At 51.7% G+C, this 139,233-nt stretch overlaps 6 protein-coding genes and 1 non-coding gene across 18 annotated transcripts in view; 3 read left to right on the top strand and 4 right to left on the bottom strand.

Annotated features, from left to right (window-relative positions):
* Tbl2 (transducin beta like 2) overlaps positions 1–594 on the bottom strand; it is an 11,933-nt gene extending 11,339 nt beyond the window's left edge. Inside the window, exon 1 of the mRNA XM_042268478.2 lies at positions 1–594. This exon is cut by the window's left edge and continues 103 nt beyond it. Within this exon, the coding sequence (XP_042124412.1) occupies positions 1–27 (27 nt within the window). The 5' untranslated portion in view covers positions 28–594.
* Positions 595–11,753: 11,159 nt separating this feature from the next.
* Positions 11,754–60,548, bottom strand: Mlxipl (MLX interacting protein like). 9 transcript variants are annotated; one of them, XM_042267817.2, is made up of 17 exons: positions 44,401–44,765; positions 37,363–37,469; positions 28,984–29,066; positions 28,739–28,828; positions 28,449–28,493; positions 27,066–27,267; positions 26,858–26,980; positions 21,274–21,458; positions 17,187–17,721; positions 16,887–16,954; positions 16,651–16,807; positions 16,393–16,508; positions 15,993–16,112; positions 15,745–15,872; positions 13,932–14,055; positions 13,096–13,225; positions 11,754–12,442 (listed from the first exon to the last, which is right to left on the bottom strand). In XM_042267817.2, exons 1-17 carry the CDS (start codon positions 44,691–44,693, stop codon positions 12,324–12,326), a joined length of 2,625 nt encoding a protein of 874 aa, XP_042123751.1. In that variant the 5' UTR covers positions 44,694–44,765; the 3' UTR covers positions 11,754–12,323. The 9 variants fall into 9 exon arrangements, with proteins under 9 accessions (XP_042123751.1, XP_006971364.1, XP_006971363.1 ...); XM_006971302.4 differs by having other exon boundaries at positions 16,651–16,804; positions 26,900–26,980; positions 44,401–44,764; XM_006971301.4 differs by having other exon boundaries at positions 26,900–26,980; positions 44,401–44,763.
* A 16,089-nt stretch (positions 60,549–76,637) lies between these two features.
* Vps37d (VPS37D subunit of ESCRT-I) lies at positions 76,638–82,166 on the top strand. Its single transcript, XM_006971304.4, has 4 exons — positions 76,638–76,871; positions 78,340–78,511; positions 80,557–80,639; positions 81,066–82,166. The coding sequence occupies exons 1-4, from the start codon at positions 76,734–76,736 to the stop codon at positions 81,447–81,449; spliced, it is 777 nt and encodes a 258-aa protein (XP_006971366.1). The 5' UTR covers positions 76,638–76,733; the 3' UTR covers positions 81,450–82,166.
* An 8,772-nt stretch (positions 82,167–90,938) lies between these two features.
* Positions 90,939–93,475, bottom strand: Dnajc30 (DnaJ heat shock protein family (Hsp40) member C30). Its single transcript, XM_006971306.4, has one exon. The coding sequence runs from the start codon at positions 93,438–93,440 to the stop codon at positions 92,781–92,783; it is 660 nt and encodes a 219-aa protein (XP_006971368.1). The 5' UTR covers positions 93,441–93,475; the 3' UTR covers positions 90,939–92,780.
* Positions 93,476–93,541: 66 nt separating this feature from the next.
* Bud23 (BUD23 rRNA methyltransferase and ribosome maturation factor) lies at positions 93,542–104,736 on the top strand. Of its 2 annotated transcripts, XR_013047786.1 has the most exons (13): positions 93,542–93,689; positions 93,782–93,819; positions 96,304–96,399; positions 96,494–96,576; positions 96,791–96,887; positions 98,547–98,643; positions 99,596–99,646; positions 100,373–100,458; positions 100,887–100,932; positions 101,162–101,220; positions 103,793–103,882; positions 103,999–104,113; positions 104,192–104,736. XR_013047786.1 is itself a non-coding variant. In XM_006971307.4 (12 exons), exons 1-12 carry the CDS (start codon positions 93,642–93,644, stop codon positions 104,051–104,053), a joined length of 846 nt encoding a protein of 281 aa, XP_006971369.1. In that variant the 5' UTR covers positions 93,542–93,641; the 3' UTR covers positions 104,054–104,736. The 2 variants fall into 2 exon arrangements, 1 of the variants encoding a protein (XP_006971369.1); XM_006971307.4 differs by having other exon boundaries at positions 103,999–104,736.
* Positions 103,281–103,413, top strand: LOC121825575 (small Cajal body-specific RNA 20). The gene has a single exon (XR_006067899.1).
* Positions 104,737–106,889: 2,153 nt separating the features above from the next.
* On the bottom strand, positions 106,890–133,705 carry Stx1a (syntaxin 1A). Of its 3 annotated transcripts, none has more exons than XR_001579037.3 (10): positions 133,583–133,705; positions 121,076–121,153; positions 120,693–120,792; positions 116,454–116,528; positions 115,711–115,784; positions 115,500–115,608; positions 114,960–115,033; positions 111,895–112,151; positions 108,820–109,013; positions 106,890–108,194 (listed from the first exon to the last, which is right to left on the bottom strand). XR_001579037.3 is itself a non-coding variant. In XM_006971308.4 (10 exons), exons 1-10 carry the CDS (start codon positions 133,610–133,612, stop codon positions 108,117–108,119), a joined length of 867 nt encoding a protein of 288 aa, XP_006971370.2. In that variant the 5' UTR covers positions 133,613–133,705; the 3' UTR covers positions 106,890–108,116. The 3 variants fall into 3 exon arrangements, 1 of the variants encoding a protein (XP_006971370.2); XR_013047861.1 differs by having other exon boundaries at positions 112,014–112,151; XM_006971308.4 differs by having other exon boundaries at positions 108,820–108,930; positions 112,014–112,151.
* Positions 133,706–139,233: the final 5,528 nt, after the last annotated feature.

Here is a 139,233-nt window from a genome sequence, read left to right as displayed (position 1 = left end):
CAGCTCCGGCATCTGCGGCAGCTCCATGTCTGCAGGACCGCTGCCACCTCAGCCTACGACGCCGGCGTCCTCACGTCTCGGCGCACGAGGGGCGGGGGAGGACAGTTGGCTCGCCTCGAGGGGCGGGACTGGCCGGTGTGGGGCGTGGCCTGCTCCTAAGCGTGCCTCGGGAGGCGGGGCCTAACCGTTGCCCTGTCCTATGAGGCGGTTGGAGGGCTCGGCGGGGCGGAGCTTTGGCCGCTTGGGCGCCTCGAGGGCGGGGCCAGGTCGTTAGCCGGTCCTGGGAGGCGGGGCCGGGCGGTTGGAGCGTTCGGTAGGGCGGAGCCTGGCCTCGTGTGCGGCTCGAGGGGCTGGGCCCGGCCGTTGGAGGGCCCTGTGGGGCGGAGCCTGGTGGTTTGAGTTTCTCAAGGGGCGGGGCCTGTCCGTTGGCGCGCTTCCGACGGACCCGGCCTAATTACACATAATGTAGGGCGGAGCTCGGCCTTTGAAGCGTCTTGAGGAGCCGGTGTCGACCGTTTGGGTGTTTTGGGGGAATAAGGACTGGTTTGAGTATTATGAGGAGGACGAGCTGGCCGTTGGTACGCACTGAGGGGCGGGGCTGAGAGGCTCGTGCGCCCTGGGGGCGGGGCCTCGCCGGTTTGACTGAACAGCTTCACGTGCTCTGAGGGGTGGGGCCTGGACTTTGCGGCGCCTGGAGGGGCAGGGCCTTCCGGCTCTGGGAGGCGGGGCCTAGCGATTGACAACGAAGAGGCAAGGCCTGGCTATTGGACTGTTTTTGAGGGGCGGGGCCTGAGGGTTAAAAAACGGCTTTGATTGAAGCAGCGTCTGCCCGGTGTGTTCAGGCTGCAGACTCTGCTGGTGCTGTTCTCACTTCTCTTGATCGTTTATTAAAAGCTTCATTGCAGCATCGCCACACTGTATCCTTCCAAGGGACAGGGCAGAGGTTCTTATTCCCTCTTTACCTGTGCTGCTGCTGGGGAAGAGAGATGCTCCACCCTCGGTGTGATGCAGCCCCGCAAAGACCTGAACAACGAGGGTCTTGTGGAGAGGCAAAGGCGTGAGCATTAGAAAAAGAAACGGCTAGTAAGGTTGGAAAGATCTGGAGACCCCTGAGTGCTGGCTTCATTCCAGCACGCTGGTTATCATAGGAGGGCACTGGTTAGAAAGTGAGCCAGGGAGATAAACTTAATGGTAGAGCACTTGCCTAGCTTGTACAGGCCCTGGATTCGATCCCCACCGCTGAAAAGAGAACAATAAAACCAAAACATAAAGTAGGATGGAGTTGGGGATGTAGCTCCGTTGGTAGGGTGTTTCCCGAGCTTGGAGGAAGCTGAGTTCCTCAGCACCCCATGAGCCTGTAATCCCACACTGGGGAGCTGGAGGCAGGAAGATAAGAAATTCAAGGTCTTCTTAGACTACATAGAGAGTTCCAGGGCATCTTGGGTTTAAAAAAAAAAAAAGCCAACCGGAAGTCCTTGCAAAAATCCTCCAGGAAGGTAATAAATGCCTGGATTTCGGGGTAGCCAGCAGAGTGGAAAGGATGAAAAGGAGATACCAAATTATTATTATTATTATTATTTATTGTTTTTTTGACACAGGGTTTCTCTGTGTAACAGCTCTGGCTGTCCTGAAACTGGCGTTGCAAATGAGGCTAGCCTTGAACTCACAAAGCTTTGCCAGATTAAAGGCATGTGCCACCAGTGCCTGGCTAATTAATTAATATTATTTGGCCATGCTAGAGATCAGATCTAGGGCATTCAGTATGTTAAGCAGCTCTACAACTGAAGTTGCTGTCTAGTCCCTGGAAGAAGTTTCTTCCCTCTCCCTCTCTCTCTTTCTCTCTGCTGATTGTGGTGGCATATTCCTTTAATCCTAGCACTTGGAAGCAGAGACAGGTGGATTTCTCCTGAGTTCAAAGGCAGCCTGATCTACTCAGAGAGTTCCAGGCCAGAGAAGGCTACATAGTGAGACTTTTGTATCAAAAAAATTTTTTTTGCATATGTATTTGTGTGCATCATACATGGGTGTCATACCAAATGTGTTTGGGTACATGTGTGTGCATTTGTGTGAAGGCCAGATGTTGACGTCTGTCGGTTTCCACGATCGCTCTCCATCTTATGTACTAAGCACTGGAGCAGGTATCTTGCCGAATCTGTAGTTTACAGCATCAGCTATTTTGACTAAAGCAATTTACTGCAGGTGTTCTCTGTCTCTGCCTCCCTTGTGCTGGGATTTACAGGCAGGCTCATATGACACACCCAGGTTTTAGGTTGCTTTCTGATAACCAAGCTCCAATCCCCATCCAAAGCAAATGGTTTTACCCCCGAAAACATCTCCCCAGCCCAAAAAGAAGATTTTTAGTGTTTCCTAAAACAGGGTTTCAATATTGTAGTCCAGACTGGCCTGAAACTTGTGGCAACCCTCCTGCCTCAACTTTCTGAGGACTGGGATTACAGGAGGGTTTTGGTTGGTTTTAATTTGGGGTGGTGAGACAGGGTCACCGTGTAACCCTAGCTGGCCTGGAACTCACTTTGGAGGTCAGGTTGGCCTTGAAAAAGCAATCCTTTTGCTCCTGCCTCCTAAGAACTGTGAAGGTGGGCACACGCTACTAAGCACATTGTTTTAAAATGAACTGTTTTGGAAAATCATTACAGATTTACAAGGCATAGTGGCACTCGGCTGTCACCCCAGCACCCAGGAGGTAGAGGCAGGAGGATCCAGAGTTCAGGGCCATCCGAAATGGCTCAGGAGATAAAAGCACTTGCTGCCAAGCCTGACAACCTGAGTTTGAGTCCTAGGGCCGGATGACAGAAGGAGAGAACTCCAAGCTGTCCTCTGACCTCATGGAAGCACTGTGGTGTGCATGCACCACCCCTTAACACACAAGTAAATGAGTAAATGTACTTTTTTAAATTGGTTTATTTATTTATTTATTTATTTATTTATTTATTTATTTATTTATTTATTTATTTATTTTTTGCCTACGTGTATGTCTGTGTGAAGGTGTCAGGTTCCCTGGAACTGGAGTTACAGTCAGTTGTGAGCTGCCATGTGGGTGCTGGATATTGAACCCAGGTCCTTTGGAAGAACAGCCAGTGCTCTTAACCTCAGAACCACCTCTGCAGCCTCAAGTAAATGTAATTTTTAAAAGGTAGCCTCTGAGGCTGATGTGGCTCAGTTAAGAGCACTGGCCTCTCTCCCAGAGGTCCTGAGTTCAATTCCAAGCATCTATAATGAGATCTGGTGCCCTCTTCTGGCCTACAGGCAGAACATGCAGACAGAACACTATACATAATAAATTATATATATTTACATATATATAATATATATATATTTACATATATATAATATATATGTATCCTCTAGAGAATGAACAGTGCAGGCCTGTGGGCATTTCCACTCGTTTCCTTCAGTATCTTGGAAAAGCATAGCCAGATGTAATCTATAGGCCTCAGGAAGATACCATAAGAACTCAGCTGGTTATGGCAAAGTCACTACCTGAAGGGATCAAGGAATTCTTTCAGAGGAAGCCAAATTCCAAGGAGCTTTTGGTGTTACTTGGTTTGTTATATGTCAGCTGTCTTCTGTTATGAAAATCATGTGTGCCTTCATAGTTTTCCCAGTTGACTTTTCCCTAAGAAGGGCTAACAGTGTGGACTGATCCCTCTTTGGATACACAAATTTCAGGTATTTGGAGTACTGCCTCAGGAAAGGCTTCCTTCCCCCCAGCCCATCTGTTTCTCCCCTTTCAGCACTGGAATCAGATATCTCCCTTAGCCACATTCAAGGACTAACAGAAATAACAGTCCAGACCACCACATGCTAGTCTCCTGATTTAAAGTAAATTCCACAAGAAGATACTGACTAGGTCAGGTGGTCCTTAAGTAATAGCTTTACACAATTTAGCTCAGACCCTCCTTTCTTACAGCCTTACTAACTTTATAGACCCGTAACTCCTTACCTAACCACTCCTAGGAACGTAGACTGAGCACACAGATCCCTTTGTGATACACTACCCGGTCATTAGCACTCGGTGACCTCCTCTTTCACCACTCCCGTTTCGGATTGTAAAAGAAAGCCTGGTGGTCACTGCCTGAGGAAATTCTTACCTGCCTTTATGACCCCGTAGAATCCAAGCCTGGTGACCTGGCTGGACCAGGGGATTGCTATTGCTTGGGTTTATAACTGGATTCCTGGGAGACTTAGGGAGAGCTGAGAGAATAAGAATACAGAGAAGAGAAAAGAGAATGGAAGAACTAGATGGGTAAGAACTTGAGAGGAACAAACTGAGATGGGGAAGAAGTAGATTGAAGGGCTAAAGAGAGGACTAGAGGAACAAGATGGGAGATAAGGAAGAGCCAGATGGGGAAGAACAAGATGAGGAAGAACGAGATGAGAGAGAAGGAGATGGGAGAGGAGCTGAGATGGGAAAGAACTAGATGGATGAGAACCTAGATGGGGCGGAACTAAGATGAAGGAATTAGATAGGACTTAGAGGGGACCGCAGATTAATGTAGAGACAAATCAGACAAGACAGGAACTAGGCATGGGAGCAGAATAGAAGCTGTGTAGAGAGAGAACTGACTCAGAATAATAAAGTGTATGGACTAAGGAGTTTCATGTACATAGATTCATTTCTTTTCCTCAAAGATTAATTATCAGCTGGTTGTAGATTCCTCCTGGGCCCTGGGAGGGGACTATCGAGGGGCTGGACCCCCATAGTTCCCAATAAATCAGAAATCTGACATTGATATAATCCACAGATTTCACCACAAAACAGACAAGTCCTGAGAGATAACATTTGGATTAGACCTGCTTCATTGGGGTAAAAGAAAAAAAATGCTCCTAGAAGTGGCATGCCGTGTCAGCTGCCTGGCCCCATGTCCACGGAAAGCCTGTAATAAGCTCCAGCCTCCACTAACAGGTGTTGATTCACAGTTCCAGCCGGGCCAGAGTTACAAGGATCTTCTAAGGGCACAGGCAAAGACAGAAGTGGAGAGACACAGACAGACAGACAGACAGACAGACAGACACATTGGCTATCTTGGGTGAGGAACTACGTCCAGTCAGAGAGCTAAGGGCTCATTTCCTTCCCTTTTGCCCTTTTCTGGGAACTGGCATCCGTTCAGTTGAGGGCAGTGGGGTGGGAGCGCCAGCCTCTCTGCCATCTACACGGAAAGCTGTCTGGGTTTCTGTCTGTTTGTCGTGCTGGTTGCTTTTGGTCAACGTGGCACAAACTAGAGTCACCTGGGAAGGCGGTGACTCTCATTTGAGGAACACACACACACACACACACACACACACACACACACACTCCATCAGACTACCCTGTAGGCATGCCAGTGGGGCCTTTTCTCGATGAATGGCTGGGGGCTGGGGACACCGCAGGTGGCTCCAGGCCTGAGCATGTGGGTCTGGGCTGTCTGAGAAAGGTAGCTGAACAAGGCCTAAGCAGCATCCCTCTGTGGCTTCCGATTCCGGTCCACACCCCCAGGAGTTCCTGCCTTGGCTCACCTCAGTGATGGACTGGGACATGGAAGTATAAGCCAAATAAACCCTTTCCCCTCAAAGTTGCGAATGGTTTTATCAAGCCATAGAGTGGCAAACTAGGATATTTGGTTGAGTTTGATTTTCTGAGACAGGATCTCAGCATGAAAAACTTGCTTTGAATTCCCTAGGTAGTTTAGGTTGGCCTCAAACTCGCGACCATCCTGCTTCAGCCTTTCCAGTACTGGGATCACAAGCATTCATTACCACGCCTAGCTTGAAAGTTTTGTTTTGTTTTTTGTCTGTTTGTTTTTCCAAGACAGGGTTTCTCTGTGTAGCTCTGGCTGTCCTGGAACTCACTCTATAGACCAGGCTGGCCTCAAACTCAAAGAGATCCCCCTACCTTTGCCTCCCGAGTGCTGGGATTATACCCACCTGGCTGAAAATTTCACTTTAAAGAAGCATTTCAGGGCTGGGGCAATGGTTCGATCAGTGAGGTGTTTGCTGAATGAAATGAATGTTGTGTGTGTGTGTGTGTGTCTGTCTGTCTGTGTGTGTGTCTGTCTGTGTCTGTTGTATGCACATGTTCATGTGGGTCTGTGCACATTTGTATAGGTGCATGTATAGGCAAGAAGTTGACATCAGATCTCTTTCTCGGTCAGTCTCCAACTTTCCCCAGGCCACTTTTCCAGTGAGTTTTTATTAGTTGTATTATGATTCTGGGTCCACACGCATGAGGTTTGAGTTCAGTTCCTCAGCACCAACGTAAAGCCAGGCGTGGTACTGTGCATACACAACCCCAGTGTTGAAGACACGGAGACAGGCAGATCCCTGAAGCTTTCTAATTAACCCGTCTCACCGAATTAGCCAGCTCCAGGTTCTGTGAAAGACCAGATCTCAACACATTAGCTGGGTTTTTGCTAAGGGTCCCATTGGACTCAACTCCAACAAGGTCTCACCTCCCAATCCTTCCCAAACAGTTCCACCAACTGAGGAACTGTGGAGGTGGGCGTTCTCATGCAACCCACCAGAGAGCAAGCATTAGAATTTGAATGGATCCTATAGACTGTGTATGTATACCATGTTTATCCAGGTGCCTACAGAGATCAGAAGAGGGCATCAGATCCTCTGGCACTGGAGTTACCAGCAATTGTGAGCCTCCCAATGTAGGTGCTAGAGTCAAAACTGGGTGTTCTCAGGAGCATTGCATGCTTTCAACTTAATTGCTGAGCCATCTTTCTAACCCCACCTTTTTTTTTTTTTCCCCCATGTAGCTGCGTTTGGTCTGGAAGTTACTGTATAGACCAGGCTGAACTTGAACTCACAGAGATCTGCCTTCCAAGAACTGGGATTACACATGTATGCCAACGCACTAAGCGTGTGCTGTTGTAATGCACAGGACAGTTTAATTTGTGATTGCTTTAGTTTGTGTAACACCGGGAATTAAGCCTAGGGCCCTGCACATGCGAGGCAGGCTACCACTGATCTACCAGCACGGTCTTCCCCAGCCCCTCCCTGGGGAGTCTGGGTAAGTGCTCTAGCACTCAGCTTCATCCCCAGCTCCATCCCACAGTTGAGATCCTCTGCTAGCTAGAGTCCCAAGCACATGTTATTTATACCTCAAAGGCTCTTGCCCAAGGGTTCCTGAATGCATGTCGGAATCACCCTTTAAACTGTTGTGTCTAATACCTCCTCCGGGACCTGGCTTACGCGGTCCAGACTGCTCTGGATGGGGAGACTGTTCCACAGCCTCTGTGGCTGTGCCACCCCTCCCCGAAGCTCGAGGTGCAGCTCGAAGGGGTAGCACAGGCCAACAGCAAGCATAGGGAAAGGTGAGCTTCTGTGGGCCAGGGGCTGGCTTGAGCATGCGCAGGCCTAGTGGACCAGCATCAGGAAAAGTGGACTGGGGAAAGTTGGAGACTGACCGAGAAAGATATCCAATGTCAACTTCTTGCCTATACATGCACCTATACAAATGTGCACAGACCCACATGAACATGTGCATACAACATAGACACAGACATATATATATATATACAGATACAGCCTGGTCGAGCAGCTGGGGATAAGAGAGGGGACTTGAAGACATCTAGCTGGCACAAGTGTCTGGCCTCTGTCCTGGAGATGGGAGGGAAGGAGATCTTTCGTCTCAGGATGAAAGAGCAAGAACACGGAAATGATGCGCCCTGTATTGTTCATATCAAGAGCTGTGCAGCGCCCTGCAGGAGCAGACAGGCTGGTGGCAGTGGGATACATTGTGTGGGATACATTGTGTCATCCAGAGGGGGACCCTCAGCAAGTCGGAAGCAGGTAGTTTGTTCCACCGCACGCACGAGGATACATTGGCTGGTGAAGGACAAGCCAAGGAAGAGGCAGCAGGAACTGGGGAGGGACTGTCAGGGAGGAAGAAGGGGCGGGCCAGCCAAGAATTCTGGAACCCCAGGGAAAGAGTGCTTTAAGGACCCGGGGAAAGCAAGAAGTGTACCCGAGAATACCTGGATTTTGCAAGGGGACGGGGGGCACGCGAATTCACTAGGCACAGAATGAGTGGAGGGGTACGGTTAGTGAAGGAGCCAGGAAGGAGCTGCTCATGTAGGAGGCTGAGGGTGCAGGGGGAGAAGAGGGAGAGAAAGCTATGTACACATGGAGGGGAGTCATCAATAAGAGGACCCAGGACCAAGGGGGGTATTTTTGTTGGCTTGCTTTTTTGTTGTGTTTATCATCATCATCATCGTTGTTATTATTATTTTATTTTATGCATCTGTCACGTGTGCAGTTCCCAAGGAGACCAGCAGAGGGTGGTAGAACTTCTCGTGCTGGAGTTAGAAGCTCTAGTGAGCTCCCTGATGTAGGTGCTGGGAACGGAACTGGGGTCCTTTGGAAGAGCAGGGAGCATACTTGACCACTGAGCCATCTCTCCAGCAGCTTCCTGTCTTTTTTGACAGGGTATCCCAGGGTAGCCTTGCACTCGCTATTTATCCCAAGCTGCCTCTAACTCATGATCTTCTGCTTCAGCCTCCTGGGTGTTAGACTTCACGTGTGTTCCACCGAGCCCAGCAAGGGAGTTTTTTATGGGGGAGCCTTCTGGAAGGAGATGGGTCAGTGAAAAGAGCATTGCTTTTAAATTGGATGCAAGCCAGGCACGGCGGCACAGGCCCTTACTCTCAGCCCTCGGGAGGCAGAGGCAGGCGGATCTCTGTGAGGTCGAGGCCAGCCTGGTCTACAGAGAGAGTTCCAGGACAGCCAGAGCTACATAGTTAGATCCCGTCTCTAAACTAAACGAATAATAAATTGCTAGAATGCAACTTTCAGAAAGCCCCTTCAAGCCGATCTTCAGTGGCGGAGAGCACTCAGAGTTGGGCACTCTACCGTATACAAAGCAGAGAGAAGGTGTGTGCATTTTTGTCCTGTGATAAAATGCCATGGCCAAAGCAACTCATTTAAAAAAAAAAAAAAATGGCTTATAGTTCCACTGTGGCAGGGAGGCGTGACATCAGGTAGCAGGCCTAACAGCAAGTGTCAGGTATGGAGACAACAGGAAGTTGAGAGCTCACATCCTCCGACACAAGCATGAAGCAGAGAGAGAGCTAGCTAGTGTGGGAATCTTTTAAAAGTCTTAGGGTTGCCGGATGGAGGCGCATGCCTTTAATCCCAGCACTTGACAGGCAGAGGCAGGTGGATCTCTGAATTAGACTGGTCTACAGAGTGAGTTCCAGGACAGAGAAACCAAAAACCAAATAAACAAACAAAAACTAACTCCTTTTAGTCCTGGCTGTCCTGGATCTCGCTCTGTAGCCCAGGCTGGACTCAAACTCAGAAATCCGCCTGCCTCTGCCTCCCAAGTGCTGGGATTAAAGGCGTGTGCCACCACTGCCACCACCACCTGGCTGGCGCTGGGGTTCTTAACCTGGCTGTGTGTCAACAACACCTCAGGACTTTACTCACTCCCTAGAGGGGAGGAGGAGGAGGAAGAAGGGAGGGGCTCCATCTTTGCAGCTATGGTGGAAGCCCTCACCCCTGCTGGATACAGACCTTCCAGTGTGGATGCCTTCAGGACATCCGTGTTCTGTAAGTAACCCTAGTAAATTCATTAGTACCCAGGGTCAATCTTGGTGGAACTGAGTTTTGGTTTGGCATTGGAACCTTAGGAGGAGGAGGGGGATATGTTTCCTAGTTCCCACCCTCACTACAGGGTCACCACCAACAACTGGCGAAGTAACATTTTTTTAATGAATGAATGAATGAATTAGTAGTTGTGAATTGAACCTAGGGCATCATGCACATGAGGCAAACACTCTCTACACTGAGTTATAGTCCCAGTTTGTGTGTGTGTGTGTGTGTGTGTGTGTGTGTGTAGTTGTTTTTTTTGTTTGTTTTCTTTGAGACAGGATCTCACTGTAGCTCAATTGGAACTCTCTATATAGATCAGGCTGGCCTTGAACTTACAAAGAGCCACCCACTTCTGCTTGGACTTCCCTAGACTCTTAAATCCTCAGAAGAAGCGAAGGAGAAACCCATCTGAAATCTCAGCACTCAGAAAGTAGAAGCGAGATCAGGACTTGAAGGACAACCTCAGTTATTTACCGCATTTAGACCATGCTGGGGTCTGGTCATGGTGGCGCACGCCTTTAACCCCAGCACTGGGGAGGCACAGGCAGGTGGATCTCTGAATTAGACACCAGCCTGGTCTACAGAGCGAGTTCCAGGATGGCTAGGGCTACAGAGAGACCCTCTCTCAAAAAAAGAAAGACCATACTGGGCTACATGAGATCCTGACTCAAAATAAAAATTAATTAAAAAAAGTTTCCCTGGACCCGGGCCCATTGGCACAGCCTCGCCATTCCAAAGACAGGAGGATTTCCTATGTGAGGTGCTAGGTTCCCATCCTCATTACATCTGTCTGAGTATGATGGCGTACACATGTGATCCCAGCAGGAGGCTTGAGAGCAGCCTACAATACACAGCAGGACTCTGTTTCAAGGAGGAGAAAACTCACGGGAGAGAGAACTCAGCTGTCAGGAGTGGGAACTGCTCCTGTAGAGGTCCTGAGTTGATTCCCAGGCCTCACATGTGGCAACCCCCAATGTCCTGGAATTCCACCTCCAGGGGTCATCACGCCCTCTTCTGGCCTCCATGGGCACCTGCACTCACGTGCATACACACAGACAGACACACATAACTAAAAACAAAACAAAAAACAAAACAACCCTTTTTTTTAAAAAAGGAAAAAACACAAACTTTCACTTGAGTTTTGTCTTTATCCAAAACCTGCCAGTAGCTTCCATCTGTCAATGAAAACAAAGGGGGTGGGCTGGGGAGCGGGCTCTGTAGGTAAAGTGCCTTACTATGTAAACATGAGGACCCGCGGTCAGAACCCAGCACCCATGTAAAAGCCAGGAGTGGGGCGGCAGGGGTGGCTCAGCCATTAAAGGCTAGACTTACAACCACAGATCTAAAAGCCAGGAGTGGTAACCCATTGCTGGGACAGCAGAGACAGGTAGATCTCAGGGGCTTGGTGGCCAGCCAGCCTAGCCAAAATGGTGAGCTCAGTGAAGGATTCTGTCTCAGAGAATACGGCCCAGGGCTGGTGAAATGGCTGAGCTAGTGAGGGCACTTGCTGCCAGGGTTGATGACCTGAGTTTAGTCCCATAACTTACACGATGGAAGGAGTGATGTGTGCGTGCGTGAGTGCGTGCGTGCATGCGTGCGCACATATACATGAATAAATGTAACTTAAAATATTTTTAGGCATAGGCAGGAGGATCTTTATAAGTTAGAAACCAGCCTGGTCTACATAGCAAATCCCAGGAGAGCCAAGACTGCAGACAGAGACCCTGTCTCAAAAAAATTCCCCCCAAATACAATACACATATGTAATTGTATGTATGTATGCATGTATGTGTTGAGACTGGGTCTCACTATGTAGCTCTGGCTGGCCTGCAACTCACTATATAAACTAGGCTGACCTCACTCATAAAAATCCACCTGCTTCTGCCTCCCAAGTGCTAGGATTAGAGGTGTGCATCACCATAGCCAGTCCTAAAATATATCTTGAAACATTTTAAAAAGAAGGTGGAGAGCAATGAGGAAGACACCCAAATAAGCTTCTGGCCTCCATGCACAGGCACAGGCGAGTGCATCTGCACACACGCTAATTTAAAGGCTTTCAAAGGCTTTTTTATGACCCACAGGGTCCCTCTATGGCCACCTCTCACTGCTACCCGTTCTCTGTGTTCCACAGTGAGACACGCTGCCATCACACCAGCGCCCTTGCAGTTTTTCTTTTATTGTTCAAGAATGTGTTTATAAAATCCACATACGCACACACACATCTACATACGTGCAAGATGCCTGCCCTGCTCCGGCCGCCCCTTGCCCTGATCTCTCCCGACACCAGACCTCAGCGGCCCCCCAGGAAGCCGCTCTGCAGTGCCCGCTCCATGTCACCAGTGCCGGGGCAAAGAGAGCAGATCTCCTGTTCTGCCTCCCTACTGAGGAACCAAGGGCGATGCCCTCTGCCCAGCGCAGGGAGTCATGAGGACGTAGCTTGACCTCATCTCTCCTCAGAGCTCCCCGAGTGGCCTAGGTCCCCAGTGTCACAGTTGCTAATGCCTTTGGGGTCCTCTGTTATTAAATGGAGGTCCAAAGATGGAGTATGAGTCACCGGGGGTCGGGCATTGGTATAGTGCAGGGGTGGGAACCAGGTTCTTCTCCATCCCCAGGAGATGGCTAAGTGAAAAACCAGGAGCCGGCTAGACTCTCAGGGAAAGGGCCGGCCAGGATCAAGAGGGGAGTGCCCACGAGTTGTCCCTGGAGCTTGGAAGCCTTCACTGGGATTAGAACGGTCTGCCCAGGGTGCCCTCTGTGACTGCCCGGGTGGCTTGCTCAGGTACACGGCTCGGGTCGGTCAAGATGCTGGTAGATGTGCTGAGCTGGCGAAGGGAATTCAGAACAGCTGGAAAAAGAGATGCCTTTAAAGTTAGGGATGAAGTCAAGAACACAGGGGAAATACTAGTTAGCTAAACAGGTGGCCCTTCCCAGGACCTCTTTCTTTAGGTGTTTTAGAGACTAAAGGACCATCCAGGGTGCGATATGGTGGAATGGTCTCAAACCCTAGGCTGTATTCAAGACAGACTAGACTTGGGGACCTAAGCAGGCAACTCTCTGCTCCGTGTGTGTGTGTGTGTGTGTGTGTGTGTGTGTTACTGGAGATTGAACTCAGGGTCTTGTGCATGATGATGTGTAAGTGCTCTTCTGCTGAGCCACACCCCAGCCCCTCACTGGGGGATTCTAGGCAGGGGCTCTACCACTGAGCCACATCCCAGCCCCTCACTGGGGGATTCTAGGCAGGTGCTCTACCACTGAGCCACACCCCAGCCCCTCACTGGGGGATGCTAGGCAGGAGCTCTACCACTGAGCCACATCCCAGCCCCTCACTGGGGGATTCTAGGCAGGTGCTCTACCCCTGAGCCACACCCCAGCCCCTCACTGGGGAATTCTAGGCAGGGGCTCTACCACTGAGTCACACCCCAGCCCCTCACTGGGGGATTCCAGGCAGGTGCTCTGCAAGGCCGCACACGTTAGTGGGCAGGAAGGTGGCTCACGTACTTGGTCGGAGAGCAGGCAGGGAACAGTACTGGTCCAGCCAAGCCAACGAGGTCTGGCGGAGGCTGTGCAAGCTTGCGGTAGACACCATGCCATTGAAGGATTCAAACAAAGGCCGGATGAGGATACTGAACTGGGCTTAGAGTCAAGGAACACACCAGTGGTCCAGACAGCACCCCACCACCTCACACAGAACTATGACACCTGACCTAAGCCAGTGCCAAGGAAAGCCTGTCACTGTCAACTGTGACCCCTACGGAGAGCCACCCTGTCGCCTCCCTCCCTGCCAAGGGCTGTCCACTCATCTCTGTATCGCTGAGTCCCTCCCCTTAGTCGCTCGGGAGCTCTCGTTCTGTATTAGTCCGTCCCACGTCTCTAGGCTCAGTCAAGAATCAGATACTGGCCTGACTGCACAGGCCGATAATCCCAGCCATTCAGGAGGCTGAGGGGGAGGGTCACAAGTTCAAGGCTCCCCTGGCCAACTTAGTGAGAATTTGTCTCAACATAAAAAGTTGAAAGAGGGCTGGGATGGAGCTCCTGTTAGACAAACACAGACAAACAGGGAAGAGTGGATGCCCTGCTTCTCTCCGCCTCATATGACTCGGACTTGAGATACTTCCAGACTGCCTTCGGGGACATCTCCCAACCGCCTTCTCCTACTCCCTCCCTCTCAGCAAGGAGTCCCAGCTGACATTCAGTCTTGCAATCCCAGGGCCTGATATGAGAGGGCAGAACCAAAGCCCGTTCCCTAGGGTCCTCCCGCTCAGCCCGTGGTCTAATCCCAACCTGGTCTGACTGCAGCATCACTACCCTCAGGTCATCAGCCCCAGGAAGGATACGACCCAGAACTTCCAGTTGTGCAGTGTCCGGGTCCGGACATAGTCATCGAACATGTCCCGCATCTGGTCAAAGCGCTGATGCGTGATGGGCACCCCAGTGGCTGGTAGCTGCTGCTGGCACAAGCTATGGATGCAAAGAATCAGGGAATGTGAGGACATGTCTCCCATACTCCAGCTCTTGCGTACTTTTTAAAAAAAAAAAAATTTATGTATTTTTAATTTGATGTGCATTGGTGTTTTGCCTGCATGTATGTCTGTGTGAGGGTGTCAGATCTTAGAGTTACAGACAGTTGTGAGCTGCCATGTGGGTGCTGGGAATTGAGCCAGGGTCCACTGGAAGATCAGCCAGTGCTCTCAACTGCTGAGCCATCTCTCCAGCCCATTCTTTTTTTTTTTTTTTTTCTTTTTTTTTAGGATTTCTCTGTATAGTCTGGCTGTTCTGGAACTCTGTAGACCACGTTGGCCTTGAACTCACAGAGATCCGCCTGCCTATGCCTCCTGAGTGCTGGAATAGAAGGCATGCACCACTACAGCCTTGTTTTGTTTTTTAAGGTGCTGGAGATGGAACCCAGTTCTTGCATATGCTATGCAAGCACCCTACCACAAACCACATCTCCTGTCCTTCACTGGGGGATTCTAGGCAGATGCTCCACCACTGAGCCACACCCCAGCCCCTCACTGGGGGATCCCAGGCAGGTGTTCTACCCCTGAGTCACACCCCAGCCCCTCACTGGGGATTCTAGGCAGGTGCTCTACCACTGAGCCACACCCCAGCCCCTCACTGGGGGATTCTAGGCAGGTGCTCTACCACTGAGCCACACCCCAGCCCCTCACTGGGGGATTCTAGGCAGATGCTCCACCACTGAGCCACACCCCAGCCCCTCACTGGGGGATTCTAGGCAGGTGCTCTATCACTGAGCCACACCCCAGCCCCTCACTGGGGGATTCTAGACAGGGGCTCTACCACTGAGCCACACCCCAGCCCCTCACTGGGGGATTCTAGGCAGGGGTTCTACCACTGAGCCACACCCCAGCCCCTCACTGGGGGATTCTAGGCAGGTGCTCTACCACTGAGCCACACCCCAGCCCCTCAGTGGGGGATTCTAGGCAGGTGCTCTACCACTGAGCCACACCCCAGCCCCTCACTGGGGGATTCTAGGCAGATGCTCCACCACTGAGCCATACCCCCAACCCCTCACTGGGGGATCCCAGGCAGGTGTTCTACCCCTGAGTCACACCCCAGCCCCTCACTGGGGATTCTAGGCAGGTGCTCTACCACTGAGCCACACCCCAGCCCCTCACTGGGGGATTCTAGGCAGATGCTCCACCACTGAGCCACACCCCAGCCCCTCACTGGGGGATTCTAGACAGGGGCTCTACCACTGAGCCACACCCCAGCCCCTCACTGGGGGATTCTAGGCAGGGGTTCTACCACTGAGCCACACCCCAGCCCCTCACTGGGGGATTCTAGGCAGGTGCTCTACCACTGAGCCACACCCCAGCCCCTCACTGGGGGATTCTAGGCAGGTACTCTACCACTGAGCCACACCCCAGCCCCTCAGTGGGGGATTCTAGGCAGGTGCTCTACCACTGAGCCACACCCCAGCCCCTCACTGGGGGATTCTAGGCAGGAGCTCTACCACTGAGCCACACCCCAGCCCCTCACTGGATTCTAGGCAGGGGCTCTACCACTGAGCCACACCCCAGCCCCTCACTGGGGGATCCCAGGCAGGGGCTCTACCACTGAGCCACACCCCAGCCCCTCACTGGGGGATCCCAGGCAGGTGTTCTGCTGAGCTCTACCCCTGCTTACTTGATGGCAGCATTGAGCTCCTCTATCTCATCCCGCAGCTGCTGCGCCTCCTCCTGCATGGCCGCCCGCTCCTGCTGCAGCATCAGGATGTACTCGGCCGTCTTCTGCAGCGTGGTCGCTTTGCTCACCTGCGAGCGCCACCAGTGTGGGCCTCCGTGCTGGCAGGCCCTGGGATCTGGTGTTGGGTGTTGGTCCAAGGAGGGGCTCCACGACTCTAAGGGAGTGTGCACCTCTGGCTGGGGGCTCACCTTGAGGCTGGGCTGGGCACTGAGCGTGCTCACAAGTCCATGAAGGGTGTCGAATCCTAGCTTGATATTGAAACGCCTCTTCTGTTCCGCGGAGATGTGTGTGATGCGTCGGTTCTCCATCTTGGAAAGCAGAAAGCGGGATGAATCCAGGGGAAGCCGGGGTGTGTGTGTGCGCGTGCGTGTGTGCGTGTGCGTGTGTGCGGTGTGTGTGTGTGTGCGCGTGTGTGCGATGTGTGTGTGCGTGTGTGCGTGTATGTGTGTGTGTGTGTGGTGTGTGCGTGTGTGCATGTGTGTGTGCGTGTATGTGTGTGTGTGTGTGTGTGTGTGTGTGTGTGTGTGGTGTGTTGAGGGGATAAGACTGGTAGCAAGTGCATCTTGGGGGCCAGGAGAGGGCACATACCTTGTTGTTGTCTACACGACCCCGGCTTAGGATAGGTTGAGGGGAAGACAGGTGGACACTCAGTGCCCCCGTGGGTGGTATGGAGCTGTGATCCCCTGATAATCGCCGCTCACTGCCTGTGGCAGGGACAGACCCACAGACAGACCGACACACGAGGGAGAAGGTCCCCTTGCCCCGTCCCTGTCATCCTGACCCCAGTCACACACCCCCCCGCCCCCCCCCCCTCTAAGACCCACAATCCCTCTAGCCCCTATTTACCGCTGGGCGCTGGGGGTGAGAGCCGCTCCGCTTTGGGGACAATCAGGGACCTGGGAGGGGCCAATGTGGCTGGGCATGGAGGTGGCTGAGGTGGTGTAGGGGCCGGGATTGGGGGGAAGAAGGCACGGACACGGGGGAGCTCAGAGACTGTGTCCTGCTGGGATGGAGAAGGGCAGAGAGTTGGGGTAAAGGCCCCAGATTGACCCTGACACCCCAGTGCCCATCCATCATCTTACCGGGGACTCTGAGGGCCGCAGGAGGGTGCTGGGCACAGTTGGAGGGTCCAGTGCTTGCTCAGGCTTGGCTGGGTACAGGCAGGACTATGAGGACCACTAGACTGGCCCAATCAAGTCCATCACCAATTAAGACCCCTTCTTGTTGCCCCGTAGCCCACACACCCCTACCAGAGAGAGCTCATGTCCCTAACGTCATCCCGCCCTGTCTCTGTGCCCCAAGCCTGCCACCCTAGTAGCCTGCCCACTCCTTTCAGAGCTGGTCCCTCCCAGCACCTTGTCCACCTGCCTCCCCCATCTCACCTGCCCTGAGAAGCTGGGTAAGGCAAGGGTTGTTGTCTCGGGCAGTGGCGGTGGGGCTGGCAGTGGTAGGGGCCAAGGTAGGGGGACTGGCTTTCGGTCCACCAGGGGATGGGACGGAGGGCTTGCATCGGGGCTGCATGTCCTGGGGCACGGCGAAGTGAGGCCTGAAGACAGGTTCTGGGTACCCGTGGGGCAGATGGTCTACAGGGAAAGGGGCAGGGCCAGGCTGTGGGGTGGGAACGAAGGTGGTGGGGGCAGGAAGTGGAGGCACTCCTGGAGCAGGAGGGACTGTGGTGAAGGGGAACCTGGCGGAGAAGAGGGGCTCTTCCGGCAACAGAGCGGGGGGCGGAGCCATTGTAGGGAAGGGAGGTGGCGTGCAGGGCTCTAAGCCCTGTGCCTTGGCAGGGGTGGGGTATGGAAGGAGGGGAGTCGGTACAGGAGCAGGTGGGATCTTGGTCTTTGGGTCTTCAGGAAGAAGGAAGTCAGAGCTCAAAAAGGTACTGGGGTCCAAGGGTCCAGGGCAGCTGTTCCGAGCCTGGGTGAGGGGCAGGGGGAGACAGGATGATGTTCAGAGAGCAGGGGAGGAACCTGCTTGCACCCACCAGAAAGCCTCTGTCCTGGCTATGTATTGGACTGGATATTGAGGACAGAGGAGAACTGATCCATATACATGCACACACATGCATACACACAGGCATACATGCACACACTGGAAATTATTATAATTATAACTGTAGCCTAGTATGAATTTTATGTACAAATTAAACATCAGTCTTACTAATGATTTGTGTTCCATTCACCCACCAAATAACTTATCCAATACAACTACTATCTAGTGTTCATTTATCTAGCCATCTAGCCATCCATCCATCCATCCACTAATTATCCTCCAGTCTATCCTTCCATTTATCTACTCTTCATCCATCAAAACACTAACTCATTCACTAATCTCATTTGTTCGTTCTTTATCTATCCATGTATCCCACTACCCATCCATCCATCTATCCATCCTTCATCCATCCACCCAATCCATCCATCCATCCATCCATCCATCCATCCATCCATCCATCCATCCATCCAATGATCTATCTACCTGTCCACCCCCACTAACTTGCCCATTAATCTGTGTTATCCATCCACCCACCTGTCCATCCATCCATCTTTTACATTCATTTACCTATTTATTCTTTCATCTATGAACTCACCCATCTCTCTATTTCAACCCCAGACGTGATGGTTAATCTGGATTGACAGAACTGAGGAAAGCCTAGGAGATTGGTGAGCCTAGGAAATACACTGGTGTTTTGTTGAAGGCATTTCCAGAATGGATAAACTAAGGGGGTTGGGTGTGCTGGTTGAAGTCCATGGTCAACTTGATTCAATTAAGAAATGGGTAGTGCACTAGTGAATCACACCTCTTTGGTGTGTCTCTGAGGATGTTTCCAGAGAGGGTTAATTGAGAGAGAAGACTCACCCTGGGTGTGGGCAGAACCATTCCACGGGGGTGGGATCCCAGACTGAATAAAAAGTGGGCCAGCATGATGGCTCAGAAACTTAAAGCACTTGCCGCCAAGCTTGATGAGTTGAGTTTGATCCCAGGAACTCACATGGGGGAAGGAGAGAACCAACTCCTGAAAGTTAGTCTCTGACCTCCACATGGGCACCCACATCCACACACATGTGAACACACATAAAATACATAAAAAAGTAGTAAGTAAGGGGGCGTGGTAAGACGGCTCCGTGAGTAAACACTTACCACCAAGCCTTGACTTGAGTCCCTGGGACCCATATGGTGCAGCGGTGCAGAGAGAAACCTGCTACCTTCTTGTTCTCGGACCTCCACATGCACACTATGGCATGCATGCCCCTCTACATCACACCTGTGTGCGCACACACACACACACACACACACACACACACACACACACACCGTCATCATCATCATCATCAAATTAAAATGAGCATGCAAGCTGAGTACCAGCATTCTCTTCCTCCTCCTCCTCCTCATCATCATCAAATTAAAATGAGCATGCAAGCTGAGTACCAGTATTCTCCTCTCTGCCCCCTGACACAGTGGGACCAGCTGTCTTGATGTGCTGCTATCCTGCCTCCTCTACTGTATCCTCCAAATCAGGATCCAAAAGAAACCTTTTGTGCTGGGCGGTGGTGGCGCACGCCTCTAATCCCAGCACTCGGGAGGCAGAGGCAGGCGGATCTCTGTTGTTCGAGGCCAGCCTGGGCTACAGAGTGAGTTCCAGGACAGCCAGGACTGTTCCACAGAGAGACCCTGTCTTGAAAACCTTTCCTTAAGTTGCTTTTGGCGTTTTGTCATAGCGAGGGACAAAGTAACTAAAATGGGGATGGGGACATGAATGTAAGCTCATAGTCTGGGAGTCCAGATGGAATAAGTCGGGGGGTGGGGGTGAAGCCATCTCGGGAAGGCATTCTTCTCCCCAGCACCCACCTCTGTCTTTGCTTCCTAGCTTCTCTGCTCTGTTTCACCTCCTCCCCCGTGACAGACTAAAACCTCGGACACCACGAGCAGCGTATCTCTTTCCCTGAGGTTGTCTTCCTAGGTGCAGCACAGTGATGAGAGACTGGCCACTGCTCCAGCCTCGGGGAGCCTCGGGGAGCCTCGGGGAGCCTCGGGGAGCCATTCGCCAACAGATCCAACCATCCAAACTCTCTTTATCCTCCCATCAACCCGTCCATCTGTCTATTCATCTACCGTCTGTACATCCACCAACCACTAATGTAACACATCATCCATCCATTCACAAAGCCATGTATCACCAGCCCGTGCACCCGCTAGTTCATTCATCAATCTACCCAACCATATGTGTGGGGATCCACTCACCAGCCCAACTGCTCACCAGCCCATTTTACTTTACATTCCCTTACCCACATACGCAGGCGCCATTGTCTACCATGATCTTTCCATTTTCTGCTGCGCATGTCTCTCTCTGCTCTCATTCACTCACTCCCTGGGCAACCATTTATTGAATGATACTCTGTGTGTGGACACCACTAGGTACAGAGAATGCAGTGGTGACCAAAACAACCCTTCCAGCAAGAAGCTGTCTGTCCAGTGGAGGAGAGAGACATCTCACAATCAACTACAAAAGCACGTGAAAAGTCCAATGACAGGAGAAAGGACACTGTGGTAGTTAGGCTTAACTGTCAACATGACACAACCCAGGACCACCTGGGAAGAGTCTCAGGGAGGAACGGCCAACATGGGGTTGGCCTATGGGCATGTCTGTTGGGGATGATCTTAATTAAGTCAGGTGATATGGGAAGACCACTGTGGGTGTCACCATTCCCTAGGCAGGGGATCCTGAACTGGGTCAGAGTAAAGAAATGGAGCTGAACTAAGTAAGCGAATGAGCATGCATGCAGTCACTGTTCTCTACTCTTGACTGTAGATGTGGTGAGACTGAAGTTCCTGCCTTGATTTCCCCACACTGATGGACTGTAACCTGAGGTTGCTAGCTGAAAGAAACTCCTCTTCTCCCCCTAACTTGCTTTTTCTCGGGGTATTTTAACAGTAACAGAAATGAAACCAGAACAGATACCTAATGGTGACAGGGAAATGACTTCTGAACTGGGCACAGGAGTTCTTGACACGAGATACCAACTCACAGTTGCCTAAACACACACACACACACTCCCATCCTGCTTCCATGCACACATTCCTATCCATCTGGCTTGCCCTTCACCAGCCCATTCACTAAGACCCAGGATGTTGGGCAGGCATGGTGGTGTACGCCTTTTGTCTCTGCACTCAAGAGGCAGAGGCAGGCCCTTCAGGGCCCTGAGACCAACCTTGTCTCAAAACCAAAACCAAAACCCAAACACAAGAAAACCCTCCTCTGGACTGTGCCCTGCTCTGCGGTTCATATATCCTCTGTCTTCCTCCACTCTCTTTCTAGAATTCACTCCATTTAGTTCTGCTTTGTAGGGGCTTCTCTCCCAAGATCTCTTCCTGGCTGGCTCAGAAAGAGTCTAGCTACGTCCTGGCCCCAGGCAGAGCCAGAGCCAGCTCTCAGATGCCCTGGGCAGGCTGTGCAGAACAGGATACACTCACCTGTAGGCGGGTAGTCCCTGAGAGAGGGGTCATCCCCGAGGAGGAGGACAAGGAGGCTGGAGATGGCATCTCTGGGCCCAGGATCCCACTGCTGAAGAGGGAGTCGGCCATGGGGCCAACGCTGGGGGGCTCCAGGAAGTTTGAAGATGTGGGCGTCTGCGGGGGGCGGTAATTGGTGAAGAAATCTGTAATTGGGACACACAGAGGAGCAAATGATATTAAGGACTCAGGATAGGCCTTTGATGCAGTCCCCACGCTGGGCAGAGGTGGGACAGGAGCCAGGAGAGGTGGAAGGCTTCCAGAGACGCTGAAACGGTTTCTGTCACACTCAAGCGAAGCTGCACTAGAGACGGGTCGGACATCCCGGGACAGATGGTGGGGTCTGGGAGTGAGCGAGCAGGGACCCCAGGAAGCTGCCCACCCACGGAGCCCCACTCTTGGCTCACTTCCCCTCCCCATGTCTGCTCCTCTTTTTAGCACTGTTGGCATTCTAGAAAGAAGGGGTCACAGAGAGGTTCTGGGAAGGAAAAAGGTGGGGTACAAGGGAGTTGCCTCTGCGTCGGGGATGAATCAAGGGTGGGCAGGTTCACGAGGTCAGTGGGTCGGGAGTAGGTTAGGCTTGCTGAAAGATCAGTAAGTTGAGGCTGATAGAACAAAGCCTAGGCTGACATTTGGGGGACACAGAGTGGGCTGAGTCGGGGTGCGAGTGATCGGGAGCCAGGAAGCCTGAAAAGCTCATGGGAGAGGCGGGCAAGGCAGCCAGATTGTTTAGGGGTGTGGGTTGTGTAAGTTCTGGGCTATTCTGGTTTTGGGAAGCAGGCTGCTCATGGCCTAACCACATCCCGGGCTGGGGCGACACCCGCCTACCCTCTCCCTTCCGGGCACCTTTCTCTGACCCTGACCAGCATGTGCTCTGTGCCCAAGGCCTCCTGGGCCATTCAGAACAGACACCACCATGGTAGCTCCTCACAGGGCTTGGTGGGCTGTGCCCCCCCACACACACACACTTCCCCTCCAGAATCCTAAGCCAGGAAGGCTGGTCAGACCTTCTGACATAAGCCACCTCTCGAGACCAAGTGAGTTAGAGAAGGTCATAAGGTCAGGGAGTGCATGTCTCTATGGTGTATGTATGTCTATATGGTATGCATATTTGTGTGTATATGTCTACGTGGTATGTGTATTTGGGTATATAAGCATGTTGGGAGTGTATATGGGAGCATAACATGTATATGTATGTGCATATGTGTATATGCATGTCTGAGAGCTTAAGTATATATATGTGAATGTGTGCATGTATGTGTATATGTATACACACCTGTATATGCTGTGTACATGTGTATATGCATATGTGTATACATGTAGACCTCTATATTTGTATGGTGTGTGTATATGTATGTATGTTGCCATGTGTGTACATGTGTGTATACTTATGTGTTTGTCCATGTGTATAAGCATGCATGTGTGGTAGTTTTATATATATGTATGTGTGTGCATAAGTGCCTACATATGTGTATGAATATGTGTTGTGCATGGCATGTGTGTATACCTGTGTGTGTTTGTCTCAGCTGATTCTGCCTGGCCAGAAAAACCAAACAGGTTCTGAGTATCAGTATGCAGTGACATGAAGCACCTGTCTATCTCTCTGGATGTCTGTCCCTAGTGTGTGATGGATGACATGCCTGCCATGCCCACATCTCTCCCAGTATCAGAAGTAGTCTCATGCAGTCCTGTGCCCCGACTCTGCACAAAAGGATCTGGGGAGGGACTAGAAACTAATCACCAGAGGCCCACCCCTCTCTCCCAAGGACCATGGCCCTTGTTAGTAGGCTACCTGAAGCCCAAGATTAGAGACTAGTCCTGAGGTAAACCCATCATGCCAAAGCGGCCGCTACCCCCTTACTTTGAGTTTTTCACACCTGTTCCGGGAGGCCTCCAGAGAACCTCTTCTCCCTTCCAACCTCCCATCAAGCCCCAGTCCTTCCCTGGCCTGGTCCCCACACTGACCAGCCACTCTCTGTCCCGGCGCCTGCCCTTCCCCAGCCCCCGGCCTCTGTAGAATTCTGCGCCTTCAACGGGGTTTCCAGAAGGACAGAATGGACCCCGGGGTGGCTCCAGGCTCTCCCCGAGCATGGCCAGTTTCAGAGGGTCACTGTAGCCACCTGCTCCGGGAGAGCCATGCTTGCCCCCAGTCAGCTCCCACCTGGCATTGACTGACAAGTTACTGCAAACTCCAACCCATCTGCACTTTGCCCAGAGCCTGGGTGGGCACAGCCGAGCTCCTACCTGTGGTAGGGGTCTGTGGGACAAGATGGGGCTGCTCTCCTTGGGGGCAGATCTGCTTCCAGGGCACAGCCATCAACACTTCTGCCCCTGGCAGAACCCACCCTCCCAGGGCTAAGGCGGAGGTGGGGGTGGGGGGAGGGGAGGTTCCTCATTCCCTAGTACCCGCCCCATTGGCCTCACCCCTTGAATGACAGGCCCAGGACCCTATAGGGAAGGAGCTGGGAAGGGGGCCATGTCACTGAATGAAGCTTCTCTCTCAGAGACTGTCTCTTCAAGTTTGGGTGAGACAGGTTCAGCCCTGATATCCTCCTGACCCCCAGCATGGCTTTTAAAGGCTCCTAAATGCATGCCTGTGAGGAGCAGTGAGCTGGAAATACACTCAGGGCCAGGCTGTGTTGGCACACGCCTTTAATAACAGTGCTCGGGAGGCAGAGGCAGGCGGATCTCTGAGTTCTACAGAGCAAGTTCCAGAACAAGCACCATAACTACACAGAGAAACCCTGTCTCAAAAAACAAACAAACAAAAATGAAAGGAAGAAAGACAGTCAGGGAAGACAGCCCTTTGGGGAAGGAAGACCCCACGGGAAAACAGGAAGCAAGTTGTATCAGGCATTGTGACTCATACCTGGAATCCAGGCACTCAGGAGACTGAGACAGAAGGATCATGAGTTCAAGGCCATCCTGGGCTACATAGTGAAACTATCTCAAGTAAGTGTGTGTGTATGTGGGGGGTATGTGTGGAGAGAGAGAGGGAGAGAACACATTGTGGGCATGGTAATCCACTTCTAGGCCTCTAATGCCAGTGTGGGAGGTAGAGGCAGCAAGATCAGAGTTCAGGGTAGCCTTGGCTATACAGCAAGTTTGAGGCCAGCCGAGACTGTATAAGACCCATATCCTAGTTAACTTTAACCATCAACTTGATGGTTTCCTAGAGTAACCGGAGAAGGGGATGTCATTGGGTGGGGGGCTGCTTAGATCGGGCTGCCGGTCATCCTGATTGTTAATTGACAGAGGAGGAAGCTAAGTGTGCTGGTTCATATTAGATCTACTGGACATAGAGTAGAGGAAGGGCACGGGGGAGTTAGCTCAGTGGTAGAGCACTTGCCTAGCAAGCGTAAGGCCCTGGGTTCGGTCCTCAGCCCCAACTGAGAAAATGCCTCCCCAAGGTCAGGCTGTAGGCAAGCCTGCAGGGCATTTTATTATTTAGTGATCCACAGGGGAGGGCCCGGCCCATGTGGGTGGAGCCACCCCTGGGCAGGTGACCCAAGTTTCTATGAGAAAACAGGTTGAGCAAGCCACGAAGAACAACCACTAAGCCGCTCTACCCCCTCGGCCTCTGCATCAGCTCCTGCCTCCAGGTTCCTGCCCTGACTTCCTTCCGATGGACTGAGTCGCTGTGGTCATGGTGTTTCAGCACAGTAACAGCACTCCCAACGAAGACACTCAGCAAGCGGCACTCCTCGTTCCGCCATGGTTCCCGCTTGAGTTACTGCCCTGACCTCCCTCAGTGATGGACTGTGACCTGGAAGCGGAGACAGCCCCTTCCTTCCCTAAGCTGCTTTTTGTCAGAGCACCTGTCAGAGCAACAGAAAGAAAACTAGGACTTGTGTGGGGGTCTGAAGGAAAACGGCTCCCATAGGCTCATAGGGAGGGGCATTATTGGAGGTGTGGCCTCGTCAGAGGAGGTGTGGCCTTGGGGAAGTGGGTGTGGCCTTGGAGTGGGTGTGGCCTCGTTGGGGTGGGTGTGGTCTTATTGGAGGAGGTGTGGCCTCGTTGAAGTGGGTGTGGCCTTGTTGGAGTAGGTGTGGTCTGGTTGAAGGAAGTGTGTGTGTGTGTGGGGGGGCAGGCTTTGAGGTTTCAGTCGTTTAAGCCAGGCCCAGTGTCACTCTCTTTTCCTGCTGCCTGGGGATCCAGATGTAGAACGCTCAGCTACCTCTCCAGCACCACGTCTGCCTGCACGCCACCATGTCCCACCATGATGACAATGGACTAAACCTCTGAACTGTAAGTGAGCCACCCCAATGAAATGTTCTCCTTTATAAGAGCTGCCATGGTGTCTCTTCACAGCAATGAAACCCTGACTGAGACACCCTGTCTCATAAGAAAAACCAGAGACAGAAGAGAGAGAAAGAAAGAGGTTTGTCCTCATGGGCTCATACTGACATGGACAGGGTATCTGGAAACGGTTGGACACACCAGCAACTCAGTAGCCTGGGAGAAGAGAGGAATCTGAGAAACTTGCCACTTTGCAAAATGCTTCAGGAGATTTGGTGCTTCAAAGATGGATGTAGTGGCGCACGCCTTTGATCTCAGCACTCAGAAGGAAAAGGTGGGCAAATCTCTCTGAGTCTACAGAGTGAGTTCCAGGACAGCCAGGGCTACACTGAGAAACCCTGTCTCAAGAAAACAAAAACCAAAAAACCCAAAGAGATTTGATGCTTGGAATTCCCGTGTCAGTCACAGTGGTTCATGAAGAGCTGAGGATCAAACCCAAAGACTCTCCCATACTAGACCGTAAAGGATCTGTGGTAGAGCCCCTGCCTAGAATCCCCCAGTGAGGGGCTGGGGTGTGGCTCAGTGGTAGAGCCCCTGCCTAGAATCCCCCAGTGAGGGGCTGGGGTGTGGCTAAGTGGTAGAGCCCCTGCCTAGAATCCCCCAGTGAGGGGCTGGGGTGTGGCTCAGTGGTAGAGCCCCTGCCTAGAATCCCCCAGTGAGGGGCTGGGGTGTGGCTCAGTGGTAGAGCCCCTGCCTAGAATCCCCCAGTGAGGGGCTGGGGTGTGGCTAAGTGGTAGAGCCCCTGCCTAGAATCCCCCAGTGAGGGGCTGGGGTGTGGCTCAGTGGTAGAGCCCCTGCCTAGAATCCCCCAGTGAGGGGCTGGGGTGTGGCTCAGTGGTAGAGCCCCTGCCTAGAATCCCCCAGTGAGGGGCTGGGGTGTGGCTCAGTGGTAGAGCCCCTGCCTAGAATCCCCCAGTGAGGGGCTGGGGTGTGGCTAAGTGGTAGAGCCCCTGCCTAGAATCCCCCAGTGAGGGGCTGGGGTGTGGCTCAGTGGTAGAGCCCCTGCCTAGAGTCCCCCAGTGAGGGGCTGGGGTGTGGCTCAGTGGTAGAGTCCTGCCTAGAATCCCCCAGTGAGGGGCTGGGGTGTGGCTCAGTGGTAGAGCACCTGCCTAGTAGGTACAAGGTCTTGGGTTCTAATCCTAACACCACACACACACACACACACACACACACACACATTTTAATACCGTTTATTCTCCCACTGCAAAAGCCTTATAGTCTCCCAGAATTTCTTTCTTAAACTGACCCTTTTGGTCCATCCTGCCTCCTGGGGAAGGACCTGTCCCACCTGATATCTCCATGAAGTCATCCAGGCTGGGCTGCAGCGGCGTCAGGTCTGGCTGGATCATGTCAGCATTGCCAACATAAGCTGAAGGGACAAGGGTGAGGTTGGAAGCTGCCGGCATGGGAGATGGCTCAGCCCCTCCCCCCCCACACCCCCTTCCTCTCCTCACCGTCTTCTGGGGGCAGCTGAAGGGATGAGGGGCTGGGCTGTGTCATGGTGAAGAGTGTATCGGATATATCCGACAGGAAGCAGTCGAGGTCCAGGAGCTGTCGACCCCCAGGCTCCTCCTCGGAGCCCCCAAGCAGCACGGGCACCACACTGGAGAAGAGCTGTTCGCACCATCGCTCTGGTGGCGGCCACCCACCTTCCACCTGGCAGGATACAGAGCTCACTGTCCTGGTCCTCCACGTTACCCTGCCTGAGGATGACGCGGTCCTCTACCCTGGAGAGAAAGCCTCTCTTAAAGATAACACCTCACTTCTCTTGGGTGGCTTGATTTATCGTCTAAGAAGCCAAGGTCATCCGATTGGCCTCTAACAGCTCCCTCGAGGAAGCAGACCAGGATGGCCAGTTGCCTTTTATCCCAGCACTCAGAGGCAGAGGCAGGAGGATCTCTGTGAGTTCGAGGCCAGCCTGGTCTACAGAGCGAGATCCAGGACAGGCACCAAACTCTGTCTCGAAAAACAAAACAAACAAACAAAAAACATACACCATCCCATCTTGCTGGCTTTAAGTTTTTGAGGCAGAGTTTCATGTAGCCCAGGCTAGCCCAGACTCTCTGTGTAGCAGAGGATAGCCTTGAACTCCTGATCTTACTGTCTCTACCTCCTCAGTGGTGGCATGGCTGATGTGCACCAGCAAGCCAAGTTTTAGTTGTTGTTATTTTTGTTCTTGAAGACATAGTCTCCAAGGTAGCCTCCAACTTCCTGAACTGGCCTTCAGTTTGTAATCCTCCTGCCTCAGTCTGGCTTTCTTCTGTCTGAGACTTCCATCCTGTGGATGCCTTTCCCGTAGGCCTCCCACCATCTGCTTACTTTTCTCTTTCTTTCTTTTTTGTTTTGTTTTGTTTTGTTTGCTTTTTTTTTTTTTTTTTTTGGTTTTTCGAGACAGGGTTTCTCTGTGTAGCTTTGCGCCTTTCCTGGAGCTCACTTGGTAGCCCAGGCTGGCCTCGAACTCACAGAGATCCACCTGGCTCTGCCTCCCGAGTGCTGGGATTAAAGGCGTGCGCCACCACCGCCCGGCTTGTTTGCTTTTTTTAAGACACAGGTTGTTCACTCTGCAGCCCACACTGGCATTGGACTCGTAACTTAACTCAGGCTGGCCTGGAACTCGCTACAATCCTCCTGCCTCACAACTGATCTTCCCAGGAAGAGAAAGTTTCAGTAATCACCCACACCGTCATCGAGGCCACGCCCATTCCTCTCACACCCAGTTACCACACCCATATCCCGTCCTGGTCAGCCAGGCAGACATTTTCGATTCTCCAGTTTCCATCAGCCCAGATGCCCTTCCTTGCTCAAGCCTTCCGTTGCTAGATTTACTGAACACTCACCTGCTTGGGAGCCAGGAGATCCCCTTCCCTGCTGGACTTACGGAGCTACGGGAACACAAAGTTTGGACACTGAATCCCCGGACACAGTGACCACCGGGCCACTCCCCCTCCACCCACAACCACTGGAGTTCATAGTTCTCGGGGCCCTGCCCCTTCCCACCACCCAAGGAGAGAAGCTGGCCCTGGGGAGACCCTGTGGCTACCATGCTGGGACTTTATGGGGTGGTTCGAGGGTATGGGTGAGGGTGGGGCCGCGGGGTCCCCTCCAGGGCTCTGCCGGTCCCACTGACCCGCTTCTTGTAGTAGATCCGCCACTTGTGGTATTCGCGCATCACCACCTCGATGCGCCGCTTCCAGTAATTCCCCTCCAGGACGACAGCCTGGGGGAGGGCAGGGACCAGGGCTGAGCGCGATGGGTGACACCCTACATCTCTACGGTCTCCCCACATCCCGCCTCACACCCACTCCCCCACCGCGGGAGGGAACCGCTGGGTGGACAAGCAGATGGGTGGGCAGCCCATCTGTCTCCGGCTACCTCGGGTTTCCGGTGCTCATCTGCTTCCGACCCCTGCAGAGGGGTCACGAAGCCACACACTGGGCTCTTCCTCCGCTGCACATCTGAGGGGAGAGGGCCAGGTCAGAGGCACCCAGACCTCGCATCCTCCACCCTGGGAGACTGGAAGTTGAGTGACAAAATCTATAATCCTGCCTGACCCTTTTTTTTTTCTGGAGCTGAGGACCGAACCCAGGGCCTTACGCTTGCGCTTGCGCTCTACCACTGAGCTAAATCCCCAACCCCCTGACGTTGGTCCTTTGCTGGTCTCAAACTCATCAGGCCGCTGAGGATGACCTTGATTTCTTGATCCTTCTGCCTCCACCTCCCAGGTTCACCACCCTGCCAATTCGATGTAGGGCTGGCGAGGGAACACACGGCTTCGGCTTCCAGTGTTCTAGACAAGCACACTACCCACTGAGCCACCTCTCCCCACCCCACCCTCCACCTCCACTTCTCTTCTCTCTGCACAAGCTCTGCTAGGGAATCACACCCCAACCTCTCACTGGGAGATTCTAGGCACCCTATTGCTGAGCCACAACCCATCCTCAATGGATGGTTCTGAGCAAGTGTAGTGAGGAGATACATTATCAGGGTGTAAATTATTTTTATTTTGACACAGATTCTTGCAATTTATTATAGTTTGGGCTAGCCTGGAACCACTATGTCACCTAAGCTGTCAACAAACTCTTTTTTTTTTGTTGTTGTTGTTGTTGTTTTGTTTTGTTTTTTCGAGACAGGGTTTCTCTGTGTAACTCTAGCTGTCCTGGAACTCGCTCTGTAGACCAGGCTGGCCTTGAACTCACAGAAATCCATCTGCCTCTGCCTCCCAAGTGCTGGGATTAAAGGAATGTGACACCACCGCCCAGCCTCTCAAACTCTTTTTAAAAAAGAGATTTATTGGGTTTGGGGAGATGGCTCAGTGGTTAAGAGCATTGATTGTTCTTCTAGAGGAACCAGGGTTCAATCCCCAGCAACCACAACTGTCTGTAACTCCAGTCCCAGGAGATATGGTGTCCTCACATAGACATACATGCAGGCAAAACACCATTATACACAAAAATAAATCCTGAAAAGAAAAACAAAAAGATCTATTTGGTTATGTATGTGTTGTCTTCGTGTACATCTGCACACCAGATCCCATCATAAATGGCTGTGAACTGCCATGTGGGTGCTGGGAATTGAACTCAGGACCTCTGGAAGAGTAGCCAGTGCTCTTAACCTCTGAGCCATCTCTCCAGACTGTCTTTAACCTCTTGATCCTCCTGCCTTGCTTCAGCCCCTGGCTCTGTTCTGCTCCCCCCAGTTTCCTCTTCTCTTTGTCACTCTAAGAAATGAACATTCTCCTCCTGCTCCAGATTCTGCAGGTGCCACACAAGCCCACACCTCCCACCCCATCTTCAGTCTGGAAACTCAGCATCTTCCCTGAAGGCCCAGCTCCATCCTTCTAGCCCGCTCCCCTGCACATCACCCACCTCCTCCGCCAGCCCCAGGAGCTTTCTCCCTGATCGCCTGCCCCCTGACTGCCCCCTGATGATTCCCGAATTCTCTCCCTGATAATATTCCAGAACTTGCAAAATTTCCTTACCAGCCCTCAGCGGCCCAAGTCCGACAGGCTGAGGACCAACCATGCCAATTCAACAGTATCCAAGACAGTTCATCCACCGTCCCCTCCTCTCTATCCTTTCCCACGCACCCACTAGTCCGAGTCATTCCTTGCATGGATCTCCCTGACTCCATCCAGCCTCATACTCAGCAGATTATCATTTCTGCTGCTATGGGTCTAAAACACTCCCTAGCTCCCTACAGCCTCCAGGACACCGAACACACCCCTCAGACTCTGTTTGGTTTCCAAATTCCCTCTAACCTGGCTACCCCAGCTTCTCTCTGTCATGTATCCCACCCATAACCTACTCTCTCTTTTATTTGTTCGGCGTATGTGGGGGTTGGGAAGAAAATGGCCCCCATAGAGAGTGGCACTATTAGGAGGCGTGGCTTTGTTGGAGCAGGTGTGGCCTTATAGGAAGAAGTGTGTCACCTGGAGATGAGCTTTGAGGTCTCCTATGCTCAAGCTAGGCCCAGTGTAGCACAGAGCTGCTTCTGCTGCCTGTGGATCAAGATGTAGAACTCTCAGCTCCTTCTCCAGCGCCATGTCTGCCTGTGCGTCACCATGCCTCCTGCCATGACAATCATGGACTAAACCTCTGAAGCTGTAAGCCAGCCCCAGTGAAATGTCTTCCTTTATAAGAGTTGTCGTGGTCATGGTGTCTCTGCAGCAGCAGAAACCCTGACTAAGACAGTTTATAAAACAGGTCCTTATATATTCCAGGATTGCCTCAAGCTTGTGATCCTCCTGCCATAGCTTCCTGAGTGCTATTTCATACCTGAGCCATGCCACCGCTCTTCTCTAGTCTTATTCTACAGGGAACACCTTCCTCCAGCCCTTCCTGAGATTTCCTCCCATGCTACACACTGCCAGCTATTTCTCTTCAGGGTCCATTGATTCAACAGGCTTCCATCACAGACAGTGATGGGATGGCATGGCTCAGTGGTAGAGCCCCTGCCTAGAATCCCCCAGTGAGGGGCTGGGGTGTGGCTCAGTGGTAGAGCCCCTGCCTAGAATCCTCCAGTGAGGGGCTGGGATGTGACTCAGTGGTAGAGCACCTGCCTAGAGTTCCCCAGTGAGGGGCTGGGGTGTGGCTCAGTGGTAGAGCCCCTGCCTAGAATCCCCCAGTGAGGGGCTGGGGTGTGACTCAGTGGTAGAGCCCCTGCCTAGAATCCCCCAGTGAGGGGCTGGGGTGTCGTTCGGTGGTAGAGCGCTTGGCTAGTGTATGTAAGGCCCTGGGTTCCAGCCCCGGTATCACAAAGAGGAATAAGGAAGGAAGGAGAGAGAGCGCGAAACTACAAACTCCAAGCCCACGGGATGGCACATGCCTACTTCAGCACTTGGGAAATGGAGGCAGGAAGGTCAAAACGTCAAGGTTATCCTTTGTGAGGCTGAGTTCAAGTCAGCCTGGGCTATGTGAGATCCAACAGAGGAGGAGGAGAGAAAGACGAGAAGACAAACGGATGGACCCTTGGGTGTGTAGACTATCAGGCTCCGAGAGCAAGGAAGACTCTAGAGGATCTCCCTCCAGGCTTCCCAGATGAGGACATGAGCACCAGGAAAGATGAAAGGTATCTACGAACCACTGGATCCTGTCTGTCTCCTCCCCTGTGCTCTGGACAGGGGGCTGGGCCAGGTTTTCTCTGACACCAATCATATCCTCCGGGCATCTGCTCCACCACCGCGCCTGGCCCCAAGCCCCTCCCTCGGGGGAATCTAGGTTGACGCGGTTTCCTTCCCTGCCATTCACGACCTAACCCTTGGCACCTTTGCCGGGGCCCCATGCTGGGATGAGAGACTCGGGGATAAATCAGCGCTGCTGCTCGGAGCAGCAGAGATAAGGAAAACAAATAAACACGGGATAGATAAGGTAAAGTGGAAAGTCCCTCCTGCCCGCCGAGAGGTGCAAAGTGCCTGGGCAGCTCTCGCTCAGGAGATACCTGGAGGCTTTCGGAGTGCGGAAGAGGAGTGGTGGACGTGGAAGAAAGGTTGCCGCCGGGATGCAGGGAGGGACCTGCGGAGGGGCTGTAGCGCCCCCTGATGGGTGAGATGAAGATGGCACTTTTGCAGGGGTGGAAGCCAGGCTCCCTCCACAGGTCTTTGCCCCCCATTAGGGATTGAACCTAGAGCTTCTACCGCTGCGCTACAGCCACAGCTTCACTGCTATTATGATGTTTTAGATTTTTATGACATTTATTTATTTCGTGTGGCTAGGAGGAGGAGCCCATGTGTGCCATGGCACACGTGTGGCGTTCAGAAAAGAACTTTCTGGAGTTGGTTCTCCCCTTCCATCTTCATATGGGTCCAGGGAACCCAGTTCAGGTCATCGGTCTCAGTGAAAAACACCTTATCCACCAAGGCATCTTGCCTGCCCTGCCTTTATATATATATAATACCATTTCCCTGTGTAGTCCAGACTGGACTCAACCTGTCATCCTCCTGCCTCAGGCCCCACAGTAGCTGAAATTACAGGCCTACATCATCACAATCACCTTTTAAAAAACTTAAAATCTTTTAAAGGTTTATTTATTTTATTTTACATGTATAGAGGATTCTAGGCAGGGGCTCTACCACTGAGCCACACCCCAGCCCCTCACTGGGGGATTCTAGGCAGGGGCTCTACCACTGAGCTACATCTCTAGCTCATATTTACTCTTTCTTTTGAGATATGGCTTCAATAAGTCACACAGGCTGGTTTTGAACTTGAGATCTTCGTTCTTCAGCCTGCAGGGTAGCTGGGGTCTGTACCATCACACCATGTTTTGTTATAAGATGTTGCCACTATGTTGTCATTACAATCATAATGATGATGAGCAGTCCTAGCCTCCCACATCCATGGAGTTCTCCCGAGCTATACACATATGCATAGACATGCCCAATAAATAAATATTACAAAAAGCATGTCTTTAATGCCAGCCCTTAGGAGGCAGAGGTAGGTACATCTCTGTGAGTTTGAGACCAGCCAGATCTACAGAGCAAGTTTCAGACCAGTCAAGGATGCATAGTGAAATGCATAGTATCAGAAGGAGAAGGGGGTGTGCTGGAGAGAAGGCTCAGAGCTTAAGAGCACTGGCTGTTCTTCCAGAGGTCCTGAGTTCAATTCCCAGCAACTACATGATGGTTCACAACCATCTGTAATGAAATCTGGTGCCCTCTTCTGGCCTGCAGGGAGACATGCAGGCAGAACACTGTATGTGTAATAAATAAATTAAAAAAAAAAAAAAAAAAAGAGGAGGAGGAGGGAGAAAGGAAAGAAAACCAAAGCTCACAGTGGCCAAGTATGGTGGTGCTCCTCTGTACTCCTAGCACTGAGGAGGTGGAGAAAGGAGGAAGATCAGGAGTTCAAGGCCACCCTTAGTTGCTTACATACTAAATTCAAATCTAACTTGGACTATATGAGACCCTGTTTTTAAAAGAAGGAAGGTAGGCAGGGTGGGTTGAGGAGATGGTGCAGTCAGTAAAGTCTCTGGACCGACATTCAATGCCCAGAAATTATGTTAAAAAAAAAAAAAAAAAAAAAGAGTCAGGCGGTGGTGGCGGTGGTGGCGCACACCTTTAATCCCAGCACTCGGGAGGCAGAGCCAGGCGGATCTCTGTGAGTTCGAGGCCAGCCTGGTCTACAGAGCGAGATCCAGGAAAGGCGCAAAGCTACACAGAGAAACCCTGTCTCAAAAAACCAAAAAAAGAAAGAAAGAAAGAAAGAAAGAAAGAAAGAAAGAAAGAAAGAAAGAAAGAAAGAAAGAAAGAAAGCCAAGTGCATGTTTGGCCCCCCAGTGGATCCCTGAGTCTCACTCACTGGCCAGCAAGCCTAACCTCCTTTGTTTAAGGCAATGAGATAGAATAACAACTAAGGTTGACCCTTTGCCTTCATATATGCATGTGCACCTGCATACATGTACACAGGAAGAGAGGGAGGGAGGGAGGGAGGAGAGGGAGGGAGGGAGGGGGAGGGAATGGGAGGAAGGGGGAATGGAGGGAGGGGGAGGGAGAGGAATGGAGGGAGGGAATGGGAGGGAGGAGGAAGGGAATGGGAGGAAGGGGGGTGAAAGGGAGGGAGGGAGGGAATAAGGAGGGAGGGAAGAAGGGAGGGAGGAGGGAGGGAGGGAAGGAGGGGAAAGGGAAGGAGGGAGGGAATAAGGAGGGAGGGAAGAAGGGAGGGAGGAGGGAGGGAGGGAAGGAGGGGAAAGGGAAGGAGGGAGGGGGAGGGAGAGGGGAGGGGAAAGGGAGGAGGGAGAGAGGGGGAGGGAGAAGGGAGAGGGATGGAGGGAAAGGGAGTGGGGAGGGAGCAAAGGAAAAGATAAACTAACTTTTGCAGCGCCAACAGTGTGTGTGTGTGTGTGTGTGTGTGTGTGTGTGTGTGTGTGTGTGTGTGCGCGCGCTCATCTAGCCTTAGCATGAAAAGAGAACCACCCTCCCTGACCCAAAAGCCTTCCCAATTCACCTAGACTCTGTCAGATAACTCTCAGAGGCCCAGAGAAGCCACACAAAAAGCAGTGTGTCTCACTGGGGGGGCGTCTAGGCAAGTGCTCTCCCGCTGAGCCACACCCCCAGTCCTTGGGGAGGGGGGTTGTCCAGTGCAGGTGGCGTCTGACAGAGGACGCTGTCAGGCTGAAAAGGGAGACTCTGAAAACTCTGACTGGGAAAATGCCTGACATCCGCACATCTTTTTCAGGTAGGATTTCTTTTTTTTGGTTCCATGTTTTTACTCTGATGACGCTTGCACGTACATACCTGGGCCTTCAGACACTAGTTAGCTTTTTTATGTTTTGGTTTTTAAATCTTTTTTTTTTCCTTTTCATTTTTCTTTATTAAGAAATTTTCTACTCACTCTACATACCACCCACAGATCCCTCGTTCTCCCTCCTGCCACCCTCCAGCCCTCCCTTCAGATAGGATTTCAGTGGCTCCGGATGGCTTGGAACTTATTACACCATGGGACAGATGAAGAACATCCTCCTGCTACAGCTTCCCTAGCTTGATGCTGCCACGTCCAGCTGTTTGCAAGCTGCTGCTGTCCTGACTGCTTCCTCCTCCCCCTCCCCTTCCTCCTCCTCCCCCTCCTCCTCCTCATTTGTGACAGGGTCTCACCATGTAGACCTGGCTAGTCTGAAATTCACTATGCAGACCCAAACTCACAGAGATCCTCCTGCCTCTACTTTTAAAGTTATTCACCATGCATGGTTGCTCAAAAGAGTCTGCTTGTTTGTTTGTTTGTTTTGAGACAGGGTTTTCTCTGTGTAGCCCTGGCTGTCCTGGAACTCACTCTGTATGTAGACCAGGCTGGCCTCCAACCCGCAGAGATCTGCCTGCCTCTGCCTCTTGAGTGCTGGGATTAAAGGCGTGTGCCACCACCCCCCAGCTGGTTTTGAGTCTTAAACAAGATAATTTATTCAAGTGTGGGGCACATGGGTCAATAGAAACTGGAGTCTAACAGTCCCTATCTGCTTGGATGAGATCCAGAGGGGCCAGTAGAGACAAAAACAAATGTATCCCTCCAGGGCTGTGTTCCCAGCTCAGCACAGCCTTTGATCCTACCGCCTCGCCACAGAGGGGGCTGTCCCCCCATACATGACTGTAACCTCCTCTGGCTATTTCATTCACTGAACCCCCACTTAGTGCTTGGCCCTGGTAGATCTGTTTTCACCACACCAGCCATCATCGGGTAGATAGGAACATGGGTTCAAAGCCGTCAGGCAACGGACTTGTTAAAGTCACACTACCAGGAAGAAGCAGCGACCAGAAACCCTTCGGAGTGACTTCAAGTCCTGGGTCTTTTCCAACATGGCTTTATGGATCTAATCCGCCTAAATCACAGCAGGTACCTACAGGATGTTTGTTCATGGACAGGCTAGTGGTGCACACCTTGAATTCTAGCACTTGAGAAGCAGGTGGTTCTCTGAGTTCGAGGCCAGCCTGGTCTGTGGAGGAGTTTCAGGACAGCCAGGGCACAGAGAAGGCTGATCCATGCAGAATTTTCCTCATTTACTAAGTAATGACCAGCGGGGAATGTAAATGCTCCCACTCATCCTGTTTGTGGTACTGGAAATGGAACCCAGGGGCTGGAACATGCTAGGTAAGTGTATTACTGTTGATCCATACTCCGGACCCCTTACTCACTGGTGGATTCTAGGCAGACATTTTACCACTGGATAGCTTCCCCAGGCCCACACTTGGGGATTCTAGGCAGGAGCTCTACCACTGAGTCACATTCCCAACCCCTCACTGGGGGATTCTAGGCAGGGGCTCTACCACTGAGTCACACCCCAGCCCTCACTGGGGGATTCTAGGCAGGTGCTCTACCACTGAGCCACACCCCAGCCCCTCACTGGGGGATTCTAGGCAGGTGCTCTACCACTGAGCCACACCCCAGCCCCTCACTGGGGGACTCTAGGCAGGGGCTCTACCCCTGAGCTCTGGCTCTAACAGGCTTCTTTTACCAGAGAATCCCAAGCAGTTTACTTAGTAAAGGGGCTACCGAACGGGCCTTGAATTGGCACCCATATTGCAGCCTCCCACAGAGCTTTCAAAGTGCCCTCTGCTGCACCTTATCTCCCAGGAGAAAGTGACCTTTGGCACATATTCCTCAAGACCCTCTGACGGCCGGAGGCTGTTCAAGGGTCCCTGTCCCGAGGGCTTGCCCTCCGCACAAGGCTGGCATCATGCACTCTGTAGGTGCTGACTCTACGTTCTGTGAACGGAGCCCTCAGGCTGGAAAGAACCCTCCCAGCCCCGAGGGACCCAGGGCACCCACTCACACTGAATGTACCAGGCCCTCCAGATGGCGTTGTTGAGGCGGATCTTGTCCCGGCACAGCAATTTGAGGCCTTTGAAGTTCTTCCACTTGGGAGAAACCAGTTTGCCACTGTGGGAGAGGATGAGAGGAAAAGATGGGTGGGGGGGACGACGAGAAGATGGAGGCGTTTCTATACTTAACTACCCTTCCCTTCCATCATCTGTAACTGGGATTTCCCCGGAACCCCCAAGTCCTCTCTATTATCTAACATGCCCGAAATTCCTACCCTGAAGTCAAACCGTATCAATAGACATCCAGACCCCACCCCGTATCCATTGGTCATCTCCCACCCAAAGGCAGGTACTTCTTTTTTGGGGGGGCGGGGGTTTCAAGGCAGGGTTTCTCTGTGTAGCTTTGCGCCTTTCCTGGAACTCACTCTGTAGCCCAGGCTAGCCTCGAACTCACAAAGATCCATCTTTCGCCGGGCGGTGGTGGCGCACGCCTTTAATCCCAGCACTCGGGAGGCAGAGGCGGGCGGATCTCTGTGAGTTCGAGGCCAGCCTGGTCTCCAAAGCGAGTTCCAGGAAAGGCGCAAAGCTACACAGAGAAACCCTGTCTCGAAAAACCAAAAAAAAAAAAAAAAAAAAAAAAAAAAAAAAAAAAAGATCCATCTTTCTCTGCCTCCCGAGTGCTGGGATTAAAGGCGTGTGCCACCACTGCCCAGTGGCAGGTACTTCTTACCAACTGTTTTCAGAGTAACACTGTCCATTGGCCTCAAGGGGAAGAGTTTTCACATGCAGTGTGTGTGTGTGTGTGTGTGTGTGTAGAAGGGGAAAGAGTTTCCTTTTTTTTTTTTTTTTTTTTTTTTTTTTTGGTTTTTTTGAGACAGGGTTTCTCTGTGTAGCTTTGTGCCTTTCCTGGAACTCACTTGGTAGCCCAGGCTGGCCTCGAACTCACAGAGATCCGCCTGGCTCTGCCTCCCAAGTGCTGGGATTAAAGGCGTGCGCCACCACCGCCCGGCGAGTTTCCTTTTTTTTAAGATTTATTTTTATTTTATGTGCATTGGTGTTTCGCCTACATGTACGGCTGTGTGAAGGTGCCAGATCTCCTGGAACTGGAGTTACAGACAACTGTGAGCTGCTATGTGGGTGCTGGGAATTGAACCTGGGTCCTCTGGAAGAGCAGTGCTCTTAACCATCGCTCCAGCCCATGAGTTTCTATATGTAGCCCAGGCTGGCCTGGAATTGGAAATCATGTCACCTTATGGTCAGAGAGATGCTAGAGGAGGTCTCACCGCTCCGTGAGGATCTATAGGCAGTGGGTGGCTGCTGGGAGAGGGGGACATGGTTTCTACAGCGGTAAAGACACTGGTAGGGTGCCCATGTTCCTATAAATAACCCCTCAGCCATGAGCCTATGGCAACCCTAACTCATTAGGTAACAACAACAACAACAGAAGACATGAGGTCCAGCCTGATGACCCGAGTGTGACCGCCATGATCCACACGGTGGAACGCTGTAGCACAGACTCCCACAAGTTGTCCTCTGACCTGATATCACACCAGGGCATTCACCCCGCCTCCCCGAACACACACAATGAATAAATGTTACTCAAAATTGAAAGACATGATGCTGGGCAGTGGTGACCGCTCACACCTTTAATCCCAGCACTTGGGAGGCAAAGGCAGGTGGATATCTGAGTTTGAGGTCAGCATGGTCTACGGAGTGAGTGCCAGGACAGGGGACCCCCCCACTCCATTCTCCCACAAGCAGAAAAACATGAAAATAGAAGGGAACTAAGAAGAGGAAGGATGCAGTGGGAGAGGGCAGGAGAGTGTAATCCAAATGCATCATACACAGGTATAAAGATGCCATAATTAAATGGACTCTTGTATAATTAATATATGCTAATAAAAAGCCAGGAAATCCTCCTGCCTCAGCAACTCCAGTGCAGCAGTTATAGGGGGTGTGTACCATCATGAAGGGCTCTCACATCTTTCTCTTTCTTTTGTCTTTGAGAGAGGGACTTACCTAGTCTTCAGATAGTATAGTGTAAGGCTTGAGTGTGTAATCTTGGGCTCAATATGTAGCTGAGGCTGGCCTTGAACTCCTGATGCCCCTGCCTCTGCCTCCAGAGTGCTAGGATTAGAGGTGTGGACCACCATGCCCAGCTTCTCATACCCATTTCTTACACCTTTGTGTCTTTAGTGTCTCCCTGTACCACGTGCATGCCTGGTGCCCACAAAGGCCAGAAGAGGGCAGCAGAGTGCCTGGAGCTGGAGTTATAGATGACTATGAGCTGCCATGTGGGTGCTGGGAACCAAACCTGCATCCTCTGAGAGAGCAGCGAGTCTTCCCAACCAACCAAGCAATCTCTCTAGCCCCACCACCCACTTCTTAGGGATAGGCTAAAGACCTTCCTCAGGGCAGGGGAGGAAAAGAGACACTACATAGTAAGGATCTTACCATGTAGCCCTGGCTAGCCTAGAGCTCACTACGTAGACCAGGCTGGCCTTGAACTCACAGAGATCTGTCTGCCTCTGCCCCCGAGTGCTGGGATTTAACGTGTGTACCACCACGCCTCACTTCCAGTCCCTGTTCTGCTTGTCAGTCAGGCTTCCATAGGTCCATGAGACACTCAGGGGAAGAGAGACAGTTTCCCTGGATAAGAAGGAAGTGCTCATGTGTCCACCGTACATGTGTGGCCATCTAGAGGAAGCAGGCAGTCATGCCTTTCTGCCAGGCGGCATGATGGAAAGACTCGTTTGGCCAAAGGAAGACAGTATGGAAACAGAATGTTAACCTTGACCTCAACCTGGGGTCCACAGAGCGCACGGTGTGAAGGGGTTGTGTACAGGTAATGGCTTCAATTCTAAAGGTCCCTCTGAGAACAGGCCAAGTTCTCACCACCGGGAAGCCGACCGAAGCGGCCAAGATGAAGACGATAAAGGTCTTGGACACCGTCCCATCTCAGCCTTATCCTTCCAACCTTCCTTCCTCACGATCTAGAAGCCAAACTTGCATCTACGTCACTCCGATCTATCTTTTCACTTCTCGCTCAGAGAAGCCCCTAAGGTTCCGCCTTCCAGAAGGCCAGGCTCGGGTTGGGGGTGTGTGGCTCTTCCTAGAATCCCCCAGTGAGGGGCTGGGGGTGTGGTTCGGTGACAGCGAGCTTTCCCAGGAACTGGACAAGACCTGGATCCCATCCTCAGCACTACACACACACACACACACACACACACACACACACGCACGCACGCACGCACGCACGCACGCACGCACGCACGCACGCACGCACGCACGCACGCACGCACGCACGCACAGTCAGCCCTGCTCTCCCAGTGGCTCCCCTCATGATATGGGTAAGGGGTGGGTAGGTGGCCACCTGACTCCTTGTTTCTCCCTTCCTGCTTCCTTGAGTGCATGGGTCATTGGGCCCCTCTCCTCTCTGGTCTCCAAGCTCCAGTATTTGCTTTGGGCTAATGGTGACTGCCAGGGTGTGGGATGTGGGGCGGCAGGGACTGCCACCTCAGGAGACAACAGGCTTCATTACCCAAATAGGCTACACCAGCCTGATGGCTGGCCCCTTACCTGCCATGGCTAGATAAATACCATCTGTCCAGTAAGGCAACATGATTGGGTGGGGGACTCTGAGCCTTCCTGGGTCAGCTTCTTTTGTGGTGTGGGGTGAGTGGGGGACACTCCTAAATTTGTGGCCCCTGTCTGTATCCCAGCAACCATTAGGCTCTGCTCACCCAGGGTCCTACCTCAGCCTTCCGCTGTTCCTCTCCCAGCTCCCTCAGAGGTTTTGGTAGCCTAGGCTGAGGGAGATGAGCCCTTGATAATATCCAAGCCGAAAGGGAAGGATTAGGGTGGATGTATGTGAGGGGAAGGGTCTGGTCTGGTACAAAAAAAAAAAAGAAGTCTAGGGTCAAGGGTCAAAAGTTGTGAGCAATGAGGGAAAACAGAAAACCTCAGCGAGGTGGGAGGAAGAGGGGGGAGGGAGGGAAAGATTTGTTTGTGGAGACCAGAGGACGATCTTTTTTTTTTTTTTTTTTTTTCCGAGACAGGGTTTCTCTGCATAGCTTTGCGCCTTTCCTGGAGCTCACTTGGTAGCCCAGGCTGGCCTCGAACTCACAGAGATCCGCCTGGCTCTGCCTCCCGAGTGCTGGGATTAAAGGCGTGCGCCACCACCGCCCGGCCAGAGGACGATCTTAAATACGGTTCCTCGCATGCTATCCACCTTGGTTTTTGAGACAAGAGTCTCTCATTGCCCTAGAACTCACCCACCAAGTAAGCTAAGCTGGCCGCCACGGAGCCGCAGGCATCCATCTGTCTCCGGGCTCAGCCCTGGGACCACAAGCGCACACTGGCAAGCCCGGCCCTTTTCCCTGTGGGCTCTGGGGATTGGACTCAAGGCCTCAAGCTTGCAAGGAAAATACTTGACCAACAGAGCTAGCTCGGGAGTCCCTCTTCTTTGTCAATTTGTTTATTTAACACAGGGGACTCGCTATGGAGCCCAGGCTGGTCTGGATCCTCACCCTCCTGCCTCAGCCTGTAGGGTGTTGGGATGGCAGACCCCCGTGCCACTGCTCCCTAGATAGACAAGTGCCTTCTTGGAACCCTTACAGCTGTCCTCCCTAGGGCTTCCACCCACAGAACCAGGGAACACAGTGTGCCAGAAGGGCTCCTTGGCAGGGGTGAGGCACACAGGCAGGCATCTGCAGGCTGTCCCTCTCCCTGTCTCACTGACCACTTCCACCCACCCCTGGACCCCCTGCCTGTGTGCCCCACCCCCACCTTTCCAGCTGCTCTCTGGATCATCTCGCCCTCTGAAATCCCAGAACCCTATTACAGGGGGTCTTTGGAAATCTTCCCGTCTGAGCTTGTGTGTGTTTGTTTGTTTGTTTTTATTTATTTGAGACATGATCTCTTGAATCTCAGGCTAGCCTTGAACCTTAAATTCCTACGCAGCAGAGGATAACCCTGACCTCCTCCTGACCCCCCTTCCTCAGCCTGAGTTCTGGGATCCCAGGCATGCTCAACCACGCATGGTTTATGAGCTTGAGCATGGGGTGCTCGCTTTTGTTTTTATTTTTATTTCTTATTATTGGGAGGGGTGTGCGTGCCTGGCACGTGGAGGTCAGAGGGCAACTTTGAGGAGTCTCCGCTCTCCAGCCACTTTGATGCAGGAAGTCCAGTCCCTTGTAGAGCCCGATCTCCCAGTCCATACTTGATTCTTTCACCAAGGGTGCGAAACCAAAGACTCCCGTGTACTTGGCCACCCCCATCCTCGGTGCTTAGAATCCCATTTAAGAGAATTTAATGTTCTAAGCTCTTTGGGGAGAAAACTCGGCACCTAGCTGCCTACAGTCAGCCTCAGAAGGGAGCAGCAGTTCTGGGGCCGTGTTCTGTCCTTTCTAGTACTATTTCTCTATAACCTCTCCCCGTTTGGCTGTTCAGTCTGAGCTGAGAGGCCCAGCAAGCCAACGCAAGACGACTGTTGTGTAGAGAATGTAGGAAATGGGAGACCCTTTGGGGGAACTTGGGAACCCTAGGCTTCGTGTGGCTCATGCCTGTAATCCCAGCACTTGGGGGGGCAGCCTCTGCTATATAGTGAGTTCCAGGCTAGCTTGATCTACCATATATAACCCTGTCTCAACGAGCGAGAGGGCGGGGTAAGGCTATCCTCCGCTCCTCCATGAAACCCCAGTAACTGGGAGTCTTTGGTGGCTAAAACACTGTGCCAGTGTGAGCTGCCTCTGGTCGTCTGAGACCTTAGATGCCCCCTTCCCAGGCAGTCTCATGATGTCCACGGGCGGGGGAGGGGGAATGGGACAAGGAATTTGAACTTTCCACATCGGTCTCAGCGCCCTGAACTATCAGGTTGCAACATGACCCGGGCTTGGGGCCAGAACATGTGGGCCAAGGTTACACTGCCTCCAGCCAATGGGGTCGCGCGGCTCTGCCGCCACGAGGTAGGCCACGCTCCCCTGCAATCCCCACCCCTGCTCCAGGTCCCCAATGGGGCTGCAGGTGCGGGTCTACAGCCAACGGTTCTACGAAAGGGAGGAGGCTCGCTGAAGAAGAGTGGTATTTGCAGAGAGGAAAGATCAAGGCCGGCCGATCCCCCTTTCTCTCCTACTGTTTTCGGTTGATAATTTATCCTGGTCTCTGTGCTCCCGGGAACTTTGCTCCAGGGCACTGGGCCAGGACCCCAGTTCGCGCCCTCCTCTGGGACATGTAGGTGGGGCTGGAGCTGGGCGCGGCTCCGGAGCTCTCAGCTATAGCAAGGGGTTCCTGGCTGCGTTACAGCCTCCCACAGATACCGGGTTCGGGGACCCGAAGCAAGGCAGACTGCAGCACCCCCTGCTGGCTCTGGGCAGGTCCTGGGCAACCTCTTCCCGCCAACCTTGACATAGCGTTCTAAATCAGGCGTGGTGGCTCAGGCCAGTAATCCCGGTGTTAGGGGGGCTGAGATAGGAGTCTAGCCTGGGCTACCAAGCTCCACGCCAACCTGAACTTCAGAGTGAGATTGTCTCACCAAACTAAATCAAACCAAACAAATGATGTGCAGGCAATCGGGGAGTGGGCGAGAAACTGTATCCATGAGTTGACTTGGCTATGAGGGCGATCCCGGGAGAACTGCAGTGTGCGGAGTGCGGGGGGGGGGGGGGATGAGTGGGACTTTGAGGGGACTGCTAGGGATAGACGAAACAGTCCCGGAATCACACGAATGGAGGGAAGGAGGGGGTGGACGGGATGGCTTATAGTTTGGGGAGTGTGAGGGACACCTGGCATTTCTTGAGGGCAGAAACAAGAGAAGCAGGGAGAGGGGCCCAACCGCAAGAGACCCTGCAGGAGTGGAGGGCAAGACCGCGGCGCCACGAGCAGGGGAATCGCAAATGATTCACGAGGGTCAGTAGACTGGCTCAGGACCTGGGGAAGGGGAGGATGCCTAGGCTGTGTCCAGAGTTCCCCCGGAGCAGCGTGGGACCAGAACCCCAGTGCGCGGTCCCCCACGGAAAGCTGGGAGCTCGGGCTCCCCAGTCCGCCCTCACCTGTAAGCCAGGCTCAAGCACTCGAAGAGGCGGGTGAGTGTCGGATCGATGCTGCGCGGCCCGAAGTCGGAGACCCCCATGGGTCCCTCCTGGTCGCGTCGCCGGGTCAGCGAGTCGCTATGCGGCGAGGACACCATGAAGTGTCCGCTGTGGATGACCTGTGATCGGTGCAAGCCACCCGCGCTGCGCCGGAGACTCGGATCCTCCGAGTCTGTATCCGAGTCCGAATCCGGGCAGGGGACGACCCGGGGCACCTGCAAATCCACGGCTAGATCCGCCAGAGCGCGCGCCATGGTCACTGTGATCGCCAACTCCCCTGCGCTCTGGGGAGCAGCTAGAGCGCCTAACGTGGCCCACTGGACCTTATTAACATGGCCACGCCCCTGTTTCTGATAGGCCCTCGAGATGGGCGTGTCCCTGGTGGTAGGTGGGGCTTAAATTAATATAACCACTGAGCCAGGTACTGGTCCTGGAGCTTTGGCGTGCAGCGCCTTTCTTTCTGTTATGAGCCCTTTTTAGTCTCTACTTCTCAGGTCTCAGAAAAGCTTGGCTGGGCATGGGGCTGCAGCTCGGTTGGTAGCGTGCTTGCCTAGCATGCACAAAGCTCTGGGTTCGATCACCCGCACCACAGAAACTTGGCATGGTGGCGCAGGTCTGAGATCTCAGCACTCGGGAGGTGAAGGCAAAGAGATCCTAAGTTAGAGTCAACAATATGGCTAGCGTGTAAAGATGTTTGCCGCCAGGTCTGACGACATGAGTTCCAATCCCAAGACCCACACAGTGGAAGAAGATACTGGACTTTTTTGAGTTGACCTTTGAACTCCACACGTGAGCGTGGCACCACGCATTCCCAGACACATAAACACTAAATAATTAAATAATGAAATCGCACAAGTCCAAGAATCACTCTCTGCTTCAGAGTGAGTTCTGTATGTCCCTCACCTGTCTTTCTTCACTTTTCCAGGGTCCTGTGTGGCTGACCCCCAATGTGAGCTAGCACCCAAGTCCTCTGTGAGCTAGCACCCAAGTCCTCTTGGGATTGTCCCACACCTGTACAGCAAAGTTCAGAAGGGGGGTCCCTGAGAGTCCCCCCTCTCTACATCACCTCCCCTGTCCTTTAGCAGGTTGTCTGCTCAGGGAGTTCCCTCACTGACCCGAGGTCCAGCTTCTGTCCCTGACCTTTTTTTTTTTTTTTTTTTTTTTTTTTTTTTTTTTTTTAAAGATTTATTTATTTATTATATATACAGCATGTAAGACCAGAAGAGGGCACCAGATCTCATTACAGATGGTTGTGAGCCACCATGTGGTTGCTGGGAATTGAACTCAGGACCTCTGGAGGAGCAGTCGGTGCTCTTAACCTCTAAGCCATTTCTCCAGCCCGACTCTTTTTTTTTTTTTTTTTTAAGGACAAACACCAGGCTAGGCATTAACAACCGCTACCTAACTGAACAGGTAAAAGTCCTTTTCTGAGGCACCAGCTAAGGATGGCTCAATGGTAGAGTGCTTACCTAACATTCTCAAGGTCTTGGGTTCAATCCCCTGCACTGTACAAACAAAAACCCCTTGTCTGAGGCACACCACACAGGAATGGAAACACAGCCTCAAAGTCTCATCTAGATGTGTAGATGTTGGTTCAAAAGCTGCTTCAAGTGCCCCAGGCCTCCTACCCCCAAGGGAAAGATCTCTGAGTGGAATCCCAGAGACTTTCTCACTAGCTGAGTCGGGTGGAAGGATCGTGGATGATTCTATTTGGGGGACTCTACTTCATAACACACACATACCCCAACCAGCAGTGGCTCTTCAAACCTCAATTCTACTCCCCAGGTCCTGAGAAAAACCTTTAGAGACCTCAGCAACATAAAGATAGGCTTAGAGCTGGGCAGTAGTGGTGCACAGTTTTAGTCCCAGCACTCAGGAGGCAGAGACAAGAAGATCTCTGTGAGTTCGAGGCCAGCCTGGTCTACAGAGCAAGTTGCAGGACAGCCAAAGTCACAGAGAAACCCTAATTCAAAAAACAAACAAACAAACAAGATAAGCTTAAACTGGGTGGTGTGGCACAGGTCTTTAGTTGCAGCACTCGGGAGGCAGAGGAAGGTGGATCTCTGAGTTCAAGGCCAGCCTGGTCTACAGAGCAATATCTAGGGCAGCCAGGCTACACAGAGGAACCCTGACTCAAAAGAAAAGAAAAGGAAGAAACTTATAAAATTCCCAGCACTGTGGAAGCAGAGACAAGATCATTAAAGGCCAATTTAGTCTACACAGAAAGTTCCAGACTGAGGCTGGGCCCGTAGTTTAGTTGTTAGAGTACTTGTCTATGCAGCCCAGAGGAAGCTGTGGGTTCAATCCCCCAGCACTTTGTAAACCAGGTGTGGTGTTACACGTCTGTAGTCTTAGCTCTGGGAAGACAGAGGCAGAAGATCAGAGTTCAAAGTCATGCCTGGCTGCATAGCAAGTGTGAGGCCAGCCTGGGATACATGGTGAGACCCTGTCCCTCCAAAAGAAAGCAGGGCTGGAGAGATGGCTCATGGGTCAAGATGCTTGCTGCCAAGCCGGATGACCAGTCCTTGGAACCCACAAGGTAGAAGAGAACCAGCTCCTACAAGTTGTTCCCCCGACCTTCACCCATGAACACTGTTGGCACATGTGTGTGCTCTTGCCCTCTCTCTCTCTAACACACACACACACACACACACACACACACACACACACACACACAAATAAACACAAACGTAAAAAACAAAGTCAAAACAAAAACCTCAAAACAACAACAAAAACCACTCTAGTGTGCAACAACCGCAAGCATGCCCCAGACTCTTGCTTTTTGTCCACAGTGGCATGATATGACATGACACAATGCCTCTTCCAAGTGGCATGGTGTAAGCTGGCCTGGTTCACCTCTCGGTGCCTCTCTCTCTTGCCCTCTAGTACCCGATGCCCAGAGTTCACAGCCTCTTAAATAAATAAGTCTGGTTCACGGTCCACAGGCTCCACGATGAATCTTGACTGGGTGTGGAAACCCAGTTTTTCCCAGCAACCCTACCTGACACCCTCTCAGCCTCCCAGGTTTGCCTCTTGAGGTTTCTCCCCTAGACTGCTCACACTGAAGTGCCAAGTTGGATCTGCCTGAGATCACAATGGGTGCACCAGCCTCTCTTTCCCACTAGATGGCAAATTCCCTGGCAGAATCAACAATCTGTTCTTTACAGTCCAACTTCCCCTTAGGAGCTAATGTGGCCAGACTTGGTGGCTCACCCCCTTAATCCCAGCACTCAGAAGGCAGAGGCAGGAGGACCCCTGTGAGTTTGAGGCCAGCCTGGTCTACATAGGAAGCTCTAGGGTAGCCTGGACTACATAGTGAGACCCTGTCTCACAAAACAAATGAATGGACAAATGAACAACAACAACAAAAAAAGCGCTAATGTACATTTGCTGAATAGATGAGTTTGTCACATTTATCGGCTAGTTACACTGTGTCCATCTATCTACTCACCCGTTCATTCATCCATCCATTATCCATCCACCTATGTTCTATCTGTACACCATCTATCTACCTCTCATTCAACATCTGTTCTCTTTCCCTCATGTATTTAGTTATCTATCCATCTACCATCATCCATCTGTCCATCCATCTCGCCATCTATCCATTTGTCATCTATTTATCTATTTATTCACCGATTGTCCATCTGTCTTAGTTAGGGTTTCTGTTGCTGTGAGGAGACACCGCGACCAAGGCAACTCTTATAAAGGACAACATTTCATTGTGGTGACTCGCTTACAGTTTCAGAGGTTTAGTCCGATATCATCATGGCAGGGAACAAGGCATCAGGCAGGCAGACATGGTGCTAGAGAAGGAGCTGAGAGTTCTACATCTTGACTCACAGGCAACAGGAAGTGGTCTGAGATACTGGGTTGTATCTTGAGCATATATGAGACCTCAAAGCCCGCCTCCACAGTGACGCACGTTCTCCAGAAAGACCACACCCACTCCAACAAGTCCACACCTCCTAATAGTGCCACTCCTTTTGGAGGCTATTTTCTTTCACACATCATGCCACCCATCTAACCATCTATCCACCATCTATTGTCCATCTATCTGTTCATCTATCCATCCAAGTGTTTATTTATCCATCCCATCATCTATCTACCCATCTATCAAATTCACCCATCATCTGTCCATCTGTTATTCACCCATTCATCAACTAAGCAATCTCTCCATCATCTATCCATCCATTCAACTGTATCTTAGTTTCTTTTCTGTTGCTGTAGTAAAATAGAACATTAAGGGAGAAAGCGTTTATTCCGGCACATAGTTCAAAGGCACTGTCATGTCATGGAGGAGAGGACAAGGCAGCAGGAGCTTGAAGCATCTAGTAACACACTCTGTCAAGAAGAAAAAGCATGAAAGACGCTGCTGCTCAGCAACCTTTCTCCATTTACATAGCCCAGGATCCCAGCTAGGGAATGGAGCCACCCACAGTGGACGGGTCTTATCTCAATGAACAAAATCCAAAGAATCCCCTTCTGGACATGTCCACATGCTTATCTCAAAAGTGACTCTAGATTCTGTTGAGTTGACAACAATATCACTATCGCATCAACTATGCAGCCATCTACCTTTTTTTTTTTTTTAACAGGGTCTGACCTGGAACTCATTCTATTGTAGACTAGCCTGCCTTACCTCCTGAGTGCTGGAATTGAAGGCAGGCAAGAACCAGACCAGGCCCCATCCACTAATTCTTGTACTCACCTATGTATCTATTATCCAACCATCTCTCTATAAATACATCTAACTACCCATCTATTATTGTTCCACATATTGATATACACACACACACACACACAAACACACACAGACATACACAGACACACACACACAAAATAAGTGAAACTTTAACTTAAAAGGGAAAACTGGGGCTGGAGAGATGGCTTAGAGGTTAAGAGCACCAGCTGCTCTTCCAGAGAGCCTGGGTTTAATTCCCAGCACCTACATGGCAGCTCACAGCTGTCTGTAACCCCCATCCTCGAAGATCTGACACCCTCTTCTGGCCTCTGGGGGCACCAGGCACACATGTGGTGCACAAACGTGCATGCAGGTAAAACATAAAAATAAATAAACAAAGAAAGGGGCTTGTGTACATGATTCTGTTTTCTGGTCATCCTTCTGATTGTGGGTATGTGGTTAACATCTCCATGTCCAGGGCTGGAGAGATGGCTCAGAGGTTAAGAGCACTGGCTGTTCTTCCAGAGGTCCTGAGTTCAATTCCCAGCAACCACATGGTGGCTCCCAACCATCTACATACACAGAGACCTAGTGCCCTCATCTCTCCTGCAGGGCTGGAGAGATGGCTCAGAGGTTAAGAGCACTGGCTGTTCTTCCAGAGGTCCTGAGTTCAATTCCCAGCAACCACATGGTGGCTCCCAACCATCTACATACACAGAGACCTAGTGCCCTCTTCTGGCCTACAGACAGAACGCTGTATACATAATAAATAAAACTAAAAAAAAAAATATTTCTGTGTCCATTTTACAGAAGGGAATCAAGCCTCCTAGGGGTGAAGTTATTCAGAGGGGTCCAGTGAGGACTGGTGATGAACAACTGGTATTTATGACCTGTTTATCACCTACGGGATCTTTGATACCTCTGCAGCCTCCTGACTTTATATCCATTTTGCAGATAGGACCAGAAGCTCTGTTGAAGGCCACAGGAGTGTTGAGAGGGTTTGCTTTGGGGTTCCCCCCCCTTTTTTTGTTTATTTAAACTTATTTATTTATTTATTTATTTATTTATTTATTTATTTATTTATTTATTTATTTATTTATTTTTTTGTCGAGACAGGGTTTCTCTGTGTAGCTTTGTGCCTTTCCTGGAACTCGCTTTGGAGACCAGGCTGGCCTCGAACTCACAGAGATCCACCTGCCTCTGCCTCCCGAGTGCTGGGATTAAAGGCGTACGCCACCACCGCCCGGCTTGTTTTGTTTTTAAAGACAGGGTTTCTCTGCTTAACCGTCCTGGCTGTCCTGGAACTCACTCTGTACACCAAACTGGCCTTGAACTCACAGAGATCTGCCTGCCTGTCCCCTGAGTGCTGAGATTAAAGATGTGCACCACCACTGCCCAGCCTTTTGTTTAGGTTTTTTAAGACCTGGTCTTATGTAGCTAGAAAGATTCAGGGCACAATGGCTCATACTGCTAATCTCGGCACTTGGGAGGCTGAAGCAGGAGGATTGCTGTGAGCTGGGGGCCAGTCTAAGCTACATGGTGAGTTCCAAGTCAGTGGAGACCAAGGGTGAGAGTCTGTTTCAAAAACCAGAGAGAGACTTAACTGTGTTATTAACTGGTAACAAGGCGGGAAGCCACTTCCTCGTCTAGGCGTGAGCATTGAGCTTCTCCATGAGTGAGTCCAAATGTCATTGAGAAATGTGGGCCATCGAGATGGCTCAGCAGGTAACGGTGCTTGCTGCAAACTCTGCCAATCTGAGTTCAATCCCCAGGACCCACATGGTGGAAGGAGAGAACTGATTCCTGCACGTTGTCCTCTGACCTCCACACATTGATAAATGTAAATATGTTAAAGGAAGTCAGATTGGATTAATTTTCATAACAGAAATATCCAATTGTTCTAACAAATATATGAGCCTTGGCGCTGGCAGCATGGTTCAATTGGCTGTATGCTCGCCTGGAACGCACAAAGCCGTGTATTTGATTCCCAGCACCACATCAGCTTGGAAGAGGCGGCACAAGCCTGTGATCCCTGCATTAGAAGATGGAGGCAGGAGGACCAGAAGTTCAAGGTCATCCTCAACTACATAGCAAAGTGCAAGGACAGCCTGGGCTACATGAGACCCTGTCTCAAAAAAATAAAAAGTTAGGGGCTGAAGAGATGGTTCACCAGTTAAGAGCATTGACTGCTCTTCCAGAGGACCAGGGTTCAATTCCCAGCCCCAAATGGCAGCGCACAATTGTCTGTAACTCCAGTTCCAAGGGATCCAATACCCTCACACAGACATACATGCAGACAAACACTACTGTCATAAAGTAAAAATAAATTAATTAAAAATAAAATTAAAAAATAAAAAGTGAGCCTGGTGTAGTGGTGCACACCTTTAGTCCCAGCACTCAGGAGGCGGAGGCAGGCAGATCTCTGAGTTCGAGGCCAGCCTGGTCTACAGAGTGAGTTCCAGGACAGCCAGAGATACACAGAGAAACCCAGTCTTGATAAAAATAAATAAGGCCGGATGGTGGTAGCGCATGCCTTTGATCCCAGTACTTGGGAGGCAGAACCAGGTGGATCTCTGTGAGTTCGAGGCCAGCCTGGGCTACAGAGGGAGATCCAGAGCAGGCTCCAAAGCTACACAGAGAAACACTGTCTCACAAAACCAAAAAAAGAAAAAGAAAAAAAAATAAGAAGTGTCTCAAGCCAAGAGTGAGGGAACGCTAATTTCCTCACTTGGGAGGCTGCGGCAGGAGAGTGTCACACATTTTTGGTTGTGAGCCTAGCCTTTAATGACTGAGCCATCTCTCCAGCCCGAGTGTCACACATTTTATCACTGTGGCTGTTCCATAGAGGCTGCCTCTGCTCCTTCCTGGAAAAAAAATGCTATCTCTGGGCTCTGCAAGGGTAAGGGGGCTGAGGAGGCTAAGAAGGAGAGGTGGAAGAGGAGGAGGAATGGAGTGACCCCCCTCCCGTTCCTTCATCCGCTCTTCTCTCCGTCGTCTACCCACGCAGTCATTTCCCTGTTTATCGATCCATCCCCCGGTCACCAACGTGCCGCTGCACCTTGTTCATCTACATCCATCATCCCTCTGTCCATCCATCCATCCATCACACTCATTCTCTCCCCACCCCCCGCCCCCCACCTAAGCCTCCTGAGCGCTGGGATCACAGCTGTGTGACACCTCACTCCCCAGGCTTCAGCGATTCAGCTCTCCATCTCTCCATCCACCCACCAATCTCCAACCAGTTTGTTTCTATGTCAATTCGTATTTCCATAGACATATTTACCTATTTTTTCCACTTAAAATTTACGATGATTATTGTTACGATTAGTGGGTGGCGTGTGCGCATGCGCACTCGGTGTCATCGTGTGTCTGAGGAGGTCGGGTGACAGCTTTCGAGTCTGTGCTCACCTTTCTCTGTGGGTTCCAGGGATTCAACCCAGGCAGAGGCAAGGGCCATTACCTGCTGAGGCACCTTACTGGCTCCCTTTCTCCCTCACTTCTTTCTTTCTCTTTTCTTTTTTTTTTGGGAGGGGAGGGGGGGAACGAGTCTTATGTAGCTGGGGCTAGCCTTGAACTCATTATGTAGCCAAGGATGACCTTGAACTCCTAATCTTACTGCCTCTGCTTTCCGAATATTGGAACTGCAAGTATTTGCCACCACATCCAGTTTATTTATTCTTCCATTTCTTCACCTGTTTGATGCCCAAACACCCAATCACATGCATGTGTCCCATCTGTTGCCATCAGACCCCCAAGAAAGCCGAGAGGGGAGCTCAGAAGCTTGTATGCTGTTCCAAGGCTCCCACCCCTTTGCAACTCGGCAGGCAGAAGGATGTCCGCCCAGCAGAGATCAGAGGAGGACAGAAGCGATGTCACAGACTGGAGGTCAGTGAATGCAGTGACTTTTAGCCTAAGGGTCAGAAAGGGCACACAACTAAAAAGCACACTTGCCAAAGACTGAATGGAAACTGGGTACACAGATGTCAGAGAAAATACACGGGGATGGAATGGGGGGGGGCTGGCAGGGCTGGGGGAACCAAAGCGGTAGGTCGCTTCACTGGCTGGGGTGATGTGCAGCCTGGAAACCCACAGAGCTGCTAAGCCTACTGGCTCACCTGGGCCAGGACAGAGGTAGTCAGAGCCAGGTTCCGCCTAAAAGCCTGGCTCCAGCGTCCTTCAGAGTGCAGACAGGGTTTCTCTGTGTAGCTTTGGAGTCTGTCCTGGATCTCTGCTCTGTGGCCCAGGCTGGCCTCGAACTCACAGAGATCCACCTGGCTCTGCCTCCTGAGTGCTGGGATTAAAGGCGTGCGCCACCAACGCCCAGCTCTTCATTTCTGTTTTTTTTAATTCGGTTTTTTTGTTTTGTTTTGTTTTTTTGAGGCAGGGTGTGTGTACAGGTCACTATATAGTCCCGGCTGGTCTCAAACTATGATCACAGAGATCCACCTGCCTCTGCCTCCTGGGAGCTGGGGCACATCTGAATGTGGCTGCTTGTTCTTTCTTTTTCCTTGTGGAGACAGGGTGTCATGTAGCCCCGGCCTCGAACTCCAGATCTTTTTCCCTCTCCCCCTCCCCAGTGCTGGGATCACAGAACTGGCACCACCACACCCCGTCCATGCAGTGTTGATAATGGAACTGAGCTTCATGCGTACTAAAGGCAAGCACCTTACCCACTGGTTTTGGTAGGGGCTGTATTACGCAGGGCGTGGCCATTGGTGGCTGCTAGGCTTGATTATGATTTGTTTCCCTGAATTACAGTTTTTAATCACCAAAGTCTCACGTCAATGGTATTAAGAGGGTGGAAACTCAGCCGGGCAGTGGTGGTGCACACATTTAATCCCAGCACTCGGGAGGCAGAGGCAGGAGGATCTCTGTGAGTTCGAAGCCAGCCTGGTCTACAGAGTGAGTTCCAGGACAGGCTCCAAAGCTACACAGAGATACCCTGTCTGGGGGGAAGAGGGTGGAAACTCCTTCCCCCTTTCTTTGGGCAACAAGATGGGTCAGCAGGTAAAGGTTTCCTCAAAAGCCTGGAGATGCGAGTTCGATTCCCAGAACCCACATAAAGGCAGAAGAGAACTAACTCTATGAAAGCTGTTCTCTGACCCCCACACGTGCAACCCCTTCAAAATCATGTTCACGTGCACACACACACACACACACACACACACACACACACACACACACAGAAAAGAAGGAAGGATGAAAACTTTAAAAAAACATGCTGGGTTAATTTCAGCACTCCGGAGGCAGAGGCAGGTGGATCTCTGTGAGTTCAAGGTCAGCCTGGTTTACAGAGTGAGATCCAGGACAGTCGGGGCTACACAGAGAAACCCTGTCTGGAAAGACAAACAAACAAAAACAAAACAAAAATACAATGTTATTTTAGTCCTGGCTAGTCTGAAACTGGAACTCACTCTATAGCTCGGGCTGGCTTCAAACTCAGGACAACAACGCTCTTACCTGTGTCTCTTGAGTGCCAGGATTGCAGGTGTGCACCACAACAAAGCGTTCAGGTGCTGCTGGGAATGGAAGCCCCGGCTTTGTGAATAGTGAGCAAGCACTCAACTGACTGACCCGCTCCCCTAGCCCGGCCTTTTCTCTTTATAATGTCAGAACTCTCGGAATTTTGTTACAGTAACAAAAAACTGCCCGGTACAGTAATTGAACTCAACCTCCAGTATCCCAACCGTCCCTGTCCAGCCATCTCATCTCATAACCCTCCCCCCCACTCCCCCACCCCTCCACCCTCACCCCCGGCCTCTGCTGTTAGTGGAAGAGTTGTTGAAAATGTAACCCTTCTTCCCAGGCATTATGGTGCATGCTTTTAATCCTAGCACTCGGGAGGCAGAGAAGGATCTCTGTGACTTGGAGGCCAGCCTGGTTTACACAGTGAATTCCTGGACAGCCAGAGGTACACAGTAAGACCTTGTCTGGAAAACAGAGGGGGGTGAAGGAGGGAGAGAGGAAGAAGATGAGGGGGAGGAGAAGAGGGGAGAGAAAAAGAAAAAAGTAAAGAAAATCTATCCCTTTGCCTTGGTCTCCATTAGCTAGCACCCATGCTTAAACTATCTGGGGTCACCAGCAATTTTTAAAAGCAAAAACATATTCTCCATTATAATGTAGACAAACACTGCAACTGCCTGCTAGACCTATCTATTGGTCCAATCGAACCACCCAACCACAACCTCAGTGATCTAAATCGTACAAGTTCCGGTCAAGCCTGGTGTGGTGGCATGTGCCTGCAACCCCGGCACTCAGAAAACCAAGATAGGAGGACTACTAGTGCCAGGCCAGCCTGGGCTACATAGCGAGTCCCCCATACTAACTGGGCAACTTAACAAGATAATGTCTCGAAATGTCTCAGAAAATGAGGAACTGAACATGTTAGCGTGTTCCTGTCATTCCAGCTCTTGGGAGGCAGAGGCAGGAGGATTAGCAGTTCAAGGGTAGCTTCAGCTACATAGTGAGTTTGAGGCCAGGGCTTTGGGGGACATTTTCTCAACATCCCCCTCCCTGCCCCAGAAAAAAAAAAACCTGCACCCAATCACCTATCCCAACCCAAGTACATAAGTAAATAAATAAACCTGGAGCTGTGGCTGTAGCTCCGTGGAGGAGTTCAGCCACCAGGACCAAGAAGAAAAAAGACAATACAAACAGTGATGAGGGCTGGGGAGATGCCTCAGTGGTTAAGAGCTTTACTGCTCTTGCAGAGGACCTGAGTTCAGGTCCCAGCACCCTCAATTGCCTGCAACTCCAGCTCCAGAGACTTTAACACCCTCTTCCCGTCACCAAGGGCATCTTCACTCATGTGCACGGAACACATATACATACAAAATTCAGAATTAAAAAACAAAACAAATTCTCTCTCTCTCTCTCTCTCTCTCTCTCTCTCTCTCTCTCTCTCTCTCTCTCTCTCTCTCTCTCTCTCAGACAGGGTCTTACTGTATAGCCTAAGCTGGCATCGAACTCACATAGGACTGTGTGCCTCTGCCTCCTGAGTGCTGGGATCTAAGGCGTGTGCCATCATACCCAGCAAACATAAATCTTTAAATAACAACACCTTGCTGAGCATAATGGCACACACCTTTAATCTCAGCCCTAGAGGAGCAGATGTCTATAAGTTCAAGGACAGCCAGGGGCTACATAGAGAGACCCTGTAAACAATAAAGATAATGATAAAGTTTCAGGCTTGTTCCATTTGACAGTAATGTGTGTCTGGGGAACGGAAGGGTGACCCATCTCTCAGGCTTCCCCCCACCAATACTGTGTACCAGGTGAGTCTAGGCAAGGATGAGGCAAACAGTGGGTACCTGCTATTTACAGAGGGGGCGGCCAGCATGAAGCAGGCAAGCTGCAAGACTCACTGTCTGGAAAGTCCATGCCCTGTGAGGACCGTGAGGACTCCGCCTGTTCCCTGGGGGCTCACTCACTGCTGTGCAGGAAGCTGGGCAGGTTGGACCAGTGGAAAGAAGGCAAGGGAGACAGTCTAGCCTCGAGTTGCTCACAGCCATCGCTCCCCAGGGAACAGGCAGAGTCTCCTGGCCCTGGGCCTTGCATCATTGGAGAAAAGAGAGAGAGAAAAAAAAAGACAGAGAGACACAGAGGAAAGAGAGAGGTAGATGAGAAAAAAGAGGGAAGGACAGAAAGACAGAGAGAGAGGAGAAAGAGACAGAGGCAAAAACAGGGAGAGATAAAGAGGAGAGAGATCGAGTTAAAAACAGGCGAGAGAGATGGAGAGAAAGTGAGGTGCAGAGAAAGAAACAGACAGAGCCAAGACAGAGACACGAAGAAAAAGAGATCAAGGAGAGAGAGACATAAAGAAACAGAGAAATAGACACAAAGATAAAGCTAGGGAGGCAGAGAGAGAGATGGAGACAGAGACACAGAGTGACGAGGAGAGAAAAAAAATCAGACAGATGAAGAGACCGGAGACAGAGTGAGATAAAGACAAAAGAAGGAGGGGATGAGAGAGAGAGAGAGAGAGAGAGAGAGAGAAATCTAGAAGGCCCAGCACAGACATCATGATTACACTCTGTCCATTTTCCAGGTGGAAAGTTGAGGCCACTCAACAGATATTCTCTGAAGTGCAGCCTCTTCTTTGGGGCATTATCGGAAGACATTATCTCTAGGTTCCTTGTGTGCCTGGGTGGATTCTGTGCACACTGCTTAGGAGAAAGGGGGGACCTTGGAGATGGGGTGACAGTCTAAGTTGCTCCATCCCAAATCACCATCTGCCTGGGGAAGAGCAGGGTCACACAGAGCCATAGAGTTAGATAATGTGCTTTTAGGTTTCGGGGCTCCCTGGTACAGGGCCGTGGGGTGCAGGGCACAGCCTGAAGCACAATCCTTTCCTACTGCACAATCTTGAGCGCCACTGCACAAGGAGAAAGAGCACGCTGCAGGAGCAGATCAGCGGCTCTGGAGGTTGGTGTGGCCTCCTCAGTGGCTACCACGACGCAATGTGCCATTTACCTTGTGTTATTGTCGCAAAAAGTAAAATAGGGTGGTGGAGGTGCCTCCGCTGGTCAAGGCAACGCTGCCAACCCTGATGACCTGAGTCCAATCCGTGGAGCCCACATTGAGGAGAGAGAAACTCCAGAGTTGTCCTCCGACTGCCACGGGCATGTGCCCACACACACACACACACACACACACACACACACACACACACACACGTGTCACACACCGATAAATTAAAATGTAAATAATAATTAATAATAAGAAGAAGACATGATAGAACCTGGAAATCAGGACCTAGAAGACGGACAGTCTGACAGCTTTCTCCAAGGACTTAGGGACTCTGAAGCCGGCTGGAGCCGGCTTGTCCCCTGTGGGATGAGTGGTTCAGGACAGTTATGTCAGGGCATCAGGCCACTGGACCAAGATGGAAAACGGGTCTCAGGGACAAATCTCTTTGGGTCACACACCTGGTAGGGCTGACACTGAAACAAACGTTGACTTGGCAGCGGCTCTGGGACCGTCAACTTGGACCTGTATCCTGGGCTAGCCCAGGAGGTGCATCGGTATTTATCAGGGTCACAACCAGTTCTGGGAGCGTTCTGCTCCTGGCCCTGGTAGGGGGACCCTCTTCTCCGATGTGAGCAGCACCAGCTTCAAAGAGGAGAAGATGGTGTGAACCACCTTGTTGGAGTCTCGGGCTCAGGAGATGTTGATCGGGAGAGAGGTGAGGTGGAGGAAGGGGTCCACAGCATACAGCCACTTAGGATCTGATCTAGGTCAGGGTCACAGCCCACACAGCCTGCCAAGGGAGAGCTGGTATTTCCTTGCCTACCATGTTTCTAGTCCCAGGTACCACTGGGCGGAAGGAAGACAGAAAGACAGTGGAGGAGCCAGGGACAGCAGAGGGAGCAGAAAACAGCATTCCGATCAGGCTGCCTGGGTTCACATCCCAGCTCTGCTACTTCAAGGCTGTGTGACCTTCAGCCACTGCCTTGACCTCTCTGGACCTCTGTCTCCTTAGCTACAAGTATCAATAATAGCCTTTCTGTCTCGGGTGGTCATGAAGGAGGAACGGGGCCAAGAAAAACCTCCCACGACACCTGGTTTACAGTCAATGTAAAGGATTTATCATTCCTGTTTTTCTTTTCTTTTTTTTTTCTTTTTGGTTTTTCGAGACAGGGTTTCTTTGTGTAACCTTGGCTGTCCTGGAACTCACTTTGTAGCCCAGGCTGGCCTCAAACTCACAGAGGTCCGCCTGCCTCTGCCTCCCGAGTGCTGGGATTAAAGGTGTGTGTGCCACCAGGGCCCGGCTTCCATTCCTTCTTTCTCTGGCCAAAGACAGCCCTCAATGTTTACTTCTGTTGTTATGTGTGTGTGTGTTGTCCTTTTGAGATAGGGTCTCACTATGTAACCCTGGCTCGCCTGGAACTCACTATGGAACCCAGGCCTTGAGCTCATAGAGATCTGCCTGCTTGTGCCTCCACAGAGCTGGAATTAAAGGCGTTTGTTTGCCACCACACCTGGCCTGTTATTACTGTTCTTTGTTGTTTTGTCTCGAGACGGGGTCTCATGTATCTCAGGCTGGCCTCGAACTTGCCGTGCAGCTAAGGATGATCGTGAACTCCTGCCTCTACCCACCTGCACTCCCCAATGCTGGAATTACAGGCACGCACCACCACACCTGGTTTATTCGGTGTTGGGTAGGGAACCCAGGGCTTTGGACGTGTTAGGAGAGCGCTCTACCAACTGAGCTATAGTCCCGGCCCTTGGTTTCTTCTTGTTGTTTGTTTGGTGTGAGACAGGGTCTCACCCTGTAGCTTAGGCTGCCCTTAAACTCATCAATCCTCCTGCCTCATCCTCCTGAATGCTGGGATTACAGGCATGCACCATCCCCCTGCCCCAGCCTTCCTTTGGCTACGCAGCCATGGCAGGTGTAGGGGCAGGCCAGTTGCTGAGAATTATCAAGCTCTTGGGTAAGGTGGCAGACTGGACTAGATCTCCACACTCCAGCTGACTTATAAAAAGCCCTTGGGAAGACACCTGGGGACCTTGATTGGACGGCCTGGCCTTTCCTCCCAAGGTGTCTCGGTGTCCATTTTAGTCTGTCTAAGTCTCCCTAAGGGTGTCCCTGGAGGAAACTTCCAGTGACACAGAGGAAGAACCAGGCCCAGAAAAGGGCCCAAGGTCACAAAGCCTGACAAAGGCAGGGATCTAAGGCGGAAACCCAGCCCAGCCCAGGCCCCACGGTCCCCTCTCCCACCACAGTGGCCTCAAGAACCACAGGTTTAGGGATAGACTAGCTGAAAGCCAACAAGACGCTCCGGCCCTTTGAGACTTGACCGAGTGGGCAGGCCTTCAAAACAGGTCCCTAGCCCCTGCCTGCTGCCAAGCTGGGTGACCGGAAATCCACAGGCCCCACCCTGGCATCTGTCCCCTCCCTCCTGACTCCCTGGATCCAGTCAGGCTTCCCCTTTACCAGGTCACCATTCAAACCCAGCCCAGCATGGGGGGAGGGGGTCCCAGGAGGCGACCCAGAGAGCCTGGGTGATCCTAAGAGGTCAAGCGAGATAGACTAGGATTCCTGATGCCCGATCCTCTCTGGCGCCTGAGCTCGCCTCTTTCCTTACTGGCTCTGAGCATGAGCAAGCTGGGAAGGGGGGCGGGGGTGGTGGTGGAACGGGACCGAGAGTGGGAGCACTCCACTCCAGTTGTGATTTAAGAATGCCCCCCTCACCATCGCACACGGGGGCAGCCGAGGTCTGACAGGGCTCTGCGTCCTCTTGCCCAAGGCATCTATGTCCCTCTGATACCTGAAGACCTTCCCTGCTCACCTGAGCTCCACGCGATCTGCAGGCGGCGTCGGGCCGGGCTCAGATCCTGCGCCTCGGGTCTCCGCGGGGCTGCAGATGCTCAGGCCGCCGCGGCCTCACCCCGCGCCTTCCCAGCGCCGGCGGCAGAGGGCTCCGTGCGCTGCGCCCGCGCGAGGCCCGGCTTTTAGACTGGGGTGTGGACGGCCGGGCGCTGCAGGTTCTCCCGCCCTCCCTCTCCGAGGTGTCCTTTGCCCCTTGGTCCGGTGCCTCCTTCTCTCCTTAGCACGTGGATGGCAGCCGCTCCTCCGGCTGGTGGCCTGTGGAGCAGAGGTGGCGCGCGCCGTGGGCTCAGGCGCCTGCCAATCACCTTCTGCCGCCCCGCTCGTGCCCCGGCTCACCTTTAACCGCCCTCTCCCCGGGGGCTCGAGGTCTGGTTCCCAAATTGTAGGCTGGGTGCGAGAAGGGAGGAGCCCCAGGTACCTGGCCAAGGACCCGCCGGGAGAGCGTGGGAAGAGTCTCAGCTACCGCCCCAGCCCCAGGCTCCGTTTGAACCTCACTTGTCTGCTGCTCCCACATGCTCACTGATCCCCTCTCTGTGCCCCCGAGAGTCAGCTCCATCCTGGGTCCTCCGCTGAGGAGGCCCCTTCTTCTCTAAGCCCCCTTCTCTTCCTAGACAGACCCCTCCTGGAACATCGTCCCCTTGGGTGCTGGGAACTGATGATGGGTCCTCTGTGTAGCTTTGCAGCTTTCCTGGATCTCACTCTGTAGCCCAGGCTGGCCTCGAACTCACAGAGGTCCACCTGGCTCTGCCTCCGAGTGCTGGGATTAAAGGCGTGCGCCTGCGCCACCACCACCGCCGCCCGGCCAGTATCTCTCTTTTTAAAAGCTATTACAGGGGGGCTGGAGAGATGACACAGGGGTTAAGCGAACCGGTTGTTGTTGCTCAGGACCACGGTTTGGTTGAAGCCACACCCACATGGCTTCACCAGCATCCGTAACTCCAAATCCAGGGAATCTGATGCACTTTTCTGACCTCTGTGGGCAACAAGTGTGCACACGTGCAAATATGCAGGCAAAACACTCTCATATAAAATATATAAATCCAATAGTGAAAAAGAAAAAAACTATTACATTTAACTTACCTATTGTGTGTGTGCACACGCATGTTTGTGTGTTTGGGCACCCGCCTGCCGAGGCACACATGTGGAAGTCAGGGAGTAATTTGTGAGAGTTGGCTCTCTTTCCACCACGTATCAAACTCGGGTCCTCAGGGTTGGCAGCAAGCACATCTCCTAGCTAAGCAATCTTCATGGTCCCATTTCTCATTTATTATCTGAAGACATGCTATGAATAATCAAATATTATTCATAACATTTATCTAAAATTCACATTTCAGCCAGGTAACGTGGTACACACCGGTAGTTCCAGCACTCAGAAAGGTTATGATGTGTTCCAAACCAGCCAGAGCTACATAGCAAGATACTTCTAAAGAGAGAGAGAGAGAGAGAGAGAGAGAGAGAGAAGAGAAGGGAAGGGAAGGGAAGGGAAGGGAAGGGAAGGGAAGAAGGAAGGAAGGAAGGAAGGAAGGAAGGAAGGAAGGAAGGAAGGAAGGAAGGAAGGAAGGAAGGAAGGAAGGAAGGAAGGAAGAAAGAAAGAAAGAAAGAAAGCCGAGCGGTGGTGGCACACACCTTTAATCCCAGCACTCAGGAGGCAGAGGCAGGCGGATCTCTGTGAGTTTGAGGCCAGCCTGGGCTACGGAGTGAGTTCCAGGAAAGGCACAAAGCTATACAGAGAAACCCTGTCTCGAAGAAAAAAGAGAGAGAGAGAGACAGAGAGACAGAGAGAAAGGAAGGAAAGAAGGAAGGGAGGGAGGGAGGGAGGGAGGGAGGGCGGGAGGGAGGGAGGAAGGAAGGAAGGAAGGAAGGAAGGAAGGAAAAAACTTCAAATTAACCTGAGGTGGCCATACCCATTCATAAAACAGTGGAAGCGGGGAAGTTTGGGCAAGACACTGTCACTCCGGTCCTCTCCTAGCTCTAGCTACATGCTGCGGACAACCTCAGGTGGATCTGGAAGGGCACAGCTGTGTTCAGATCCATCTCACACAAACCAAGAAGAGATCAAGGTAAAGATGAGGATGGGAGGCAAGGAAAACTGTAGTAATTGTAATGGACTCCATCAGAGAGATGGGGTGGAGAGGGGCAGTAACTTCTAGACCCAGCCTAGTCCTGGAAGGCTGATTGAAGGGGGATGGAACACAGAGTCTGGTGTGTGTTGGGCAAATGCTACTTCTGGGGCACACTCCCAGCACCTCCCTGGGGGATTCTAGGCCAGTGACCCTGTAGAAGTAAGATGTTCAGGGATACTGGGGTGCTGAGGAAGAAGGGTAGTGAGTTAGATGGTGTCTCGTGAATTATTCTCCCTTGCCCAATGAGAGATGGGGAGATGTGGAGTGTCCTCATGTGAGGAAGGCTCCTTAAGATAAGTAGAAACCATCTTCTAAAGACCCTTTTGGTTCTTGTTTGTGAGACAGTTTTGGTTTGTAGCCCAGGATGCCCTCGAACCCACAACCTTCCGGATTACACAGCTGTGTAATCTCACTACACCTGGCTGTTTTTCATTTCTGCCATCTGCCCAGCACTCAGAGATCACTGTGGTCCCTCCCTCACCTTCTCAGACCTTCATGGCGTCAGACTCACTCCATCCAGCAACCATCATTTTCTTACTAGTAAAGTGACGGCTCCCCACTTTACCAGTAAGAAAAGAGAGGGGCTGAAAATGCAGCTCAGTTGGTAGAGTGCCTCCCTTGCCTAGCGCACCCCAAGTCCAGGATTCCAGCCCCGGCACCACACAGACCAAGTGTGGTGTTGTACGCCTGTCATCCCAGCATTCAGGCAGCGGAGAGCCGGAGATTGTGAGTTCAAGGGAAGCCTGGGCTACATAGTGAGTTTAAGGCCAGCCTGGGGTACGTGAAAGCCTATATGAAAGGGGGAGGGGAAGAGGAGAAGGAAGAACACAGAAGGCAGTGGTGCTTGGTAATTTATGCGGGTTCCTGTGGGTGGGAGGTGGTGGAGATGGCCTTTGGCCCTTGGTGGTACCTCGCTGCCTATGCAGAGTAAGAGATCCCCTGCTGGGGGCAGAGACTGGGGAGATGACATGAGCCCAGTCCCTCCTTTCATGGAACGTGCAACCTTAAATGACTGTGACACTGTCTAGGCAGCGTCTTAGAGGCTAAAAAGGATGCCCCAGTCCTTTCGCAACCTAAGTGTTAGGGTAAAGGGCGTGAGGAGGGGAGGGTGTCAGGTCCAGGGTGCTCTGAGCAACAGCAGCAGGGGGTGGGGGAATGCAGCCCAGGGAGCTGACTCAGTGGGTCCAGGGTTTGCTACGGAAGTCTGAGGACCCCAGTGGATCCACAGCACTAACATAAAAACGTCAGGCTCAAGCCGGGCGGCGGCGGCGGCGGCGGCGGCGGCGGCGGCGGCGGCGGCGGCGGCGGCGGCGGCGGCGGCGGCAGCGGCGCACGCCTGTAATCCCAGCACTCGGGAGGCAGAGCCAGTCGGATCTCTGTGTGTTCGAGGCCAGCCTGGGCTACAGAGCGAGTTCCAGGATAGGCTCCAAAGCTACAGAGAGAAACCCTGTCTCGAAAAAACAAACAAACAAATAAACAAAAAAGGAAGATGCTTGGTGAATGTTCTGCTGTGGATAACAATCAAAAGCAATTCAAAGAGAAAGAAGCCACATTAAAAAAATGTATATATATATATATATATATACCCATGTTCTTATAAACAACACCAGTTAAACTTATTGAATGGCCGAAAAAGAAAGAGAAAGTAAATGGGGGACAAGCTGGGAAGAGGAAGTGCGAGAAGTGGGTTTGGGAGAGTAAGAGCATGATCAATGTGCATTGTGTGCACCCATGAAGTACCATAATGAAACCTATTATTATTATTATTATTATTATTATTATTATTATTATTATCATTATTTTGGGTTTCTCAAGACAGGGTTTCCCTGTGTAGCCCTGGCTGTCCTGGAACTCACTCTGTAGACCAGGCTGGCCTCAAACTCAGAGAGATCCACCTGCCTCTGCCTCCCCAAGTGCTGGGATTAAAGATGTGTGCCACCACTGTCCAGCTGAAACCCATTATTATGCATAACTGATACTGGCTTTTAAAATAGAATACAGTGTGAATCTATTTATATAAAATATCTAGAAATGCAGACTAACTGGCAGCCACAGAGGAGGAGAGGGTATGGAGTTAAGGGCTGGGAGAGAAGGCTAAGAAAGACACAGTGAGGTTGCAGAGATGGCCCAGTGGTTAAAGCACTGGTTGCTCTTGCAGAGGACCTGGGTTCGGTTCTTAGCACCCACATGGCGGTTCACCATTATCGGCAACTCCAGTACCAGAGGACCTAATTCCCCTCTTTGACCTCAGCAGGCACAAGGAACACATGTGGTGCACAGACATACATGTAGGCAAACACCCATACACATAAGAATAAAACCAATAAATCTAAAGATAGCTTTTTAATGGAAATGATGAATTCTTTTTTCAATAGTTCATGTTGTCCCACGGGTGCTGGGAATTGAACCCAGGTCTTCTGGAAGAACGACAAGTGAGCTTAACCACTGAGCCGTCTCTCCAGGCCCCAGATGATGAATTCTTTGTTGTCTTGGTGGTTTCACCAAAGAACTGCTCCCGAACTGCGACTGCACACTTTGATTACGTGTGACTGATGTAAGCCGTGAGCACAAACAAACGATCCTTCTTTGAGGTCAACTTATCTCAGATGCTTTACGGTAATGTAACAGTTCACGGTAATGTAACACATGGGTAAATGGTCCTGTGCTGTTTGAGCTCACTGAGACACTGGCTCTGGAAGTGGCCTTGCCCCACCCCACTTCAGACCCAAGCATACTCTCAATGTCAAGTATCCTCCAAGGACGCTTGTCGGGGGATGCTCTGGGTCCCCCTAACCCTGTGACAGGCAGCAAAACAGCCCAAGAGGGAAACACTGTGTCCTTGAGAACAGCCGGAAGGTGACCCGTTTCTAACAGAGGTCACTAGTGTTCACCCCTTGGTATAAAAATGCTAGCTGGGTATGGTAGTGCACGACTTTGATCCCAGCACTCAGGAGGCAGAGGCAGGAAGATCTCTGTGAGTTCAAGGCTGGATTGGTCTATAGAGTGAGTTCCAGGACAGCCAGGGCTACATAGTGAGACCTTGTCTTTAAAAAAAAAAAAAAAAAAAAAAAAAAGTGCCTGCAATGAAAGAGAGAAGCTAGAAGCTCAGCCATGAGGAGAAAGCTCCACGGGGAACCCCGGTTGACTGCCTCACCTGCCCCGGTTGGTATCTGCTGCATGTTCTGAATGCCCGATTTGATGAGGTCTTCCTTGCTCTCTCTCTTCTTTTAATCAATTAATTGTGTGTACAACTTACGGAAGTTGGTTCTCTCCTACCTTGTGGGTCCCCCGGGATCAAACTCGCATTGTTGGGCTTAGCCTCAAGCGCCTTCACCATGCTCAGCCATCTTAGGACTACTATTAGTAGAATTAACAGTCTGGTGTTTGCATGATGGAGCGGAGCCCACACGCCACAGCCTGCGTGTGGAGGTCAGAGGACCACGCTTCTGAGTCAGTTCTCTCCTTTCACCTTTGTGTGGGTCCTGGGGATGGAACTCAGGTCCTCAGCCTTTTACATGGCAAGAGCCTTTCCCCAGAGAGCCACCTGATTGGTCCCGTGTATCTAGTCCTCTGTTTCTCTTTATTCTTTTTTTTTTTTTTAAAGATTTATTTATTTATTATATATACAGTGTTCTGCCTGCAGGTCAGAAGGGGGCACCAGATCTCATTGTAGATGGTTGTGAGCCACCATGTGGGTGCTGGGAATTGAACTCAGGACCTCTGGAAGAGCAGCCAGTGCTCTTAACCTCTGAGCCATCTCTCCAGCCCCTCTCTTTATTCTTAACAGGAAGATATAATCATCACACAGGAGGTACAAAAGAAAACAGCTCAAGAGTGGGGCAGAGCATCTTTGGACTTTCTAATTTGTTTGTTTTTTTGTTTCTTTAAGGTTTTGTTTGTTTTTGAGACAGGGTCTCTCTCTTGTACAGCTCTAGCAGTCTGGGAACTCTGTCGACCAGGCTGGGCTCAAACTCACAGAGATCCGCCTGGCTCTGCCTCCCGAGGGCTGGGATTCAAAGCATGCGCCACCACAGCTGGCTTCTTTAGTATTTTTTAGTTTGGTTTTGCTTTGGCTTGTTGTTTTTTTGAAAATATTAATTGTGTACAATAATGAATATCATCATGATATTTTCATATATGTATCTATTGACCTTTGATCATACTCACCCCCTTAGCCTCTCCGGTCTCCCTCTCTCTTATCCCTTTCCTCTTCCCAACTTCTGCTCTCATCCCACCCACCCACCCCCTATCCACCCCTGGGAGGTACATTACCGTTGCTTACAAGAGAGTGGATGGGTGTGAACCAGTGATCACACCATGTTCTTTCCCTCAGCAGACATGAACTCCGGGGCTTCCTGAGTCCTGCCCTCCTCTACGATGGAATATTGGCCAACCCAAACTTAGGCAGCTTTTGGGAAGGTAGACACAGCTGCTACCAATTCAAGAGGCCACATTGTGCCTTGAACAACATTCTACCCTTTCCTCGGGCTCTTGGATTCTGTTCGGATTTTTTTTTTTTAACATATATCTGTCTGTCTGGCCATCATCCATCCATCCATCCATCTACCCATCTGTGTCTATGTTTGTGTCTATGTGTCTGCACACGTACCACAGAGCCATATGTGGACCACCTTTCAGGAGTCAGTTCTCTCCTTCCACCATGTGGGTTCCAGGGCTTCAACTCGGGTCCTCAGGCTTGGTGATTAGTCTTTATCCACTGAGCCATCCTGCCAGCCCTTGTTTCTTTTATGAGATAGAGTCTGGCTTCCTATGAAGCCACAGCTGAGTAGGAACTCATGTTCTTCCTGTCTCAGCCTCTGGGGGGTTGGGAATTACAGGTGTATATCTAATGAGATGCCTGGGTTCCAACTATGCGGCCCAATAAAAAGGGTGGCCAATGGTATGGAGTGTGAAAAATCGGCCCTGGCAGTAAGAAAGGGGATGACATCCTTAGCCTGGGCTAGACCTTAGCCTTCCCTTGATGATGGGAAGGGGGTGAGGGGACTGAGTCAAGCAAAGAGGGTGGGCCGAGGAAATGGACATGGAAAATGTCAGCCACAGACAGGACTTTAAAAGTCTTGGAGAACAAAACAAAAGAAAAGAAAAATCTTGGAGTTGCTGGATGTGGTGGCGCTCGCCTTTGATCACAGCTCTTGGGAAGCAGAGGCAGGAGGATCTCTGAGTTTGAAGCTAGCCTGGTTTATATAGAGAGTTAGGGGGCTCCAGGCCAGCCAAGGCTACACAGCGAGACCCTATCTAAAAACAAATAAATAGGACTGGAGAGATGGCTCAGGGGTTAAGAGCACTGCTTACTCTTCCAGAGGACCAGGATGCAGTTCCCAGCATCCACATGGAAAATCACAACTGTCTCTAATTCCAGTTCTAGGAGAACTGAGGTACACACATACGTGCAGGCAAAGCATATGTACTAAAAGTAACTGTAGCACAAATTTCTAAAGGTCTTTTAATTTAAAAAATTGAGCCAGCAGTCTGGGAGGAAGGGACTGGACCTGCCTGGACTGAGTCTACCAGGTCGATCTCAGTCCTCGGGGGAGAACTTGTCCTGGAGGAGGTGGGAATGGAGGGTAGGCTGGGGGTAAGGGAAGGGGGTGGGAGGGGGGAGAATAGGGGAACCCATGGCTGATATGTAGAACTGAATGGTATTGTAAAATAAAATATATATATATAAAATAAATAAATAAATAAAAAATAAAAAAAATGAGCCAGATGTAGGGGTAAAGCTGAAAGATCAGAGAGACAAAGAACAAGCCACAGACACCTCTCACCTCACCAACTCCATGAATCCTCTCACTGAAATCCTCTGAGTCCTCACCCAAAAGGCTCCAGGTTAAAGGGACGCTTCTGCTGAAAAGCCTTTAGTTCCTGACTCCTCACACCTTATATACCTTTCTCCACCCAGCCATTAATTACTTCCTAGTGCTGGGATTAATGACGTGTGTGCTTTCCAAGCAAAGGCATGAGATCTCAAGTACTGGGATTAAAAGTGTGTGCCACCACTGCCTGGCTCTGTTTCTCTCCTAGACTGAGTCAATCTCATGTAGTCCAGGGTGGCTTTGAACTCACAGAGATCTAGATGGATCTCTGCCTCCTGAGTGCTAGGATTAAAGGTGTGTGCCACCACTGCCTGGCATCTAAGTTTAATCTAGTGGTTTGTTCTGTTCTCTGATCTTCAGGCAAATTTTATTAGGGTACACAATATATTACCACATTTCCCCTTTTCTGTCTAAAATAATAAAAAGTTATAACTAATATAAGAAAAACAATATACAATAAGTACAATAAAGCCAGGTGGTGGTGGCGGCGGCGGAGGCGGCGGCACACGCCTTTAATCCCAGCACTTGGGAGGCAGAGGCCAGCCTGGTTTACAAAGCGAGTTCCAGGAAAGGCACAAAACTACACAGAGAAACCCTGTCTCAAAAAAGAAAAAAAAACCAATAAGTACAATAAATATGCACAATATATACAGTCAAGAATTATATTAACAATATCTAGTCCTTTAACATTTGACATATTCAGAGGAAATACTCCATTATTTATCCTATTTTGGTGAGTCCAGAATGTTGTATGTAATTCACTTTCTATCCTAACTTGTATTGCCAACCCAAAACTATCTTTTGATGTATTTCAAACTTATACACTTTACACCTCTTTAGTGAGTCTCTTTTCTGAATTCATTAACAAGGAAAACTATAACTATCTAATCTTCTACTCCCTCAGAGACCCAAGAAGGAAATAATATTTAATGAGTAAGCAGGAAGTGCAAATAGACAACTTCTAAAAAACATGAGAAATGACAGAAACAGCTGGCTGCCTGGACAGTCACCCAAGGTTCCTCTGCAACATTGGGGCATCCATCTTTGGCCTACAGGTCTAGCGTATCTAACAGACTCATCTGTGAAGCAGGGTTTTCTAAAGGGTCTTCCTACCTTGTCTTGGCAAGGTTTGGCAATCCTATTTTTTGTCCTGCTTGTTCGTTTGGACAGCATACTGTCAGCAGTTGAGGCAAGGGCACTTTCCTGCCCAGTGGCTAGCTTTTGCCACAGAGAGTAAACTCCATATGGAGTTTCTTCGATGCCCATCATCTTCTTTGAAGTAGATTGGTGCTGCCAGGAGCAGACCTGTCTCATAGTCACAAAAAAATTAGAATCTATGTTATTAAAACATCTTAAATGCCATATTCTTGTAGATCTCTGAAGTGTTTGAAGACGACCTGTCTATGTAAAATACCTGTTTGACCTTGAAAACATACCTAATATGACTACAAGTTCAATTGTAGTAACTACTAACTTTCATTTCTTTATATCCTAATTAGTTGGTAATAATAACTTTCAAGGACTAGCAGTTTGCATTACATTGTTAAATGAACTCTATAGGTACAATACCTTGAACAAGATTAGAAGTGTATGGCCGGGCGGTGGTGGCGCACGCCTTTAATCCCAGCACTTGGGAGGCAGAGCCAGGTGAGTTCGAGGCCTGATCTACAGAGTGAGATCCAGGAAAGGCGAAAAGCTACACAGAGAAACCCTGTCTTGAAAAAACCAAAAAAAAAAAAAAAAGATTAGAAGTGTATGTACAGTATGTTCTAACAGAATTAATCTCAAATTTGTATCAATATACAAAATTTGTATACAATATACAAAAATCCAATCCAATGTAAAATATTTAAAACAACTAATTGCTTATTAAAAGTAGATTCAATAATCTACTCTTTTATCCTATCATTTCTATATCTTTTTTTCAGATTCAATAATCTACCTCTTAACTATATCCTCTTTTTTCTTTCTTTTTCTTCTTTTTTTTTCAAACAAGAACCCTGAATCTAATCTCCTTTGTTTCCCCTGACCATTATCAATCAACAACTTGAAACCGACCATCCTAAAAAATGACAATTATCCATAACCCATTTAAAGGCTAAAACCCCACCTCTTTGTTATGTGGGCATCATGTTCTTAAAATTACTTCCTGCTGTCTAGGGGCAAAGGTATGTTTAGGGAATCCTGAAAAGAAAAATTTTGGGTTAATTGTCAAGTGCTTGAGAGGTAGCTGTACCATTTGTGAGTCTCTGCACAATGTGAAAGTACAGGATTTGTCTCAAGTCCTGGCTAGAGTAGACTGTGAGGCTATATTATCTCAGCTAGCCATCTTGATACTATCCTGAGCAGTTTGTAGTCCAAAGCTGACTGGTGTTTGTCAGTTTGGTGTTGTTATGAATGGACTCATCATTGTGGGGTCCTATCATCTTTTTAAAGACTTCAAAGATTACATTGGGTCAGATTATTCCTTTTCTTGGTAATTTTTTCCAGGTAGTTCTCTCTTCTTCTTTGAATGCTTATTTGTTCAAAGGCCTTTAAATCATCTTCCAGATGATTGTTTTTATTTTCCTGAAAGACAAAAACAAAACACTTTCTTAACCCTAACCTTGGAAGTTTCTAAATATAATCTTTATCGGTTTTGATTTATTTTTTTTCTGAATTTTTTGTTCTGTCTTTTATAGCTGTTTTATCATCCAGAGCAGTATGGTTTTTTACAATAGGCATTGGGTTATTTAATTGCCCTGGGGAGGGGTTTCTTCCACATGTCAGAAAAGGACTAAATGGAATTTGACATGGGGATTACCTTTTCCGTCCCTTGTTGATCTGCATTCATTAGTCCAATGTCTGCCTTTGCCACACCTTCTACATATTTCAGAAGGGAGAGGTGTTCTGTTGGGATTATTCCTAGCAAAAACATTGTTTCTAGGAATGCCTTGTTTACAGTCCCTTCTTAGGTGACTTTTTTTTTTAACCGCAATTGAAACATCTGACATTACTATTTTTCTTCAAACCTCTGGAAATCACCTCTCCTATCCAAGCATCATCATGATCATGAGATTCAATATTTATTGTATCTCAGATCCCTTTCTTCAAGGGTGCTGATTTTGCCTTTAACAGTCTAATTATCCTTTAACATTGTGTATTAGCATTTTCAAAAGCCAGAGATTCAATTATTATCTGTCTATCTTCTGAATTTGGTATCATTCTATTTAGTGCTTAAGTCAATCTTTGTAGGAAATCAATGAAGATTTCCTTTGGACCCTGAATAACTTTTGAAAATGACTTAATTTTCTTTCAATTCTGTCCCAAGAATTCAATGCTGCCATGTGGCATAAAGTCAGAGTGTGGTCATTATATAAAGACTGTCTTTGTATATCAGTGTAATCACCTTCTCCAAGAAGTTGATCTTGGTAAATTTCAATACCTCTAGCCCTACTCCATTGTTCAAGGGTCTTAGTCTCATGGGTCTTCTTCTCAAGGGACCTTAGTCCACCAGGTCCTCCATTGTAATTGGGGACCAACCTCTAGGACTGCTGTAACCAAATCTCTCTAGTCTTGAGGGATAATTCTATTACAAGTTGACCATGAATTTAGCATCTGCTTCACAGAAGATGAGTGGATGCCAATTGAGACAATTGCTTCTTTGAATCTCCTCAAATCTAACATTTGCACAGGAGTCCAGTCAGCTCTTACACAGCCTTGAGGATAGTTCCTGGAAGGAAATTGGATAGATTAAGGTTGACTGTTTAAAAGCTTTAGGCTGGCAGGGTGGTGGTGGTGGTGGTGGCGGTGGCGGTGGCGGCGGCGGCGGCGGCGGCGGCGGCGGCGGCGGCGGCGGCGGCGGCGCACGCCTTTAATCCCAGCACTCAGGAGGCAGAGCCAGGTGGATCTCTGTGAGTTTGAGGCCAGCCTGGGCTACAGAGTGAGTTCCAGAAGAGGTGCAAAGCTACACAGAGAAACCCTGTCTCAAAAAACAAAAACAAACAAACAAACAACAAAAAAAGCTTTAGGCTGCTTCTCTGTAACCTTATAATGCAATGTTGAGGTTGGTTCTCCTTTAAATTCCTTTGTCTGAGTCTGAATATCTCTATGACCTGTTTTAACAAGTTTTTCTAAAACTTATCTTGGCACTCATATTAACCAACTTTTTTAATGATCAAACAAATAATATTTATAATTGACATTACACCTATCCCATCAACATTAATTATCTTCTCATTTAATTGTTCCATTTTCAGACTGTTTAATGTATAGTCAAACAGAGACCAGATGCCTTCCATTGTAAAAATGTTTTCCATTTTTTTTAATGTGGGGAAAAAAACTTTCCTTTGACTAATGTCTCCCTTTAAGAAATCTTAATTGACTCACCAAATCTGCTGACAATGATGATTCAGATGACGGTGTGGCAGCAGACTGAGGACAAGGCCCAGAGAAAGCCAAAGGGAAGAAATTGGAGAGTCACCTGTTTGTACAGGGGAATGTGTGAAAGCAGCTAATCCTGGCGTGTTTGGAGCCTGGGTCTGGGAAGTTTGCTGCAGGGAGCTTGGAACAAAAACTTAATCGTCAGGGTAGGGACTGTAGCCTAGGTGGGGTGGAGATTCTGACGGCATATAGTTCCATTCTGAGCAGGAGACTGCAAGGCCACCAGCAAACAGCTTTTTCGTGAACTCATGCCCACAAGTTGGACGCCAGATATAACACAAATTACTAAACAGCCTTTTAATAAAAAAAAAAAATCCAGAACCAGATAATGGGGTAAATGTTGAAATTAAAGATTTTAAAAATAAAAATAAACAAGTAGTAGACTGTTAAAAATTGGAATGGCGGTATTCTTCCCTGAAGTACCTTCTACTCTCAAGCCGTTACTCATTTTTCTTTACATTTGTACTGCTCAAAAATAGTACAGAAACAAGTACAAAAATCATCCAGAGGGACATGGTGGCCCACACCGGTAATACCAGAACTCAGAGGGGAAGACAGGAGGATAGTGGTAAGCCTTGGCTACATGATGTAGAAAATAAAACAGAAAACAAAGACTGAACTCTAACTCAGTGGGAGAGCACCTGCCTAGAGTCCCCCAGTGAGGGGCTGGGGTGTGACTCAGTGGTAGAGCACCTGCCTAGAATCCCCCAGTGAGGGGCTGGGGTGTGGCTCAGTGGTAGAGCACCTGCCTAGAATCCCCCAGTGAGGGGCTGGGGTGTGGCTCAGTGGTAGAGCTCCTGCCTAGAATCCCCAGTGAGGGGCTGAGGGTGTGGTTCAGCAGTAGAGTGCTTATGTTGTATAGGGGAGTCCCCGTTTCTACCTCTGCTAGCTCAAGGAAATAAAAAAAAGTCCTGGGGGTTGGGGTGGGGATAAAAGGGAATCGGTCAAAGCAGAAACTAAGATGACCAAGATGGATAGAAGACATCGACAACAGAGCAAGGGACTGGTCAGTCACCTCAGAGGTGAGAGGTGCTGTGAGCTTCAGATCAAAGCTGTGCCTGCCTGTGTTGACCTCTGAATGGAGAGGTTGTGTTTCCTGGAAGCAGGAGCGAGTGGGGGTCAAAGGGCAGGGGCAAAGAGCATCCTGAGAGGCGGGGCTGGGACCCACAGGTTTCTTTCTAGGATGGACAGTGGAACTCCTGTATAGAGAGGAACACAGAAGGACCAGTGGTCTTTTAAAAAAAAAAAAGTAACTTACTTATTACCAAAAGTGATTGTGCACGCCTTTAATGCCAGCACTCAGGAGGCAGAGGCAGGCGGACCTCTGTGATTTCAAGGCCAGCCTGGTCTACATATGAATTCCAGGTCAGCCAGGGCTACACAGAGAGAGTCTGTCTGAAAACAACAACAAAAGTTTATCTATTTATTTTATGTGTGTGTGTGTGTGTGTGTGTGTGTGTGTGTGTGTGTGTGTGTGCCTGAGTGTATGTATGTGCACCACATGTATGCAGGTGCCAGAGGGAGCCAAAGGAAGGCATTAGATCTCCTGAAACTAGAATTACAGGCAGCTGTGAGCCACCGTGTGGATTCTGGGCCCCAAACTCTGGTCCTCTGCAAGAGCAGGAAATGTTCTTAACTGCTGAGCCATCTCTCTGGTCTCTGGAGCTGGAGGGAGTCGGGGGGGGGGGGGGGGGGGGGGGAGGCTGTCCTACAGAGAGCATTTATGTGAGGCACTGGGGTTGAATAAACAGACCAGAGAGGTGGGAACCTCCCCGCCACCTCACTCAGGGATCTGAGGAGGACAAGGTTCCCAGAGCAGGAGGGGCCGAGGAAGAGCCAGACAGAAAGAGACCCCTCTGAAAAGCTCCCAGAAACAGCTGACACTAAAGAGGCAGGATAGGGGAGGTCAGCAGGGTGTGTGGACATAGCCTGTTGATAACACCGGGGACTATGGTCAAGGGAGAGCAGAACTGTGAGTTCACAAGAAAAGGCTAAGTGCTGGGGCTGGCGAGGTGGACAGGGCTTGGGGGAGGGGGCTTTCCTATGAGTGGATTTCAGCTATGGGTGAGTGGTGGAAGAGCCAGATGTGATAAGCACACTTGTCATTTTAGCGCTAGGGAGCCTGAGGCAGGAGGATGGAGCTGGATTAGAGACAGTTTTTATTGAGCTCTCTTGGTCCCTATGCCTTGGCTTATGGTCTTCTCCAGAACTCCTTTTCAGCCATGAACCTGGTTCAGGTGTAGCCTCCTCAGATAACTCTTTCTGATTGGCTGGTCCCAGTCATGTGCTTTCATAGTGCAGTGTGTGTGTGTGTGTGTGTGTGTGTGTGTGTGTGTGTGTGTGTGTACATACAGGGAACGTATTCGCTATGTATGTATATGTGCTTGCATGCTTGTGGGGGAATGTGCATGCATGGGTGCATGTGGAAAACAGAAGTCAAGGCTGGCTGTCATGTCTGCTTTTGTTTGTTGGTTTGTTTTCAGGCTGGGCCTGTACCTTACTGATCAGGCTGCCTCTGACGTCCTGTGAACACGAACCACCACATCTGGCTTCTTACCTGACTTCTAGGCATTGCACTTAGGTCTTCGTGTGACAAGCACATCACCAGCTGATCTCCCTTGTTCCTGCCATCCTGATTTTGGGGATAGAGCTTTGCAATGTAGCCCAGACTGGCCTCAGACTTGGGACAATCCCCCTGCCTCAGCCTTCGTAGTCCTGGAATTACAGGCAAGCGCCACCATACTTGCTTCTGCCCATTCTGTCTTGCACTTAGATGTGGGGCTGAGACTCTGCCTCCACCTGCGAACTCTCTGAAGATGGGACAGGGTCCTCCCTTAGGCAGCGGCTCAGCCCTTGCACTATGCAGACTTTGCACAAAAGGAAACAAGATGTCAATCATTGCCGGGCAGTGGTTGCACATGCCTTTAATCCCAGCACTTGGGAGGCAGAGGCAGGCGGATCTCTGTAAGTTCGAGGCCAGCCTGGTCTACAGAGTGAGACCCAGGACAGGCACCAAAACTACACAGAGAAACTTTGTCTCGAAAAACAAAAACAAACAAAAAAGATGTCAGTCATCATCTGTAATGTGATCTTTGGGAGGTAATGTCATCTCTGAGGTTTTGAAATCTATTTTATTTTGTAAGTTACCCTTCATTTATGTTTTGGTGGTGTTGGGGAAGGACTTGTTCAGGCTAGGCAAACACTAGAGCGGAGTCACAGCCCCAGCCCTCTGTGATGTCTCGGTCTCTCTAACCTAATGGCAACTCAAGTTCGTCACATATTCACCGGCCCTGCGCCCAGGCACTCAGTATTCACTATCTCCACGCCCGCAGTGCTCAACTCCCCATTTTACAGAGGACAAAAACTGAGGCATGGGGTTGGGGCGGGGGGGGAGACGATGAATGACGTGTCCAAGTTAGCAGCCAGACAGGGACTTTGGCGCCCGGACCAACTAAGAAAGCCGTAGGAATCCAAAGAGGAAATATGAAATAGCCTTGCAAACTCTAGGCGCCTGGGGTGGGTGGGTCCGCGGTGAAGCGTAGCGTAGCGGGATGAAGGGGTGAGAGGAGAGGAAGACTTGGGTTTCCAGAGGGAGGCCGCTTTGAGCGACAGGTACGCGGTGGCTCCGCGGCACCCCGGCAGGAGATCTCCGGGTGAGGCCCGCCCCCTACCTGCCCCACCCCCAGTCCTGCCAGCGGCGGCGGCGGCGGCGGCGGCGGCGGCGGCCCCTTTAAGAGCGGTCGAGGCGCCCCCTGGCGGCGGAACGCGGACAGCGCAGCGCGCGGCCGAAGCTGGAGCTGGAGCCGGAGCCCGGAGCCCGGAGCGGAGCCGGAGCGGAGCCGGGGCGGAGCGGGGCCGATCGGGCCGAGCCAGCAGCCGAGCTGGGGGCGCGGGCGGGCGGTATGTACCGGGCCCGGGCGGCGCGGGCGGGGCCGGAGCCCGGCAGCCCGGGGCGCTTTGGGATCCTCAGCACCGGGCAGCTCCGGGATCTGCTTCAAGATGAGCCCAAGCTGGACCGGATCGTGCGGCTCAGCAGGAAGGTAACGCGGGGGGCGCGGGCAAGAGGAGGGTGTGTGTCGGGGGTAATGGAGAGGACGGGCCGCGGCCTGCGGGGACCCGGAGACCCAGCCAGCGGAGGCCACCCCCCTGGAGCTGCCAGGCCTCGGGATCATGGGAGCCTGGCACGTCCGAGTGGGCCCCGCGGAGCCGCCCCCGGGGGATGGGGGGCGCCCCGATCCGGCCTGGGGCGGGTGGTGCGGGAGGGGGCGCCCGGGGATGCACCCGTGCACCCCCGGGATGGCCGCGAGGCGTGCCCTCCCGAGGATGCTCCGGGGAGGTGTGTTCTGGGGGGCGGGAGGTGGAGGGTGAGCTGTGTTGTTGGGGGCCCTGGCTCAGCACACCCACGTTCTTTAGGGCCAGAAAGGGGAGGCGCCTTGCTTGTGTGTGTTGGGGGGGGAGAACTGAAGGCCTGCTTGACACCTGGGGTGGGGAGGAGAGCTGGGAAGGGGGGGGTTATGCTTTAGATTGGGGAGGGGGCTTTGTGTCTGCCATTGGGGATGGGTCTATGAATACAGAGGCTTGTATTCCGTAGGCCACCATAAGAGAAAGTTGTATATTTCACGGGAGACATAGGCCCGGGCTGGTTGTCTGTTGGGAGGGGGGGTGCAGAAAGAGAAAGTGTGTGTTAGAAGGAGCCAGACGAGGAGGGGCATGTGCACGGATCAAGGGACAGATGGAGGGGAGCGTGTTCTCCAGGGGCGGGGAGCTAGGCTTGGCCCTCCTAGAAACAGGCTCAGAAAGCCTTCTACAGGGCCCCACGGATGCCTTCTGCTAGGTGAGCAGCTAGCAGGTGCTGGGGACCACAAAAGCAAAGGGGGTGTGTATTGTATTCGCGGGGTGTGTGTGTGGGGGGTTCTGCTAGAGGGCCGATGAGGGGGTGTGAGAGATGAGAGGGTGACCTGAGCGTGGGGTGGGGTGGGCTGGGAAGGTACAGGGTGAAAACATCGCTCCCCCAAGAGTCAGAACAGAGGGTGGGAATGTTTTCCACACAGACACCTGAGGAGGAAGCGAGACAAAGGCCTGGAATGAGAGGCAAGCTGCCCAAGCATGGAAAATGGGACAGAGAGGGGAGGAGGTAGCCCTCGGGGACCTGAGCAGACATATTAATTGAAAAATTAAAAATTAACTAACATTTGTAGAGGCCTTCATAGTTTGCCTCACTTAGGTCTCACAACAACCCGGTAAGAGAGGCGGGTTTTTTTGTTTTGTTTTGTTTTGTTTTTGTTTTGTTTTTAATTGTAGAAGAAACTGGGGCCCAAAGAGAAGACGCCAGGCAAAGCCTGGAACGGGCCAACCTAGCTCTCTCCACCTGTTGGTCCCGACACCCCTGCAGGTTGGGGATTCCCAGGTGCCTTTGGCTAGGCCTGTGGTGGGTGTTGTGCCAGGGTGGACTCCAGGAGATCCTGGGCAGTTTGAGGCCAAGTCCCTTAAGCTCTCCTCTCCTGGCAGTTCCAGGGTCTGCAGTTGGAGCGGGATGCCTGCTTGGCCTCGAACTACGCGCTGGCCAAGGAGAACCTGGCCTTGCGGCCCCGCCTGGAGATGGGCCGGACTGCCCTGGCCATCAAGTACCAAGAGCTTCGAGAGGTGGCTGAGAACTGCGCAGACAAGCTGCAGAGATTGGGTGAGGGGAGGCCCGGGAGGCCCGGGAGGCCTGCCTGGGGTGGGGTCGGCCTTGGTCTGTGCTAGGCTCTTGCGGGTGGGACTGGGACACACCTACTCTTGGACAAAATTTGAAGGGAGCTGCTTTTGGCCTTCTGGAAAGTGAGGTTGTGAGCTGTGGAGGAGCAGGCTTGGAAAGCTGGCCTGGGTCCCCCGTGTGTGTCATCCCAGGACTTGGGAGGCAGAGGCAGACGGAGCACAAACTTGAAGAGCGTTCCTAGGCTACCTACCGTAGTGAGTTCTAGACCAGACTCTGCTGTCTCTTGAGGAGAGAGCCTGCCTCCAAAACAAAAACAAACAGCTGTGTTCAAGAGGCCTGATGGAGCTGGGCGGTGGTGGTGGTAGTGGTGGTGGTCCATGCCTTTAACCCCAGCACTTGGGAGGCAGAGGCAGGCAGATCTCTGAGTTCTGAGTTTGAGGCCAGCCTGGTTTACAGAGCAAGTTCCAGGACAGCCAGGGCTACACAGTGAAACTCTGTCTTGAAAAAATGTGAAACAAAAAAAAGAAAGAAAAGAAAAAAAGAAGTGGCCAGATAGAGGTCCTGGGCAAGGCCCAAGCTGGGCATGGTGACATATGCATAGAGTCCCACCACTTGGGAAGCAGACACAGGAGGATCAGTAGTTCAAGGCCAAACGTGGCTACAGAATGAGTTTGAGCCCGGCCTGGGCTACCTGAGACCCTATCAAAAAAAAAAAAAAAAAAAAAAAAAAAAAATCAGGCTGATGAGATGGTTCATTGAGTAAAGACACTTGGTGCCAAGCTTGAGTGTGATCCCTGGGACCCACAAGGTGGAAGGAGAAAACCAGCTCCCATAAACTGTCCTCTGACCTCCACAACTGTGCAGTGGCATGAAGTGTGCCCACACGTAAAACACACAGGAACACACAATACAAATGTAAACAGTTTTTAAAAGCCCAACATCAAAACAAACAGAAAACTAGAGGGGGGAGGGGCTGGGAGGTGGCTCAGGGGTTGAATGAAGTGCACTGTCTGCTCTTCTAGAGGACCTGGGTTCGAGTCCCAGCACCCGAACAGCAGCTCACAGCTGCCTGTAATTCCAGTTCTAGGGGGAATCCAATGATATATCTTCTGATCTCCATGGACACCAGGCACTCACATGGTACACATGCATGCCGGCAGGCAAAACAAACATGCACATTAAATAAATTTAAAAGAAAGAAAAGAAGAAAGAAAAAGAAAACAAGAACATAATCGTGAACCCCGGAGCGGCCCCCCGGGGTCGGGGGTCGGTGTCTCTGCTTTATTCTTTTTTTATTCTAGGGCGTGGGGCTGCCTCATGTCTGACCTAAGTGATGGGTTGGGTGCTGGTAGCCTCGATGTGGTAGTGAGGAGGCTATCCGTCCATAAACACTCAGTAGTGTCCATGGTAGGGAAGAAACTGAGCCAGGCATGGTACTGCATGCCTGTAATCCCTGCCCTCAGGAGGCTGAGGAGGACCAAATTTGGCAGGCCAGCCTGAGCTACACAATGAAACCTTTCTCAAATGATGATGATGATGATGATGGCTGGAGAGATGGCTCAGCAATTGGAAAGGAGTGGAGTTTGGTTCCCAGCACCCGTGTTGGGCAGCTCACAGGCTGCAGATCCAGGCAGGGTCTGACAACTTCTGGCCTCTTCCCGAACCTGAACTCAGTCAAGGACGCACACCCATACACAGACACATACTCGTAATTAAAAACAAAACCTTTTAAGAAAGAAAAAGAAACAGCAGTATTAAAAACAGACCAAAAATAAGCTGAACTTATTTGTGTATGCCTATAATCTCAGCCCTTTGAGGTCTAGAGACTGGAGGATCAGGGGTTCGAGGCTAGCCTGAGCTACACAGCGAGTTCAAGGTTAGAGGCTTTAAGAGACTCAGCCTCAAACGGGAGAAAAAGAAAACCACAAAGCCAGTTGAGGATTTGGAGGCCACCGAGGTGGGAACGGTAGTCACCTGCGGTCAACGGGAGAGTCAGAGTCCCTGTCTGTCCCCCCTGTGGTCCCCAGAGGAGAGCATGCATCGCTGGAGCCCCCAATGTGCGCTGGGCTGGCTGCAGGCTGAACTGGAAGAGGCTGAGCAGGAGGCTGAGGTGAGGTGAACAGGGAGGGAGACCCATCTTGTCCCATTGGGGTTGCCATGACATCAAAGACTTGGGAGTGCCTCCTCTGAGAAGCCCGCCATGACTGCCTACAGAACTTTTCCGGGGATGGCAGCCGTTGATGTCCTAGGGATGTCTACAGACACTGGAGGGCAGGGTCGCCTGGGGAGTAAGGCCCCATTCCTCTGGGGCTGGGTTGGGAGCCGCCACTAAGTGCAGGGCATGGGACAGCCCCTTCTTGTTGGAAATAGGGGTGGCCAGTCTGTCCAGTCTGGGTAAACCCAGAGGCGGGGCCAGGCTGGAAGCGCAGGGCCTCTGCGGGGCGGGCTGGTCACCATGGGGATGGAGGAATCAAGTCTCTGATCGGGACTGCCTGCCCTCAACTTGCCAACCTTTTCCCTCCTGGACCCTGCCCAGGTCCAGATGGAGCAGCTGCTGCTGGGGGAACAGAGCCTGGAGGCCTTCCTGCCAGCCTTCCAGAGGGGCCGCGCCCTGGCCCACCTGCGGCGGACCCAGGCCGAGAAACTGCAGGAAGTTCTGAGACGTCGGGAACGCTCTGCCCAGCCGGCCCCCACGACGGCCGCCGCCGCCGCCACCGCCGTGGATCCCCCCAAACCCTTCCCTGCCGCTGCCGTCCTGCCCACGGGGGCCGCCCGGGGACCACCTCCAGCCGTACCCCGGAGCCTGCCCCCCTTGGACTCCCGCCCAGTGCCCCCCCTGAAGGGCTCCCCCGGGTGCCCTTTTGGCCCGGCCCCTCTGCTGAGCCCTCGACCCTCTCAGCCTGAACCCCCCCATCGGTAGGAGCCAGGGGGCGGCCTCCCAGCGGGGGTCCAGACAAACTTGATTCGCGGCTCCTCCTCCTCCCCCACTGTCTGGGTGGGGGGAGGGGCAGGCCCCTCCCCCTAGCCTCAGGCAGGCCCCCGGGCCCTGGAGGCTGAGCTGGGGAAGAGGGGCTTCCCGAAGAGGCCCGCAGAGGGCTGGGGGTGGGGTGGGCAGGGTGCTGGACCTCGGTCACCAAGGAAACTCTGCCTTTTTATTTTATTTAATTTTTTTGTCTCCCCGATCCTCCAGGGTGCCAAGCCAGGTCCCCACATGAAAAGAACTTTAGGGGGGCGGTCTGCTTCCCCCAGGGGGGTCTTGCTTGGGGAGGGGGGCCTGTCGCACCCTGCCACATTACTGGGCTCGAACTTATTGGCCAAGGCTTACTGGATTGTTCTCCTCATATCCTGAGCTAACCCTTTCCGCAGTTTGGGGGCCCTCCGCCTAGGAGCCAGGTGGTCATGCCCCAGCTGCGGGCCCAGGGACACCCCCAGGGGCCTTGCAGCTGGCCCTTGGGGCAAGGTAGGACAGAGGCTTCTGACCTGCGCAGGTGAGAGCCGGCCATCCCCAGGAAAGACCATTCTGTATTTTTCTGTCCCTGTCCCCTTGAATGGAACCTTTTTGAGGGCAGGTCCTTGTCTTTGTATGTTCTGTCCTCAGCCCCGCCTCCTAGGGGCTGTCAATAAATGTGCTGATGGATGACGGTGATGATGCCCCGCCTCCTCTCTGCTCCCTCAGCCAGCCTCCACGTCTGCTCCGGCGCGTCCTCCTCCGGAGCTGCCTTCTTTTCCCTGCCCATCTAAAGCTCAACTGACCTGCAAGGCCAAGCGAAGTCTCCTCCTCCTCCTCCTCCTCCGAGGAGCTGCCTGGTTTCCAGAGAACCTTTCCTAAACCTCACTTCCCAGCCTGGCCAGAAGTTACACTGCGTACGCCACGGTCACCCATAGCCTCACCTGGCTGCACCTTCTTTTCCAGGATTGCTTGTCCAGCTCATCAGGACGGTGCCCCACCTTCTTTGGCCTGCCGCACCACAGCCTCCACTGGTGATATCTTCGATGGGAGACGGAGGAGGGGCTCTGTTAGGAATGCAGGCATCTGCCGCCCACTAGGGAGACGTTAAGTGGCCAGTTTGGCTGCTGGGTGTGGGGCAAGACCAGCAAACAGAACGTCGGGGAGAAGGGGCATAAGGGTGACCCCGGAACGTGGGAGGCTGAAGCAGGAAGATCGAAAGTTCAAGACTCGGGGCTGGGGGCATAGCACAGTGCTTGTGACAGTAGTATGCAGGAAGCCCTGGGTTCGATCCCTGGCACCCCCTAAACTAGGCATGTTAAGTCACACCCATCATCTAGCACCTTGGAGGTGGACCTAAAGATCAGGGGTTCAAGGTCATCCCCGATGACATAATGAATCTGAGGCTGACTAGGCGGCGCTGTCTCAACCAGACCCACAAAAACCACATTCAAGGCCAGCCTGGGCGACACAGAAAGTTCACGTCCAAACGGAATACGTGGTGAGACCCTATCTTTGAAATAATGCAGCGGCACCATTCCCGGGGTCAGCCAGGGTCAAGTAAACCTAAGCTGAATAAATTTGGTCAAGAGGCACAAAAAATGCCTACAAACGAGTAGTCTGCCAAAAAAGCACTGTAGAAACCAGGTATGCTGGCTCATTCCCATAATTCCAGCACTTGGGAGGTGGAGGCAGAAGGATTGCCTTCTTGAATATAGCCTGGGGTTCCAGCCACCCTAACCTACAGAGTGAGTGTTTTGTTTGTTTTGAGACAGGAGAACTCATTTTGTAGACCAGGCTGGCCTTGAACTCTCACGGAGATTGCCTGCCTCTGCCTCTGGAGTGCTGGGATTAAAAGTGCTCGCCCACCACACCTGGGTTAAAGAGTGAGATTTTGTCTCAAAGTCACAAGAGGGCAATAGAGGTTTACAAAGCGGGTGTGGTCTTTGCCCTTGTTACTAAAGATAGACTCATCTAGAATGTGGGTGCTGCGTTGACTCTACTTTTCACTGAAGTTTGTAGTATAAAAGGACCCCCCCACACACACACACACACACACACACTGGCATCTTTGGAGTATAAAAGATGAGAGGGAGGCTTGGGACCGAGTTCCATAAGAAAAGTGTGCAAATGCAGATGTGTGGTGTTCAGCCCCCAGGATCTCCCGAGGGCTGCCTTCCAGTGTGGTCCCGGGGACAGAGCCAAGAACACCACAATGGGGGCTCTTAGTGGCTGTCCCTGGAGGCAGGGATCCCTGTTGATGTGTGAGAAGAGCTTGAGGATTTGCTTGATCTTCAGAACTTCAAAGGCAGCTGGAGCAACTGGCGGGCGGGACCCCTAGAGGTTAAGGTCATCAGTCACCCCCAGAAGGGCGCAGGGAAAAGTGCCCGCTAGGGAAACCCCATATGGCCTTCGCCTGTATTCTCCCAGCCTTGTCAGTGGTGGCCTTTGGACTGCTGGAGGCTGAGGGATACTTGAACCCCAGGGTGCCTGGGGAACGGCGTGCGGAAGACCCCCTCGACTTCCAGCTCAGCCTGGGAGCAGACTGGGTGCTCACAACCTCCATGAGGCCCCATTCCTGGACCAACATTCTGAGCAGTTTTGTTAAAGAGAAAGGGGCAGGTGTGTGATGCATGCCTTGGATCTCAGCACCAAGGAGGCAGAGGCAGGGAGATCTCTGTGAGTTCCCGGCCAGCCAAGGCTACACAGTGAGACTTTGGCTCAATAAAGTTGAGTTGGGGAGAGCTAAGGCTGGGCATGGCTACCTCTTTTTCCATTATCAGGACTTTGAGGATTATTTTCTAGAAGGGCTCAGTGGCCTGCACTGGCCTCAGCCTTCCTTCCCTAGGGCAGGTAAGAAGTAGAGAAAAAGCCAGCCAGGTTGGGGATGTGGCTTGGTTCATAGAGTGCCTGCCTTGCATGCATATGAAGTCCTGGGTTCTATCCCCAGCAACCCATAAACCAAGTGCGGGTAGTGCATGTCTGTAATCTCAGTATTTGGGAGCTGGAGACAGGAGGGTCAGAAATTCAAGGTCATCCATGACTTAGAAGGAAATTTAAAACCAGCCTGGGCTAAAAGAAATTTGTTTCAAAATTCAAAACAAAACCAAAAGCCCCAGTACAAGAGAGAGTATAGAAAGGGAGTTCCAGGCCAGCCTGGTCTACAGAGTGAGATCCAGGAAAGGCGCAAAGCTACACAGAGAAACCTTGTCTCAAAAAACAAACAACAAACAAACAAACAAACAAAAAAGGGATAATTGTTACCATGGGAACTGGATGGGTCCTTCAGGTTGCCTCCCAGTGAGGTGAGGTATGGTGGCCCATACCTGTAGTCCCAGTCCTTGGGAGGCAGAGGCAGGCATATCTCTCTGAGTTCAAGGCCAGTTTGGTCTACGTAGTATGAGTTCCAGGCCAGAGAGGGAAAAATAGTGAGACTCTGTCTCACAAACCAAAACAAAGATTCATAATGTTCCCAGCTAGCAGGTGCCTGGTGTGTTCTGAAGATTTCAGTCGTTCTTACTTTAAATGTTATACAGCTGGGTTCTAGGGATGAACATGCCTGGGAATGACCCTGGGATGATCCTTTGTGAGAGAGGAAAAGACTAGAGTACACAGTGAGAGGCTTAGAAGAAAAGTTTTACCTTGGGGTTGGGGGGCTGTAGGTGTGCTTCAACAGTCAAGAGATTGCCTAGCGTTGGTGATGCCTTGAGTCCATCTCTACTTTCAATACAAAAATAAATAATCTACCCATTACAGACTCCAGCAGTCAGCACCACGGCACACATCTATAACCCTAGGAATGGCTGTTTTGTTACCTGGAGAACTGGAAAGTAGTTTTTAAATTACATTTATTTATTTAGTACAGGGGAGGTCACATGTCATGATATGCATTTGGAAGCCAGAGAACAACTTACAGGAGTTGGTCCTCTACTTCCCACCATGTGGGTCTCAGGGATCAAACTCAAGGTGTCAATCAACTTGGCATCAAGTGCTTTACCTACTGAACCATCTTGCAAGCCTTTATTGGGGACATTTCTTTTTAAGGGGGCAGAGCATTGGGTTTGGAAACACAGTGTTGTTTTGTTGCATTTTCAAGACAGGGTTTCTCTGTGTAGCTCTGGCTGTCCTGGAACTCATCCTGTAGCCCAGGCTGGCTTCGAACTCACAGAGATCCACTTGTCTGTCTCCCAAGTGCTAGGATTAAAGGCCTGTGCCACCACTGCCCAGCTTGGCTTTTTATTATTATTATTCATTTATTTGTATGTATCTGTGTGAGTCTGTGAGTGTGTGTGTGTGTGTGTGTGTGTGTGTGTGTGTGTGTATGTGTGTGTGTGTGTGTATGTTGGGAGGGTGTGTGCTCCCAGGCTTACAGAAGCCAGAAGAGAGCATCAAGTGTCCTCTCCTATTATCCTCCTTATTCTTTTGAGGCAGGGTCTCTCCCTAAACCTGGGGCTCACATTTTCTCAGCTGTCGAACCCCAGCAATCGCCATGTCTCTGCCCCCCTCAGAGTTGGGGTTACAGGAGTGTATGGGAGGAATGGCTTATTACCTAGATACTGAGATCTAAACTCCATCCTCACGCTTGCGCAGCAGGTGCGCTTAACCACTGAGCCTCCTTTTCTGCCTAGTTCTGGTTTTGAAAAAAAAAAAAAAAAGGTTTCTGGACTGCTTACTATGTGGATGCCCATGCCCAGACAGGAAGTTGTTTTTGTTGTTGTTTGTTGAAGATTTATTATTTATTTATGTGTCTCTGTGTGTCTGTGCACCTGCTTGTGTGTGTGCCTTTGGATGCCAGAAGATGGCATCTGATCCTTTGGAGCAGAACCCAGTAGGTTCAGAGAATTGAATCCGGTCCTCTGGAAGAGGAGGAAACGCAAATATTTTTAACTGCTGAGCCATCTCTCCAGCCCCAGATCTGCTTGTTTAATTACACTTATTTGTGTGAGTGGGTGAGTGGGTGGGTGGGCAAATGTACGCGTGCTTGCTCCTGCAGGCGCATTAATTTGCTGGAGTCAGATCTGTCCACCATGTCGGGACTGAACTCCGTTTGTCAGGCTTGGTGAAAACATCTTCCAGTGAACCATTCTTCTGGGAATGGTGGTGCCCCAGAAAGTCTTATACTCATGGTTTTGTTTGGGCCAGTTTCTATATATTTTCCCCAGAGCCCCTCATTTTTCAAATAGGAAACATGTTGGTATTAAATAGATTTCCTTCCTCCTCCTCTTCTTTAGATAGGTTCTCATTCTATAGACCAAGCTAGCCTTGAATTCAGAGATCCACTTGCCTCTGCCTTCCAAGGGCTCGGATAAAAGGTGTGTGCCAGTATGCCCTGCTAAGCGAACAATGTGCCAACCAAGGTTCACCAAGTCAAGTAGTTACCAACCAGCCTATGATCTCTACAGAGCTCTGGCTAAGAGCTTAGCCCTAATCACCCAGAAACAAGGATGGTTTCCACTATCTGGACTAGCTGTGGGTTTATCCCACTGTACACCAGGTTACCCTCAGGATTGAGTTGAGGGGTTGTGACTGTACCAAGAACTCCTGCATTTGGCTAAGCCCTTCAAGATCCTTAGTGTACCTGTAAAGAATACAGACGACTCCAGGCCACCCTAGGCTACATAGAAATACACTGTCTCCCAAACGATAACAAACCAACCACGACTCAAGTGACTACACTCAGGAGCTGAGACTCTGTAACTCCAAAGTAGGTAGTGTCTAGAATCCCCCAGTGAGGGGCTGGGGTGTGTCTCGATGGCAAAGTAGTTGCCTAGCATGTGCAAATTCTGGGTTCAATCCCAGCTTTGAAAAAAAAATGAAGATTTATAATCATCTTTCTGTTTAAAACAAAGGTTATAAAAAACATATTTGGCTGGACGGTGTTGTCGCACACCTTTAATCCCAGCACTCAGGAGGCAGAGGCAGGCAGATCTTTGTGAGTTCGAGGCCAGCCTGGTCTACAGAGCGTGATCTAGGAAAGGTGCAAAGCTACACAGAGAAACCCTGTCTTGAAAAACCAATATATATATTTGTGTGTGTGTGCACGCGCACACGCACACGCGCCCCGTGCAGGCAGGAGCGGAGGTCAGAGGACAACTTGTGGGAGATGGTTCTCTCTTTCTACTGTAGATCCCGGGGATCAGGAGTGACTCAGGTTGTCAGTCTTGGTGGTAAGCTGGTGAGCCATCTCATCGGCCCAGACATGGGTTATTATATCAAACTCAAATCCCTGCAGGGGGCAGCACGGTGAAGAAGCAAAGCAGTTCGTTTCTACGAGAAATGTTCCCGCCCCCTCTTTCTCTGTCATTCAGCTTCTCTTTCTCATGTGGTCTTTATGTGATTGTTTGGACACTGTCTCATGTGTAGCCCAAGCTAGGCCCAAATGCTTCATCCTTTTTCTTTTTTCTTTTTGTTTTTTTGAGACAGGGTTTCTCTGTGTAGCCCTGGCTGTCCTGGAACTCACTCTGTAGCCCAGGCTGGCCTCAAACTCACAGAGGTCAGCCTGCCTCTGCCTCCCGAGTGCTTCGATTAAAGGTGTACACCACCACCTGGCCATACTTTTTCTTTTTAGAGAATTATTTTATATATTTTTTTTCTTTTAAACACAAGTCCCGGCAGGCTGTGGGGCTCTACTCCATTTTTGCCTCTCTCCCTTTTTAATTTTTTAATGTGCATTGGTGTTTTGCCTGCATGTATATCTGTGTATGTTGGATTCCTTATCCCTTGGAACTTACAAAGAGTTGTGAGCTGCCATGTGCGTGCTGGGAATTGAACCCAGGTCCTTTGGAAGGAAGAGCAGACAGTGCTCTTAATTGCTGAGTGATCTCATCAGCTCCAGAACAAGAGTCTTTTTTTTTTTTTTCTCAAGACACGGTTTCTCTGTGTAGCTCTGGCTGTCCTGGAACTTGCTTTGTAGATCAGGCTGGCCTCGAACTCACAGAGACCCGCCTGCCTCTGCCTCCCGAGTGCTGGGATTTATTAAAGGTGGGCTGCCGCCGCCACTGCCGCCACCCAGCTATTTGTTTTATGTACCAGTGTGTCTGTGTCTTATGTGTTGGTGCAGTATCCACAGAGACCAGAAAAGGGTGTTGGATCCCCTGAAGCTGGAGTTACAGGCCATCGTGAGCCACCTGATATGGGTGCTGGGAATGGACCTCGGCCCTCTACAAGAGCAGTGCATGCTCTTAACTACAGAACCAAATCACAAAGCCCCCAACTCTCTAACCTGCCTTTAGTTCTTTGTTGTTATGGTTTGAGACAGGATCTGACTTCGTAGCCCTGGCTGGCCTCAGAGGCAGATATCAGCCTGCTTCTGCCTCCTGAATGCTGGGATTAAAGGCGTGCACCACCACAGCACCTGGAGAAGACCCTGAGCGTCTCATCCTTCTTCCCCTGCGTCGTGTGTACTGGACTTGCAGATGGCACCACCATTTCCACCGATGCCATGTTAGGGATGGAACCCAGGGCTTCCGGTGTGTTCTGTTCCTGGTGCTCACTATGGTTTTAACACAGAGAAGGGCACTACTTACCAACTCAGAGGCTCTACAGGTAAGGTAGTACCTTACCTAAGTTGCAAGTTGGATCTGAGAGCTAACCTACATGAGGGGTAACACCCAATGAGGCGGGTGCACCCTATGATGTCATCCACAGGCAGATGGAAGTATGACTTCATCCCAGGGAGGCTGAACTGAGAGCAGTCAAAGTCTGAGATTAATTTTCCTTTATTTATTTCGAGACAGGCCTTATGTAGCCTAGGCTAGCCTTAAACCTGAACTTGGGATCCTCTTGTGATTACAGGTCTCACCACCACGCTCAGTGTATATAGCTCGGCAGTTGGTACCCCGGGCTTTGTGAATGCCAGGCAAACACCTTACCAGCTGAGCCGCCACATTCCCAGGTTTCTGCATCCTCACCCACAAGGCCTGTGACTTGCCGGCTGGTCCTTCTCTCTCTTCTTAGGGTCTCGTGACCTCGCATAGGTTCAAGATACAGGACCTCTTGTTTCCCAAAACGTGTGTTAGTGGCCATTCCTGTGGTGCTGTGGGGGTCTCCTTAGTCGTGACCCAGAAAACAACTCCCCGGCCTAAAGCTACACATCTCTTTTTACTACGTTTATTTTGTCTGTGTGTGAGGTGTGGGGGTGCACATGCACACACATGCACACACCACTGTGTTTCTGTGGAGGTCAGAAGAGAACTTCTGTAGACAGTTCTCTCCTCCTACCATGGAGGTCCCGGGACAGAACAAGGCAAACTCCTTAACCACCAGGTCATCCACAGGCCCCACTCCCACCCCGCTTTCCTTTTTGAAATAGGGCCTCACTATATAGCCCTCTGAAATTCACTATGTAGACCCAGCGGGTCCACAAATTCATGGGTCATCCTCCTGCTTCGGCTTCCCCAGTCCACCACCAGGCCCCCCCTCGACCTTTTTCTTGAGACAGGGTCTCAACTATCTAGCCTAGGCTGGCCTTAAACTGGAGACCTTCCTGCTTCAGCTGGCCACAGGCTGGGATATACACACGCTATCACGTCCTGTCTTGACTGATACTGGAACGGTGACAGAGGGCAAAGCTGTATCATGGGAAGGAATTCAGAAGGAAGGAATCCGGTTATACCTCCACTGTGTCAGTATAAAAGGGTATTTTGTCCAGTTTGCCCATTTTAGCAGTCTGACTAAAAGACAATCCCCAGATGCACGATCTTTGGTTCCTGTCAGCTTGTCAGAGCCTGCACACTTCAGCTCCATGCCTGCTGCTTACCCCTGCTCTGCACAGGGACACACCTCTTCACCCACTACCTCCATTGCCAGATCCGGAGGCATGGGCTAATGTCCATCGCCAAGTTTACCCCCCTTGCCAGGGCACACAGGAAGTAGGGGAAGGGAAACCCAATACGGTCTTGGGAGGAGGGAAGATAAAACGATACCAAGGAAACCATGCGTGGTGTCCTCCAGAAAGCGTCCGATACCCCTGTGGATGTGGTAGCGCATGCCTGAAATCCTAGCACTCAGGAGACTGAGGCAGAGGATGGAAAGTTCTAGGCCAGTCTGTGGTTCACAAAAGTGCTGGGATTACACCACCTCAAGCCTGGTTTATAGAGTGCTGGGGGTGGAACCCAGGGAATTGTGCATTCCAGGCAAACACTCTACCAACTGAGCCACATCCTGAGCTCTGCTGTGGATCTCTCTTGTCTCGGCTTTACACATGCCCCCAGTCAGTGTACTTACGATGTCCTAGCTCATTCCCAATGTGAGTCAGAAGGGGACCTCTGGGCTGTGGGATGGTCTGTATGTCAAATTGATCTGATTGGTCAATAAATAAAACACTGATTGGCCAGTGGCCAGGCAGGAAGCAGGTGGGACAAGGAGAGAAGAGAATTCTGAAAAGCGGAAGGCTGAGGCAGGGAGACACTGCCAGCTGCCGCCATGACCAGCAGCATGTGAAGACACCGGCAAGCCACCAGCCACATGGCAAGGTATAGATTTATGGAAATGGATTAATTTAAGCTATAAGAACAGTTAGCAAGAAGCCTGCCATGGCCATACAGTTTATAAGTAATATAAGCATCTGAGTGATTATTTTATACGTGGATTGTGGGACTGCGGGGCTTGGTGGAACCTGGAGAGAAGCTCTCCAGCAACACCTCTGGGCTGGAGAGATGGCTCAGAGGTTAAGATTATTAACTGCTCTTCCAGAGGTCCTGTGTTCAGTTCCCAGGAACCACATGGTGGCTCATAATCTGATGCCCTCTTCTGGTGTGCATGCAAAACAGAACACTGTATACCTAATAAATAAATAAATCTTTAAAAAAAAAAAGTTCAGTATTAGGCACAAAGAAAGTTCATGACCAGCCTGGGTTACTAGACAGTACCTCAACAAAACAAAACAACAGAAATTTCCCCCAAATCCAAATGACAACTCTCCCAAAAACTCATTACAATCCTTGGTCAGCAGCATATGAGGAATCTAGTTTTCAACTTTTTTTGTATCTTTTTTTTCTCCCCCCCCCAAGATTAAAGGTGTGATTACAGGTGTGAGCCACTATGCCCATCATTTTATATCTTTTTAAAGACAAGTCTTGCTATGTAATTGGTCACAATCCTCCAGCCTCAGCGTCCTCCATCGATCAGAGGCCTATAACTACACTCTGGACATCATCTCCACCTTAACCAGCGAGCCTCCTGCTGCTTCTCCTCCTGGCTGCTCCAGGGCCCAAAATTACTCCCACAATCCAACAGCCTCTCGGTAGCAGGATTTGACTTGTGACACCTGTGATCAGCACTGCAGATGCATGGGCCACACTCAGGAACTCAAGCTCCAAGTCTTGTCACAGTGAGCAGGCCACACAGTTACAATGAAAGGCAGACCAAGGACAGGCAGGCACACTGTCCCAAGACGGACTTGGCCCCTTAGCATCCCCCTACATCACCACTGTGGAGTCGAATATGAGTCATAGTGACAGATCTCAGGAGAGCAAATTATTTACTCTTCTGTGTTTACACCCACAGGGCACCTTCCCCCAAGGTCACACCCTGGATAAATATGGACGCACACATACTCGTCATACTCCAGGGCTTTGTTTTCCGGCTCCCACCTGACAGAGGTGGTGTGAAACAGACCTGAGTAAAATGGGAATCTTGCACTAACTTTTTTCTTGGCGGGGAAGGGGGCCACGGAAGGACCTTAGCAGTGCTGGGGACTGAACCCAGTACCTGCTGCATGCTAGCATTCTCTCACTGAGCTAGGCACATCCCCAGCGTCTGCTGGAGCGTTGATCAAGTCTCACCTGTGGCTTGGGGTAACACAGAAAGACAAGTTTCATGCACGCCCCAAGAATTAAATCTCTTTGGCAGCGGACAACCCAGTAGTATTGCACTGTTCAAAGGTTACAGAGGATGTGCTGCCCCATGGTATAAACATGTGGCAGGGCACAAGACAAAGCTTGCTCAGGGCCTCTGGATAAAACCAGAGCAACGGTTCTGGGAGTTGACATCTGGAAGGCAACTTCTAGAAACAAACCGGCATCCAGGGGACTCCGGAAAGCACTTAAATGTCTAGTTTTCGGGTGTCTTCATCCTGGGGGCTCTTTTTTGGCCATGGAAGAGCCTCTTTTTCTGGACCATAGGAGAAGGATGTGTTGATCACCAGCCAGGCTGGGAAGGTGCTAGGAGAGTCAAGAAACCGCCCTAGAGGTAGTCAGTTCAATCCAAGACCAATAGTTCAAAGGTTAAGAAAGGCAACCAATAGTTCAAAAGTCAAGAAAAGCAAGTTTCTTGGGCTGGTTCCTCTTCCCTCCTTTTCTCCGATTAAACACGGGACCCGAAGAAGGCGAAGAGGAGGAAAATGAGGATAAAGAAAGTGGCATCTCGGGTATCGTCCCAGCGGAGCCCCTTGTTGGATCCGCCCTCCTTCTTTTTGCGAAGGGCTTCCCTCCGGGCGCGCAGACGCCGCTCTCTCTCTAGCTGTTCCCCATAGTGCGCCTGGTAGAAGGCGTCAAAGTCGAACATAGTGCGACGGTCGCCGGTAGAGGCCCGAGTGCCTCCGTGAGCCCGAGGAGTATAGGGAGGAGGTTGGGGAGGGGTGGGGTCGGCCGGGGGTGTCCTGGAGGGCCTGACGCCGGGTCCGCGCAGGTCCTGGTCTCTGAGCAGACCTCGGTCATACTTGCGACGGAGGACGGTGCTGCCCAGGACCAGATAAGCTTCGGAGATGCGCGTGAAGCGCTCGGCGGCCTCGGTGCTGCCGGGGTTGCGATCCGGATGGTAGAGGAAGCTCTGCCGGTAGTACGCCGCTTTGATCTGTGCCTGCGTGGCCGTCGGGGGGACGCCCAGCAGCTCATAGAGGGCGGTGCGGGAGTAAGCCCTCCCTCGCGGGCCCAAGCCCGGGGCCGAACTCCGTGGCAAGCCCCGGGGCTGCCACAGTCTCCATAGAGGTGACAGCGGCCAGCCCAGGCAGCGCGCGGCCGCCATGTCGTGGCGGGGGCAGGGCGCCGCCCAGCCAGCCAATGGAAACCGCGCATCGTGAGCGGCGCCTCCGCCTCGGAGCCAATCAAATGGAAGGAAAGGCGGGGAAAGCTTAGAGCGTAAGCGCTGCCAGGCGGTCGCGGGGTTGATGACGTCAAAGCATCGCGCTGGGGCTTGCCGGCAGCAGCGTGCTGCGGGACCCTGGAGATGGCGTCTCGGAGCCGGAGACCTGAGCACAGCGGACCGCCAGAGCTGGTGAGCGTCTTGTCAGGCCTTAATCTTCTTCTAGAATGCTTAGTTTTGGGATTCTTCCCCTCATATCCCATGTGTCTTTCTCTTCCCGACAGTTTTATGACCAGAATGAAGCCCGGAAATACGTTCGCAAGTGAGGAGAGCATGGCTGTTGAATGGCATCGGGGGTCGGGATCGGCAAGTCGCCCGGATTATGGGCGTCGCTTGGAATGCATCTACAGTTTGGGAGTGGGGGAAATGAGGGATCAGGGTAAAAAGTGAACTTTTAACCGTCGAAGTCCTGGAGGGATCTTGGTACCTTGGTTCCAGAGTAGGTGTATTCATTTCCAGTTTACACTAGATCGTTTGACAGTGTCTTTTAAACATGTGGTAAAGTAGGCAGTAGTTAGAGGATACCAACAGGCTACTGTCATATTGTATACGTGCTCTGTCACCGAGCCACACCCCCAGCCCCTCACTTGGGGATTCTAGGCAGTTTTACCATTGAGCCACACCCCCAGAAAGGAATCAGTACTATTAAGAGGAAGGACATACTCATTATGGGTTTATTGTGAGCCTTATTTAAATACATGATTGCACTAAATTGTCATGGCAACCGTTGACAGAAACATCGTCTGAATCCTGTACATGATAGTTTTTTTGGTTTTATTTGTTTGAAACATGACCTCTTATAGCTAAGGGTATTCTTGAACTTGCTATGTATCAGAGGTGACTAAATTCCTGACCCTCTTGTCTTCACCTTCCAAGGGCTAAAATTGCAGGCATGGTCCGTCATGTAGGACTCTATGGTTTCATTGTATGTGACCTTGATTTTGGGCAGACCAGGTGTAGAACTATTCTGTTCAATATGGCAGCCAGTAGCTAGCTATTCAAATTCTGTAAGTCTGAATGACTTAATGTGGAGAGATGAAGGAAAAAAAAAGGACACAGCTCACAATTTTTTGCTGATTACATATTGAAATAACAGTTTGAGTATGTTGACCTTAAAAATGATTATTTAGTATATGGGGTTAAGTAAACTGATTACCGTTTATTTGTCCTATTTTTTTTTTTTTGAGATATGTTTACATTATGTAGCCCAGGCTGGCCTCACTTGTAGTGACCCTCCTGCTTCAGCCGTCTGGATGTGGAGATTATAGGCATGTACTACTATGCCCTGTTCTTATCTAGTTACTCTCTGTCTCCCACCCGCACCTTCCTTTTGAGACAGAGTTTCACTGTGTAACCCTGGCCGGCCTTGAACTCGCAGAGATGTGCCTGCCGCTGCCTCTCGGGTTCTCGTTCTGTGGAGGTGTGCACCGGCGCACCTGGTGCCTGCGTTACATTCCCCATGGCCACCACTGCTGTAAGGTTTTTCTCTTCAGGTCCCGGGGGTGGGGTGCAGGTTGGCACACACGTTTTGCTACTGAGGTGAATCGTTTTGTCTTTTTGGAGGTACTGGGTATTGAACTTAGGGCCTGTTGGATGTGGGGCAAGTGCTCCACCACTGAGACACATCCCTAACACTTGTGCGTTGTTGAGCCCTGCATATATATGGGAGTAAGTACGGCAGATGACTCTTTGAGAGCATGCCTTCCTCAGGAATAAAGCATCAAACCCAGCAGAGTTGTAGATAGGCATTGGCTGGTCAGCTGCTGAGTGATTTGCTCTTATTTCTGTCAGCTTTGCAGCTGGTGCACTTAAAATTTGTACACAATAAAATGACATGCAAGCCAGGCGGTGGTGGCGCACGCCTTTAATCCCAGCACTCGGGAGGCAGAGCCAGGTGGATCTCTGTGAGTTCGAGGCCAGCCTGGGCTACCAAGTGAGCTCCAGGAAAGGCGTAAAGCTACACAGAGAAACCCTGTCTCGAAAAACGAAAAAAAAAAAAAAATGACATGCTACTGTATCAGTTGGACTTTTGGGGTGACGTTGTTGATGTTGTTTTGAGATAGGGTCTTGCCCAGATTGGCCTTAAACTCTTAGTTTTGTCTCAGCCCACCCCCCCTTTTTATCTCTCTCTCAAAACAGGGTTTCTCTGTGTAGTTTTGGTGCCTGTCCTGGATCTCGCTCTGTAGACCAGGCTGGCCTCGAACTCACAGAGATCCACCTGGCTCTGCCCCTCCTCCCCCCAGTGCTGGGATTGAAGGCGTGTGCCACCACCGCCCGGCACTGTCTCAGCCTTTTGAGTGGTGGTGGAATGTTGTGGAAACATCCATGCCCATCACGGGACTACTTTTAATGATGACATTTGAGTTTGTTGAGTTCAGGTTAGAATTGTCAGTTTAAAATGTTGGACAAGGGCTGGTGAGATAGCTCTGGGTAATCACCAAGCTTCATGACTGAGTCCGAACCCTAGAACCCACATGTTGGAAGAAGAGAACCAAATGGAGCAAGCTGGCCTCTGACGACCACATGCACATGCACACGCACACACACAGACACACAGACACACACACACACACATGCACGCATGCACGCGCGCGCGCACACACGCACACACACAGACGCACACACTAAATGAAATAAATAAAATTTTACAGTGAGGAAAGCACCTCCAGTTGACTGTGTCCTTTTGATCTAGGAGAACTAGGACCTAGAACTCCCTGACCACTCCCATGTTTTTCTACTTCCCCAGCTCACGGATGATTGACATCCAGACCAAGATGACTGAGCGAGCATTGGAGCTCCTCTGTTTGCCGGAGGGTCAGCCCTCTTACCTGTTGGACATCGGGTGAGGTCCTGGGGCCCTGGGTCCAATGGCCTGGGTAGGGTGGAGTGTCTCTTACTGTTCAGCTCTGGGAGAGCCCGTGGATTGTTTCTTCCAGCTGCGGCTCTGGACTGAGTGGAGACTACATCTCAGAAGAGGGGCACTATTGGGTGGGCATTGACATCAGCACTGCCATGTTGGGTAAGTTTGCTCTGTCTCGTACCAACGTGGCTGTCCTCTTGGTGTGGAGCAGCTAAATTGGATTTTTGGTTGAGATCAGGTCTTGCCATATAGCCCAAGCTAGTCCCCAACTTGAGATGCTCCTGCCTCAGCCTCCCTGTGGCTGAGATCACAGGCCTGCCCACCACACCTATCTGCAGCAGTGGTACCCATACTGTCCTTTCCTCTGATGTAGATGCTGCCTTGGACCGAGACACAGAGGGAGACCTGCTGCTAGGGGACATGGGCCAGGGAGTCCCTTTCAGACCAGGTTCTTTTGATGGCTGCATCAGGTGAGGCCCTTCACTTCCTGCTCTTAATTCCATAGACCAGTGTTTCCCAAACCCAGCTGTATAGCGGTCATACGTGATATTTAAAATTTTACATGTTCTGGGCCTGTGTGCTGCCTCAGTGATCAGTTACCAGGCCTGACAAACTTGAGTTTGATGTAGAACACATGTGCTGGGAGAGAAAGAAGGTTCTTGGGAATGATTGTCTGTCCTCTGTATGTGAACGAGGATGCATGCAAAGTTAATAAATGTAATTTTAAAAATGTACATGTTCTAAGATTTTGAGATTTATAAGGACAAAGGTGGCTAAAAAATAATGTGTGTGCACATTCTTGTGTGTGGGTACAAATAGGTGGAGGAGGCAAGGGAGCAAGCACCCTTGGGTGTCAGGCCTCAGACACTAGCTACCTTTTGTTTCCGACAAGCTCTTATTGGTCTGGAGTGATGTCACACAAGGTGGACCAGCTGGCCAGTGAGCTTCCGGGCATCTGCCTGGCTCTGCTTCCCATTCCCCCATGCTGGGATCATAGACACACTGAACCTATAATTTATTCCCAGGTGGTGGTAGCGGCACACCCCTTTAATCCCAGCACTTGAGAGGCAGAGGCAGGTGTATCTCTGAGTTCAAGACCAGCCTAGAATACAAAGCAAGTTTTAGGGTAGCCAGGACTACGTACACAGAGAAACCCTGTCTTGAAAGACTGAATTAAAAACAACAACAACTTATTTTTATTTTGTGTGTGTGTGTGTGTGTGTGTGTGTGTGCGTGTGCGTACCACATGCATGCCTGGTCCCTGGGGTAGCTAGAGAAGTGTCCAATCCCCTGGAACTAGAGATGGTTGTGAGCTGCTGTCTGAGTGCTGAGAACTGAACTTGTGTCTTCTCCAAGAGCATCAAGTGTTCTTCATCACTGATCCATCTCACCAGCCCCTGGACTTCCATGACCAGCTTTGGAGCATTAAAATTACTGTTAGAAATATGAAATGCTGCTGCACCTGGTTATAATCCCAGCTCTTAGCAGGTGGAGACAGAAGGATCAGGAGTTCAAGCTCATCCTCTGCCACAGGAGTCAGAAGCTAGGCTACATGAGATCCTGACTCAAAGTCAAAAGTAAAATATTAAAGAAATAGGAAGCAGGGGCTGGAGGGACGGCTCAGTGGTTAAGAGCACTGGCTGCTCTTCCAGAGGACCTGATGGAGAGCAAGCTGAAGGCCTTTCTCATGCCAGACTAGTCACGTGGCATTCTGTGGCTGGGTGTGTAAAGCAGTGAGGAGCCGTGGGCCAGAGTGAGGGGTGCAGCCGCCGAAGGTTTGAGATAGACACAGCAGAACCACGTGAAAGAACGGATGAGTGGCTGGGTGGACGTGCTGTCCAGTGGGTTTCCTTTGATTGTCGGAAGAGAGTGAAGGGGCAGGTGGGCAGCCTGGCCTTGGCACCTGGAGGCACTGCACGCAGACATGGGGTGAGAAAGCATTTCCCTGGGATGGCAGGAGCAAGTGAGTGCTGCCCCGACTGGTTCTGGGTTGTGTAAGTGACCAGGAGAGGACTGGCCCCTGCAGGACAGGGGCTATATGAAGCGGGTGGTGGGGGATGGTGGCCGAGTCCTCAGGAGGTCTTTGGGGACAGCGTCGGTCCCTCCTGACTGGTCCCCTTCCTTTCCAGCATCTCAGCTGTTCAGTGGCTCTGCAACGCAAACAAGAAGTCGGACGTCCCTGCCAGGCGTCTCTACTGCTTCTTTTCGTCCCTGTACTCTGTCCTCGTGAGTATGAGCTCTCCTCCTCCTGTGTCCGTGTGTCCGCCACTCTCCTGCCTTGTCAGTTCAAGGCTGAAGTGAGGTCCACGATAGGAAGGCTGCTTAGAAAGGACACACCGGCTGTTGAGACTCGGTGGACATGCTGGTCTAGACCTGGAATCCTAACACTCGGAGGCAGAGACTGGATGGGGAGTTGGGAGCTCAGTGCTAGCCTTGGCTAGCAAAAATGCAAAAGAAGGGGCTCAGTGGCTAAGAGCACGGGCTGCTGTTCCAGAGGCCCTGGGTTCAATTCCCAGCACCCACATGGCAGCTCATGGCTGTCTGTAACTCCAGTTCCAGGGCCCCTGACGCCCTCACACAGACATACATGTGGGCAAAACACCAATGCACATAAAATAAAAATAAATAATTTTTTTTAATGCAAAAGAAAAAAAGCCCAGATGCACAGGGCTGACATCTGACCAAACCTAGGAGCATCGCAGTCAACATCTGAGGCAATCGATGCGGAGAGTGACATCGTGTCCAGCACACAGAGGTCACCTGCCAGATTGCCCGTGTCCTCTGCACTTCCCTCCTCTGTCACCGGCTTCGTTAATCAGAAAACATTTCACGGCAGACATTGTGGCACACACTGCAATCCCAGCACTTACTGAGTAATTCTTGTTTGCCCTTTTTCTTCCGAGACTGGGACCTACTGTGTAGACCAGGCTGGGCTTGAGCATGTGGTGATCCTCCTGCCTCTGCCTCCCAAAGGCCTAGGTTATAGGCATGCACCGTTCTTTTCCTGCCACAACTGTAAGTCAGGTGCCTGCTCTGCCAGCGTGGGGCCCAGTTCAGGAGTCTTGTTCACGGTGGCATTCTGAGCTCTGCCCGTGACCGGAGCTTCGTAAATATTTAGTAAGTGAAGGTCCTGACCCCACGAGCGCTTCTGTGGTCATGACATTTCTTCTGCTTACAGGTCCGCGGGGCCCGAGCCGTCCTGCAGCTGTACCCTGAGAACTCGGAGCAGGTGAGCAGCTAGCTAGATCGGGGTGGGGGTGGGGGTGGGGAACAGCCTTCTCCACTCCGCTGCCTTGCCACTGGGCACCATGGCAGAACAGGGACCTCTTGCGACCTGGTGGGACAGAGGGATGGGGCACCTGTTGATGGCACAGTGACCCCAGATGGCTCCCCGAGAGGGGGTGTACCTGTAGGGGAGGCTGGGGTGTTGTCTCCTGCTGACAGCTGATGATTCAGTGGCAGGCTGGGGATGTGGCTCCGTGGTCGAGCCTCATCTGGTACATGAGGACCTGGTCTCCATGCCCAGCACTGAGAGAGAGAGAAATGCAAAGCGCTACGGTGGTGTCACAGAATGAGCTGTAATGTTACCCATCTCCATAACCCCAGGGGTAGAGTGGAAGCAGGCAAGAGGCCCTCAGCATGAGTTAGGCCTTAGAATGACGGTGACCTGCAGGTCCCTGCTCCGTAACAGAACTGAGTCTGGTCCAGTTTCCTGAGGGCCGGGAGATGGGTCCCTGGACCAGAAGGTGGCCACCAGCAGAACCGCTTTGTTCTGACACTTCCCTCCACGGGGCTGCGGAGACCCAAAGCCACCACTTTCTGCCTTGGTGGCTTTGGGGGCCTCGGAGTGGAGAGGTCTAGCTGTACTGTGCTTTAGAGTCTGACCAGTGAGAGCTGAGGACCTCTAGAGCGTCTGTCCCCCCCCCATCCCCCCTCTGCCCCTCTCTCTCCTCAGCTGGAGCTGATCACAACGCAGGCCACAAGGGCAGGCTTCACCGGTGGCGTGGTGGTGGACTTCCCCAACAGTGCGAAAGCCAAGAAGTGAGTGTGGGGGGCGGGGCTCAGTGGGTGAAGTGTTTTCTGTGCAAACACGGGGGGGCCTGGGCCCCCAACTCCAGCATTCGTGCAAAAGGCCAGGCGTGGCGCTTCGTGCTTAGAACCCCGACGAGGCACCGGGGAGATGAGATAGGCGGGTCTCTGGAGAATCGCGGGCGGGCCAGCCTAGCCTCCGTGATGAGCTCGAGGATAGTGAGAAACCCTGTCAAAGATGAGCTGGACCTCGGACTGCACATGTATTCCATACACAGTGAGTGCGGGGCCCAAGAGCCGTCGGCACAGCTGTGGGGCCCTTGCAGGCTACGGAGGAATGCTGGGTAGGTGGACAGGGCCGCAAAAGGTAGAGGACAAGGACTTGTCTCTTCCTGCCAGGCCTTGTAAGCTAGGCTTCATGTAGCCCTGCCTTGTTTCAGGTTCTACCTCTGTCTGTTTTCTGGGCCTTCCACCTCCCTGCCAAAGGTAAGGGTTCTGGGTTCCCAGCACAAGAGCATGCTGGGAGGGCCTCGGTGGTCAGGGTTCCCCAATCCCCTGCACGGAGCCCAACTCTCTGAGACTTCTGCAGGTCCTAGGAAGGAACACGAACCCCTGTAGCCTGACTTTCAGACCTGCCGGGGTTCCTCGGGCCTGGGGGCACGTGTCTGTTGGGGAAGTAAGTACCAGGGTGACTCAGGAGTTTTGTCCCGTACAGGGGCTGACGGAAAGTCAGGATGCAGACCGGGCCACTGAGTCCGTTTTCACCAGTGAAAGGTAAGGTGCATCGGTGTGGGGAGCAGGCGAGGGCTGGGGCATTTCTCTCGGCTCTCACCCCAGGCAGGTTGGACACAGCTGCTGTGCCAAAGTGATGTCACAACCCGGTGTGCCTGGGTGGGCTATGTCTGCCTCCTCCTCAGCCTGGGTACTGGGGCCGCCACAGCGTCTTGGCGTCCTGTGTCGTTCCTCCCCCCATAACCCCCCCACAGCCACTTTTAGCTCCAGCCTGGGCCCCGGCCTTCCTTGGCCCGTGCATCCTCATCTCTACCCTCGAGTCATTCCTGTCTACACACATAGCTCACAGTTGGGGAACAGATGCTCAGACCATCCAACACAGCCCAGCTAACGGAGAACACATGTCACCAACAGACACTGGTGTGAGGATGAGCGGCCGTAAGATGCGTGGAGGGGGTCGGATGCCTGGTACTTCCTCAGCAAAGCTGAGTGAAAACCTGTAGAAGAATCCCCGAGTTCAATGGGAAATGAGCCGGGGAGCTCAGGAAGGAGTGGGGAGGGCCGGGGCCGGGCTTCTGCGGCAAGCCCCTGCTCTTCTCAGCCAGCTCGTCTGCTGTTTCTGTTTCACTGTGGAGAGAAGCAGGTCCCCGGGCCTCACCACCCCCGCCCCAGCACTCCTGGCACCTGTGGTCACTTACCTTTCAGCCACCCCGAAGACTTTCTCTTGCCTTTCTCCAGTGACCCGCATCGTGTTCCTATAGCGGGCTTCTTGGACCAGCCCCCACATCATGATATGGAGTCTTTTAATTATGAATGCTTGGCCTTAGCTTAGGTTTGTTTCTAGATAACTTTTTTTTTTTTAAGATTTATTTATTTATTATGTATACAGTGTTCTGCCTGCATGTATCCCTGCAGGCCAGAAGAGGGCACCAGATCTCAATACAGATGGTTGTGAGCTACCATGTGGTTGCTGGGAATTGAACTCAGGACCTCTGGAAGAGCAGTCAGTGCTCTAACCACTGAGCCATCTCTCCAGCCTTCTAGATAACTTCTTTAACGTAACCCATTTCTGTTCATCTGTGTGCTGCCCTGAGGAGCTTTGCCTCATCTGCGTACTGTCCCCATCCTGCTTCCTCTGTGACTGGCCGGCCACTGGCTGGCCCCCTCTTCTCTCTCCCCGCCAGCCCTGCCTACCCCTCCTCTGCCTCGCTATTGGCTGTTTAGCTTCTTATTAGACCAATCAGACGCCTTAGGCAGGCAAGGTGAGACAGCAACACATCTTTACATCGTTAAACAATTTTTCTGCAGCACAAACAAATGTAGCACGTCTTTACTTAAGCAAATATCCTGTCCCACAAGATGCTCCCGTTCACAGCGCCCCCACAGTGTTCCGTGTGTCCACACAATCTTTGATTCCCGTGCGATTGCCTTGACCTCTGACCACACCTTGCCCCTGACCCTTGGCCACTCCTTTCTGAGCTCCCCTGCTCATGCCCCTGAGCTCTGGGACATCTTCTAGATGTTTCTACTAGGCTTTGCAGAGAAGTACAAGGTGTCCAATCCCCTCCACGCATCGTAGGTCCCTTAGCTCTACACTAGTGCCTATGTAAGTGGAATGGTCGCCAGCCCTGGCCCTGCTCTTCTAGGCGATTCCAGCCCTCTTCCCTCTTCCTCACCCCACAGTCCCCTCCTTCCCTCTTCTTCCTGGCTAACCAGGTTCCTGTCACAAGCCATCCGCACACACCCCACAGTGTGCGTGATGGCGAGGCATGTCACTGTAACCTCACTGACCTGTTCACCTGCCCACAGAGGAGGAGGAGGCTCCTTACTGACCGCCAGACCAACACGCTGCTCTTCCTTTCCTCCATGGCTCCCTCTGGCCTCCCGTGGCCTGCCCTTCTTTCCCGATGGTCTGGGGTGATGCACACAGCCCAGCCCCTGCTGCAGATGCTGAGTAGCTCATGGCTCCTGCCCGCACCCAGGGGCCACAGGCTATCCTGAAGCAGCCGGCAGTTCTCCTTCAAGCTAGGCTGGATCCCTTCATCCCAGCAGCCAATGGGAATGTGGCTGTGGGGGGGTGAGCAGGCTCCCTCTCTTCCTTGGGCCTTTTGTCCCCTGGGCTGTGGGGATCACGTTCCTCCTCAGCCAGGGATGGAGGCCAAGATCAGTCTGTGAGGAGCATCTTCGTCAAGACTGCCGTGAGTGGGCAGCCTTGTTTTCCTGCCTCAGACATTGACAGATGCTGGAGTGAGGCAGGGGGTGGGTGTGGGGGGACAACACTGGCATCTGCTGAGCACACTGAACCCCAACCCTGACAAGGAACTTAAGTGGCAGCATTGGACTGTGCAGGTACCATGGCTGTCCTTGGACACCATCAGGCTCTTGAGTTACTCCTTCCCGGAGTTATCTATGGACAGGTGTGTGCCAGACACAAGGCCATCTACCCGTGATGCCTTGCAAGGACAGGGACTGCACCCCACAGCTCTGCTACGCCAGGGTTCTGTTGTGGAAGTGTCCCGAGTGGAGGTTACAGACGGGAAGAGAGGGCCTCAGGGCTGCCCCCCCACACACACACACACAGCTTAGCCACCCTCTCACCTCCGTCTCTGGCTAGGGTGCCACACAAGAAGGCACGGCGGGACCTGGTGAAGAAGAGCCGGGAGTGGGTCCTAGAGAAGAAGGAGAGGCGCAGGCGCCAGGGCAAGTGAGTGCCAGCTGGGGATGGGCAGGCGGGGAGCGGGAGGCTGTGGCCGCCAAGAGGTCACCTGCTTTTGAGGTCTCAGAGCTCTTCATTCTCGAGTCTGTTCTGTCTGTCTGCAGGGAGGTCAGACCCGACACCCAGTACACTGGCCGAAAGCGCAAGCCCCGCTTCTGAGAGCTCTGTATCTAATCAAATGGAGAGTCTGGCCACCCACACCTGCATCCAGTCCTGCAGGTGGGGCCTGGCCACCCACACCTGCATCCAGTCCTGCAGGTGGGACCTGGCCATCCACACCTGCATCCAGTCCTGCAGACGGGGCCCTGGCCACCCACACCTGCATCCAGTCCTGCAGATGGCCCTGGCCACCCACTCCTGCATCCAGTCCTGCAGATGGCCCTGGTCACCCACACCTGCACCTCGTCCTGCAGGTGGGACCTGGCCACCCACACCTGCATCCAGTCCTGCAGGTGGGACCTGGCCACCCACACCTGCATCTCATCCTGCAGATGGCCCTGGCCACCCACTCCCTTCAGTGGTTGGTAGCTGTCCAACCCAGGACCTGCCTCTGAGGAATTTTCTAGATTGAACTGTTTACCTCAGCAGCTAGCAACATAGTATTTTAGAAAAGTTGCGAATTTCTCAAAATATTTTTTTCACTAAAAGTGTTCCAAGGATTTGGGTTTGGCAGCCCAGATCCTGAAATCCCAACACCCTCTGGGAGGCTGAGGCAGCAAGATGGAAAGTTCCAGGCCAGTCTGGGCTGCAGAGCAAAAAATCTGTCTGAAAAAACTAAAAAGAAAAAAAATTTCTAAGGATGTTTATTTTGTCTTAAATGCATTAAATAACTTTCTAAGTAACTGGTGTCCCTGGCTCTATATTAATCTGTGTCTCAGGTTCCTATGTTGGGAACTACTGCCTGACTCCCAGGCAGGGACTGGACTTAAAGACCTAGAATGGACAGAAACATTCTTGTAGCTTGTGGGAGGCACAGTTGGGTCTCCGCCACTCTTTTAAGTCCCTGGCCGAGGGTGGGAGGTGTCAAATGTCTTCGCACTTGGTAACGTCAGGCTGTCTGGACAGTCCTGCTCTGGGATGTGTGGCGTCCACCAGGCTGAGGCTATTTGATGGATATGTTCTGTGAGGGGGGAGATGGGGGGGCTACATCTGGACATGGCATAGCAGGAAGGCACTGACCAGGGAGGCCGAGGGGCCAAAGGCCTTAACCCCTGGAGTGGCGTCTCCTAGGGACCAGCTCCAAGACCTTCGCTCAGTAGGTACAGTTCTTGCCGTGCAAATGAGGAATTCAGATTCCAAACCCAGTGAAGCAGTAGTGCTGCTGTGCTAGTTAGGCAGGGTGCCCTGAAACTCGGGGTCAGCTGCACACAGTGGACAAATGACCCTGCCTTGTACAAGGTAGAGGTGAGGAACGACGCCCAAAGTTGTCCTTTGACCCCGCACACATGCGCACACACTCAGGCACACATGCGCACTTTTGTTTTTTAAGATTTACTTGTTATGTATACAGTGTTCTGCCTGCATGTACGCCTGCAGGCCAGAAAAGAGAGCCAGATCTCATTACAGGTGTTTGTGAGCCACCATGTGGGTGCTGGGAATTGAACTCAGGACTTCTGGAAGAGCAGCCAGTGCTCTTCACCTCTGAGCCACCTCTCCAGCCCATGTACTTTTTTTTAAGGGGCTGGAGAGGTGGCTCAGTGGTTAAGAGCATGTACTTCTCTTCCAGAGGACCTGAGTTCGGTTTCTACGGCCCACATAACCACCCATAACTCCAGCGCCAGGGGACCCAGCGCCCTCTTCTGGCCTCCACAGGCACTGCACTCACATGACAGACACACTCACACACATACAGAAACAGCCAGGCATGGTGCTCCCTCCCTTTTAATCCCGGAAGGGGGCGCCTGCCTCAAGCCAACACACGTCAGCTTTGTGTGTAACTTGTTTCTCAAGGTGTTAGAATTCGGCCCTCACTCCAGCTACATGACTGTACATGCGCAGTTCAGGAGTTAAGCAAAAGGCCTTGTGTCTTACGTCATCAGTGTGCACCGGTGACTACTTACGCATGGTGTGGTCACACAATTTGTGCCTTAAAAGCCGGATGCAGACCCCACACTCTCTCTGCTCTGCTCCCCTCTCCCCCCCACCACCATTTTTCTCTTTCCAGGCCTGGCTCTCCTCTCTCCCCTCCCCCCCTTTTCCCTCCTAATAAAGCTCTGGAAACTAACACTGGGTTCTTTCGTGACCGTGACCTTTCAGCGGTAACCAGTGCCGCCACCAGCACCGTTTATCATCCTTTCACAAGGTGAAAATATATATATATATATGTAAATTTTTAACTTGTGTGTTACTGTGCCTGTGTGGAGGTTGGAAGACAACTTCTGGGAGTCGGTTGGATTTGGACTGAGGGGGTCAGTCAGGCTTACTGGAAGCAGAGCAAAGCAGTGGATCTCTCTGACTTTGAAGTCAGCCTGGTCTAAGTAGTAAGTTCCAGAACAGTAAGGGCTACCTAGTGAGACCCTGTCTTAAACAAAACTTAAAAAAGAAAAAGATCTGGGAGTTGGAGAGATGGCCCAGTGGTTAAGAACATTGGTTTGTGTAGAGAAACTGGGACTGGTTCCCGGCACCCACACGGTGGCTAACAACCATCCATACATCCAGCTGCAGGGGATCCAACCCACTTGTGTGACCTCTGCAGGCCCCAGGCACACACATGCATGCTGACAAAACATTCACACAGATGAAAAGATCTGAAGCCACACCTCTGATGAGCAAGGGCGCCAGCGCTCCCCTAGGTAAGGTTGGGGTTTCGGGGCTGTCTCGGGAAAGCCCAGATGTCACCCACTGACCCCCCAGAGATAGTTCAAGGCCTGTGTATTGGGGGAAGGGTGGGACCCTCCATCTCTGAGCCCCTTCCCCTTCGGTCCCGACAGGGTTGATCCCGTATCCCTGACACGGCAAACAGAAGGAAAAAAAAAAGTTGCAAACAGAGGCTCACTACAGATACAAATGTTTATTCTACATAAAAATCTCACAAAATGGGCAGCTGGTTGTACCAAGACCTTTGGTGAAGGGGTGGGGGGAGGGGCCGTGAGAGAAGGCAGCATGACGGTGGTCAGTCACTGGGCAGGAGCAAAGCTGAGGGACGGGGGCACACAGACACGGCCCCAACTCCCGCGGCATGCACACGCATGCACACTCCTGGCCTGTGCACGAGAAAGGGTTCCTGGGGCAGGGGGTACAATTTTTTTTTTTTGACTCTGAGAAGCCCCAAGATGGCAGGGGAGAGAAGTGGGGGCCCCCCCCCTCCCCAGCTGGCTGCTGAATACTGCATCCAGGACACCTGACACCACGTGGCACATCAGTGGGAGACAGAGCAGGGCGAGACTGCAGGCCCAAAGTGACACCTGGCTTTACGGAGCATAGAGAGGGCAGGGGACCACGTCCCCAACATGCAACTCTGGCCGCGGCGACTCCACATGCCTGTTAGAGACTGTGGGCAGAGGCCTGGGGTCTGCTCCACCTCTCAGCTACAAGCAAGGCTGGAGAGGGTCCCACCAAACTTCCTGCGCAAGTCCACTAGGCTGAGGCCCAGCTCAGGGACATGACCCCCAGGGCTGTGGTACGGGCAGCTGAGGCCAGAGACACTGTCAGGCTTTGCTCCAAGTGGGGACACTGGGTGTTCCTACCACACCAGCAGCCATGGCCCCTGAGCCTCCTGGCAGTGGTTAAGCTCACCAAGAACTCCAGTGCTGGGCTATCCCTTGGGACATCCTCTCCCCTAACCTGAAAAGCAGCACCATGTGACCAGCTGGTCCCCACCCTCCAGGTGCCTTGGCATGGTGGGGAGAGCTGAAGAAGCCAGAGGGCAGGGCAGGTGAGGGCAAGGTTGCGGTCCAGAAAGGAGCCCGAGTCCCAGAGGAGGGTAGACCTCGGGCCTGAAGAAAGGTGGACCTGGCCAGGGCCCAAGTCTTGCCCACACTGACCTGTAACCCAGCCCCCTCTGGCCGTTCCCGATCCTGCTCCCCTCTGCCTCCTGAACAGACGCACACTGTCACAAGATCATGCACACGACACGGCTTGGGGCAGGGTGGTGGGGACGGGAGCCTCGTGGCAGAGAGGGAGCAGGGTGGGAGGGGAGGGGAAGGGCTCCCGGCCAGACGCAGCAGCCAGGGGCCTCCTCAGGGAGACCCATCCAGAGTGGAGAGGTGGGTGGGGCCGGTCTCTATGCAAAGATGCCCCCGATGGTGGAGGCGATGACGATGCCCAGAATCACACAGCAAATGATGATCATGATCTTCTTCTGCAGGGAGACAAAGGGTAGACCTCAGAGGAGCCGCAGGGGCGCAGTGAAGGAGAGACCAGCATGAGGGCCCGGGCTGGGGCTGGATAATAGTGCCAGCCTAGAATCCCCCAGTGAGGGGCTGGGGTGTGGCTCAGTGGTAGAGCCCCTGCCTAGAATCCCCCAGTGAGGGGCTGAGGGTGTGGCTCAGTGGTAGAGCACCTGCCTAGAATCCCCAGTGAGGGGCTGGGGTGTGGCTCAGTGGTAGAGCCCCTGCCTAGAATCCCCCAGTGAGGGGCTGAGGGTGTGGCTCAGTGGTAGAGCCCCTGCCTAGAATCCCCCAGTGAGGGGCTGAGGGTGTGGCTCAGTGGTAGAACTTTTGTCTAGCATGTGCTAGATCCTGGGTTCCACCACCCCCGCAATATGAAAAAAAAAAAAAAAAACCCAATAACCAAAAATCAAAATGAGGGTTGAGATCTGGAGGGTCAGGACTAGGGGCAGCTGATGACCTAGAAAGGATTGTTAATGGAGAGGTGAAGGCTATGGTTGGAGATTCTGAAAACGGGACTGAGGCAGGTGGGGAGGAGCATCTCAGTCTGGTGGCTCTCTGGGGCATGCATGGGCTTGGACAGAGCTGGCCACTGACCCTGCGCGCCTTGCTCTGGTACTTGACGGCCTTCTTGGTGTCAGACACAGCCCTCTCCACGTAGTCCACAGCGTGCTCCACATTGTACTCGATCCTGTCAATCATCTCCCCCTGCAGGACCAGGGGGACCCAAGGTCCAGGCCTCCCTCCTCAGAACCAGAAGGGAGCTGAGGGTAGGGATTCGGGAAAGTACCCTGAAGTCAGAGAGAGAGAGAGAGGAGAGCTGTGAGGAGGGCACGGAGCTTCTCACCTGTGCCACCAGGCCAGGGCATCTTGAGTACAAGACAAGCCAGGAGCAGCTCCCGCCTTTCCCAAACAGCAGCCATCCTGGGGGTGAAACCGTCCATGCAGTGCCAGGCAAGGGTGAGGACCATGCGAAGGGTGGTCAGCTGTGACCCCAGGAAGTGGACAATGCCGGGCAAAGGCAGGGCAGGAGTAGGTGGGCTACAGCCTGAGCCTGCCCTGGCCAAGGTTTACCAGGTGAACATGGGCATGCCTCTTACTCTTTCCCTAGGGGGCCAGTTCCATGAAGCTCTCAATGTCTGCTGTCTTCAAACTTGGAGACCCTTTGGCCAGTCCTATAGTCCTCTTTGGGTCCCATGTTCTTCATCTGACCGTGCCACTGCCCCAACAAGACTCACAGCAATGTTGTGTCTCAGTCTAAAGATGACACCTTCTCCTCATAGCTTCTCACCAGGACACAGCAGCGGCCTCCTCAGACCTCCCCAGGACTTAAGGCTATGCCGTGCCTACCGTAGAACCCCAAGCGTAGCCAGGTACGACTTGTGAGCCTAGCACTCAGGAGGCTGAGGCAAGAGGATCAAGAGTTCAAGTTGCTAGCCTGGTCTACATAGCAAGACCCTTCCTTACAAAGGTAAAAGAAATCACAAAACACACAACAACCCCCTCAACAACAACAACAAAATGACCAAAACAGATAAAAAACAAACAACAGCAACAAAACCTCAAGAAAGCCAGGTGTGGTGAACAGCTAAAATATTCTAGCACTGAGGAGGCTGAGCCAGGATCAAAGCCTCGCTCATGCTGAACAGCAAGACTGTCACACAAAGGCCAAAGAACAAAACTAAAAGTCAACAATGGCAAAATCCACATCAACAAAGCCAGACATGGTGACTTAGACCTGTAAGCCACCACTCCGGAGGCTGAGGGTGGAGGAATGCCCTAGGTTTGAGGCCAGCCAAGGAAGACTGTCTCATAAGGGCTGTGGTGGCGCACGCCTTTAATCCCAGCATTAGGGAGGCAGAGGCAGGCGGATCTCTGAGTTCAAGGTCAGAGTGAGTTCCAGGACAGGCACCAAAGCTACATGGAAAAACCCTGTCTCAAAAAAAAAAAGGGGGGGGGTTCAGGGGGCTGGAGATGTAGCTTAGTCGCTACGGTGGTTGCCTAGAATGCAGGATGTCTCACGTTTGATCTCCAGCCATTGTCAACGGAATACAGTAGCGCACACCTGTGATCCCATCATTTGGGAAGTAGAGGCAAGAAGATAGGTAGTTCAAGGTCCAGGACCTGAGACGGCTCAGCAGATAAAGCTGAGCGCCCCCAAGCCTGTGTTCAACCCTTGGCCCATATAATTGAAGGAGAGAACTAACTCCCACAAGTACAAATGGACACAGACAGGCACACACACACACAGATGTAAAAAGGGTTTTGTTTTTCATAAAAATATTAAAGGTTAGACTGAGACATGGCTCAGTGGTTCTGAGCACTGGCAGGACACTGGTTCAACTCCCAGCACCCACAGGGCAGCTCACAGCCATCCATAACCCCAACTCCAGGGGATCAGACACCCTCTTCTGACCTCCGTCAGCCCCAGGCACATAAAGCACAGATGTGTATGCAGACAAAATGCCCATACACATTAAAATAATTTTTTTAAGTTCAAGGTCATCATATGCTACATATCAAGTTTGAGGCTGGCATGGCATATATGAGACCCTGTCCCCAAAAGAAAATATGCTCAATGGTATTCGGCACCGCCAGGTTTCCTACCTCATCTGTCTCCAACTTAGGCTTGGCCTTGACCACTCCCTGGGTCCCACAGACCTCCTTTCTCCTCAAGCCCAGCCTCCTGCTGAGCGCTGGGCACGGCAGGGCCCTCAGCCGGGGGCTGCTCCTCATTTCTCATGGGAGCTCTTCCTAGCTGGTCCCTTTGTGTGGAGCAGAGGAAGCCCTGAGTGGATGAAGTCCTGACTATGTGTCAGGACCTGGGCACAGCCTTTAATTTCAGTACTCATGAGGCAGAAGCAGTTGGCTCTCTATGTCTATGAGTTCAAGGCCAACCTGGTCTACATAGCAAGACGCTGTCTCAAAAAAAAAAAAAAAAAAAAAAAAAAAAAAAGAAGAAGAAGAAAGAAAGAAAGAAGGAAAAGACAAATTTGGAAGGTAGATGTCAGGTAATTACGTTGAGATGGCTCAACCAAGTTGACAAGCACCTCAGTTTGGATCCCCTGGAAAAAGCACCTGTGTAAAAAGCCATAGAGGCCCAAGCCTCTAACCCCAGTTCTGGGAGCCAGAAATGAAGAATTGAGGCTCACTGGCCAGCCAGTCAGGTTGATTTGGTGAGTTCCAGATTCAGTGAGAGACCTTGTCTCAAAGAAATAAGGCGCACACACACACACACACACACACACACACACACACACACACACACCCCTGTGCATACCTACAATTTCAAGTTGTAGTTTATGATTTTTGTGTTAGGCCTCATTCATAACTATCCCAGGTCTCCTGCGGCTCACGAGCCACGCGATGAACATGCCTACCTAGGACTCTCCTGAGCTCCCAGCACACCGGAGAACATTCCATTTATTCTACAGAGACGTTGTGCTGCCCTTTCTCACCCAGTAGCCATTCACTCCTGTAAGCGATGCTCAGTTGTCTTGTTCACCGCTACGCCTTCTGCTCCTAGCAAGGCAGCCAGTCCACAGTGGCCCCTAGCATAGTTTGTGAAGCCAGGACAGGACAGGGTGAGGGGTGGGGCCATGCAGGGCCTGGGGAGCCAAGCAGAGGCATGCAGCACGATCCCTGGAGGTCCTTACAACCGTCTACGGTTACCTGAAGACACTGTCCCTCCCGGGCAGAGCAGCGTGTTGGGTGAAAAGGGAAGGGGGTGAGTGTGGTCCTGGATGCTGCTGGGAGCCGGAGGTCCTAACATCGGCGACGAGGGCACTCACCTGGCTCTCCACCAACATGGCCATGTCCATGAACATATCGTGGAGCTCCCGGATGCTGTTCTCCAGCTTGATGATCTCACTGTGTCTGGTCTCGATCTCACTCAGAGCCTGCTTCGAGATGCTGGAGTCCATGATGATCTAGGGAGTAGAGCAGTGGGACCCTGATGCTGAGGAGAGGGACTGGAGACCAGGACTGGGAGAGTGGGGAGGCTGTCGTTTTTTTTTTTTTTTCTCCAATTTATATGTATGTGTTTGTTTGGGTATATGAGTGCAGTGCCTGTGATGGCCAGAAGAGGGTGCTGGAGCCCCTAGAGCTGGAGTGACAGGCGGTTATGAGGGGTCAGACATGGGTGTTGGGAAATGAACTCATGTTTTCTGGAAGAACAGCAAGGACTCTTTTTTTTGTTTTGTTTTTCGAGACAGGGTTTCTCTGTGTAGCTTTGTAGCCTGTCCTGGAACTCACTCTGTAGACCAGGCTGGCCTCGAACTCACAGAGATCCCCCTGGCTCTGCCTCCCGAGATTAAAGGCGTGCGCCACCTCCACCCGGCTGCAGCAAGGACCCTTAACCACAGTCATTTCTCCAGGTTCAATGGTTGGTTTTATCAATTTGACATAACCTAGAATCACCCGGGAAGAGTCTCATCTCAATGAAGATTGTCCAAGTCAGCTTAGGTAGGGACATGTCTATGAAGAACTGTCTTAATTGACGTGAGAAGACCCAGCCCACTGTGGGTGACACCATTCCCTACACAGAAGCTCGCTGGGCACTAAGCATGCCAACTTCACTTTCTCTCTGCTTTGGCTGTGATGTGACTAACTACTTTAAGCTCCTGTGAGCTGAAACATGGCCCCTCTACCATGAGTTGCTTTTTGACAGGGCCATTTTATCACAGCAACAGAAATGAAGCTGGAAAAGGGGCCAAGGAGGAAGGCGGCAGGGATGAGCAGGTTTCCCAGAAGCAGCAGCCACAGCCCTTCCAACCTCCTGTTTGGCTCCATTGCTAATTAGCTTCTGTGTGACTCAATTCCTGCCTGAAATGAGGAGCTGCCGACACTCTCCCACACAGCGAGTGCTCAGCAAGTGACTGTTTCATTATGGCGGGGATGGTAGTGAACACCTTTAATCCCGGCACTTGAGAGGCACAAGCATACAAATAGACAAATCTCTGAGTTCCAAACCAGCCAGGTCTATGCAAAGAGGTCCAGGACAGCCAGGGTTACACAGTGAGACCCTGTCACTACACACACACAGACACACACACATATAGTATTTAATAATGGTATATATGTGTGTGTGTGTGTGTATATATATATATATACATACCATTATTTATTAACTATGTATGTGTGCATGCAAGCATGCCCAATAGCACATATGTGGAACCCAGACAAGAAGTCCATTTTCTCCTTTCATAAAGAGAGTCCTGGATGCTGGGCGGTGGTGGCGCACGCCTTTAATCCCAGCACTCAGGAGGCAGAGCCAGGCGGTCTCTGTGAGTTCAAGGCCAACCTGGTCTACAGAGCGAGATCCAGGAAAGGCACAAAGCTACACAGAGAAACCCTGTCTCGAAAAAACAAAAAACAAAAAAAGAGAGAGAGAGAGAGAGAGAGAGAGAGAGAGAGAGAGAGAGAGAGAGTGTGTGTCCTGGGCATCAAACCCAGGTAGTTAGGTTTGGTGGCAAGTGTTTCTACCTGCTGAACCATCTTTGAGACAGGATCTCGTGTATCCCAGGCTGACCTGGCACTGGCGATACAGCCACAAATAACCTTCAACTCCTGATCCCCCTGCCACTCGCTACCTCTTTCTCTTTCTTTTTTCTTTTTCGAGACAGGATTTCTCTGTGTAACAGTCCTGACTGTTATACAGGAACTTGGTCTGCAGAGAAGACTGGCCTCGAACTCACAGAGATTCGCTGCCTCTGCCTCCTGAGTGCTGGGACGAAAGGTGTGTGTCGCCGCTGCCTGGCCGGCCTCTAACTCTTTAGTGCTGGAATTACAGGCTGGAGTTTAGTAAGTGCTAAGAACTAAATCCAGCCGGGTGGTGGTGGCACACACCTTTAATCCCAGCACTCTAGGAGGCAGAGGCAGGCGATCTCTGCGAGTTCGAGACCAGCCTGGTCTACAGAGCAAGAGCCAGAAAAAAAAGAACTAAATCCAGGGTTTCATGAGTGGCAGACAAGCACTTTAACAACCGAGCTACAGCCCAGTCCTGTTTGTTTGTTTGTTTAAACATTTATGTGTGTGTGCGTGTGCGTGTGTGCGTGTGTGTGTGTGTGTGTGTGTGTGTGTGTGTGTGTCTACGGTAGGTGTGTACCTGTGGTGTGTATGTATGTATGTATGTGTATAATGTGTGTGTCTGTGTGTCTGTGTGTCTACAGTAGGTATGTACCTGTGGTGTGTATGTATGTATGTATGATGTATGTATGTATGTATGTATGTATGTGTATAATGTGTGTGTGTGTGTGTCTACGGTAGGTGTATACCTGTGGTGTGTATGTATGTATGTGTATAGTGTGTGTGTGTGTGTGTGTGTGTGTGTCTACGGTAGGTGTGTACCTGTGGTGTGTATGTATGTATGTATGTATGTGTATAATGTGTGTGTGTGTGTGTGTGTGTGTGTGTGTGTGTGTGTGTGCGTGTAGACAACTTGCAGGAGTTAGTTCTCTGCTTCCACCATTTGAATCCCAGGGAATCCAACTCAGCTCGCCAGGCCTGGCAGCTCCTTTCCCTGATGAGCCATCTCAACCTGGACACAAGTTTTGATTTTTCACCTTTATCACTGACATTTATGGGACCCTCAACCTGGCCCCCTCCCTTCTCTCCAGACTCAGGCTTTCTCTAAAATCCAAACACTGCCCTGACCCTGGCTGGCTTTGGCGCACACACACTGGGCCTAGTGTGGAGGGATGTGGTTTATGGGTAACCGGGGAGGGCTTCCCACTCACCCCAGAGGCGAATATGGCAGGATTTCCGCTCTCCAGCATGTCTTCCAACTCCTCACTGGTCGTGGTCCTGCCGGCTGTGGGTGGGAGTGCATTAAGTCCTGCCCTCTCCAGGGAGCTAGGTCGCGGCTAGTCCTAGCCAAAGCCCCACCCTCAACCACACCTCTAGCTACAAGCCCCACCCCTAGGCTGTTATGGATGGGTCCCATCTCTCCAGCCCAAACCACATCTCTAGCCACAAGCTTCACCAATGGCTCCATCCTTCCAACCCAGGCCATATACGCACCACAAGGTCCTACCCACCCGACTCTAGCCCCAGCCCCATACCCAGGCTCCACTCACGGAACCGCCCCTCCAGCCCAAACCACACCCCTAGCCACAGGCCACACCCACCACCACTTCAGAGCTTCAACCACGACCACGGGCCCTGCTTGCGGCTCCAACCCTCCAGCCCAAACTGCCTCTCTAGCCACAAGCCGCATCTAAGCACCCCTTCAGCCACAGGCCCCTCCCACCCAGCCGGGACCCCTGCCCCCAGCTCACTGATCTCCAGCTGCCTCTGGATGCGACCTTTGCAGCGTTCTCGGTAGTCAGACTGCGTGGCGTTGTATTCGGACATGACCTCCACAAACTTTCGCGACAGCGTGGAGTGCTAGGGGGGCGGGGACGGAGAGATAGGTGTGCCGGTTGGTGTCAGGCTCCACAGGGACCCAGGGACACCCCCCCCACACACACACACGCCATCCTCCTGTACCTGCGTCTTCCGGATCCTCAGGTCGGCGGAGGAGCGGTTCAGACCTTCCTCCTGCTCGATGCTCTGCTCGATGCCTGGGGGGTGGGGTGGGGGGTGATGTCAGGGGATGGCTAAGCAGTAGCCGCCCCCCCATGCATGGGCTCCACCCACAAGCGGAGGATTCAGCACCCACCCCGCTCCCGGGGTGAGGCCTCCGGCTGTGTCAAAAGGTATGGAGAGTCACATGGGAAGCAAACTGTAAACAATAATGAAGGTGGGGCTAATAGCGTTCCTTCTTGCTGGTTAGCGTGTGCGGCTGTGTACATTTGTGTGAGCGCACACACCCACCTGTGAATACCCTAAGGTAGGGGTGTGTGTGTGTGCGCGCACGCGTGCACCCAGATTCTTTTCAGGAAAGAGAGGAGGACCAAGTGTCTGTCACCGACAGAACATGTCCCTTAAGCTGCCATGGCCATGGGACATGTATGCATGTTCGTGCACACAGACACCACATGTGGTCTCTGCATGCGTCCAGGAATGCCAACCACCTCTTCGGGTGGGGCTTTTTAAAATTTATTATTTCTACATAATTCTCATACAGCCCAGGCTGTCCTTGAACTCTTGATCCTCACATCTCCACTTTCGGAGATTACAGGGGTGAGTCTCCACACCCAGCTTACGGGGTTCTGTGAGTCAAGTTCAGGGCCGCATGTAGGCTGGGCTGGGCCAACCGAGCCACGTCCCCAGTCACCAGGGCGACTTACTCTTTAACTTGGAGCGAACCTTGTTTGCCGTTTTCTTGATGTCGGACATGAGCTCTTCCAGTTCCTCCTTGGTCTCTATGGGGGCGGGGAGGGGGGGGGGAGACATGGGGTTTTTCTTCCTTGTTCAGACCCAGCCTCTAGCACCGGGAGCGGGATGGGGTGGGGGTGGGGCACTGGGCAAACCCCCAGCATTGTGGTCTTCTCTTTTCCCTGGGCTACAGTTTGTCCACAGTTGCAATTCTTTGTCTACAGTTGCAATTCTAGGCCGAGGCCACCTCAACGACAGTCTCACCCCCTCTCCCTCTGCCTTCCAAGAAGCCGCCTTCCTGCTTCACCGCTTCCCCCATCCCCTGCAGATAACAGATGGGGCTAAATTTAAGGCTGGTCGGGCTGCAGTCGGCACCGAGGACTGTACTTGTCTGGTGCTGGGGTGGGGTGGGGCTGGGTTCACCTGGCTTTACCTGGGGTGGCTCAGGAGGGGGTCAGCAGGGTGGACCACCTTGCCTGGGCAGCCCAAGCAACAGCTGACCTGGAACTCCCCACAAAGCTGTCCCTCCTAGGTGCTTAGCTCCCGCGTGGCTGTGACAAGAGCGACCGTCATCGGTGGGAGGCAGCAGTTTCAAAGGGGTAATACGACCCCCAGGGTTTGTAGCCCCGGAGGTGACAGGTCACTAGGGGTCATGAGAGGTGAATAAAGGTGAGAGAAGGCAGTGGCCATCCTCCTAGCCGTAGAGAAGCCTCCAGTGCCACCCTCTCTTCAGGAGAAACTGGGATGGGGCTCTTGGCCTTTTGTACCCTACACACTGGGGTTTGGGCTTAGGGGTGACAGCAGTGATCTACCAGGACAGGAGGGTCACCTACTAAGTGGAATGTGAGCGGGGCAGCGCAGGGGGCCTCTGCCGAGTGGAGGAGGGAGCCTTCCTCCCACGAACAAAAGGAAACTTGGTCACCAGCTGCTCCTGCCGTCTCAGCCTTTTTTGCTCAAACCTAAAATAGCCCAGCCGGATGGCGGCCCCCGGGGAGCGAGAAGGAGCATTGATCCAGGAGAGCCCCCGACCCACTGCCAATTTCCACATTCCTCCTGAGCTCTGTCCTGCCTCACGGACATGCATGCCCATGGCATGCCCTCTCCCCCTGATGAGTGACCGCATCTCCGTGTGGCCCTGCTGCCTCCTGGGAACTAACTATACCCACTCTGTAGGCCACACAGGGCTAAGTGTGGACAGGGGTGGCACATGGGAGCTGAGAAAGGAAGCTGAGTAGTTCCAGGATGGTGTGCCCACCCCACCTCCAGCAGCTGGAGGGGTCCCCTTGCCAGCACCCCCCCCACTTCCTTCAGATATAGTCTCATCTAGCCCAGGCTATCCTGAAACTTCCTGTGCAGCCAAAGATGGCCTTGAACTCCTAATCTCCCATCTCTACCTTCAGAGTGCTAGGATGGCTACAGACACGTGCCACCATGTCCCAACTGTGGGGAGCTGGGGATTGAACCCAGGACTTTGTGCATGCTTGCCAAGTACTCCATCCAAAGCTTTCTTCCCACCACAAAATTACCATATTATGCAGCCCACACAAGGACACACGGTGACCTAGATAATCACAGACATAGATAGGCACATCACCGCAGCCATCGGGGGCAAATCTTTAGGAAAAGGGATGAAGTGAGATGACTGCCCCCTCTTTCCATGGCCCAGGTGGTCCTTCCCTCCCCTCCCCTCCTAGGATGTCTCCTTAGGTGCCAAATGCTTCAATCTGCCTTCCCAGGGGGGCAGGTATAGCACAGCTACTATCTCAACTCTTGGTCCAGACATCCTGAACCAAAGGGCCAGAGGGAGCCTTATTCTGGCCCAGAGGGTGAGGGGTACTGGATGCGGGACACATGTTTGACACAAAAGCCTTCCCCTGTCTTTTGTGAGCCACAGGGCCTGGGACCTCCCAGAGGACACAGAAAGACAGGATAGCAAGCTTCCAGCCACTAGTGACCATGGAGGGCAGGCACGTATGAGTGGCTGGCCAGCCTGGGTCCCTGAGACAGAACACTGGCCAGTCAGTGCCCCTGTGGGCCTGCAGTTGAAACCCTCTAGGGCAGAGGGTCTTGGTTGGGCCCTGCTAAATATCAATGTGGCAATCACTGTCCCAACAGAGCACCAGGTACGGTGGCACGTGCCCATAATTCCAGCATGTAAGAGGTGGAGGCCAAGCCAGGCGGTGGGTAGTGCGAGCCTCTAACCCCAGCAAAGGCAGGTAAATCTCTGTGAGTTCGTGGCCAGTCTGGTCTACAGAGCGAATTCCAGGACAGCCAGGGCTACACAGAGAAACCCTGTCTTTAAAAAAAAAAAAAGAAAGAAAGAAAGAAAGAAAGGAAAAGAAAAAGAAAAAGAGGTGGAGACAGGAGTATCAGGTCATCCTCAACAACATAGTGAGTTCAAGACCAGCCTGGGGGTAGGCACCATGAGATGGCTCAGTAGGTAAAGGTGCTTGCCACCAAGGCTGATAACCTGAGTTCAATACTCAGAGTCTACATTGTGGATGGAGAGGACTGAGCCCTGGAGTTCACACTGGCCTCTGAATGTGCTCAGGGCACACATACCCCCAGAATCACCTATAAATAAAATAAATAAATGCAACTTTTAAAAAGAGAGAGGGAGCCAGGCGGCGGTGGCACACGCTTTTAATCCCAGCACTCGGGAGGCAGAGGCAGGAGGATCTCTGTGAGCTCGAGGCCAGCCTGGTCTACAGAGTGAGTTCCAGGAGAGGCAGCAAAATTACACAGAGAAACCCTGTCTCGAAAAGCCAAAGAGAGAGAGACAGAGACAGAGAGAGAGAGACAGAGAGCTGGACAGATGGGTCAAGTGGTTAGGAGGACTCAGGTTCAGTTCCCAGCACCCACATGGTAGTTTACAACCATCCAGTTCTAGGAGACACAGTGCCCTTTTCTGAGCTCCATGGGCACAAGACACACATGTGGTACACATACATACATGCTGGTGAGACACTCTGCATATAAAATAAATCTAATAATAATAATAAATAATAATAGAAGCCAGCTTGGGCTGCATCTCTCTCTCTCTCTCTCTCTCTCTCTCTCTCTCTCTCTCTCTCTCTCTCTCTCTCTCTCTCTCTTCTCTCTCTCTCTCTCTCTGGTTTTTCAAGGCAGGGTTTCTCTGTGCAGCCCTGGCTGACCTGGAACTTGCTCTGTAGACCAGACTGGCCCAAGACTCAAAGAGATCCACCTGCCTCTGCCTCCTGAGTGCTGGGATTAAAGGTGTGTGCCACCACAGCCCACCGCCCAGTTGAGACACTATCTCAAAACAAAACAAAACAAAGCCACAAGCAAAATAAAAAGCAAAAGAGGACAAAGACAACTCCTGACAGCTTGCTCTGGGCCTGCATGTCCACATATGGGCACATGTACCTACTCACACCTCACATTGATCATACACACACACACACACACACACACACACACACACACCTCAACAGGAGTGTGAAGACCAAAGGCCAGGTCAAGGGATCTAGATACACATAGGCTCCCTGTGTGAAGGGAGACAGGTGACTGACTTCCTGGAGCCGTGAGAATGTGGGGCTCTGGGATACTAATTGGCAGGGTGCCAGATCTCACAGGAAGCTTTGGCCGCTCTGTCAGAGCCACCTCAGAGTTGCCATGGCCGGGGATGGCAGTACCCATCTGTTCCCTGGGGAGTCAAGGAGGGTGGGGTTGGGCTGGGCTTCAGGTAACTTACTTTGTCCTTCTGCCTGTCCATCCATCCATCCATCCATCCACCATCTATTCACCCCATCCCTCCATCTACCTATCCCATCCCTCTCTCCCTCCCTCCGTCTGTCTGTCCGTCCGTCCATCCATCCATCCATCCATCCATGCATGGACCTTCCTTCCCAGCATCCCAGAAGAGCTGCCTGCCATCCCTGTGCCCTTAGGGAAAACCCAGGTAGCTGGAGAAGGTGAGAGCTGGCCTGGAACTCTCTTTGTAGTAGAGGATGCCCTTGAATTCCTGACCTTCCAACCACCACCTGCTGGGATCACAGGTGGGTACCGCCATCCCTGGCCATGGCAATCTTCACAGTAGGCCAAGGTCTCCCAGTGACAGGAGACACGGACTTGTTCAACTCCAGGCCTGGGTCAGTGCGAGGAGCCCTGTCTTCTGCACGTGAAGGTCAAACACCCCACGGCCCGTCACACCCCAGTGCAGGGCGGCTGGGCCTCGGACTCTCACTCACTCTCGTCCGGGTTGGGGGAGGCCAGGATGGCGCTGTGTTTCCGCTTCACCTCCTCCACGTTTTCGGCGATCTTGTCGATAAAGCCCCGGATCTCTTCCACCTGGGGGACCCGGGTCAGGGAGGTTAGAGGAAAACAGAGCAGGGAATCAGAGGGAAGGTGGGCTAGCAGTGGGAGCTGGGCGACAGCTCCGGGAAACCCAAGCAAGGACTCTGCTTTCCTTAGCATCAACCTCTCCACCCTCAAACTGGCTCACGCTGGAGCGTGGGGTGGGGGGTGGGAGGTAGGGGAAGGGGGAGTGGCTGAGCGAGGCTTAGGTGTAAGGGAGTCCTGCACCAGCTCGTAGGTGAGGACTAGCAGGTGCAAAGAGCAGGCTGATTCCTACCTGTTCGAAGAACTCATCCATGAAGCGGTCTCGGTCCATGGTGACAGTGACGTCGTCATCGTCATCGCTGTCTTTGGCCTGGACAAAGTTATATACATGTGAGTGGACATGTGTGGGTCCCCTGGGACCCTTACCCTTAACGATGAACCTTCTTCACACACAGGCACAATGAGGCTCTCTGGCCATTTATTGCCCTCTTGGGAGTCTCTGGGCAGGAACAAGGACAGACAAGCCCCGTGCCCCGGTTTCCAGCCACACTGCCCCCTGGAGGATCCCCAGGCACCCAGCACAGTAGAGAGGATCTGCCTGTCAAGTGTCAAGGGGGTGACAGTCATGTCCCCTTCCAGTAGCTATGAAACTTGGTCACCACGCCAGTGGTCCCTAAGCCTGAAGCCAAGCAGCAGGTTGCTGCCCGAGTTAACTGAGCCCTGGGTCCCACTGGGGTCTCCAAAAGTTGCCTGACAGACAGACGCCCTGCAAGCCACGGCTTCCCACTCTCCAGACCCAATGGTCAGTTCTGTTCTGTGTTTAGACAAGTGTCTCACTTTATAGGCCAGGCTAGGGTTCAACTCCTGACCTTACCTCAGCCTCCTGAGTGCTGGCATTATGGGTGTGTGCCACCGTGCCTGCTTCTCAATTAAAACGGAGCTCAGAGTTTCCAAGACCTGTTGGTCCCAGTGTCCCAAAAGCAGCCAGATAAAAACCACAATTACCAGCCAGGGAATAATTAAACTAGGCTTGTCTTCCGGCCATGGTCATTTTTTTTTTCCTTTTCCATTTTCGTGTGTGTGTGTGTGTGTGTGTGTGTGTGTGTGTGTGTGTGTGTGTGTGACGTGCGTGTGTGTATGTATATTTGTATGTGTGGAGGTGCAATACATGAGGAAGCCTAAAGTTGATGTCCTCAGTTGCTCACCCCCCTTATCAATGGAGTAAGGGTCTCTCAATCAAGCCCAGAGCCTGCCGATTAGATACGGCCTAGTCTTACTGGCCCCTTGCTCTAGGGATGCTCGCCTCTCCCTGCTGAGGCTGGAATCACAGGCAGGCTTCCACACTCACATGACATGGGTTCCGGGGATTCGAACTCAGGTCCTCTTGCTTGTGTGGCAAGCATTTTTAACTGCTGAGCCATCTCCCCAGCCCTGGCCATGGTCATCCTATTTAACAACACCTGGGGTCAGCCAGGCTCACGGGCCGGATGGTTCAATGTCCCTTCCCCACAGCCAAGGTACACCAATGTGAGCTAGGACAAGAGCTATCTGTCACCTTTGGGTCACTGCTCAGTACCTGACGACAGAGGGTACTGCCTGCTCTCTCAGCATGGCTTGGCTCAGGGACATACCACCCCTCCAAGACTGATGCTCTTCGGTGAAATGGGTATAGTGATAACTGTCTCTAGGGACAGCGGACTTAGAAGAATAAGACACGGGCGTTTTCTTGGGTTCCATTACCTAGTCAAAGCAGGACCCAACCGAATGCAAGAGGGGGTGGCTAGAAGCTTTTCTGGAGGCAGCGCTGAGGGGCCTCCTCCCATCTAGAGATCACACCTCCTCCCCCGGGCAGCTAAAATAAACCCCCGCTCTGCTCCTTCTCCTCAGAGTGCCTGTGGACTCCACCAGGTGGCCATCCCTCCCCCAACCCATAGACAAGGAGACACTGGGAACTCTTGTCACACTCAGGGGCCATTCCTGGCTGTGGAGTTGAGGCATACCGGACACACCTTAGGGAAACTGAGGCATGGCACCGCCTGTAAGAGCTCTGTTCCCTATCACTATGCAGCTAGCCAGGTCCTGAGCAGTGGAATTGGGGTGTGTGCCGTTCAGTCTCTGACAAGCTCTGGGACCCGGAAAAAGACAGGAAAGGTGGAGAATGTTCCATCTCTTTTGCTTTTTTCTTATTCACTTAAAACATTTCAGTAGCCGGGTGGTGGTGGCGGCGGCGGCGGCGGCGGCGGCGGCGGCGGTGGCGCACGCCTTTAATCCCAGCACTCGGGAGGCAGAGGCAGGCGGATCTCTGTGAGTTTGAGGCCAGCCTGGACTACCAAGTGAGTCCCAGGAAAGGCACAAAGCTACACAGAGAAACCCTGTCTCGAAAAACCAAAAAAAAAAAAAAAAAAAAAAAAAAAAAAACATTTCAGTTACAAACATTGCATATAGTTGTGGTATACACAGGTATGCATGCGTACACTCCTGCACTCCGAAGTTCAAAGAATAAATTGTAGAAGTTGCTTCTCTCCTTCCATCATGTGGATCCTGGGGTTTGAACCCTAGCAGCAAGCATCTTTACCCACTGAACCATCCTGCTGGCTCCTTTATTTTCATTTTTGGGTCAGAGTCTCATGTAGCCCAAACTAGTCACCAACTCAATATGAAGCTGAGGGTGGTCTTGAATTCCTGATCTTTCCACCTCCTAGGTGCTAGAATTACAGGAATATACCACCATGCCCAGTTTCCTTATCTGGGAATACCTAAAGCTGGGCAGGCTAGCATGTGCCTGTAATCCCAACAACACTCCAGAGGCTGAAGCAAGAGGAGGAGTCAAGGTCATCCCCAGCTATTTGGGGAGTTCAAGGTCAGCTTGGGTTACATGAGACCCTGTCTCGAAAAACTAAAACAGGGCTGGAGAGATGGCTTATCAGTTAAGAGCTCATATTGCTCTTACAAAGGATCAAAATTTTGGTTTCCAGCACTCACAACATGCAGCTCACAATCACCTGTCACTCCAACTCAAAGGGATCTGGCGCCCTCTTCTGGACTCTGTAGGCACCTGCACTCAAGTGCACATACCCACTCAAAGATATACATATATATTAAAAATTTTTAAATAATAAAAGTAACACTAAAAAAAAAAAAAAGCTCAGTTGGTAGAGAGCCTAGAATGCACATAACCCTAGGCTCTAACCAAGTACCTCAGAACTTGGGTGCCAGCCTTGCTGAGCCCCACAGCTCCACCCTTGGAACTCCTCCCAGACATATCCTTGACCAACACAGACTCAGGTAACGTGGCTGCCCTGGCTCTCCTGGCATGCCTTCTTCCTGGTTGTCTTGACCGGGGTGGGGATGGCACACGAGCACAGAGTGGCTACCCATGCACCAGGGAATGTGACTCAGCCGACCGAGTGCTTGCCTCTCTTGAATGAAGCCTTGGGTTTGACCCCCAGCCCCGAATAAACCGAATGTGGTGGTGTGTGTTCCTAATCTTAGCACTTGGGGTGGTGGAGGCAGGGGGATCAGGAGTTTAGATCACCAGTGGCTACATAACAAGTTTAGGGCCAGCCTGGGCTACATGAGACCCTGTCACAGACAAACAGACAAGATCAAATGAGCAGCCAGGTGTTTCTTGGATGATTAAGGAGCTAGGTGGGGTCCTAGCTTTCACCACATAGAAGGGGGCAGGATAAGGGAAAAGACTTGGTGACCTCTGACATGGAGGCTGGAGCTAGAGGCGTAAGGCAAGCAGAGATCAAGGCCCACACATCCGATGGGCAGATGTGCACAGAAACCAATCTTGCTGCCAATCTGGCCAGGGTCTGGGTCTGCCCTTCTTCAGAGCCATCTCCTCAAACTCCCAGGTTGGAATCCAATCCCCCTGTGCCCAAGAGCCCCCCAAACCAGAAACATGGAAACATCTCCTTCCTTCCTTCTTTCCTTCCTGCTTTGTCCTGTGAGACAGGGTCTAGCTATGTAGCCCAGGCTATCCTTGAATGCACAGAAATCCTCTTGCCTCCACCCTCCCAAATTCGGAATCACAGCTGTGCAGCTGTATGACGACGACCCCTCTTCCTCTTTTTTTTTATTTTGTCTTTTTTCTTTCCTTCCTTCCTTCCTTCCTTCCTTCCTTCCTTCCTTCCTTCCTTCCTTTCTTTCTTTCTTTCTTTTTTTTTTTCCGGAGCTGAGGACTGAACCCTCTACCACTGAGCTAAATCCCCAATCCCTCCTCTCCTTGATAAAACCTAACCATTTGATTTTTCCTGATGAGTTTTGTTGCTTATCCCCTGGTTTTTGACCCTGATTCATATCCAGAACCCTTTAGGGGAGGGGTGAAAAAAATCCATTTCCAGGGGGCTGGAAAAATGGCTCAGCAGTTAAGAACTCAATATTGCTCTTCCAGATGACTGAGTTCAGTACTCAGCACCCACACTGGGTAGTCTCAAGGGCCTGTAAATCCAGCTCCAGGGGATCTGACACCCTCTTCTAGAATCTTAAGATACCTGCACACCTATGTATATATCCACATACAGACACACACACATATACACACAATAAAATAAAATCCCCCAGTGAGGGGCTGGGGTGTGACTCAGTGGTAGAGCACCTGCCTAGAATCCCCCAGTGAGGGGCAGGGGTGTGGTTCAGTGGTAGAGCCCCTGTCTAGAATCCCCTAGTGAGGGGCTGGGGTGTGTGGGTCAGTAGTAGAGCACCTGCCTAGAGTCCCCCAGTGAGGGGCTGGGGTGTGGCTCAGTGGTAGAGCACCTGCCTAGAATCCCCCAGTGAGGGGCTGGGGTGTGGCTCAGTGGTAGATCACCTGCCTAGAATCCCCCAGTGAGGGGCTGGGGTGTGGCTCAGTGGTAGAGCCCCTGCCTAGAATCCCCCAGTGAGGGGCTGGGGACAAAGTTCAGTGGAAGAGCACCTGCCTAGAATCCCCCAGTGAGGGGCTGGGGTGTGGCTCAGTGGTAGAGCCCCTGCCTAGAGTCCCCCAGTGAGGGGCTGGGGTGTGGCTCAGTGGTAGAGCACCTGCCTAGAATCCCCCAGTGAGGGGCTGGGGACAAAGTTCAGTGGAAGAGCACCTGTCTAGACTGTATAATGCCTTGGAGTTTGATCTTCAGCACTGTAAACAAACGAGACAGTCTCCACAGAGGTCATGTGTGGCGGTTTGAAAGAAATGGTCCCCAATGGGAATGGCACTATTAGGAGGTGTGGCCTTGTTGGAGTAGATGTGGTCTTGTTGGAGGAAGTGTGTCACTGTGGAGGCGGGCTTAGAGGTCTGATGTATGCTCAAGCCACGCCCACTGAGACAGCTCACTTCCTGTTGCCTGCAAGATGTAGGACTCTCAGCTCCCTCTCCGGCACCATACCTGCCTGCACACCGCCATGTCCCACCATGATAATGGACTGAACCTCTGAAACTGTAAGCCGCCTCCTCAATGAAACGTTTTCCTTATAAGAGTTGCCATGGCCATGGTGTCTCTTCACAACTATAGAAACCCTAAGACACCACGGTACCACAGGTGGGGATAACAATAATTGCACCAGAACCTTGGCATTAAAAAAAAAAAAAAAAACAGGGTATATAACTCCAATCCTAGCACACAGGAGGCAGAGGCAGAAAGATCAATACAAGTTTGAGGATAGCCTGGACTACACATCAAAATCTTTCCCCAAAACAACAAAAAAGTCATCAATTAATACACACATACACAGCCGGGCGGTAGTGGCGCACACCTTTAATCCCAGCACTGGGAGGCAGAGCCAGTCAGATCTCTATGAGTTCAAGGCCAGCCTGGTCTACAGAGTGAGTCCCAGGACAGACACAGAGAAACTCTGCCCTCAGGGGCTGGAGAGATGGCTTAGAGGTTAAGAGCACTGACTGCTCTTCCAGAGGTCCTGAGTTCAATTCCCAGCAACCACATGGTGGCTCACAACCATCTGTAATGAGTTCTGGCGCCCTCTTCTGGCCTGCAGTCATACAAGCTGTATACATAATAAATAAATCTTAAAAAAAAAAGAAAAAGAAAAAGAAAGAAAGAAACCCTGTCCTCAAAACACACACACACACACACACACACACACACACACACACACACACACACACATCCTCCTTGGGCAAGTGAAATGTCTCGGTGGCTTTCCACCAAGCCTGACGACCCACATAGTGGATAAAAAGAACTGAGTCCTTCCTGTAAGGTATCCTCTGATTCCCATGGGTGCACTGGGGTTCATGTGTGCCCCTTCCAAACAAATACAAAAATAAATAAGCAAATGTACAGAGGACAGCACCCTCCACTTGGAGTCACAAGGTCGGCCTTGGCCAGTGAGACGGCTCAGCGGGAGGTGGGGAGCCCTGTCCACTCGAGCCTGGCAACCTGAGTTTGATCCCTGAGACCCACATAGAGGTGGGAGGAGAGAACAGACTCCCCGGGGTTGTCCTTTGACCCTCTGACCTCATGACCGCCAGGAAACTGCAGGGCTGGAATCAAGTGCCCTCCCCGGCAAAGACAACTGAGGAACACAGGACCTCACTAGAGCCACTGTGGGCAGGAAGCTGGGAGCTGCCCACCCCCACCTCCCGAGGCGGCAGTGTTGAAGACAGTCTACGTGATCTTCCTGGCAGAGACTCCCGTATTCCAGGACACTTTTTCTCCAGGAAGCCAATGTGATTGTTCTGGGAGGTGCAGAGGCCGGAGGATGGCAGCTGGCCAGCCAGCAGGGTTTGATTCATTGGCTGAGCCCAGCCAGCATCTCTGTCTGCCTCCGGGGCTATTTTTTTTTCCCCTTCCTCTTTAGTGACTAATCAAAGTCAATATCGCTAGCGCAGAGAGGCCCGGAGCTCCAGACAGGGTATACAGAGAGAAGCCAGGCCGGGTCCCCAGAAAAGCAGGCTCCCAAGTGCTGCGTTGTATCCTGTCTCCACCCCTGACTGGTTGATCCCTGCAACTCCACTTCCTCCTTAAAGTCCCCTGCCCGGGGCTCAGTGCCTTCCACAGAGCCCAGAAAGGGGCTGTGCTGTGCTGGGTATCCTTAAATAAACCCCGGTCCTCTCTCAACCTTACGTGTGTACTATGGAAAACAGGTGGTCTGACTAGACGGTCCTGTAAGCCGATGCCATCTGCATCCCAGATGTACACATGCCCAAGTATAGAGCTTATTCTGGACCCTGTCCCAGGGAGCTGAGGAGGAGTGAGGAAACCACCCAGGAGGTCACCTCCTCTGGGAGACAGATAATGTCAGACCCATTTTGTTATCTCTGCTTTACATTCGGGGTTTTGTTGCTGTTTGCTGCTTGTTTGTTTTTGTTTTGTCTGAGGCAGGGGGATCATGTAGCCCAGGTTGGCTTTAACTGCTACGGAGCTGAAGATGGCCTTGAACTCCTGATCCTTGTGTCTCCATCTCCTAAATTCCGGGATTACGGCCCGTGCCACTATTCCTAGCGAATATCGGCTCATCTTATGCAGGAGGAGCAGGTAAGTTAAACAGGGAAAGAGACAGTACCTTGAGGAGCAGGGACTATGGGCAAGGACAAAGAGACCCCTGGGCTTCCTCTTCCAGAAAGTTCTGCCTGTCCTAGATCTCATGGAACACTGGGTGCCAGGTGTCAGGGGCCTTGCTTGATATCTTCCCCCTCCTTTTTTATTTTTATTGATTTATTTGTTTATTTTTGGTTTTTCTACACACACACACACACACACACACACACACACACACCCCCGGCCAGGGTTTCTCTGTGTAGTTTTGGTGCCTTTCCTGGATCTTGCTCTGTAGACCAGGCCGGCCTCAAACTCACAGAGATCCGCCTGGCTCTGCCTCCCGAGTGCTGGGATTAAAGGCACGCGCCACCACCGCCCGGCTATTTTTTGGTTTTTCAAGACAGGGTTTCCCTGTGTATCACTGGCTGTCCTGGAACTCTCTCTGTAGACCAGGCTGGTCTCAAACTCAGAGATCTGCCTCCAGAGCTGGGACTGAAGGCATGTGCCAGCACCACCAGGCCACACCAAGTGCTCTTGACCAGGGAACCATGACTCCAGCTCCCCATGTTGTATTTTGTATTTGAGACAGGATCTCAGCTACGTTACTGGTGCTGATGCTGAACTCACCGTGAAGTTCCTGTTGACCTGGAATTTGAGATCTTTCTGCCTCAGCCTCCTGAGTAGCTAAGATGACAGGCAGGTACCATAAGACACAGAAGGCCGGGCTCTGAAATCTTTCATTTGAGGGAAGGTCTAGATTCTCTTCCCTTGTCAGCTGGCCCTCCCTTCAGATCATGGTCTCTATCTTAGGAAGTCCAGCTCCCTCTGGGCCACACTCCGTATTTCTCATCCGCCCAGACTGTCCCTGTGCTCCTTACCCTCTACTTATTGTAGTAGGTCCCCTGTGTCATGCTGGCCTCGAGCAGAAGTGGCCAACGGTCTGGGAATACTCGGGGTTAGCGGGTGTGGGGGAGACGGGGAGGTCAATTCCAGAAATTCCCCAGAACAAAGTGAAGACCCGGGGCTCGGACCATAGTTCAGTTGGTAGAGCCGCACGGTCAGCGTGCAGGAAGCCCCAAGTTCCATCCCCGTCACAGCACAAACTGACTTTACCATGGTGCACACCTAAAATCCCAACACCAGGAAGGCGAAGGCAGGAAAATCAGAAGTTCAAGGTCAACCTCAGTCAGCTACATGGACTCTGAATTCAAAAACAAACAAACAAAACACAGAAAATCAGGGTGCAGACCTGCTGCCCATGCAATGTCTGAAATACCAACGCTAGGAAGGCCAAAAGAGTGGACTCAAGCCGGGCAGTGGTGGCGCACGCCTTTAATCCCCCCACTCTGGAGGCAGAGGCAGGTGGATCTCTGTGAGTTCGAGGCCAGCCTGGTCTACAGAGCTAGTCCAGGACAGGCTCCAAAGCTACACAGAGAAACCCTGTCTGGAAAAACCAAAAAAAAAAAAAAAAAAAAAAAAAAAAAAGTAGACTCAAAGGGCCGGTGTGGGAAAGACTCTGTCTCAAAAATAAAAAATTAAAAAATTAAGGTTCAACAAGCTGGCTCAGCAGGTAAGGGCGCTTGCCGCCAAGCATAACAACTTGAATTCCATCCTTGGGACCCACATGATGGAAGGAGTGGGCCGACCCCACAAAAGCTGTCCTCTGACCTCCATGCACACACACCCATCCCACAATAAACAAACAAACAAATAAATAAATGTAAAGGTATTAAAATAATAATAATAATAATAATAATAATAATAAATACAAGCCGGTGTGGTGGCTTACTCAACACTTAGGAAGCTGAGGTAGGAGAATTGCTTATAGTTTGAGGCCACCCTTGGCTACATAATGATTTCTAGGCCAGCCTATGATACATAGTAAAAGCCTGTGTCTGGGGGGAGGCAGAGGCTGCAAGATCGGGAGTTCAAGGCCACCCTCGGTGACATGGCAACTTGAAGATGAGCTCTTCTCAAACAGATGAAGGAAGGAAGAAAATGTGGGAGACCTCTGAGTTTTGGGCACGAGGCTTCTTCATGTCACATGTAGGGGAATAGCTTACTCCCCAACTCTCTCCCCCTTGGTGTGATCCTGGACCAGTCTTGGCCTCTGAGGGGTGAGGCTTCTGATCTCTGTGGGCCTAACTACAAGGCAAGGGGCAGGGAGCCCTTGCTGGGCCCTTCCTAATCGATGTCACTGTGCATCTGCAGATCTGGGAGAGGTGGGGCTGCAGGAGGCTAGAGGGCTGGGCCCAGCCTACAGCGCAGCAGCATCGAGGAAGCTCGCCAGCTCCTTCCCCAAGTGTGACTTTTATAAATAAGCTCCCTTCTTCTTCCTTCCAAATGTGGTGGTGCTGGGTGGGGGAGAAAGAGGAGGAGGCAGAGGAGGAGGCACAGGGAGGGAGGGCACACAGATGCCACGGATGCGTCCGGCAGCATCAGCACCAGCGTCTCCATCCCTGGTGACTCTGTGGTTTTAAAACCCCGGCTCCCGGGCTGCAAAGGCCCCTGCAAATTCAGTCACAATCGGAAGACCTAGGACCTCTTCTCAAGCCCCCAAGAAGCTGGGCTCTGAGTTTTTCCTCTCTCTCTTTTCTCACATACCCCATGCTACCTAGCATCAGAATCCCTGTTGGGCCAAGAATGATGGTGAATTCCAGATCCTTCTGCCTCCAACTCCCAAGTGCTGAGACAACTGCCAGGTGTGCCCCAACACGCCTGGTTTGTGCCAGGCAAGCCCTCAATCAGCTGAGCTACATTTCTAGTTCCAAGTGTCTCTCTTTACATCTCATAAACAGGAACCCTAGGACAAGGAGAGCCAGGAACTTCTTTTTTCTTTCTTTCTTTCTTTTTTTTTTTTCAATACAGGGTTTCTCTGTGTAGCCCTGGCTGTCCTGGAACAGGACCAGGCTGGGCCTCGAACTCACAGAGATCTGCCTGCCTCTGCCTCCCGGGTGCGGGATGAAAAGCATGCGCCACCACGGCAAGGGAGTTCTAAGAATAGTAGCAGCCCTCAAGACTCTTTCGCCCCAGCCATGCCTAGACCAGCTAGACCCTTGATGGACAAGGCCGGCTGGCCGTGAGGACCATCTCTGGGGGCTTTGAATCTTGGCTGGAGTAGAACGCATGTAGAGTTCATTTGAAGCCAAGTTAGCCATTCCCATGTGGGGCCAGCTAGGCTGGTGTTGGGGACATAGCTCTAGGTTCAAGCTTTTGGTGTTTTGTTTTGTTTTTTCGAGACAGGGTTTCTCTGTGTTGTTTTGGTGCCTTTCCTGGATCTCGCTCTGCAGACCAGGCTGGCCTCGAACTCACAGAGATCCTCCTAGCTCTGCCTCCCAAGTGCTGGGATTAAATGCATGCGCCACTACCGCCCAGTTCAAGGTTTTTTTGTTGTTTTTTTTTTAAAGATTTATTTATGTACGTATATGAGTGCTCTGTCTTCCTGTATGTCTGCACACCAGAAGAGGGCATCAGATCCCATTATAGATGGTTCTGAGCCACCCACCATGTGGTTGCTGGGAATTGAACCCAGGACCCCTGGAAGAGCAGCTAGTACTCTTAACCTCTGAGCCGTCTCTCCAGCCCCAGGTTCAAGCTTTTTTACAACCCAAGCTGATCTGCCACCCCTCCAACAAACCAGCAGGCCCCTTTTGCTGTGACTGAGTTCTACCCTTAGCAGAGAGGCTGGAAGCTGATGGGCCAAACGCAATCATAAGGAAAGGCCTGTGCTCCTCGAAGCTTAGTTCCCTCGAATGCCGGACGCACGAGGTACGCCAAGACGTGCACGCGACCATGTGCACTGCCACCCATCACCTGCACATGCTATCTGACTCGTGGTGACACCAGTCTGACGAGTTGGCGCACACTGTCATCTCAGCACTCATGAAGCTGAGGCAGGAGGATTGCTCTGAGTTTAAGATCCAACTGGGCTACATAGTTCCAAGCTACCTTGGGCTACAGAGAAAGGTTTTATTTAAAAAAAAAAAAAAAAAAGCCTAAATCATAAAAAAAAAAAAAACCAAACAGCACAGGAAACTTGAGGGCGTTGACAAGGGACTGTTGAAAGGCTATATATGACATGAGAGACTGTCTGCTTCCTTTGAAATAGATGAGGCACTGGGTACCCAGCCAAGAACAATCCAGGTCTGAAGGCAGGTGGGGGTCGGTTGCAGGTAAAATAAGAGGAAGGGCAAGACTGGAGAGCACAAATATGGTTGGTATTATGGTAGGGAGATCCGGGCACAAAAGGAGAAGCCAAGCAGAAATCACAGCCATTAGGTCAAAAGCACAAAGCCCAAACTTTCCATGAAAGGCTGTAAGTGGGGCACAAGAGAAGGGATCTCGGAAGCGACCCAGCTGGGGTGGGTGGGCGGCTGGGGGCTCCCAGAAATCAATGGGTGGAGTTCGCTGGGGATGGGTAGCTGGGGAACTGGATAAGAGACCCTGATAAAGTGCCCTTATTCAACCCTCCCTCGGGCTAGCTTAATTTCTGTCCCTCTATGGTCTGAGACCAGAGAAGGACGCTCCCCTGTGTGCTAAGAGAAGGGGACTGGGGTCTCAGGATTCAGAGATAATAGTTCAAATTTAGAACCATTCTGCAGCCTTCTACTCATCTCCAAACCCCGCCCCAAGAGCCACACCCCAGAGGCCTCCGTCATACAGGTAGGAAAATAGATCCAGGTCGCCGCCGCCTTTTAGGGCTGGAAATCCAGGAAGGGTCTGGGCAACGCCAGCTTGGGTTGCCTAGAAGCCCAAAGGTGGACCAAGGGTAGGTATGGATGAGTCCTTTGGTCCAGAGTAAGCCAGGGATCCCTAAAACGACCGGGGTGGATCGGGAGCCACAGGTGATGGGAGCCACAGGTGATGGGGCGCCCCAAGAGACAGCTCCCGCAGAGGCCACCCCCACCCGGCGGCCTCAATTCCGCAGCGCGCCCAAGGATGGAGTTGGGAGGGGAACTCTGGGCAGGGGGTGGGGGAGACGAGAGGCTCAGCCTCCAGGGGACAGTACAAGGACGGCGACAAGCGGGCGGGGAACAGGTCACGATTTTGCCTCCCGCCACCGAAACCCCATAACAGCTCCTCCAATCGCCCCCAAACAGAAGCGCCCCGAAAAGTTCCTCAAGACCCCAGCCATCAGTCCCGGTGCTGACGAGCTCGAGTCCGTGACCCGAAGTGGATCGGAGGGGTGGGACTCCCAAGGGGGTTCGGAGGGGTCCCCCAGGCTTGCAAGGCTGCCTCTGTCCCCTTGTGGACGCCCCGGTGGGCTGCGGGAGCCGAGTGGAGAATTGCGGGGCGCGGGGCGAGAAGCGCGCGGGGATCGGACTCACCGTGCGGAGCTCCTGGGTTCGGTCCTTCATGCTCCCGGGAGTGGCAGTAGGCGCCGGCTGCAGCCGAGTGAGCCCCGCATGCGCGGATGCCGCCCCGCGGCTGCGCAGCGCCAGCCCGCGCCCCGCCCCGGTCCCTGGGACCCCCAAGCCCAACCCCAGCTGGCCACGCCCATCATCCTTCCGCGCCGGGATAGATCCCGCCCAGAGCTCCGCCCCCGGGGAGCCCAAAGGGTACAAATCTAGCTAGCAGTCGGGTTCTGGTATCTCCTCCCCGCGTCCGCGAGTGATCTCTCCCTCGACATGGCTCCAACTCCCTCGCCCTCCCCTGCCCCAGCCTCCACCTCTGCTCAGCCACCCTGTGTCTCTATCCAGATCCTGGATCCAGACCCTCAGAGCCCTTCCCATTCCCTGGATTTGCTGGAGTAGACGCCCACTTTGTTTTAAAGGACTGTGTAGCCCAGGCTATCCTTGAACTAACTCCTGCTTCTGCCTCAGCCTCGAGAGTCCAGGGTTTGCAGGCATGAGCCTCCCTGCCTGGTTTGAAAGCCCCGTCCTGAGTGGACTACCTCAGGACCTCTAGCATTCCCTCTCTTCCACAAGTCAAAGTCCCGACCTCCATCCTGTCCTGAGATGGCTGAACCCGTAAAGGTGCTTGCCACCAAGCCTAAACATCTGAGTTCTATTCCTGGGACCCACGTAATATACGTTATCCTCTGATCTATATGGCACACCTATGTAGAACCACACAAAGGAGGCAGGGGGATGAGTGAATATAAAATAAAATAAAATAAAAACCCCTCTCTAGAGTGCTCAGCCTTCCCACCTCTCTGAACATCCTCCTGTCCAGACCAGGACCTTGCCTCCTGTCCCAGTGTTTCTCAGCTCATCCGTTGGATTGAGGACCACTGACTTTCTCTTTACCCACAATAATAAAAATGTTTGGCCGGCCGCGGTTAAAAGCACTGGCTGCTCTTGCAGAAGTCGTGAGTTCAATTCCCAGCAACCACACGGTAGCTCAGAACCATCTATAATGGGATCTGATGCCCTCTTCTGGCATGCCCTACATGTGAAAGGACCTGATGACCGAACCAGGGCCATAACAGGCTCCCCTGGCAGCCCTGACAGGCACCAGGCCTTAGTTTCAGTTCACTAGAACGGGCTGGAGCTGAGTAAGCAATTCTCAAGAAAACCGCCAGTTAGGGGCGACCAATCAACAGGTGCCCCCCCAGCCTCCTGCCGGCTCAGCAGGCACCCCAAATCCCTTCTGCTGGCTGAGCAGATGCCCGCCCAAGGCTTCTGCTAGCTAGAGCTAGCTTTCTCTACCCTCTTGTCAATAAACCCCTAAACACTAGACCCCACCGCAACCAATGGGCCCCACAGGCTCCCACCAATCAGCTCCCAGACTAATCTTTCCTCCACCAATCAGCACCATATTAATCCCTGCTCCCTGGAATTCCCCTAACTCCGCTTAACCGGCTTGCAAGCCTCCTTCGAGGTCACTATTTGCCACCCCATCATGCTGGAAATAAACGCTCTTGCTAAATTGCTATGTGACCGTTGGTCTTTCTTGGGGGCTTCTCTTGGACCCTAACACATGCAAGCAGAGTATTCACCAAAACAACAACAACAACAAAATGTTTAGCCAGGTGGTGGTGGCGCACGCCTTTAAACCCAGCACTCAGGAGGCAGAAGCAGGTGAATCTCCATGAGTTCGAGGCCAGCCTGCTCTACAGAGCGAGTTCCAGAACAGCCAGGGCTACACAGGCAAACTCTTTCTTGGAGAAAAGAAAAAAGAAAAAAAGAAAAGAAAAGAAAAAAGAAAGGTTCCCTATGCCCACCCTTTTCCTCATGCCTCCACGCCAGAGTTCAAATGCCAGGCCTGATGTTTTATTTCCTGTGTGGAAGCTTCAGGCTACTCAGACCCGGACCCAGGGGAAAGCAGTACCTGTGGAGAAATGTGAATGGTGTGCCAGTCCACAGGCATGGACCTTTTAGTCCCCTGCCAGCATCTGGTCACAGAGTAGAAACACACACACACACACACACACACACACACACACACACACACACCTCCTACCTCCTCATCTACCCACCCCCTGCTGCTGATCTTCTGTGTGAATGGTCTCAGGCTTTCTTGACCCCGAGCCAAGCACACTCATACCTCTTTGTACCTCAGAGTTACCAAGGCATGGTTCTGGATCCGCTCCAGCCGCCTGCTGTGCCCGGTGTGTCTGGCCCTGGCGCCTCTCCCAGACTTTCAGCGAAGGTTAGACGGCTGGCTGGCAGGCAGGCTGGGACACTGGTTCAGCCTTCCCTTTCTCCCTAGAAAATCTGACAGGAGATAAATGTGGCCTGGCGTGGGAGACAACCACATCCTTCCCGGTTGTCCAGACGTCAACATTCTGCTATATTTTATTTTTAATATCATTTATTTATGTGCATGGCAATGCCACAGCAGACAGAGAGAGGTCAGGGGACAACTTGCAGGAGCCGGTATTCTGCTTCCACGATGTGGGTCACAGAGATCAAACCCAGGTCATCAGGCTTGGCAGCACGTGCCTTTACTCAATGGGCCATCTCATCGTGCGTGCGTGCATGCTTAAAAAAAAAGGTCTCTTGTATCTCAGGTTGGCCTCAAACTTGCTATGGAGCTAAAGATATCAAATCTTTGATCTTCCTGCCTCTGTGTTGCTAAAATTCCTTCCCCCACTATAAGGTCCCCAAAGCAAGCCAAGGTAGGATGCCACCAAAGTTGACTCTGGGACATCAACGAGTCTGTTGGCCGTACTTACAGGGCACAGGTGAGGGATCTCTTGCAGGTGTATGAATACTTCTCTCCAAAAGGCCACCCTGGAAAGTCTGCTTACTTGGGATGATGATTTTTCACATGGTTGCATGGATGGTGTCCGTTCCCTTAGGTCTCCCCACACTCAGACTCTAGCCGGTGTTGGGGATTTAGCTTAGTGGCAGAGCACTTGCCTAGCAAGCACAAGGCCCTGGGTTCAGTCCTCAGCTCCGAAAAAAAAAAGAAAAGAAAAGAAAAAAGACTCTAGCCCTTCCCTAAAACACCCCCCATGCTCCACATGAGAGCAGAATTATATATCCAACTGGATGGGAGGAATGCCTGGATACTCAGGTGAGGGTCCCATGAACCTCTCTGCTCCCTCTTCTGTGAGGAAAGTTCACCAGTCAGCAAGGCAGTCTGGGATGATGTTTTGGACAGGCTCAGCCCAGCTCCTGAAGATGGTGATAGGCTGGCTCAGAAGATAGTGCTCTACAACAAATACTCCACCTCCCAAGTGCTGGGGTCACAGATGTGTCCCATCACCTCCCATTTTATACACCGCTGTAGATGGAACCCAGTGTTTCATGCATGCTAGGCAAGCACTCTATCAACTGAGTTACATGCCCAGCCCCCCCCTTTGTATTTTGAGTTAGCCCCTCACATTGCTGGAACACACTGTTGTCCAGGCTAGCTTCAAAGTTAAGATCCTCCTGCCTCAGGCTCCTGAGTACTGGAGTGGAGGTTCAGTGGGCCACCATACTCTGGTCATCTCTACCCTGTGTGCTCCACAGGGCCCATCTGATGACAGGGGGAGCTGCCCGGCCCCGGATCTAGTGGGTTTCCTGTGTTCAGGGAGAGTCAGGGCTATGTCACGGCTGTGTCCTCAGAGCTCAGTGTCTGGCTGAATGCAGAGACTTCAGGAAAATGAGACACAGCTGCTTCCAGAGAAAGCCACGGTATCTTGCCAACATCACTCATGTGGACATGTTAAATGTTAGCATGAAAAATGAATGAAGAAATGAAAGTGTGCACTTCACATTAATTTTTTTTTTTTGATTAGCAAGTACTCTGCTGCAGAACCATGACCCTATTCATTCACTGGGGGATTCTAGGCAGGGGCTCTACCACTGAGCCACACCCCAGCCCCTCACTGGGGGATTCTAGGCAGGTGCTCTACCACTGAGCCACACCCCAGCCCCTCACTGGGGGATTCTAGGAAGGGGCTCTACCACTGAGCCACACCCCAGCCCCTCACTGGGGGATTCTAGGCAAGGGCTCTACCACTGAGCCACACCCCAGCCTCTCACTGGGGGATTCTAAGGAGCTCTCCATGGAGTTACATTCCTAACCTCTTCCAGGCTGGCCTAAACTCACTATGTAGCCCACTCAGACTGCCTCAGACTTGGTGCAATCATCCTGTGTCAGTCTCCCAAGGGAGGGAGACTATAGGCACCATCACTCCTGGCTTGAGAATTACAATGTAAATCCTCTCCCTCCGTCCTCCCTGCCCTGGTGTGCATATGTGTGTGTGTGTGTGTGTGTGTGTGTGTGTGTGTGTGTGTGTAGAGTGGTTTGTGTGAGATCAACCTCTGCTATTGTTCATCAAGTGCTTTTAAAAAAAAACATCCTTTATTATATAATTCCTATCTCTGTGCCAACTTGCTTTTGTCTTTTAAAAATATTTATTTATGATTTTGTTTCTATTATCAGCTTGATACAGTACAAATTCTTATCCTAACAGTGAAATGTTTCACCGAGGCTTGCCCAGTGATTGAGTAAAACCAAAGCTTATTATAAGCCACAGTCGTCCTAGGGTCCCCCCTGCTATGTAGCCTCCCTGGATATGTGGGTTGCAGTCTGATTGTTCTTTGCTTTATATCTAGTATCCACTTATGAGTGAGTACATACCATGTTTGTCCTTCTGGGTTTGGATTACCACACTCAGGATGACATTTTTTAGTTCCATCCATTTACCTGTAAATTTTCATGCTGTCATTGTTTTTCTCTGCTGAGTAGTACTCCATTGTAATGTACCACATTTTCTTTCTTTCTTTCTTTCTTTCTTTCTTTCTTTCTTTCTTTCTTTTTTTTTTTTTTTTTTTTTTGGTTTTTGAGACAGGGTTTCTCTGTGTAGCTTTTTGCCTTTCCTGGAACTCGCTTTGTAGACCAGGCTGGCCTCAAACTCACAGAGATCCGCCTGGCTCTGCCTCCTGAGTGCTGGGATTAAAGGCGTGCGACACCACTGTCTGGCTAGTACCACATTTTCTTAATCCATTCTTCAGTTGAAGGGCATCTAGGTTGTTTCCAGGGTCTGGCTATTACAAATAGTGCTGCTATGAACATAGTTGAGCATGTATCTTTGTGGTATGATTGAGCATTCCTTGAGTATATGCCCAAGAGTGGTATGATTGGGTCTTTAGTAGAGCGATTCCCAATTTTCTGAGAAACCGCCATACTGATTTCCACAGTGGTTGTACAAGTTTGCATTCCCACCGACAGCGGAGGAGTGTTGTTGCTAAGGATGTTCTGAATCCCTTTTCCTTTGCTTTACGTCCCCAGTGCTGGGATTACAGGCCTGTGCTACCACCGCCACCCACTGGATCGTGTCCCTTGATTCCCGAGGTGTCGATAGAGTGAGGAGAAAACACGTGCAGGATCAGATGAGCAGAATTTTTACAAAGGAGCCCTGGGAATTGCCAAGCGCCCTGGGCACCGCTGGTTCCATCTCACGCCCTTGGGGAGCGGGGTCCGCTCTTGGATCTCTGCACTTGGGAGCTGCTGCCACCTACAGGTCAAGGGTGATACTGCCTCGCTTGTCCAGCGGCTTTCCCCTGCACCTGTGTGCTGAGTCTGGGATGAAATCACC

The sequence above is a fragment of the Peromyscus maniculatus genome, chromosome 23, assembly GCF_049852395.1.
Source record: "Peromyscus maniculatus bairdii isolate BWxNUB_F1_BW_parent chromosome 23, HU_Pman_BW_mat_3.1, whole genome shotgun sequence".
Lineage (NCBI taxonomy): Eukaryota > Metazoa > Chordata > Mammalia > Rodentia > Cricetidae > Peromyscus > Peromyscus maniculatus.
The sequence above is the reverse complement of the archived record's forward strand: the minus strand, read 5'-3'. Positions and strand labels throughout refer to the sequence as shown.

Excerpts from the sequence above, each read along its gene's own strand:
- Mlxipl (XM_042267815.2), bottom strand. The coding sequence starts at position 44,693 with ATGGCGCGCGCTCTGGCGGATCTAGCCGTGGATTTGCAGGTGCCCCGG. Across the intron at positions 21,459-26,857 it reads AGGCAGGATGGACCAAAAGG|ATTTCTTCACCAATTACCGC; the intron begins GTCAGTTTAAGA and ends TCCCAATTACAG. Across the intron at positions 16,509-16,650 it reads CTCACCCCCAGCGCCCAGCG|GCAGTGAGCGGCGATTATCA; the intron begins GTAAATAGGGGC and ends TCCCTGCCACAG.
- Vps37d (XM_006971304.4), top strand. The coding sequence starts at position 76,734 with ATGTACCGGGCCCGGGCGGCGCGGGCGGGGCCGGAGCCCGGCAGCCCG. Across the intron at positions 76,872-78,339 it reads TCGTGCGGCTCAGCAGGAAG|TTCCAGGGTCTGCAGTTGGA; the intron begins GTAACGCGGGGG and ends CTCTCCTGGCAG. Across the intron at positions 80,640-81,065 it reads AGGCTGAGCAGGAGGCTGAG|GTCCAGATGGAGCAGCTGCT; the intron begins GTGAGGTGAACA and ends GACCCTGCCCAG.
- Dnajc30 (XM_006971306.4), bottom strand. The coding sequence starts at position 93,440 with ATGGCGGCCGCGCGCTGCCTGGGCTGGCCGCTGTCACCTCTATGGAGA.
- Bud23 (XM_006971307.4), top strand. The coding sequence starts at position 93,642 with ATGGCGTCTCGGAGCCGGAGACCTGAGCACAGCGGACCGCCAGAGCTG. Across the intron at positions 93,690-93,781 it reads ACAGCGGACCGCCAGAGCTG|TTTTATGACCAGAATGAAGC; the intron begins GTGAGCGTCTTG and ends TCTTCCCGACAG. Across the intron at positions 103,883-103,998 it reads AGGCGCAGGCGCCAGGGCAA|GGAGGTCAGACCCGACACCC; the intron begins GTGAGTGCCAGC and ends GTCTGTCTGCAG.
- Stx1a (XM_006971308.4), bottom strand. The coding sequence starts at position 133,612 with ATGAAGGACCGAACCCAGGAGCTCCGCACG. Across the intron at positions 112,152-114,959 it reads CTGCCATATTCGCCTCTGGG|ATCATCATGGACTCCAGCAT; the intron begins GTGAGTGGGAAG and ends TCTACTCCCTAG. Across the intron at positions 108,931-112,013 it reads CCATGTTGGTGGAGAGCCAG|GGGGAGATGATTGACAGGAT; the intron begins GTGAGTGCCCTC and ends CTGGTCCTGCAG.